We start from the raw sequence: 144,179 nt of genomic DNA, 5'->3' as shown, positions 1-144,179 counted from the left end.
GCTCTGATCTGGAAGCAGAAAAATCCAAATGCTACCCATACTTTATCAGCAAGCCCAATGTTGGGCAGAAAGCCCTAGGATAGTAACATTGGAAACCCATCACTGGAGATATAGTGATAAGTATGGTACAATAGGGCCCAGAAGTGGACAGGTGAAGTGGAAGAAGCTCAAAAGTTCCTAGCATTCTGTTCCAAGATACTAAAGAGAATCATGAGGATAAATTTTTCCAGATCTCAAAAAACTCAAGATGGGTTGGGGGGTGGGGGGAAGCCAAGATGGCAGAAAAAAGGCAGTGACTCGCCTAAGCTTTCCCCAAAACTCCTTAGAATACCTTTAAATAATGCCATAAGACAATTCCTGGAGCAGCAGAATCCATAAAAGGATGGGGTGAAAAAATTTTCCAGCTAAAAGCAATATAAAAAGTGAACAAGAAAGGTCTGTTGCACCAGGGTCAGAGTGAAGTACAGTCCAGCACAAACTGTGCAAGCATACACCAGAAACAAGCTTTGGGGCCCACTGAATCAACAGTGGTGGAGACTTCTTCAGGAACGCTCATCCAAAAGACACCAAGGGGGTAAAATGACTGTTCAGAAGGAGATTACAGGGTTCTCATTGCTAGCACTAATCCAGGACTCTGTTTCTTTGCCCATATTTGGATCCAGGTTGCCTTGGTAAGTGGTAGTATAAGGGCAAGGAGGAGCACTAGCATACCAGAGCTTAAAGCCACAGTGGAGCAGCAACATGGCAGAAAAGAGTTCTTGTGGTCATCACATACCAGAGCACAGGCCAGGAAAGTAGTAAACATAGCTCTCCTTAGTTAATACCACCTTAGAAGAACTGAAAACTTACAGGCCATTAGAAATTTCTCTGAAAGAAGCTGCACAAAACCCCTGTAGCTTGTGACAATACAACCTCCACCCCTGGAAGCAGAGACCCACTTTAACAAAGACTTAAAAGTCAAGAAATATACTGGATAATGAGCAGACAACAGAAGAAAGTATGACCATAGAAAGTTACTATGGTGAAAAGGAAGATCAAAACACACACTGAGAAGAAGATAGCAAAATCAGAATTCCTACATCAAAAACTTCCAAGAAAAATGTGAATTTGTGTCAGGCCATGAAAGAGCTTATAAAAGATTTTGAAAACCAAGGAAGAGAGGTAAAGGAAAAATTGCAAAGAGAAATGACAATGATGCAAGAAAATAATGAAAAAAAAATGAATCAACAGCTTGGTAAAGGAGACACACACACACACACAACCACAAAAACAAAACAATGAAGAAAATAACACCTTAAAAACTGACTCAAAAAAATGTCAAAAAAAAGATATACAAAAAGCCAATGAGGAAATGAGAAGAATGCCCTGAAAAGTGGATATGGTCAAAAAAAGAAAGAAAAGAAAAAGATGCACAAAAATTCACTGAAGAAAAAAAAAAAGAAACTCCATAAAAAGTAGAATTGACCAAATGAGAAAGGAGGTACAAAAGCTTGCTTAAGGAAAAGAATACCTTAAAATTTAAAATCAAACAAAAGAAAGCTTATGACTTTATGAAAAATCAAGAAACAGTAAAATAAAACCAAAAGATTGAAAAAAAAACAATGTAAAATATTTCATTGGAAAAACTAACGTGGTAAATAGATCCAGGAGTGATAATTTTAAAATTATTGGAGTACCTGAAAGTGATGATCAAGAAAGGAACATACATCATCTTTATTTTTTTTTCAACATTTATTTTTATAAGATTTCTAGTTCCAAATTTTTCTCCCCCCACCTCCGCCTTCCCATGATAGCAAGCAATCTGATATAGGTTATATATGTACAATCACGTTAAACATATTTCTGCCTTAGCCATGTTGTGAAAGAAGAATCAGAACAAAAGATAAAAGTCTCAAAAAACAAACAAAAATGTAGATACAGTATGGTTCAATCGGCATCCAGATTTTCCACAGTTCTTTTTTTTTTCTGAATATGGAGAGCATTTTCCATCATGATTCCTTTTGCATTAATAATTTTGGAACATTGTATTACTTAGAAGAGTTAAATCTAACATGGTTGATCATCACACAATGTCATTGACACTGTAAACAGTGTTCTCCTGGTTCTGCTTATTACACGCATCATCAATTCATGTAAATAATTTCAGTTTTTTCTGAAATCTGCGTTTCATTTCTTACAGCACAATAGTATTCCATTACATTCATATACCACAACTTATTCAGCCATTCCCCAATTGATGGGCATCCCCTCAGTTTCTAATTCTTTGCCACCACAATAATGAGCAATTATATTTTTGTACATGTGGGTCCTTTTCCTTGTTTTATGATCTCTTTCGGATATAGGCCTAATAGTGGTTGTTTTTCCAGTGAAGTATTTGATATTTTTCTTCTATTTTTTCAGTCTTTTGATTTTGCTTGACAGATTTTTGATATCTCATAGAGCCATTACCTTCCATCTGCCCAATTTTAATTTTTAAGGCATTATTTTCCTCAGTTAGCTTTTCCATCTCTTTTTCCATTTGGCCAATTTTATTTATTTAAGGTATTGTTTCCTTCCTTCAGTTTTTGTGCTTCCTTTTCCAAGCTGTAGCCTCTTTTTTATTTTTTCATAGTTTTTTTTGCATACCTCTCACTTCTATCATATCTTTTCCCATTTTTCTTCTGCATCTCATTTGATTTCTAAAATCCTTTTTGAGGGGGACAGCTAGGTGGCACAGTGGATAAAGCACCGGCCTTGAATTCAGGAGTACCTGAGTTCAATCCCGGCCTCAGACACTTGACACATACTAGCTGTGTGACCCTGGGCAAGTCACTTAACCGCTATTTCCCCACCAAAAAAAAAATCCTTTTTGAGCTCTTCCGCGAAGGCTTTTTGGTCTTGAAACCAATTCATCTTCCCTTTTGAGGCTTCACAGGTAGGCATTTTATCCTCATCTGATTTTGTGTTTTGGTCTTCCCTCTCACCATAAAAGCTATCAGTGGTAAGGACCCTTTCCTGTTTTTTACTAATATTGTGGGAGTTTTTTTGCCTTTTTAGTTGAGGTGTGCTTCTGGGGCACAGATGCCACTGTTACAAGCTTCTTGTGCTGGGGGATTGGGGCCTGGTCACTGGCTGTATGCTCTGAGGCCTCTGTGGCTCTCCTGCTTTGAGTTTCACTCAATTCAATCAAGATTCTGATACAAACTAATTAAGATTCTGATAATTGTTGCCTACTACCCTGCAATACATCCCCTTCTTCATCACATTTGGTAGCTGACTCCCAGTCTTTCTTCCCCAACTCCTGTCATCATACTAGGTGACTTTAACATTGATAATCCCTCAAACAACCTAATCTGTCAGTTTCTCAACATAATTATTGCCAATGATTTATTCCATCCCACCTCAACTACACAGTTAAACCATGAATATTGCCATCACCAATTTCTAGTTCCATGTTCATAAACCCCTATATTCCCTTACCAGATCACAATCTCTTATCATTCTTCTCTCTTTGCCTTGCAAATGCCTTACTTTGTTTTTCCTTCTCACCACAATACAAAACCCTCCACTCATTTCTTATCCAGGCCATCATACCTGTACTGAGTATACCCTTCTCTATAATCCATCTTGTCCCCTTAGTGAAACATTTCAACTTTCCACTCTCCTTTATTCCTGACTCCTTTGACTTTTTACCCCATACCAATCTTGTCCTACAATCACCATTCTTGGATTGTGCCTGCCATCTACTGCCTTTGATTCTACTCATGTGCTACTAAATGAAGCTAGAGAGAATCATGAAACTGTGTTGATTTGGTCTACTAACAAGTAGCTTATATAATCTTAATTGGAACCTCCTTTTATAACTCCTTAATCAATTCACTGTTCCATTATAAACAGGTGTTTTTCAAAACTTTTTGGCCATTCTCAAACCTCCTCTGCCTCTACTTTCCTCTGTATTCTCCAATGAGACTCTTCCTTCAAATTTCCTTGAAAAAATTAAGCCATTTCTGAGAGTTCCCTCTTCACCCCTTCTATCATCTCACATCATCAGGTGCCTTCTCCAACTATCCCCTCCTTCATCCCATCTCGCATGAAGGTGTGGTTCTTCTCTTACCCATGGTAAATCTTTCTACAAGCATAAGTGATACAAGTCTATGTCTGCCTTTTTCAAATAATTGGTCCCTTTATCATTTCCACTCTCTCACTAATCTTCATTTTCTTCCTATCTACTGACTGCTTCTCTATTACAGATCTCCCTAATACTCAAAAAATAATCTTTCTTGATTCCTCCAACCTTGCTAGTTCTTTTCTTATGCTAGCTCCTTTAGGTACTGAGCTCCTTGACAAGACTATTTCCAATTTGTATATATATTTCATTTTCTCTCACTCTCTTTAATTATCTGTAGTCTGATGTCCAACCTCTTCATCATATTGAAACTTCTTTCTCCACATTTGCCAATGTGTTCTTAATTCCTAAATCTAATATCTTTTTCTCAATCCTCATCTTTCTTGACCTCTCTGCAACACCTGAAGTTGTCAATTATCATTTTCTCTTTTATACTCTTTTCTCTCAAGGTTTTCATGACAATGCTCTCTCCTGATTTACTTCCTACTTGTTTAATGAATACTTCTCAATCTCCGTTCAAAGGTATTCATCCAAATCATGTCCATTAGTTATTGTTTGTCCCCAAAGAAGAAAAGGGGCCTCTTTGCTTCTTACTTTATTGTAATGTGCTTGGAGATATCATATTGAATGGATTAATTTATGATGATAAATAATGATGACTCTCAGATTTATTTGTCCTGCCCTAAACTCTCTTTAACCTCCAATCTTGAATCTCTATTATACTGAACATGTTCAATATCCAATATTGAATCTATTAAAATATTAGACATTTCTACCTGGGAGTTATGTGAACACCTAAAATTCAAAATTTTCAAAATTAAACTCATTATTTTTTCTCTCCAAGTCCTCCCCTCATCCTGTATTTCTTATTATTGTGTAAGATATGGCCATTCATCCAGTAACAATCTAGTTGTTATCCTTCACTCCTCAATCTCCCTAATCCCCAATATCAAATCTGTGCTCAAATCATATTTCCACCTTTGTAACTTCTATTTGCTTTCATCTCTCCTTTGACATGGTCACCACTCTGGAGACCACCAAATCTATGAAACCCATATCATCCGGGCTCAAACAATTGCAGTATCCTCCTGGTTGGTGTATCTGCCTCAAGTCTTTCCCCATCCAATTCCATTCTCAACTCATCTAAATCCAATTGTCTTCCTAAAGCTCAAGTATCACCTTGTCACCAGTTATTGAATAAATTATAGAGGTTCTCTTTCACTCACACACACACACACACACACACACACACACACATTCAGGATCATATATAAAATCCTCTATTTTATTTTCTCAGCCCTTTATAACCATTGTCAATATTCCCTACCTTTTGAATCTTTACTCCATGCACTTGATGTATTAACAGTGGCCTCCCTACTGTTTCCACAAAAACAAACAAACAAACAAACAAAACAACAAAAAAAAACCCTTCATCTTCTGATTCTCACAATGCTCAAATTTCCACCTCTTCTCTATTCCTTGGCTTCATTCAAGTTCAACCCAAAATCCTAAAATCTGTATGATTCCTTGTTATCATTCTTATTTCATTGTTATCTTTCTGTTCAATATAGTTAAATAGAAATACTCTGAGGGATAATTAACTATCCTAATGTCTTTCTTTTATTTTTTTTATAGTTAATGAATGCACAGGTGGATAAAATAATTGATTTTTGAAATAGAATCAAAGAGTTAGGATAAAAGGTCATCTCATTGAAAGGATCATTAGAATAATTTCATTAGAAGAAAAGATAATGTGGATAGTGAGATGTTCTTGATTAATTCCTGTTCCAGTGTAGTTTTGATGTCTTCTGCTAGATTTAATATTTTTAAAATGCTTTATCCTAAATAAGTGGAAAATTATGTGTTCACATGGAGACATCTATTGAAAAGTGCACACTACATTTTAATCTATCAACCTAAGTTTTCTAGATAATAAAATTGATATTAGCTATTGAGTGCCAGATTTGGGGAGAGCAGATCTCAAATGACTTAGCAAAAAAATATTTAAGAGTCTATGGCTGAAAATCCCCTATGGTATACCAGCACCAGAAGAATAGTAGTTTTCCAGTGATGAAATCCCGAACATACTAAAAGAAAGAGTTCCATTGAGCAGAAACAGGGAAACTTGGTAGAAAAGACTATAATTCATACACAGGTAGCTCATCAACTAGCAGATTTAAAACATAAATATACAGAAGATGGAAGCAAGGGCAGATAAAACAACATGACTATAAGATCATAGTATAGTTTTGACAAAATACTTAAAGGAATTCAAAAGGTGAGAATGAACTGATGTTGGTGAGGGAAACTAATAACCAAAAAAAATGATATTCAAGGTATATTGGGTGGAAATTGGACATTACCATTGTGTTAGAACCTCCTTCTGAAATAGCATATTAATATTTCTTTATTTTAGGAAATGTCAGGATATTGAAATACTACTATCTCTTATAGAGTAGGACCTGATATCACCATCAAGGAATAAGGTTGATAGACCTTGATCTCATGAAAGTTTGAATTTAACTCATTTTTAAAGAGCTTGCTAAGTCTTTACTAATTAGAAATCATTTAATCAGGTCTTGAAAATGTGGTATAACATAGAAAAAGGCAGCATAAATTAAAGTTCATGGAATTATTCTCTAGAACAGAAAACATTCAAACAGCAATGACTGGTGATAAATAGGCTAATCAGTTATATGTTGCACAGTAAGATTTCATAACTTGGGGTATGAAAGGAAATTATTAAAGAAACGAATAATTAAAGGTGTTTATTAGAAACAGAATCACTGAAGAGGGGGCAAAGAGCCTACGAAGTTTAAACAGTTAGATTATAGTAAATAATAGGAAATAAAGTATTTGGCAATCTACCTCACAAGACAAAGCCAGGGACTATATGAACAGAATTACAAAATATTTTCACACAAATAAAATCAGACTTAAACAATTGGGAAAATAACAATTGCTCATAATTAGGCTATGTCTAGTATACTATCTACAATGCTGTGCTACCTTTCTTTGATTCATCTTAATAAAAACTGAAACATATCTAAATTTTAAGAATATATACTTCCCTACGAATAATCAACATCAAATCAACAAATTATTTTAGTACCCATATATAATTCCCTTTTGTAAAAACAACAACAACAACTTTAAGGTCATGGTTAATTAAAGAGAAATAACATGACAGATTAATATTTTACAGCTCTTCAAGTAGGGGAATGTATGTATGATTAGTATTCTCTTAAATATTAGGACATTGTGACTTAGTAGATTGTCTTGCCCAGGGTCACAATGTTATTATGAGTTAAAGATAGGCTTCAAAACCATTCTATTCTGTTATAGAATTCCCCCCATATTTCCTTATTTCTTTGAATATTTTAAATGCATTGAGAGGATTGGCCACTTATCTACAATGGTCCCATCATTTCTCTTCCAGTTAATTTTTTTTTTTTATCGGTGAACATCATATCCAGATTAAAATGCACCCACCACTGTGCCATGGGGTACAGAACACCCCAGAAGTTCTCTGGAGCACATCAAGAAATCTTCTCCTTGAGAAACTAAACCAGAGGACAGATAATGCCTAGAGAGATAAGCAGAACCAAATCAGACTGAGCTAGCTTTGGATTCCCACCCTTCATTCTGGTCTCCCTTACCCTGGGGAGATAAATTTGGGTGTGGCTGCAGCCTTTGTGTCCTGAAGAGGGATGCATAGCCACCCCTCACCCAATTCCTCTAGTCACTACTAGTGGGGGATGGTCCTCCACTCCTCACCCAATTCCCCCAGCTACCACCAGTGGGGAATGGTCCTCCCTCACTAAAGGAACTTTCCACAGTCAAATGGTGACCCCTCCCCACATCAGTCTTCTATAAAAGTACCTACCAGTCTCCTGCTTGAAGAGATTGGTACCTCTGAGCCATGTGCTTTGTGCCTATCTCCCCATGAGAAGTCCAAGGAGTTCTGTCATGGTTTCCCTCCCCCACCCTTCCTGTCCCTTGCCCCTAAATAAACTACCATCTTATTCTAACTACTTTTGTGCACAAGAGGATGTAATTCTTTAAAGAGGAATTCCTAAGAACCCCAACCCCTACCCCTAACAAACCCGTACCCCATTTCCCCCCCATTACAACTGGTTCCTTGATTTCAGAAGCATGAAAGATATTAATGAAAGTTGGGGAATTGTTAGCTCTTTTATTTTTGGATATCTATCATCTTCTCCCACCATTACAAGATTACATCTTATTTCCAGATTCCCCCAATTTCCTTTTTTTTCTGTTCAAGTCATATATAACATTATCTAATGACAAAAAAACATTTATTTCCTTGTCTCTCCCTGTAATCAGCTCCTTTCAAGGGTTATACACAATGCTTCCTCTCCAATCCCTTTGCCTCTTAGCAATGTGATTCTTGATTTATCTTGCTAGTCATTCATGATTCTGACTCTATTTTTTAATCTTTGATAGCTAGCTAGCTATCTAGACCAACAGACAGATAGGTTATAGATGATTGATTGATTGATAATTTACACCCTTACTTCAGGATCCTTTCATGAATTTTTTTTCTCCATTAAGTATATGGCTATCTAATATAATTTTCTTCCATTATCATAAATACTTTATATAATTATCTTTTTTGGTTGATATAGGTAGGCAAATTTAGGTACCCCAATAACTTTTCCCCCCGACATTCATCTGAATTTGAAAGGTCTTTGGGTAAGTATACAAAATTTCAGGAAAAATATTCTTATAAGAACATGTTAATCACTATGCCAGGCCATGAGTTTGTCATTTCTATATTAAAAAATGGGATATATTAATCTAAATTTCACTGTTGAACACACATTTCCTTTAGTAACTATAAACGCCCCATATAACTTATATCTGTGGAATAATTACTTTTAATTGTCAGGGGTGATTAAGAAGAAAATACCACCTATGACCTTTGGTTTCTGGTGAAACTATAGTAATGGTTTCTAGATTCTTTCTGGCCATATCACTATTGTTTTTGTTGTTGCTCACCCTTTGTTCTTTAAGAGGGCAAAGGATATCAGGAGGGTGATGTATTGACTTGCAAATGAATTAGATTTAAGTGAGGCAGGATTATTCAAAGTCATCAGCCTCACCCTAGCCTCCAGAGTCTTTTGAGTCCAGTGGCAAGACATAGGCCAGAACAATTGGATCCCAGATGCAGTGGCAGACTTTGGTCTTTTTAATCTAATGTCTTTCCCAGATCTTAGTTTGTCTGATGCAATAACCATTCAGTGATTTAAGGGTAGGTAAGAAATAAGGCAAAAGATGGCCAAGTTTGCCTACTAAAAAAAACTAAAATATCTGAGAGGGAAGCCCTTCAGGGTTTCTGGACAGAATAGAAATAATTTCTATTTACACTCACTGTGAGTCATCAAAACCCAAACAATGACCCAAAGAGCATTGGACTGGGACCTATGTTGGTCAAACTGTGCTTAGCCAGGGTGATTTGGGTTCAAGGCTTAATCATGTAGCTCCATTTGAATCTCAATGGGCTTTATCCAGGCCTTGGTCTCCAGAGCTCTATTTCAAGAAATCATAAATGAAACTACATAGGACAAAAGACATCATTATCCCAGATTTTTTTTTTTAATGATAGAAACTAGCCATATCATTGTGCCTCCATGAACTACCATAAGTAGGTATTATACACACACACACACACATTTTTGTGTGTATATTTATATTCTCTATCATGTCTTGGATAAAGAAAAGAGAACAGCTTCTTTCCCTTTCATTAGTAATCTCATATAAAAATAAATAATGTTTTGTAGACACTTTAGCACTTCTTAGCAACAAATTATCATTCATGACTTCTAGGACATTTTTTTTTTCTTCTTACTGTTATTGGATATTCTCTTATCTGATAGCACCATATTATTTTTGTTAACAGGGTTTAAAGGATAGGAAATTGTTTGCTCTTTAGAAAGACCATGACTCTTGATATGAGATTAGGGCATATCAAGGAATTTGGGACTATTAAAGTTTAAACTGGCTTACTAGCCAAAGGACAACTGACTCACCTTGAGAAGTAAGGGAGATAAACCCATTAAGCTCAGCTGCTGTCAGATTATCAGGAAGGGACAGAGATAACTCCAGAAGGAAGAACCAACACCATAACTCAAGATTTCCACACTCCCAAAGGGAATTTTCCATTGTAAGGTGGGCATCTTCCCTGTCCACCCAATCTACCATCTATAAAAGCTTTTGTCTTTCTTCTGTCCTAGGAGATAGGTATCTCAGAGAAACATATCTCTGAACCATCTCCCCTCTAGAGAACTCCTTGACTTCTGTCTTGGTTCCTTTCTCTTATCCCTAAATAAAAAAGTATTTTATTCTAATTGGATATTCAAGAGGATGTATTTTGTTTGTTTGTTTGTTTGTTTGTTTTTTGTGGGGCAATGAGGGTTAAGTGATTTGCCCAGGGTCACACAGCTAATAAGTGTCAAGTGTCTGAGGCTAGATTTGAACTCAGGTCCTCCTGAATCGAGGGCCACTGCTTTATCCACTGCACCACCTAGGTGCCTCCCCCCCAGGATATAATTCTTTAAAGAAGAATACATAAGGATGCCCCAACAATGATTTCCCCTGTGACATTCTCTTCCTCCTTCCCTCCCTCTCTTCTTCCCTCCCTCCCTTCTTCTTCTGTCTCTCTCTGTTTCTCTACCTCTTTTTCCTACCTTCTCTTTCTTTCTTTCTTTTTTGTTTCTTTCTTTTTTCTTTTTTTTACTGCAAATTTCATCCTCTGCTCCATATCTGATGAAAGTAATATCTTCAGTCCTTATTTTTCTTGCTGTCATATCCTTTGAATAACTACTGTGGCAATCTGTGAAATTTATCTTCTACAAAACTGTTATTTTTGACCTCATTAATGTCCTACACATTAGTATATTTATAGCCACACCTAGATTTTTCATTTCTCCTATTTATCTCTAAGTTTTCCTATCAAGTCTATCCTCTTGGTCTTTCTCACTAAGTTCTTAATCTTCCTCAGAATGATTTCTTTTTTCTCCTATACCTGGAATATTTCTGCTTATTTTCATTTACTTTTCCTTCAGCTCCTCAAATCCCTTTGAGAAATGTCATATAAGGTTGGTAGCAACAACTTCAGGGCAGGGAATTAAGGAGAGAGAGAGGGAGAAGGAGAGAGAGAGAGAGAGAGAGAGACAGAGAGAGAGAGACAGAGACAGAGACAGAGACAGAGACAGAGAGAGACAGAGAGAGAGAGAGAGAGAGAAACACAAGGCAGAGATAGAGAAAGACAAGAAGTATGGAATGCAAACAGAGAAATCAGAAGGCTTACATTGGAGACAAGTAACAGCATTTGTCTATTTTGTGGCAGTCACTATATTAGACTCTGAGAATAAAAATACAATATTGGAACAGCTGACATCCACAAGGGATTTACAGTGTACTGTGTAAAGGAATATATACAAAGAAGCATTGTAAATACGAGATATATACTAAATAAACATAATAACATAAACTAGAATTGTCTGTAATGCATGCAACCCATAAAACTCTGACATACGATCAGATCCAGGTTAAATTGGGGAATATTTTTGAGTTTTACACACACACACACACACACACACACACACACACACACACACACACACACACACACACATATTCTGTTAAAGGCTAAAATTCTAGCTAGTCTGTCTAAAATATCTAATGAGTGGTCACCAATAAATTATAAGCTTTAGCAAAGGAGTTAGACTTTTAAGCATTTATTAAGGAGAATAAGAATTTGGTAAAGAGAAAAAGAAAAGCCTACATTCATCTATCTATTAAAGGGAGAGAGTATTCCTAGCTCTGCTCTCTGCCAGAGTCCACACGATAGAGCCCAAGTCAGAGCGCCAGGCTCCCCCTTCTTCCTCCCACAAGCAAACCACTTCCTGATGCCAAAGAAAAGACGCATGGTCTTGCCCTCAAAGACCTTCTCCTCATGGGCGGAGCTCTTCTACAGTAAGTCTCCAGCAGGTGGTGTCATTCCAATTGTTACAATATGTAATCATGTAAAATATTTCCACATTAGTCAGGCTGTGAAAGAAAACAGATGGGGCAGCTAGGTGGCGCAGTGGATAAAGCACCAGCCCTGGAGTCAGGAGGACCTGAGTTCAAATCTGACCTCAGACACTTAACACATACTAGCTCTGTGACCCTGGGCAAGTCACTTAACCCTCATGGCCCAGACAAGAAAGAAAGAGAGAAAGAGAGAAAGAGAGAAAGAGAGAAAGAGAGAAAGAGAGAAAGAGAGAAAGAGAGAAAGAGAGAAAGAAAGAAAGAAAGAAAGAAAGAAAGAAAGAAAGAAAGAAAGAAAGAAAGAAAGAAAGAAAGAAAGGAAGGAAGGAAGGAAGAAAGAAAGAGAAAGAAAGAAAGAAAGAAAAGACAAAAAAAATTTAGAAAAAGGAACTAAAAAAGAAAAACAAACTATACTTCATTCCATATTCAGATACCATCAGTTCTTTCACTGTACATGGACTACATTTTTCATATGAACTTCAGAGTTATCTTGGATCATTGTATTGCTGAAAATATGACTTTCACAACAGATCATCTTACTATGTAACATTGCTGTTATTTTGTATACAGTGCATCTCACTTTGCATCAGCTCATGTAAGTCTTTCTAGGTTTTTCTGATAACATCCTGCTCATCATTTTTTATAATAAATACATTTATATAGTATTTTAAAGAGAGAATTCCTTACAATAAACCCATGAGGTTTATTATTGCAACAATAATAATATATAACATTTATATAGTACCTTATACCTGACAAAGAATTTTCTTCACAAATTAAGTACCATACATTTTTATCATTATCATTATCTTACATTGCTCTTGCCTCTGCTTCAAATGTATTTTACATTTAATATTGCTAACTGTGTTTCCCTCCATCCTATTCCATCCCCATGATATTTACTATATTTACTATTTTCTTTCACCCTATCCCTCCTCAAAAGTGTTTTGCTTCTGATTGCCCCATTTCCCAATCTGTCCTCCCTTCTTTCACATGTCCCCTTTATTGCCTTAACCTCCTACTTTCATACAGGGTAAGTTAGATTACTATACCCAACTGAGTGTGTATGTTATTCCTTCTATGAGCCAGTAATGATGAGAGTAAGGCCCACTCGCTCCCTCACATCTCTCCCATCTTCCCTTCCACTCCATAAGCATTTTCTTGATTCTTTTATGTGAGATACTTTACCCCCATTTCACTTCTCCCTTTCCCTTTTTCCCAGTGCATTCCTCTCACCCTTTAATTTGATTTTTTTAAAGATATCATCCCTTCATATTCAATTCACACTGGTGCCTTATGTCTCAATATATTCCACTCAGTTGCCCTAATAATGAGAATATTCTTATGAGTTAAAAGTATCATCTTCTCATATAGGAATGCAAACAGTGTAACCTTTTAATATCACTTATGATTTCTTTTTTTCTTTTTGCCTTTTTATGCTTCTCTAGGATTCAGTGTTTGAAAGTAAAATTTTCTACTCAGTTAGGTCTTTTCATTATGAATGCCTAAAAGTCCTCTCTTTCATTGAATTCCCATTTTTCCCCTGAAAGCCTATACTCAGTTTTGCTGGGTGGGTGATTCTTGGTTGTGATCCCAGTTCCTTTGCCCTCCAGAATATCATATTTCAAGCCTTCCAATCCTATAATGTAGAAGCTGCTAGATCTTGTGTTATCATGACTGTAGTTAGAATTATTTCTTTATGCCTGCTTGCAATATTTTCTCCTTGAGCTGGCAGTTCTTGAATTGGGCTAAAATATTCTTGGAACTTTTCATTTGGGATGTCTTTCAGGAGGTAATCAGCAGATTCTTTCTTTTTCTATTTTACCTTCTGCTTCTAGAATATTAGGACAATTTCCCCTGACAATTTCTTGGAAGATGATGTCTAAAATCTTTTTTTGATCATGGCTTTCAGGTAGTCCAATAATTTTCAAATTATCTATCATGCATCTACTTTCCAGGTCAGTTGTTTTTCCAAGGAGATATTTCACATTGTCTTCTATTTTTTCATTCTTTTAGTTTTGCTACATTGTTTCTTGATTTTTCATAAAGTCATTACCTTCCTTTTGCTCATTCCTAATTCTTAAGCAATTATTTTTTTCAGAGAGCTTGTGTATCTCTTTTTCCATTTTCAAGCTGTTGACTTTTTTTCATGACTTTCTTGTATCACTCTCATTTCTCTTTCCATTTTTTCCTCTAGCTTTCTTACCTGATGTTCAAATTCCTTTTTGAGTGCTTCCGTGGCCTGTGATCAATTAATATTTTTCTTGGAAGCTTTGGATATAGGAGCTTTAACTATACTATCTTCCTCTGAGGGTGTATTTTGATCTTCCTTGTCACCAAAGAAACTTTCCAGGGTGAGCATCTGTTTCTGTCTGCTCATTTTCCCAGCCTATTTGTTGACTTTTAATGCCTTCATTTTTTGTTTTTGTTTTTTTGTTTTTTTTGTTTGTTGTTTTGTTTTGTTTTGTGAAGCAATTGGGGTTATGTGATTTGTGCAGGGTCACACAGCTAGTAAGTGTCAAGTATCTGAGGCTGGATTTGAAATCAGGTCCTCCTGATTCCAGGGCTGGTGTTTTATCCACTGCACCACCTACCTGCCCCTGACTTTAACTACTTCTTAAAGGTGGGCATAGCTTCCAGGGTGCACTGTCCCAAGCTTCAGGTGGTCCCAGGTGGTACAATTTAAGGAGAAGCATGTTCACCATTTCAAGGCCTGTGCTCTGGTCTGCAAACAACCACAGGTCTGCTTGCCCTCTGACATGGAGGTCCTCTTTCACTATGTCTTCATGCTCTACCATGCCTGCACCAAGAAAGCAACCTGGATTCTAGCTCAGGCAAAACAACAGAGTCCTGCCTCAGTGACAGTAGAGAACCCTGTTATGTCCTCTTGGCTGACTATTCCATGAGCTGAGTTCCAGAAGCAGCTGCTGCTATACCCAATTATGACACTCCTTTGAGCTAGCCTACTTGGGGTTGGGTCTACATGGCACGGCTGTGCTTTACTCTCACCCTGGTACTACAGATCCTTCCTGCCAACCTTCTAAGCCTTCTTTTTCTGGAAAAAATGATCTAACCATGTCCTTTTGTGGATTCTCCTGCTCTAGCAATTGTCCTATGGCACCATTTGGAGGTATTTGGAGTGGTCTTGGGGAGAGAACTCAGGGAAGTCACTGCCTCTCCTCTGCCACCTTGTTTCCCAAATTGTGGAATATTTAACAAAACAAATGAAACATATAATAAAACACAGATAATAATACATTTTAAAACTAGATCAATTTGTAGCCCACAGACATCTTTATGTATGGTTTAGTAGTTCTCATTTCTTTTGAGTTTGATGCCAATGACATAAATTACTTGGAAGAACTACCCATATAACAAAGCTACTTTGAAAAGTGGAAAGCAGTTTGGCCAAAAGTGGACTTAGGCTATAATCTTCTGCTATATCTCAGGATAAGTTCCAAATGAGTATTTGACAAATATAATAACATAATTTTTTTTAATGGAAGACAAGTTGTTTAAGGTGTTTCCCTCTGGAAAGAAGCTATGGCTAGGGAAAAGTTCTTAACCAAACAAGGGATAGAGGAAATAACAAAGAACACATTAGACCTTCAATTACATGAAATTAAAAAGGGTTCTTGCAATCATTGTAATCGGAATAGGAAGAGAAATTATAGATTGGGGGCAATTGACAGCAAATATATTACATAAGAGGCTAATACAAAAAATATGTAGGAAATTAATGCCAATATGTGACCAAGAGCAATTTCCCAATTGATAAGCTTATTAAGCTGTATAACAATTAGGAAACATATAAATAATTGTTCCAAATCACTTGACATAAGAGAAGTGCATACCAGAATATAAATTTTCCTTCATCCCCTCCATATTAATAATGATGACAAAATATGGTAATAGTCAATTTTTAAAAACTTAGAGAATGCAGACAAACAAAACACTGCTGATGAAGTTCTGAATTTCTTCACATATTCTGGAGAACAATTTAAAATTATTTTAAACAAAAAATTATAATAACTTTTTTTTTGCAAGACAATGGTGGTTAAGTGACTTGCCCAGGGTCACACAGCTAGTAAGTGTCAAGTATCTGAGACTGGATTTGAACTCAGGTACTCCTGAATCCAGGGCCAGTGTTTTATCCACTGCTCCACCTATCTGCCCCTTAACTTTTTATCCTAAAATCTCAAAATGAAACATATCCAGAAAAATGCTGATGGCAAAATTTTATGTGGTAGTGAAACCCTGGAAAGAATATAGATATTTATTGATAAGGAGGTCACTAAAGAAATTATGGCTCATAAATGTAATGAAATGTTACTTCGCCATGAGAAATGGTAAAAATAAAGAATTTCTTTAACTTGGGTAAACTTTTAGAGAGGGATATGCAATGAGTACAATGTAAAAAGAGAGTACAATGAAACTGAAAACTACATAATTATAATGACCAATCATGACACTGTGAAGAATTAAGAAAATGTATGTCCCTTCTTTCACTAAAAAAGTAGAGAAAAATGGATATTATCAGACACTTGCTATCCTTGACTCATATTATTGACCTTTTTCCCCAAACTTTTTTTGATATCCTTCTCAAAAGGTAGATGCTTACTGACCTATGTCAAAGGGTGGAGGAAGGATATGCAATATATTTACAGATGAATGTGATTAAAAAACAAAAGGCATCAAAAAAGTAGTAATGGTTGCAATTCAGATATACCATTAAAATATTTATTTCTCTTCCTCTCAATATTATGAGTGGCTTTCAGCTTATTACCAAGTATGAATTTTTTATTCTTTTTTCCTCTCTCTATTTCTTATTTAATAGTTTCTTTTCCCCTACTAGATACATTTCCCTGAATGACTCTAACAAAGGTTGCTATTTATGTGATCTGTCTCTTTCTAGACATTTAAACTCTTAAAAATTCAAGTTGTAGCAATCAAATTTTTGAGGTTGTTTAATGTGGCATTTCTTTTTTAGTGGCAATCTGTGAATACCATTTTTACTTAGCCATATATTTCTGAGCAATTTAAAAATGATTTCTTGAAATATTATATTCAAAGACCACTTCATCATGCTTTTCAGAGATCTTAATGATTATTAGAATTTCTGCATTTTATTTCAGATTAGTCGTTTTTGATAAAATATCTCATATGTTATCATAACTTTGCTACACTGTGTCCTTCTTTAAAATTGCATTATATATTATGAAATTTTAAAATTTGTCCTCCATTCTTTGTGTGTGTGTATTCACTCCTACTTAGATTTTCAATTTCACTTCTAGCTATTTCTTTGACATTTAACATTTTTCATAAATAATTTTACTCCCTATTCCTAAAATATTTTTCTATCATTACAAATAATACTGGCATTCTTATAAAATGAATGTTTGAGTTTCTATTTATGCTGCTTCCAAGATTATTTTCTCCATCTGTAGATTTCTTGTAGCATTCTCTTAACCCAGAGTATTTCTTCAACATATTTGTTTCCTAATAGTTTCATAGTCTCAAATTCTCTTCAGTACTCTAGATTTCCTTCTTCCCTCCCTGAATAAAATCCTAACTTTGTACTTTATATTGAGAGTCAAAGGCAATGATGTTTAACCATTAGCTCTTTTGGGAAAACTATAATGACAGTTATAAGATTAATTTCTATTATTAACATTTTCTTCATCTTTTTTTGAAAAAAAAATTTAATTATTGGGGCTTGGTTGTACTTTCTAAAGTAAGTGCTACATATATACATACATATACATATAAACATAAATATGTAGTAGTAGTAGTAGTAGTCTTCCACCAGTCACAGACGACTATAGATCAGCACCTTGAAGAGCCACAGGCCACAGTGTGGCTGTGCAGTTCCATACGGGAGCCGCAGCACCTGCCACAACGAGGACATTGGAAAATTGCGCTCCCTGTTGCTTGTTGGTTCCTGCATCTCATTCAGTTTTCTTCCTCCCGAGCTTGAAGGCCCATCTCATCTGCGATCAAGCTGCTCCTGAGAACTGAACTCCATCAGCCGCGGTCCTTGGCCATTTCCAGAGCCCTCAAGCATCGCTTGCATACATCTCTGTAGCGAAGCTGGGGGCGTCCAGCAGGTCTTTGGCCTGAGGCTCATTCGCCATAGAGTAGGTCTTTAGGAATGTGCCCGTCTTGCATGCAGTGCACATGACCGAGCCAGCAGTCATCTTTGTTTCAGTAGCGTGTAGATGCTCAGAAGTTGCACGCATTGGAGCACTTCTATGTTGGTGATCCTATCTGACCAAGATATGCCAAGATGAGCTGAAGGCAGTGCATGTGGAAGCTGTTAAGCTTCTTCTCTTATCTAGTAAATGTTGTCCATGTTTTGCTGCCATACAGTAAGGTACTCAGGACACATGCTCTATAGAAAGCAAATTCGGTTCGTCTTGTCAGTTTACTGTTTGCCCAGACACGCTTGGCAAGCTTAGCCATGGTTGAAGTAGCTTTCCAAATCCTCTGATTCATCTCAGAATCAAGTTACAAATTGTCACTGACAATAGAGCCAAGATACGAGAACTGGCTTACAACATCCAACTGGTGTGTATATGTATACATATGTACATATGGCTATTTTTTTAGTAATGGTTATTGCACCCATTTTGGAAGTAAGGTTTTATTATTAATTAATATTAAATATTAGTAAAGTATTGACCACATGGCATTTAATACAAGCAGGTAGAAAGCCATAGCACCATTTTGTCTCTTAAAGAGATAGCACATGGCCTCAAGTAAAGTTCAGAAGTCTTACAATTACCTACTCTGTCCTTAGAGGAGAGCACTCACCAACCAATAACCTTCTGAAACAAGAGTGCAACCAAGATACACCAGCTTTGTGCTCTCAGCTTCTAACCTTCTTTTGATAGAGGTGGGTCACTACACACTGATCAAAGCTAGTTGGCCAGCATCATTAAATTCCATTGGTTGACATGAGTTCAGGGTGGCCATATTAAAATGATCTCTGCAGATGACATCAAGGGGAGGTATACAAAACATTACACCTTAAGTTGCTCAAGGCAAAGTGCATTATCTAGCTGTGGTATAATCCCATCAGTTCACTGAACTAGACCAAAGAGTATATCTCCATTCCTGAACAGGATTAAACCTTCCTCCTAAGAATTTACCTTTCTGCAGGGGGTGGGGGGGGGAGCCTAAAACTCATCTGGGTACCCCCAAAATGCATTATTAATAATTATTTTCTTACAAAATCTAGACAATCAACAAAACAATAAATCAAACCACAATTTATTGTATTTGCCTTCTCACAAAATGTAAATGCTCATGCTGACATTTAACAATTGTCTCTATGGGCAGTATTCAGCTGACTCTTGAACTCTTGTTGTTAAAGGCTTAGCCAGAATTAGAATCTTCATACTGGAGATTCTAGGTGTACTATCCTGGCGATGTGTTTCAGGTAATACCATAAAGTGTTATGGATATATTACAACACCTTGGAAGCACCAAAACTTACAGACCACCAGAACAAGTTCTGAAAACAGCAGCAAGAAAAAGCCAGAAGCTTGGGACAGTGCCTCCCCACTCCTGGGTGAGCATAACCCAATTTAAACATAAAGTTCAATGTAAAAAAAAAAAGTTATAGGTGGCAAGGAATTGGAAATTGAGGGACTGTCCATCAATTGGAGAATGGCTAAACAAATTGTGGTATGTGATTATAATGTAATATTGATGTGATAGAAGTAATGATGAGTAAGGATGCTCTCAAACCTGGAAAAATTTACATAAGCTGATGCAAAGTGAAATGTACTGTATACAATGTAACAGCAATGTTGTAGCATGATCAGCTGTAAATGACTTAGCTATTCTCAGTAATACAAGGATCCAAGGCAACTCTGAAGGACTTATGTTAAAGAATTCTATCCATCCCCAGAGAAAGAAATGTTGGTGCCGGAATGCAAATTGAAGCATGTTTTTTATTTTATTTTTCTTGAGTTTTTTGTCTGTTTTCTTTCGCAACATGACCAATATGGAAATGTTTTGCATGACTACACATGTATAACCTATATGAAATCACTTGCTTTCTCAAAAGGGGGGGGGGCATGTGCAATGGGGGTAGGGAAGAAGGGAGATAATTCGGAATTCAAAGTTTAAAAAATAGATGTTAAAATTGTTTTTACATGTAATTGGTGAAAAATAAAATACTTTGAAAAATAACCTAGGAAAATGAGAAAAAAAAAAAAAACTTGACCATAAAAAGCTACAGTGGTGGCAGGGAAGAAAAAGACATAAAGTTAGAATACAATAATTTGAAAACAGCTACAAGAAAATCCTCAAAAAATAGAAATTTGATGCAAACCCAAAAATAATTCCTGTAAGAGTTAAAGAAAAACACAGTGGTAGAGGGGAAAAAATAGGAGGAAATGATAGTGATGCAAGAAAGTTTTAAAAAGAAGGTTAATAATAAATTTATTTTTAAAAGGATATGTGTTAAATATCCCTATTTTAAGGGACTGGCAGAACTAGCTTTTTGCTTTTTAAGAGTTACATGAACATGTACTTATTTTGATTAATTAATTGATTAATTAAATTGATTAATAATTGATTAATTAAGAGCCATTGCCACACACCCCTTATTTAAGGAAAAAGCAGCAAGAAGTCTCTAATACCTTTTCTCAGTGCACCTTTATTCCATTCAGGGCTAAACACTGTAGCTCTAGGACATGGTTTTTGGTGCTTCAGTGGTTCAGCCATCTACTAGCCCTTAGGTCTAGGGTGGGGATATCAAGCAGAGCTTTGAGAGTTTTCATGAGGAGCCACCTTAAATTTACACACCTTTTTCATGGAGACCCATCTTTCAACTGAAACTTGAAACTTTAAGCACTGATTTCTCAGTCTTCATCTCAAATCTCTCTGACTCCAGTCGCAAATAGCGCTAAGCACTTACTCAGTGCAATAAGGGAGAATAGGCACATGGCTGGAGGGAGTTGGAAATAGAAGTCTATAAAATACTGTGGCAATTAGAGCAGTGGATTTTTTTTCCCTTTTTTATTCAAAGGAATCCCTTGTAGGAGTTTATTTTCATTCTGCTCTTTTAATTTGTTGATTATCTGTTGCATTCAGCACATTTTTTTCTACCCATGGAATAATTTTTGAGGGAGCTACATTTGTCTCAATTCTTTCTATTTTAATTTTCTTATGGGAAGCAAACCAATTTCTGGGCATTTGGATGTTTTTAATAAGGAAAACATTTGCAATTTCCTTCTTTTTATTGATATCTTTTTGTTTTATATTAACTTTATCTCTAAGTATATGCCTTTTTCATACTCTACCCAGAGAACCACTCTGTAGAAAAGGAAACAGAGATAGAGAGACAGAGAAAGAGACGTACAGAGATACATGGACAGAGACAGAGAGATGAAGAGAGAGGGAGATTGCGAGAGACAGAGAGAGAAGGAGAAAGAAAAAGAGACAGACAGAAGTAAGAATATGATAGAGAGAAACAGAGGCAGACTGACAAAGAGAAATTTAGAGAGACACAAAGAGTGATAAAAAAGGAGAGACAGAGACACAGACCCAGAGAACTGAGAAACACAGTGATATTATGTCAGTAGTACTAGTAATAATCTGCTTTCTTTCCCGGGAAAGGAAATGAACTTGGATTTGTCATTGGGACAACCATTTATCATTCTGATGAGCTCCTGGCAAAGAAATCCAGTGGTACAGTAGATAGAGTTCTGGGTCTGGAATCAGGAAGACCTGAGTTCAAATCTGACCTGGTTATATGACCCTGGGAAATCATTTAACTTTTTCAGCTTCTTTTTTTTTCTCAATTGTAAAATAAGGATAATAATGGCACTTTCTTACCATGGTTGTTGTCAAGAACAAATAAGATAATATTAGCAATATGCTTAGCACAGTGACTGGCACATAATAAATATTCATCCCCTTCCACATTCTTTTTACACAGTCTTTTACATTGCACCCTAAATAAAGTATTCTAAAGTCCTTAAGTTTAAGAATATCCAAAAGATTGAGAGTTCTTGAATTAAATGAACTATGCAAAGGGCAGCTAGGTGGCACAGTGGATAAAGCACTGGCCCTAGACTTAGGAGGACCTGAGTTCAAATCCTGCCTCAGACACTTGACATTTACTACCTGTGTGACCCTGGGCAAGTCACTTAACACCAATTGCCTCACCAAAAACAAAACAAAAACAACAACAAAAATAAATAAAGTATGCACTAGTTTCCTAGAAGATTTCCCCAAATGTGGACTTCTTTGAAAAGTAAGAGGACCATCTACAGATCATTTCATTGAAACTAAAGGAAAGAAAACATGTCAGATCTGAACAAGAAGTCTTGACCTTGCTAACCCCACTATTGATGTGAAATATCCTGACAATGTAAATACATTATAAAGGGAAATTATGGTCAAATTTTGCTACTTTCCAAACAGTGTCCAAACCACAGGGAAGAATCTGTCCATTTCCTTGGGGGAAAAGGTATACAATTGTGAGAAAAGGGATTTACCAAAATGACAGATGGTTGTCCTGATAGCAAACCCAAGTTCAGTACCTTCTGTGAAAAGCTGGCAGATTATTTGACCCCTTTAATGTTCCTTTTTATGTCCATGGATTCTTGGAAGTCCTTAGAATTGTATGCATTTCCTACATTGCATCACAAAAAGGTTCTTTTATATCTGATTCCCTTATATACATTACATGATTGTGCAAGAGTTGTAGTCCCTGATATCCAATTTGGAGAAACATACACAAACTATTAGCTAAGTATAGTTAGAGATTTTCCTGTAGAATTCTAATTGTGAACAGTAAACCAAAGAGGGAAGTTAACTTATTGGAGTCAAAACTGCATTATCAAATCAGGTCCATGTGAACCTCAGTGGGACTATTATGTTTTCAATGAATAAGTCAAAGTTTTTTAATCTTTCAACTGTATAGATGAGGCTCTAATGAGTTAATAGGGTTACCATTCTATGACCTTAAGAAGACCAACAAATGTTGCTCAAACATCTTAGAGCATTGTTTTGGAAAGTGTGGATTAAGTATAGAAAGTAAAGCACAAATAATGACTTATTGTAACTCCTTGGAAAATATTAACTTTCTTTGCCATAAAAGTATAATTATGCTTATAATTTAAAATATATTTATTAAATTTGCCAAGTATTTTTTCAATCTTCTAAGAAATTCTTAATTGGAAGCACTCAATAACAGGTGAAACACATTGAAATTTATCTTGTACATATGTATTGGGCAAATTATTTCAACTTTCTAGGTCTCCTTTTCCTTATCTGTAAAAGGAAATGGTTGAACTCAATGGCCTATATAGTCTCTTCTAGCCTTACATCTATAATCCTTTGAAAATCTCACTGTAATGATTAGAAATTACAGCCTCGATATCATAATATGAGGGACTGAAGAGTCTTGAGTTTGTTAAAGAGAACTAGACAGAGAGGCACTTTCCAAGGTGAGAAAATACATAACATCCTGCTCACTGTAGGTCAAGTTTAGGTAATTTCAACAAGAACCTTATGTTTAATCTCAAAATTTTTGAAATGGCATTTGAGAACCATGATTTTTAACATAAGGTAGCCTTAATATACAGAGAGTTATATAGGACTATAACAGACCTTTGAATTATTCCTAGGAACAAGTTGGCAGTCAGTGCAGCCTGAATAGCTCTGTGGTATGCTGTGTTCTATTCTATTCGTGCACAGCTTATGTCACAGACTAGATGACACCAAGTGAAATAAATGATCAATGCTTCTAAAGAAATGGAAAGAAGCCTACAAAGGGGCATATGAGTTGTGTCAGCATCAAAGACTTAATGACACATAAGGAAAAGAAGGAACTGTCACTTCAGTAGGTACAAGTTTCTTAATGTAGCAAACCAGCACATAATTCAGGATCTAATAGATTTAAATAAGCCAAAAACTAGTGCTAAGGAAACCCTGAAAAGACTAAGAAATGCATTCAAGTCAGTCATGGCCTTGTAACTAAGAAGTTGGCATGTCTTATTTCTAAGTAACTTCTTATTTACAGGCTCTTCTCCATTTTTCAGGGTATAGAGGCACTATGGTCAAAGGGCACAGAGTGCTAAACTCAAAGGCAGGAAGATCTGAATTCAAATTTCACTTCTGGTATCCACTTGTTTTATAACAGAGATAAGTTGCTTATTGCTGTTCCTGAGTTTCCTAATCAGTAAAATGGGCATAATACACATATCCAAGGTTTGTTATTTTCAGTCTTAAGTGAGATGATATATGTAAAGTTCCTTATAAACTTTGAAACACTAAATAAATGGTAGATGTTTGAATCATATGCCTTTTTCCCTAAGTAGAACTTAAAGGAGTTTCTTGTTCTACTTACTGCATTATCTCTATTCTGAGGCATGATCATTACCTTCATGGAAAAAAGCTACTTCTCTTGACACAGAACATATCTTCCTTGTGGGAAAATTATTCTGCCAGGAATGCTGTCTCTGGAAAATGTGCAAGAGATTCCTATCAGAATCTTTGAATAGGAAGGAACTTCACAGGTCACCTAATTCTTCTTTCTGCATAAGTGTAGGAATCTCCTCCAGAGTAGTTTTGACTGTTGCTTAGAGTCAGACAGGGGGTACCATGGATAGAGCTCTGTGTCTGGTGTCAGAAAGAACTGCTCAGATCACTGCATAATCATATATGTTATGTTCCCTACATATTATCCTCTCCAGACAACTCATATGAATTTCCCCCTAAACTCTGTACAGTGAGGTGGCACAGTGGATAAAGAGCTGGTTTTGGAGTCAGAAAGACAGAGTTGAAAACTGGCCTTAAATACTTACTAAATATGTGACTCTAGGCAAGCAGTATAACCTCGGTTTATCTCAGTTTATTCAATGTAAAATGAGCATACAATAGCACCTATAACTCAAGGTTGTTGTGAGGATCAAATAAGATAATATTTGTTAGGATTAGCACAGTGCCTGAAACATAGTAGGCATCTAATAAATGTTTCTTTCCTGTCTAGTTAACAAGCTTCTGCTTGAACATTTCAAATAATGGAGAATCCTCAAATGACATATTCTGCTGCCTCTTGCCTAACATCTTTTTTCTAAAGACAGAGGATGAAGGTTATACTTTCAAAACTAATCTCTACACCAAATGGGAAATTCATGTCATTTGTCATTTGCCTTTGCAACATCTCTTGAATACACTCCCTCCTCTCATTTGACACTGTCGCCACCCTGGAACAGGCCATCATCACCTCATACCTAAACTATTGATGAGTCGGCCTGATTCAAGTCTCTCACAAACTCCAGTACATCCTCCATTCAGCCACTAAAGTGATTGTCTTAAAGTGCAGGTTTGATCTTGTTCCCCACCTACTCAATAAAGTCCAGTAGTTCCCTATCACCTCCAGGGTCAAATCAAACTATCACTGTTTGAAAGTCAAAGCCTTTATAACTAGAATCTCTACTACATTTCCAGTTTTACTCTTTGACAAGTACTCTTACATCCAGCGACATTGGTTCCCTGGCTATTGCAACAAGAAAACATTGCATCAGTTATTTCTATGCATTTTCTCTGACTGTCTCCTATGCATGGAATGCTCTCTCTTTTCATCTCTTATTACAGGCTTATCTTATTACAGGCTTCTTTTATATCTCAATTAAAATCCTATCTTCTACAGGAAATCTTTCATAGTTCCTCTTAATTTTAATGCCATCTCCTCTTAATTATTTCCTATTTATCCATATGTAGTTTGCATATACTTATTGATTGTCATTATTCATTAGATTATAAGGTAATTGAGGACAGGAATTGTCTTTTTTTTTTGGTGAGGCATTTGGGGTTAAGTGACTTGCCCAGGGTTGCACAGCTAGTAAGTGTCAAGGGTCTGAATCCGGATTTGAACTCAGGTCCTCCTGAATCCAGGGCCAGTGCTCTATGCACTGCGCCACCTAGCTGCCCCAGGAATTGTCTTTTTAAAGTCTTGTTTTCAGTTCCAAATTCTCTCCTTCCCTCTAGCCCCTGCCCCACCCTTTGAGAAAATAAAATGTATTATCATATTAGCCATGTGCAAAAAAGCAAGAAAATGAAGATTAAAAAATATGCTCCAATGTACGCTCGCAGTTGGTCAGTTTTCCCTCTGAAGGTAGATAGCATTTTTCATCTTGAGTCCCTTGGAATTATCATTTAACATTGTACTTGTAGCTAAGACTTTTATAACTGATCATTGTTACAATATTTCTGTTACTCTGTACAATTTTATCCATGTTTTGCTTACTTGACTTTCAATCAGTTCATATAAGTCTTCCCAGGTTTTCCTGAAGCCATCTGCTTTATCATTTTTTTTATCAGAATGGTATTCCATAAAAATCATAAAACATGATATATTTAACTATTTCCAAATTGTTGGGAATCCCTTCAATTTCCAGTTATTTGCCTCATAAAAAGAGCCACTGCAACTATTTTTGTACATATGTTTGTTTGTTTTTTTTTCTTTGATTTCTTTGGAAGGTAGACATAGTAGTGGCATTAGTTGTTCAAAGATTATTCAGTTTCTTGCCTGCAGGGACCATCTTTTGACTTTTTTGTACCCTTACTTCTTGTTACAGTGCCTGACATGTAGTAGACCTTTAATAAATGTTTATGGATTAATTGATAAGTGGCAGCATATAGTAGTATTATGAAAGATTGATCAGAAGTCAGTTGTCTGGAGTTTGGATCCTGGCTCTGTCACTAATTATCTATCCATGTGACATTGGAAGATTACAACTTTTCTGACATGGTGTTTTCCAACTTTGGCTCCTCTCCAGTATCAATCTTTGCCCAGACATGCATTTCTATACACCTTGTGTTCAGTCTCTGCAACAGCAGAAGTCTGAAACAGAACAATGTGCAGATATGCAGATAATAGATATGTTGCATAACTTCCAGGCCATTTTTCACAGCAGAAATCATCGAAAACAAACAAAAAATATAGAGAGGTATACCAGACCATAAAATAGCCAAGTCATCAAACTGTATGGTGCAGTCTTACCTACCCATTTTTGTCCAGGTTTTTCAAAAATCTATTCTGTAAATCAAGGATCCTTTGGTTTGACGTCTATACACCAGTGCTATTTTAAAGTATTGACACCACACCTAACTGTTTTTCCTTTCTCTAAAACCAGATATATGCATAGGTCTTTCAAGTTCATCACTGCTGTGTATCCCCAATTTTGTTACTTTGTTTAACCACATATCACCAAGACAATTTATGCCACTAGAGCAAAGCTTTGTCTAGAAAATTCTTGTGCAAGTGATTTTTGAACCCCAGTACAGGACTTTGCCAATTTATTTTATTTGCCAATATATTTTCCAATGATAAAGTTGATCTTATACTTCATAATGTACTGCTTTAGTTTATTGAAATCATTTTGAAACTTGATTATGTCAACTATTAACTATGCCACCTGTATGACAATGGCAAATCTGATTCATTTCTATCAAAGTCATTGATAAATGCTGTGTTCCTTGTTCCTATAAAAATAATCTTTTTTTTTGAGACCCCATAGGGCCCCCTTCCCTTATTTACCACCTGTCATATTTCACCGTATCACAGTAAGGTCCCATCGATAAAACATTGACATATAATTCCTTTTCCTCTGAACTATAGAATTAATGCATGAAAATCAAACCCTAGCCTTTTCTTTAAAACAAGTCCAATAATTGACCAAAATCACAAGAAAATGTAGTTTCCACATGGTCTATATGAATTATCACTTTATATTTTTTTTGCAAGGCAATGAAGGTTAAGTGACTTGCCCAGGGTCACTCAGCTAGTAAGTGTCAAGTGTCTGGGGCCAGATATGAACTCAGGTCCTCCTGAATCCAGGGCCAGTGCTTTGTCCACTGTGCCACCTAGCTGCCCCCTACATTTCTTATTTATTTTATCTTGACCTCTGTTTTTGTAGTTATAGAGAATTCCCGGTGTTGCCACTACTTCCACTTCTTTGAATCATCAATTTTCTTAAAATCTGCAGTCTTAGAAAACTTGCCTCACACAATGAAAACAAACTACCGAAGAATTAAACAAAAAATTACACAATTTGTTGTTGTTATTGTTTAATGTGACAAACTATTTCCATTTACCTTTAAAAATGAGAAATACTAGTGGCTAGGAAATAAACTAATGATTCATTTATATTTCTAACAAGATGAAAAAAATATTCTACTTCCAAAGTCCCTTTTTTTGTTTTAAATTTATTTTAATTTCCTTCCCTTTTAGTTCCTTCTAATTTAACTTCCCTCACTCCACCATATAAGACCACTTATTTTTAAGTCTAACACATGCAATACTGCACCAGCATGTTCACATCAGAAAAATACTAATTACCTATCTATTTCTCTCTTTTGCTCAAGAGAGAACACTACTATGGTTGAAAGGAAGAAGAGCTTTCTTATCTATATACAACTTTCTCCTTGTCAGAGGTATTCTCACAACTGAAAAATTTGATATCACTTGGTAGAGCTTCTGGGAGAGGACTCTATACCCAATTTAAAAGGAAATATTTATAAATATCAGTTGGACTGTACAATTAAAAATACTTTGTACCTGTGTACGTTTTTCCCATGGTCTCTGTTCTGGAGAAGTAGTAGTAGTGGTAGTAGTGGTGGTGGTGGTGGTGGTAGTAGTAGTAGTAGTAGTAGTAGTAGTAGTAATAGCAGTAGTAGTAGTGGTAGTATCAGCAGGAGCAGAAACAGCAACAGTAGCAGCAGTAGTAGTCTTTTGAATAACCCCCCATATATGCCAGACACTGCTATGATATCTAGGTTTGACCTTCATAAAAATATTGGGAAATAGGTATGATTATTATCCCCATTTTATAAGTGAGGAAATAAAATCAGACAGAGGTTAAGTAATGTACACGGGGTCATACAGTTAATATGTTTTTGAGGCTGTATTTGAACTCAGGTCTTCTTGGTTTCATACCCAGCACACTATCCTCTCTGATACCTAGCAGTCTTGACCACCAACATTTATGTTCTGTCTATAGTCATTCCTCTACATGGATTCTGCCATGTAGTCTGCTACATATATAACTCAGAGCAATATTTAGAGTGCTATTAATCAATTAATCAATAAACATTTAAGTACCTACTTTGTGCCAGGGGATATGAGGATATGAATAAAGAAACAAATAACCAATCCCTGCCCTCAAGGATTATATACTTTAGTTCTACTAACACAAATTCTTTTCCTATGGAATATGAAAAATGTATTCCAAGAGAATTATATTTTCTTAACTGAAAAAACCAAGCTTCAAATATAGAAATAAACACAGGCATACTCCTAACCCCCCCACCCATCCCCCACACACAAACAATACTTTGATTTTACTTTCCTTAGAAAAGAAAAATGCTACCTACTCTTTTACCCAAATCATTGATAGGAAGTTTAATAACCTTGGACCAAGCTCAGATACTTTTGAAACTCTACTGGAGATTTTGTGCAATTTTACATCAATTAATGAATAGAGTACACATACTGCTCTGTCAAGGAATACCAGCAAGAAACCAGATTCCTTCAAAATATTACAGAATAATAAAATTGTACAACTGGAAGGAATCTTAAAGATCATGTTCAAATTCTGCTAAACATTATAATTTCTTATGTATTAGCAAAATTTTTAGCATCTTCTGATTGTCTTCCATCTGACTGAGCTTCCACTGTCTATACTTTAATCTCATTACCAGAGTACTTTCCTATTTTTATGAATGAAAGGGAAAAATAATAAAATATGGTAGTTTGCTGTAGCCAACTCTAGACCAAATACTAACTTCTATTTTTGCATTAGCCACTATTTGTGTGGCCTTAAATAAATTATCCCATCTCCCTGATTTAAATTTTTCTCCTATAAAAGTTGAAAGGATTGTTAGACTACATATGGTTTCTTCCTTGTCTAACTGTGAATTCAAGTATATATTTAGATTTATGTTAAATCTTGTGTTTAAGAACAGAAATGTTTAGATCATGGAATCTTGAATATGAGACTTAGAAGATATACTTTAGATCATCTAGTTTAATGTAGTTTCCAAGTGATGAATCTTCCATAGCTATGAGGGAAACAATTATTAATAAGCAATTAATATGGGGGGACCATAACTTTTTCCCTTCCTATTTCCCCATTCAGAAAATGATCTCTCTAGTCTAGTCAGCAGCCTCTGAAGGAAAGGGCTGATTATTAGATTGACTTAACATTCTCCTCAGTCTTGGATGGAATCCACTGAACTGCAAAACCTTATGAACAGAAAAACCCAGTCTAGGCAAGTTCTTGCTCTTAGGAAATAAGCTCCTGTCCTTGGAACCTTCCATCAGAATTAATGAAGGGGAAACTTAGCCAGAGTAGACTGGATAGAAATGGATTCTTTTGTTCAGATTGCTTAGAGCCAGCTGAATCTCATGATCAGGTCATGTTCTCAGCAGGAGGAGCTGAAGACTTTTTACCCACCTCCTAATTAATATGTCCCAAAATCATTGATTGTCAACCAATCAGAGTTGATTTACATTATCAGATATACCCCCTTTTCCAAAGTCTTTGTAAGCATTTAGTGTTCTCCAGGGGCCATCTTTGGTTTATGAGAGTAAGCTACTGACCTTAATCTATTAAGTATTTACTACCCATAATTAATAAATTGGTTATTAGTTATCCAGAAACCATCTCTCTTGGATTTTGATTCACCTAACTGACTGGGTTAGGGATTAGAATACTGGGACAGCCTCTAACACCTGGGCAAGTCACTTGACCTCTATCTACCTTAGTTTTTTCACCTATAAAATGGAGATGAGAATAATGCCTAAATCCTAGGGTTAAGTTGAGGGCCAAATATAATAATGTTTGTAAAGCAGTTTGTAAGGTGTAAAGCACCACAGAAATGCTAACTATTAAATATTTTTATTATATCCCTGCCAGATTATTACAAAATTATTAATGGAAAATTCTATTAAATCCATTTACAAGACAAATTAGCCCCATTTGACCTAAAATTTACAGCTAAGATGTAATTGGATCTCCTGTGATATTTCATTTGTTGTGGCTAGGCTTGCGCTTTACCCTTAGTCCTGGAACCTTTCACACTTGTTGGCTTGAACTAAAAATAATTTTGTTAAGTGTCTGAGGCTGGATTTGAACTCAGGTCCTCCTGAATTAAGGGCCAGTGCTCTATCCACTGCACCATCTAGCTGCCCCAGCTTATTGTATTCTAAAAAGAAAAAAACTATTCAGGAAGCCAAATTTAAGCCTAGCCCACTAGATTTGGCATATTGACCAGAGTTATTTTTTAAAGTGTGTATTTTCAATGGTTTCATGGTTAAACTCTTTTTTTTTTCAATAAGAAAAGCATTCTAAGGAACAATGTGGATAATGCGTGAGGGTTTGGTTAGATTTATGATTTTCCCTACTGGAAAAGTCCTTATTTAGAACAAATTAAGAACTTCCTTTTAGAATAAGAAAAAGTCAAGGAAACATTCAATGCAAGGCAACAAGTATTTATTATTACTTATTATATGAATTGTTGAGGACATAAATATAATTTATAAAATAAAAAAAGGAATCTGCCCTCAAGGAGCTCATGTTCTAAAGTGGGAAGTCAATATGTAAAAGTGATATAAAAGTGGTGAGGAAGGGAGTGGTAGGAAGTACCCAAAGGAAGCATGTTTTTGAGGTCTGGAAAATCAAAAGTACTTCAAGTAAAGAAATGAAGCTTGTCTTGGCTGAGCACTTGTCCAAAATGTAGGCCCTACAAAGAACTCAACAATGGAAGAAGGAATAATGGAGCCAGCATGTCAAAGGGAAGATCCAGAATGAGAAGGCCACAGGTACTAATGAATAATTTTCAGAGAGAAATGTCCCCATCATACTTAGGAAAGTTGCAGAGTGAGATTGTAGCTGATGCATAATGCTGGAATCCAGCAAGTCATAAGCACAACAAGTAGGAAAATGAGCGTTTTGGCAGCTGGGATTGATTGTTAAGTTGTGTTTTATAGGACAATGAAACTGATAGAAAGATTGTTTGGATCTTACTAACTTCTCCAGGAAAGGTGAATTGCCAAAACTAGGACAATAATATTTAAGGCTAAGAGCATTACATGTACTGTAGTTAGAAGACAAACTAATGATTTGGTTGACTTTCCAAGTGAATAAATCAATGTTAATTGAGTAAGGGACTAAAAAGCTGCAGGAGGAAAGCATGTTTTCTGATGCATAGGTGTTTTTGATGATAGCTTCATTGGAACTAAGGAACTGACAGCTATGAAATAGCATAACAGGGGTAATCATGATTTGGTATCAGAGCAGGTGTTAAACAGTCCTCGAGCTTTTTCTATTGTTACCACAAGGTAACTCTCTACTATGTAAAAGTAATGCCTTCTAATATTAGGGGGTTAGAAAATAGGGTTTTTTTAATTTAAACAGTCAATAAACTTTATTACAATGGCTAATAAAGGTATAGTCAAATCAGAGTTATTCTAACATTTGTCAGTTCCATGAAGAATTCTATCAAGTCAGTGAGCTATTATATGACTTGTTCTTGAAAAATCAGTTAAATCAATCGGAAACTTGAAATAGGGAAACATGTTAATGTCATCTCATGTAGATACTTTGGAGAATTCTTTATACTTGGCCCCAAAAGATGAAAACACTCACTGTCAGTTCTCCAAGGGGAAATAGCAAGGAATGGGCCAAAATAGTACAAGGAGATGGATTTATATAATAAAAAGTTCTATATCCACAATAATTACAGAAATTCAAACTAAAATAACTCTGAGGTCCTACCTCACACCTATCAGATTGACAAAGTTAACTAAATAAAGTAAAATGAAAAATGCTGGAAGGGTTGTGGAAAAATAGGTATATTAATGTATACTTGTAGGAAACATAAAATTGTTCCAGCCATTCTGTAAAGTTATTTGGAACTATGTACAAAATATATGAAATGATGGAAAATGCTTTGATCCAGTGATAGATAATACTACTAGAACTATACATCAAAGAAAACAAAGAAATACAAAAAAAGATCCAGAGTAATATATATGCAGTAGGGATGTTGGAAAGGAGAGATTATGAATCATATGAAAAAAAAATTAAAAGATAATAAACATGAAGGTGTTGGGTTTGAGGGTTTGGATTTATTCCTCCTCCCCATCACCTTCCACTCTTTAACTTGAATTTACTTTGGTTATTTTTCCGATTCAATATTCAGTATAGCTCCTGCTTAACTGTGTTTATTCTACCTTAAATACATAATTTTGAAGATCTTTCTCTTTAGAGAAGAAACAATATAAAGAACAATTCTACTTTGTCAGAGTTATTGATTAATTTACCACCATTTTCAACACAATGTGACATTCCTTTCATCTTTCTTCTTGTTCTAGAGGTTAGTTGTTCTTTTTTTATGTCCTCTTTTTTATCCTGATTTTTCTTTGTAACATTAAGCAATTATAGCTTCTTACATGGTTGAGATTATTCCCATGAATCTATGTCAGACATTCTTTTGTATGTATCCTTGCTTTTGTATCTATCTCTCATATATTCCCTTTTAAAATGTGATCTTATGGAGGCAGCTAGGTGGTACAGTACATAAAGCACTGGCCATGGATTCAGGAGTACCTGAGCTCAAATCCGGCCTCAGACACTTGACACTTACTAGCTGTGTGACCCTGGGCAAGTCACTTAACTGCAATTGCCTCACTAAAAAAATTTTTTTAATTAAAATGTGTTCTTATAAAATTCTTGCTCATCTCCATTGGTTTCCATAAATGTCATTCCCTATCCCCTAAGTACCTAACACATACTCATTTTTTTTTGTTGTTGTTGATTGGCATAATTTGCAGTTATTTGTGAATAAACTGAATTTTTAAAATGTTATTAGACCTTTGATCCTCTCTTCCTTTTTTTGAACTCCCACAATTCCATAAGAACCAAATATGAGGAAAGCTATCATTGGTCATATAATCCCAAGTTATCCTTTTTACAGATAACAAAAAAGCTCAAGCAGGTTGAGCAACTTGCCCAAGGATCCATAACCAAAAGAATACACTTATATTTTCGCTAAACTTTTGAAATCGGCTTTCCTATATACTCAGTTACATTTCTGACTGAGCCACACATGGCCTTTCTTTGCTAAGACATGAACTCACAGATAACATCATCACTTGATTCTAGGGTTCTTGTCACTTCCATTTCACCAAGCAGTTATTTCTTGTCAGTCAGAGTTAAGGCCAGAGTAGTGGTTCCCCTCACTGATTCCTCAACTTGCTGAAAGATGAAAATGTCAGCAATTGTCAGGTGCCAGGCGTAAAATGAATTTTCTGTTGTATTTCATATTATGAATATAATGGCTATTTATACATACTTGCTCATTTACATAACTATGAGCTTTGAGAATGTGGCATGATATCCATGGAAGATTCATTTTCCTCTTTAGTGATAACTGAGAAAAGCTGTGTGTGTGTGTGTGTGTGTGTGTGTGTGTGTGTGTGTGTGTCTTTCCCAGGTGCCTCTATTTTTTTAAAAAAGAATACAATTTTCAGTGATTCGGAATAAATCTATAAAATAAGAAAATACTGAAGATGAGGGTTTAATGTTAACATCAAGTCATTAATTATAAATAGTTAAATATATTAGGGTTGATGAGTAGCTCTATGCTGATTTAGTTTCCTTGGTATTGTCATTGGCATTTTCTGACTTGCTTCATTCATCATGATGAACTACAGACATTTTTCAGTATTTAATGCACAAAACTTAATTACACCTGAATGCCACAGATTCCTTAAAACAAAACAAAAAAAATTCTTTGTTTTCTAAAATGTTTTCTCCTATAAGAAATAAGAACTCTACTAGAACTGAAGTGAATAGTCTATATTCCTGAGCTCAGTTTCTTTCTAGAGTTGAATATGCATTAATGCATGTTGAAAAATGAACACATTTTCCCTCTAATATCATGTTATTGTCTTTCCACTCAATACTCTTTTTCAAGAAGAAATAGTTTTATTTTTACTAATGACATAAATTGAAAGCCATGGGTGTCTGTTTATAAATGTAGCATGACTATGGGCTTGTGGCATTTGAATCACATTGTTTTTATTATTGGCAGGTCAAACAAATAATATTCATATTTTTAAATCACCAATTAATCTTTAAAATTCATTGTAAACATAGAAATCATATATCTAAACTTGATAAGGACCTTAGAAGATATTTCCCCTTATTTTACAGATGAGAAAACTCGGGGCCGGAGGAGTCTGAGTGACTTGTCTAAGGTTATACTCAGTTTAAGTATTTAAGGTGGGATTTGAAACTAAGTACTCTGACTGCCTCCAGTATTCTTTCTATTAAATCACAGAGTCCTAATTATTTGTCTAGATGACCATAGCTTAAATAAAAGAAAGACTTAGAACTTTAATGACATCTACTATTTGTGTACCACTCCTGAACTGGATATGATTACTTGCCCACTTATACACCGACTCCCACTGGAGGAAGAAAAGGCAGAATGGTTGGGGAGATAACAAAACAAACATGGCTACTAGCAAATAAACCTAAAATAGGGATGGAGAAAGAAGTTGCTGACAAGCAGAGAGCAGAAAGGGAAGGAACTATGTATGTATGTATATATGTATCTATCTATCTATCTATCTATCTATCTATCTATCTATCTATCTATCTATCTATCTATCCATCATCTATCTATTTATCTATCTATGTACTCCTGGTGCTGTATCTATCTAGTCCTTTAGTGAATAAAGTGACTGAATGCCATTAAATTTCCCCTCATATCAAAAAGTGGTTAAGAATTTGCTCATATAAAAGACCAAAGCTAAAGGTACTTTGAAGAAATGATAATGAAAATCAAGCTAAGTGATAATTCCTCCTACGTAGAAGATTGGTGCTAGGGAATATATACATATAAAACTAAGATTACAGAATGCAAATTCTATTTATCCAATCTGGAATTCAAATTATATAGGAGTCTACATGTTATCTGAGTGAATTACACAATGACCAAGAGGTAACTGTGTGTGACAGAGAGTGTGGAGAGTCAAGAACATTGGCTGAAGAAATTGTTTTGCAAGATTGTAGTGTCCTAAATAATGATCAGAAAAGCTATGGAATTTAGGAAGTCTTTTTTTCTTCCACCAAGGACAACAAGACAGTCTAATTAATCATGTAATAATTGTTTGAGCATACAATCTCTTCATCTGTCTAGCAGTGGCAACAGTGGAGAAGATTTACCATTGAAAAGTTTATTTATTTATTTATTTTGGTTTGGTTTGGTTTTTAAAAGAAACTGCATCAAAACTAAGACTGAAGTCATAGTTCAATGTTTCCTTCACTGGGGGCCAACCACCCATAGTGATTGGTAATTATCAGTGTTTCAATGGTGGGGATCAGAGGGAAGGGACATAAAGAGGAGTTAAATTCATGGAACAATAAAATTTTGACTAAAATGTGATGTTAATGACAGAATTAGTGGTTGACATGAATTTTTCCTAACCTCTCTTCCCTAAGTTCTTGTGTGTATATAAATACAGGATGAATGACATTAGTTTACACCCAACTAATCAAAGAATCTACCAATAATACGTTCACAAATGAATAATTATAACATACCTTCATAAAAGGTCAAATATTAAATGGAAATCTTTCCTAAGAGATAAAAAGAACGCTGCTGTAAAATGAAAACAGGCTCCATAGAAAATGCTTTGGGGTTAGGGCATGGAAAATTTTGAATTTGTTTATTTTCTCCAAACAGAGGGAAAGCTGGGATCCATTATTCTGCTACAAAATTCCTCCTCTGCACTTTGCTAATACAGAATGTAGGCAGTGATTGTGTAGACATGTAACTTGACAATAGAGAAGACAATTCTGGGTATCTGTCAAGGCTGAATAAATAGCAAGCATGTTATCCCTCTCTTGCTTCATGTTTTTATCAGTCATCCCAGTGTGCTTTTGGTATGAAGCAGGAATTTAAGCACCTAAAAACAATAGCTGAACAAAAAATGTAAAGCTACAATTAAACACATTCTTAGATTAATGATTTCCTTATGTAGCTATATTTATTGATTCATTCATTAATTTATTCAACCAATATTTATTAAATCCTTACTATATACAGGATGCTCTGATACAAACTTTGGTGACACAAAACTAAATAACTACAGTGCCTTCCCTGAAAATATCTTCTATTTTACCAGAGGGAATACAATATGTAAACAAATAAATCTAATACAGGTGCCAGGGTACGAGACAAGTTCCAAATTCAACTCTTCCTAACTTTAAGTCTGACACTATATCTACTCCACCCATTAGCTGCATCTCTATATAGTTCTTGGCCAGGTGAAATTTGAATACAAGGAAATAAGATAATGTCAAGAACAAAGGACAACATAAAGTTTAAATTGAAAGTTAAGTTAGCAGCATTTACTCTTTTATGTCTTATTAGACTTTGAGGTCTTGTGTCTATAATTAGTTCTGAAAGCGATTTTTGTTCTTTCATTAATTGTATCAATAAATATTATTTGATTTTAAATTTATAATACTTTTTTTATCCCCAGCACTTAGCACAGTGTCTGATGCATAGGAGGTTCTTAGTAAATGTTTATTAATAGGATGAAATCACATCTTGCAATCTAGAGGACTTAAATGAGACGTATTTTTTTCTTTTATATCTAATATTCTGCCAATTATAACATAAACTTCATATTTCAATAAAAGTATTAAGATATACATTTATCTTCTGCAGTCTCACTAAAAATAATTATCATGATTTGGGGTATGACATCCTTATTAATATTATTAGCTCATTTTCATCTTTTTTTCAGTGGAGTTCAGTTCAATATAGTTCTGAGACAAGACACAAGATGATGATTATGCAATATTTTACTGACTATATACAGTTAAAGTTTTCTTATTCTTCAAATTACTGTACTTTCTTTTATATATAATCCTCATATAATTCTCAGGAGAAAATTAATTTCGTGAGACCAGAAACAATTTTGTCATCTTTGTATTCCCCGGTTTGCAGCTCACAGTTTCATTGGTCACTCTCTCATTGGAGCCTTTAAGCAAAAAATCAATAGCTATTTGTGAATATGTTGGACTGAGGGTGCCTTTTGAATATGGGATAGACTACATGTCCTAAACAATCAGTTTCAATTACAAAATTAAGGGATATTTGTGAAATGCAAAAGACAAAGTATAAAGACTTAATGGTCTATTTTTCCTTTTTGAAGGGTAAGAGAAGAGTACATGAATATCATGATTTTGAGCATGATGGATAGGAAAAATGACGGTATCATTGATTGAAAGGAGACAAACCTAGAGAAAATGGTGTGAATGGATAAACAGTGAGTTATGTGTCAGATACAGGGATTCTGAAGTGCTGTCAGGGTAGCCAAGTGGAAATTTTCACTAGGCTATTTGAAATGAAGATTATAGCTTGGGGAATAAGTTAGAGCTAGAGTTATAAATTTGAGAGTAATATATATGCAGATGATATTTGAAACCTTCAGAGTGAATGAGATGTCTTAAGAGAACATAGAGGTGATCACTGGAACTTCTGAAATGAGACAATTTGGAGATATGAGTGAGGATTTATAATGATAATGATAATAAGAACTGGAATATATAAATGTTTGAAGGCTTGCAAAGCACTTTTTTTTTCCTGTGGCATCTTGTTTGCCCTTACAACAACCATATAATGTTGTTGTTTTTATTATCCAAATTTTACAAATGCAAAAGCTGAGGCTGAGGGATTTAATGACTTGTTCAGGGTCACACAGCTGGTAAGTGACTGTGGTAGAATTTGAATTCTGGTATTCACCCAGAGTCCAGTATCATAATAAGAATATTAAGAGAGGAAAGAAACACAAAGAGAATGACAGAAAAAGACAGATACAGTGAGAGACAAAAAGAGACAGGGGGACAGAGACAGAGAGAGATATGTCTCGATGATTAATTGAGAAATAAATTAATTATTGTGAGGTGAAGCACACCAATAGGTATTCATGATCAGTAGAACTAAAAACACTACTTCTAGCCCCTGAAAGTCCTCTGGAATACTGAAGAGAAAAATAATGAGCCACACTCTCAGGACACATGTTGCTGATATGACTCGGTATGTGGGATAATAATCCCAAAGACTGTGCTACAAATGTCTTTTCAGAAGGTGAGAAAGCATTCCAAACTGAGGGGACAATGAACAGCTCCTTGTGGGAGATGGGATATTAGTTGGGACTTGAAAGAAGATAGGGATTCTGTGGAGATGAGTAGGGAATGTATTTAACACATCTGGGCACTAGGGATATGCTGCTCATTGGCACAGACTTAGGAAATGGAATGCTGAATGTGGGAACAGCATGCTTGTTTTCTACGACAATTTTCAAAACGTGCAACATTTACCATGTAAGCTACCTCATTGTTCTTTATGTCTTCTGTGCTCCATCATTCAATTTTCAATTTCATTTGACCCTGCCAAATCCTTGCACATTCCTACAAACTATTCAGCATATTACAGTATTCTTGTGCAATATTTAGTAAGAGCTGGCATTCTGCTAAGAACTGCGATTTAGAAAAAGGACTACTCTCAATCAAATGCAAATTTCAAGCTGAATGTTAGACAGAAACATCAGGCTAAGCAAAATAATTCTGAAAGACTAAGAAAATAATGGGATTCAGATATTTTAAAACAACATTTTAGAAACATTTGTATTGTCTTTTGTCCCTTTTTATTTGTATTAGATATTTCATATTTAGATGATTTATTAATAATCACCAAGTGGCTGGGATGTTTTCACATCATTCAAACAGAAAGCATGAAAGCAAAGGAGTGATCTATGACCATAGAATGATTATCATGACATTAATATTATAGGCGCACCTATATAATTTTTCTTCCTATCTCTAAAACCGTGAAAGGTTTTTCTAGATTCAAGAGCTTTCATTGGTGACTTATAAAGCTAACTAATTCATTAACAATAAATTAGAAGAAATAAATAGTTCATGGGATAGCTATCCATCCTTGGAGGCACTGTTATACAGTGGAAATGCCTGTGGCTCTGAGGTTCAAGAGGATCTGGTTTCAAATCCTATCTGTTACCACTTATGTAATTGTGGTGGTCATCAGTTTCTTCACCTATAAAGTGAAGGGAAAAGCTCCTGATGTCCCTTCCAAATGTAGATCTCTGATCGTTAAAACACTAAAATCTGAAAAGGGATAGGGTAATCTCCTTGTAATAACCACAGAGGATAGTTTGTTGTTGTCCTTAATGCTCAGAGGATCAAAATGACATTTCAATATTGGAATCAAGGTACAGTATGTCTGGCTGTGACTATTAAACAAATAAGAACTTAGAAGGCTCTACCACAGATAAGGTACAAATGATCCTGACCACATAACATTTGGTTTAATTATTTCTCTAATATTATGTATCTTGCACTTCTTTTGAGCTATTTAAGTTTTGCTTTGCTCATAGATCACAACACTTTCTGCAATGTGGGTATGCCATGCTGGGAAGTTCTGTGCCAGTGTCTCCAATACTTCACAATTGACACCAAAAGTCTTCAGAGAGACCTTTAGAGAGTCTTTGTATGGCTTTTTCTGACCTTTTTATGCTTTGTTTGCCTCAGGTAAATTCCCTGTAAAATAAGCAAATGTGCATTTGTCATTCAAATTATGTGGCCAGCCCATCAGTGTTGGAAGTAGAATTTGAATGCTTGGCAGTTCAGCTCAAGAAAGAACCTCAGGGTCTGGTACCTTATCTTGCCAGATAATCTTCAGAATCTTTCTAGAACAATTCAAATGGAAGTGATTCAGTTTTCTGGTGTGACTTCAGTATGCTATCCAGGTTTCACAGGCATACAACAATAAGGTCATCATAACTTTCTGTAGACCTTCAGTGTGCTAGGCAGCTTGATAGCTCTTCTCTCCCACAATTTCTTTTGGAGGTTTACAAACCTCAAGCTAGTTCTGGTAATACATGTATCAAACTCATCATTTATGTGTACATCCATGGAAAGTATGCTGCCAACGTAAGTGAATTCATCCACAGCATTCAAAATTTTTTTCCATTTGCTGTAACCAATAATTCCACATATGGATGGTGTAGTGCTGACTGGTGGAGAACCTCTGTTCTCATGGTGTTAATTGTCAGGCCAAAATTAGCACAAGCAGCAGAGAATCAATCAATACTCTGTTGCATCTCAGCTTCAGAGGCTACACTGAGTGCAAAAGCATCTGAGAACAAAAAATCTTGCACCATTTCTCCCTCTACCTTAATCACAGCTTGTAACCTTTTCAGATTAAATAATTTACCATCAATGTGGTCACTGATCTTGTTGACATTTTCTTCCTCATTGAAGATATCCAACATTGCTGAAAATGTCATGGAAAAAAATCATGGGAGCAAGCACACAGACATGCTTTACTCCACCAGTGACTGGTAAAGTATGAAAGTATTGTTCATTATCCAGAACCCATGCAATTAAGCCATCATGAAACAATACAATAGTGATGAACTTCTCTGGGCACCCAAATTTTGTCACAAACTTCCACAAGACCTCATGAGTAACAATATCAACAGCCTTGGTCAGATTGATAAATATTGTATACAGACCTCTGCTCTGCTCCTGGCATTTCTTCTGGAGCTGTAAGGCAAGAAACATCATATTGATAATTCCTTGGCCCTTTGGATAGATGACCATTTTCCAGGTGAGTGATCAACCTATTAATGAAGACTCTGGCAAGAATCTTACTGACAATTACTAAGGGAGAGAGAGGACTCTTTTTGATTTTCTAAAACAACATGTTTCCCTTTTCTTTATAGAGATGGACAATGGAAGCATAAAAAGGGTCTCCAGGGTTTCATTGAATTTTCCTTTGACCTCATCAGGGTTTGTCATGGTTGAAGCATATCCATTTATGATGATGGTGTGGTGTTTTCCCACAAGTAGCATTCTCTTTGTCATGAGCTTGTCGTTTGGGAAGCATACAAGCTTGTTGACCTTAGACTTTATCACAAAACTTATGCCCACTCCTCATCTCAGTGACTACTCCAGACAAATGTATATCCAGTTCTGACTTGAGTAAGCTTACCTTCATTTACCAGCCCTGTTTCAGTGAGGTCTGCTATTTGGATGTGATAACTATTGAGTTCTTTTGCAACAAGAGCTGTTTGTCTTTCAGTTCTACTGGATTTCATATTGCCTATGAGCATGCCCACATTCCACATACCAATGGTAAATGAAATCATCTTCACAGAAGTTTTTGTACATTTTTTGTATGTATCCAACAACATAGTAGGATCCCTGACTCCTATGATAAACAAAGCAGGGTTAAATTAAGTGAAGCAGACAAATTGTAGGGTATCTTTTCTAGTCCCTTCTTCATGTCAGGAGGTGAGTAGTGCAGTCCTACTAAAAAGGCTGCTCACACACCAAGGGTACTGCCAAATCCACAGTAGTTTTGGTACAGGAAGATGACCCTAAATTCCTGGACTGCCTGTGTCTAGGGTTTTGGTTACAGCCCCCATTGTATATAGGAGCATCTGCTTCCTCTTTTGCCCAATGCCACAAGACTTCAAGGGAGGTAAAAAAAAATTATAAAATGACATGGTTGATGTGTTTTGACTTGTGAAAAATTGAATCTAAGTGAGACATAGTTACTAAGGTCATCAGCCTCACCCCCTTCCAGAGTCATTGGAGTCCAGTGGCAAGAAAAAAGTCAAAATGACTGTCACTTGCTTAGGATGCAGTGGATCACCTTGGCATCTCCATTGTCTAACCAAGCACTAAGCACTCCACAGTGCCTGTTTCCACCACCTTCATGGCCCATTGAAACAAATTATTTATATCTATCTCTTCAGCAAGGGAAGTTTTCACATGCTTACGGTAGACAAACACCCCCCCCCCCAACTCATCAATGTCTTTCTGGACCTTTGGTTACTTTCAACCTGGTTTAGCACATCTGCCATTATGGTTTTTGGGGGTATGACCACTGTGAATGCTAGAGCTTCTAGGAACCACAAGTGAGAGTTAGGTGGCAAATGGACACCAGAGGTGAAAAACAGCCCTGAAAAAAGGTTCAGCATCACACAAGCCAGAGGTACTAGTCTTCCCTAAACATCATACACTACAAAGGGTATCAGTTTCTCAAAGCTTAGAGCAAGATCAATTACTTCCCCCCTCCCATAAGATAATAAGAAAAGAAAAACACTTTGTTTCCCTCAATTTGGTTACATTCAACAAAAACTTATTTACTGGACATATTTGTTGGCCCTAAGGAGGGTTCCAGTGGATAAAGAGATTGAAAAAATGAAAGAGACAACTTTATTGCTCTTCTTTGGTTGATTTTATGAAAGAGTGAAGACTAGATGATGCTACCACATGGGAAAATAGGTTTTGAAGAAAGGAAACTTCTACATCTAGACTCCCAGAAAGACTAGGGTTAGAGTTATATTCATGTCCACTAATGGAGAGAGAAAAAAGATTTTCTGTATGGATTTAGGTATTGGATAGGGGCACCTAGTTGATACAGTGGTTAGAGCAATGGCCCTGGAGTCAGGAAGATGTGAATTCAGTTTTGGCCTCAGATACTGATACTTATGAGCTGTGTGACCCTGGACAAGTCACTTAACCCCAATTGTTTCAAATATTTGGGACCATCTCGCGTTGTACTGATGTATATCTTGCCACTAGACCAAGATGGCTCTTGATGAGAAAGTCTGGTGATGTTGCACAGCCCTTCCTCACTTAAATTCAATTCACTGCAAGTCATGATATCACTTCTGATATCAAGGTCCTCTGAGAATGAAGGACAAAGAGCAACAACAAGATATTGGAAAGAGTCTCTACTTTCTTGAGCATTTTATGGACTTCTTGTTTCCTCAAATAATACTACAAAACAAAAGGAAATATTGGTCGCAATAAATGATAACCTGCTACCAATTCCCAAGCACCTATCTACAGTGAACTTGAAGAAAGGGTGAGCATCCATGCATTTCCAAACAAAACAGATTCCAAATTCTATCACTAAATGGGACCCAGGTTTAATTAAAGCCTGTCCCTCATGATACCAGTGATAGATAAGAAAGGCTTAAATGCTAAGAAAGGAGTATTGAGGTTTATTGTAGGCTTTTATCAGACCAGAATTACCAAATTTTGAATTCATTCATATTTTATTCAATTTCAGTCAATTCCAGAATTATTACCTTTGTCTCACTATGTCCCCATCCAGAATTTACCCTGGGAACATCTCTCAATATAGTTTATGTCTAGGTCTCCACAGATATATACATGTGGACAAAACATTACCTGGTTCTAATAATTCTACTTCACAAAAAATATAGAAAATGTGGATATTACTGGGATGTCCTTTAATGGAGAAAATGCAGAGGTGACTCCCGAAACCCATAAATAAAGTAAATATCCCATTTCTCCTGTAACTTCTACTTGCCACAATGTCCCTTCTCCAGTGAATTTCACTTTCCACAACATCACAGAATCATAGAGAAAAAACCTGAAGTCATCTAAATCTAAAGATGGACCATATGACCTTTAATTACAGGTAAGGAAACTGAATCCCAGATAAGTTAGATAGCTTAACTTAGATCACACAGGTAGCAAGAGTCAAAAGTAGAAATTGAATTTAGGACATTTGATTGCAGAACCAATGATGTTTCTAATGCCCCATGCTGGTTCTAAAGTCCTTCAAATTTTTAATGCTACCCTACACATTTTATTTCCCTAGGAAGGAAACCAAACCTGGCTTTGCTATGTAGCCAAACTGTGACATTCTACCAAGTCCCAATTTCCAGAAGAATACATGCAGTGTTCAGGACTCAAAAGGCCACCTTATTGTTTGTTCTCCTTTAAAGAGAGAAAAATTTTGCTACTTTAGAGAAGAAACATAGTGTGCACAGAAAACTTAAAATGTGTTGTTACTTTTTATTTTTAATATTCCCTCTATCCTTAAAATTTAAAACTCATACTGAAGAACCTGGGTGGGGTGGAGGTGGAAGGGCAGGGAAAGAGCCATAAGTATAGGATCAATTAAGTATATATTGTATTCCTCTTATGTTCAAGGCACTGTGGTGAATATATAGATAATGGAGAAAATACATGTTTTCAAGTTATTTAAAATTTAGTTAGGGAAACAACATAGACATTAAGCCATAACTACTAAGAGGGCCATGTTCTAGTAATTTCTTACTAATGGGGCCCCAATTCAGGGAAGGGATAGGATACCACTCCTCCCACTCTACACCAGTGCCACTGATGACACCTGAGTGGTAGGCCAGTTGAAGACAATCATGAAAGGGGACTATTGGATTACTTCTTTCCCCTCTCTCCTCCAGGCACATGAGGGTCATTTTTTCTCAATTTGCTAAGCCCAAAGATTTTATGTTTGCATTCAAGGTGTAGCAGAGAATGTTATTTATGCCACTATACTATATGTGTATATATATTTATGTCACTTACATTGTGAGCCAAACCATGTAATAGAACCTAATTTTCATAAAAAGATGAAAATTAAACCTTTTCAAAGAACTTTGCATCACACCTGATGACCTCAAACGCAGGATGATGACGTGTTGGGCATTTTAAAGAATCTCTTACTATGCTTATGTGTATGCTCCTTTTTTCTATAGGTTATAAGGTGTAAAAAGGGAAGACCCCAAAACTTTGACAGAAAAGGGGAAAATCCCACCCTATGTATGGTAACACCTCAGAAACCAGTGGATATGAGTAGAATAAATGATCTTTGAGTGCTAGGGACAGAGACAGCCTAATAGAGTTTTATTTCATTGTGCCACATCTGAGTTATGTGGTCACATCCAGCATCAGAAACAAATCTCCATTTACTGCTCAGTCTATGTTGTCTTTATGTCCCTATTACTTACAGGTCAAGTTACAAGATTTTATGATAGAAATAAAAATGGCTAATCAATTGGTAACTAGAAAAAAGAACTCAACATAACCCAGGGAAATATGTGAATGAAGAATTTGTAGGACAAATTTTACATGTAATTTCTTCCTCTAGGAATAGCAAGGCTGACCAATTTATGCATAGCAATGTGGTTAAACAGTACTTAAATGTAGATAAACCAAAGCATCACTCCTCGAACACTGGACACACTTTTCTTATCCCTCAACCCGTTTTCCCTCATCTTTTTTTTCTTTTTTGGCTTTCAGTGCATTTGTGTTCAAGTTTTTCAAAGATTTATATACTTCAGCTTTAAAAACTTTGAATTTACTGTCCATAGTTCTCCTGACCTTCCCCTGTTTAGGCCTCTCACATGTGAATGTAGCAAAAAATCAAAAGTGGTTTTGCTTTTCACAAAGGAAAAACTGACCAAAGTTAATCAGCTTTTTACTTTGCTAGAACAACAAACTATCATATGTTTATGTACTGATTTACATTGCTATTTATGTGAAAATTGTCAAAATGTAAATTAAATATAAATGTTCATGCTTTAAAAGGGAAAGAGAGAGAGAGAGAGAGAGAGAGAGAGAGAGAGAGAGAGAGAGAGAGAGTTCCCTTTTACCTCAGAGAATCATATAGACATTCAGCTAAATAAATTGTACTTAGAACTTATACAACTCCAGGGTGGTTGTGTAGGGACTCATTCTTGGGGATAATAGACAGTCAAATCTAATCCCCATTGGATCCTCATGAATAACATATTAAACAGTAAACAAAATCCAGGTCCCTTGCTTTGTTAGGTCATGGCTTTAGAATTTTCTTGCAACTCCTGACAGCACCACCCACAGGTGACTTCTTTGCTTCTCATCTCTGAACAGGAGAAAAAGTGCTTAAGAAATTCCTCTTTTCTCAATAGAATGCAAATTTCCTGAATTCTGGAACTTTTGAGCTGCTCTTGGAAACTCAAGATACTGGTACTACTGAAGAAATTCCTCTCTTTTCTTGTTGGAAGAAAATATTCTAGGATCATACCACTGAGGAAATCCTCAGGTACAGTATTTCTTGTGACTTAGAGCATAGGGTTACTTTCTATCTGGTGTATGGTTGAGAATATATGCCCTTGCCTCTCTAAGGCTGTGACCAAGGATTCAACATCATATGAGACCTCTCCTGTCAGATAACATTGGAGATTGTGTAGTTTATGCATGATCCTGTTTGAAGGCAGTCATTAATGGATGTTGGATAGTCAGAAGGAAGTGTAGTGGAAGAATCACACTCTACCCAACTACCCTAAGGTCCTGGTTCTGATCTCTCCACCAGCAAGAAACAAAAAAGGGGAAAACTTTTAAAGACTATACAAAGAGGCAGTTCTTCTTCCTTGAGAGTTTAGGCCAAAACACTGTGCCAATAGTAATGAATGTTATGCTATAAAAGATACCATGGAAAACATTTGTCGTGCTCTTCATTGACAGAAATAATCAAAACATGAAAGATGCACTGGGTTCACTCTGTAACCCATCAGGTAAATCAGGGTATTTGCTTGATAATCCCCAAAGTAATATTTTCCTAAGGATTTCTCAGCCCAGTTCTATAACATGAAAAGACAATGAACTCCATAATTCTGCTTATAAATCATATTACCATGTTAGTTTTTATTATGTATTAATATAACATAAAAAGTAATTGGAAGGAATAGGATGAATTTTTCAGTCTTCATGATAAGAACATTCTTTACCACAAAGCAGAAGAGGGGAGAGATCATTAGAAAAAAAGGGAAAAGATAACTGTTTCTTTTACAAAATGGCTTTTATTCCATCAATGTCTCTTAAAAAAATAAAAACGAATAATTGTTGCTTTAAATTGATCTTTCTTTTGGTTTATGTTGTTGGTCTGACATAAATTAGTGTAACTTGGATTTAATTATCCCTCTGGGACAGGACTGAGGAACAACCATAATACTTTATGGAGAGTGTCTATTGGCTTGCCCTTCTAAGCAGTTTTCTTCATAGTCTTATTTTTTATATAATGAAATCGAGTAGATGCAGAAAGACAGTGATTTACCAAACTATAGGAAGCTATACCAAGGTAACTCTTGATGATTCAAGTTTAAAGAAATTGCCAGTCATTTATACAACAATTACATTGATAATTGAAAACGTCAGTAATTTTATCTCCATGGCTACCCTGAACTTATACATCATGTACATATACATATGCACATGTGTGTACATGTACATATACACATGTCCATTAAATACACATACATCATATGTGTATATACATATGCACATGAATATGCATACACATATGTATATGTGTAAATGTATAAAATATATCTTTAAATATGTGTGCATATATGCCTATGTGTATATGCAAATGTGTATGTATACATTCATATTTATACACATGCACATATGTGTGTCTTTCGATTTGTCCATACCATGATAGATTACAATTGACTGCTATTCTTCTGCTAATGCTTCTAAAATATTCTAGATCTTCTCTAAGCATCTCTTTGATGACATACTACATAATTTTGATATAAATTGAAGTCAAGCCAATTTGTCCATAATTGGTCACCTCCATTGATTGTTTTTATGGAAATCTGTGCAATTCTTTTTCCTTAGTCCTGTGGTACCTTCACTGTTTTCTATGACTTTGAAAGCAGAGGCTTTGTGATGATAACTAGTTTTACAAAACCCTGAGTTATACAAAATGTCCCAAAAGACTTAGTGCTGTTTTAAACTTTTAACTTGAATTCCTTAAGGAGCAATTAGTCACTCTTTCACTATCTCAATTCTTCTCTATCTTCTATTAAACATTGTTATGCTGCCATTACCAGTCAAAATCACATTCTGCTTGACAGAATAAAAAGAAAAATGAGTTGATTATTTTTTTCTCTTATCTATTATTACTGTGCAATCCAACTTATGTAGTCCTCCCAATTCTCTTTTGATCCTCTCTTTTCCATTTAGATCTTGGATGACAGACGATCCCACTTGTGATTTTATATTCTAAGTTTTACTACCTGAGGTTGTGCTCCTTTGGCATGCCCTTTGATAAGTTGGTATTAAATAACAAAATCAGAGTTGTGTTATACATTCAGTAGGGTTTACTGGGGACCTCCTTGACTTGCTGTTATAAAAGAAAAGTCAGCTATTTGATCAGAAGAAAGATAAGCCCCAGAAATCCCCAATTATCATCTCACCATTGCTAAACTAATGGTCTATCTTTGGTAAAATCACTTAACTTCTTTAAATCCAGATTCTTTTATCTGTAAAATGAGGATGGAGTAGACAAGATGTCAGGACCGTTCCAGTATTATTTATAATGTTTTACTTATTTGCATTCCAGCTCATAAAAGACATCCTTATGTTTGGGTTTTTTTTTTACCTGCAAATGATCACTTTTGAAAGCAGGTATCATAGTTTTGAAGAAGTCAAAAGATTTATAAGGTTATCATGGTAGGCCTGAGAGGGCTAAAAGGTTTAGTTGAGAACATAGGATACTATAGGAGGAAGAAAAGATAAAGGTAGGACTGCATGAGAGAGTCCTATTTTGGGGGGTACCCAGAGATCACTTTCTCAGTCCTTTCTTCCCCTCCACTCCAGAAAGTGAGACTTCATCAAATCTCATCTGTGACAAACACAAGGAAATAAAAGGAATGGAGATAGATTCTTTTGTCTAGATTGCTGAAGGACTGATGGGATTGAACCACACTTAGATAATGGATAAGCCACTTTAGTAAAGGGTTTTTGTACTTCTTTCCCTAATATCATCTCTAGAGTTCATTTTAACATATACCATCTTCAAGTCATGTCATCCAATAGATTTGAATAATGCTAACCAATTGGATTTGTTTGATGTATAATGACCCAATTATCTTTTATCAATGTATAATGACCTGCCTCTGGCAAAAGAGATTAAAAACCCTTGGAAGATACCTCAGGAGGACTTCTGGGGCTTCTAGGGCATCTTCTGGGTCTCTCTTGGTTCTCTGAGACCACATACTCACATTCTCTCTGTCTCTGTCTCTCTCTCTCTCTCTCCCCCCCCACCTTCATCCTCCTGGTTTTCATGTGGGACCACATGGTCTCTTTCTAATTCTATTTCTTGGGTCTCCTTGAGACTACATGGGTCTCTAGGGTCTTTTTCCCTTCTTGCACTAACTGGAATGCTGAAACTCTCTCCCTCCACTACCATGTGGCCTGGAATCATGTGAAATTAGTGAAACATTTGGTCAGTACTTTACTGGTATGATATTGATAAACTAATAATATGCTTACCCAAAACTGATTTCTATAGTAATCAATTTAAACAACTCAACTATTTTGAAGGAATTCAAATATCATACAAAATGCAGATGTGAGTTGGGACTACCTTTTCTAGTATACCAGATAATTAGTACTAAGTCTGGGTATTAGGGAAATTTCTTTGGTATAATTAAGGAGGAAAACTTATAGGGGAGAGGCATAGGTAAGAAAGGAAGGACAATTAGAAGGTTAATGAAATCATCTGTGCAAGAGATATGAAGTAATGTTGTGGCCTTGTCAGAAGAGAAATGAGGACATGTGCAAGATAGGTTGTACAGGTAAAAAGAACAAAATATGGCAATTTATGGATACATGGGTAAATGACAATAAGGATTTGAGACTGACCCTAAATTTGCAAATATGGGTGACCAAAATGATGTTAATTTCCTATGCAGTAATAGGGAAGTTCAGAAGAGGAGTAGGTTGGAGCCAATGTAGGGAGATGAGCTCCATTTTCAACATGTTGAGTTTGAAATGATCAAACAAGATTTAGCACAAGATGTCTAACAAGTAATTGGAGATGTGGGGTGGGAGCAATGGACAGATAACAGGATTTGTTGCATAGTTCTGAGTCTTCTCCATATGGAATCTAAGGAACTCACCAAGTAAGAAAATGTGGAAGGAGAAGAGGGTCCATAAATATCCTTGGGACACATCAAAATTAGTGAACATGGCAAAATCATCATGGCAATGAGACTTAAGGCAGTTATAAAAGTAAAAGGAGACCAAAATAGTAGTTTAATCATGTGTTTTATAACATTATTGCTACTACTGCAGTTTATAAATTTATATATATATATATATATATATATATATATATAGGCTATTAAAAGTTTGGGCAGTAAGCATTTATTATTAGTTAATATTGAATATCAGTAAAGTATTGATTGTGTGTCTCACTAACTTCCCATGGTCTCAGACCTTCATACCTACATTGTCCTAAGAGCAAGAGGGTGCCCCAAGAGAGGGGGCGCCAGAGAGAGGGGCAAGAGAGGGCAAAGAGCCCATCCCTAGTGTGGCCAAGGATTTTTTCCTCTTTAGATAGAGGTCAGTCACTATACATTGACGCAACCTAATTGGTTAGCATCATTCAGTTCCATTGATTGACATGACTTGAGGGTAATCTACATTAAATGAAATCTACAGATGATATCAGAGAAAGATTATGAAAAAGACCCTCACTGAAGAGTGAAGTCCAGTATCTCAGTGTAGTTCTTCACTGAGCTAGACAAAAGAATCTGTCTTCATTTCCTTTATTCCCTTGAGCTCATCCAAGGCAACAGCTGAACTTTCTGGAGTGGAGGAGAGAAAGCACTAAAACGGATCTCTGGGTCTTTCCTAGAAATCCATTTTTAAAAATTATTTTCTCACAATGACAACCTAAAGAGGAGAGAGTATCCAGAAAGGGATGATGGTCAAAAGTTTCAAATGCAACTAAGAAGAAAACAAAAATGAAGATAGAGAAACGACACTAGATTTGGCAATAAAGAGATTACTGGTAACTTCAGACACAATAGTTGTAATTGGGTTATAAGATCAAAATAATATTAAAAAGGGTTAAGAAATGAGTAAGAAGAAATAGTGTGAAAGCAATACATAGTGGTAGACTTATTTAAGAGTTTTGCTGAGAAAGGGAGGCATGATAAGGATGATAAGAATTTTGTGTGTAATTTTATTTTATAGAATGTATTTTAATGGGAAACCAATTGACCTAGAAATTCAAAAATGAAAAAAATCAATTTATTTAATTTCATTTTTAAAGTTTGTTTTTTTCATTGATTCAATAAAACAAAAGGAAGAATTTAAGGGTCCCATCAAAGAAGTTTATTCCTACACATGAATTAAAATTCTGTGAGATAACATGGAATTTAATAAGTGATTGACAACAATCAAAGTACTAAACAGAGATACTTACAACCTAACAACCTAAGGTTGTTCCTGGTATTAAGATGTCACATACATGGTCCCCAAAAAAAAAAAAAAGGATTTCTTAATAATGCCAAGAATTTTCCAATGCTTCTAGCTGTAGATGACCTTTGGATATTTGCCTGGTGCAACAGTATACTAAAAAGCATTCTAAATGACTTTAACAACAGAGTGAAAGGCAGTGATTGAACCATACATAATAGGGAAAAATAAGTGAATTTAAAGTGAATATTGCTAGGGAAATCATATGTAGGTGATCAAGAAATGAAGGAGGAACAAGCATTTATCTAGCCCTTTTTATGTGCCCAGTACTTTACAAATATTTTCTCATTTGATCCTCACAACAACTTTGTGAGAAAAATGCTGTCATCCCCATTTACAGTTGAGGAAACTGAGGAAAGCAAAAGGTAAGTAACCTGCTGAAGGTCACATATCTAGTAAGTGTCTGAGACTGGATTTTAATTCAGGTCTTCCAGATTTGAGGCCTAGTTCTCTGTACACTGTGCCACTTGGCTGTCCTAATGGGAAATCAATTATGTAAATTCATTGATCCATTTATTATGAATTTAGATAGATAGATGTCAGATAAATAGATGAGAGTTAGATGAGAGTGAGAGAGAGAGAGAGAGAGAGAGAGAGAGAAGTTGGACAATGAATGGTGTTCAAATTAAAGTTAATTTAATAAATAGCTTGTGTCCATGGGTTGGATTAAATTGAAGATTTTTATTTACAAATAAGATTGTGCCAATTTTTCTCTTTGATCTTTTGTGCATTCTGAAACCAAAAGAACATCAAAGTTCCTTTGATAGTGTAGGGAATATCATTTGACAATAATATTGTGCTTTCCGTGGTTTTAAATGTCTCACTGTTTCCAAAACTAACTGCTTTAATGCAGACATCATACTGGTAGTACAATGTATTTGTAAATTATAGAACTTGTTTGTGATCATGCAACTAGTAAGTCAAAATCAGAATTTGAACTTAGGTTTTTGCCTCTCCATTTTGCATTCTACTACCCTCTAATTAATCTTAAATACTCTGTACATTTGTGGATGTTATATTACTACTCGACCTGGCCAGAGTGTATAGCCTTGAGGCATATCAGGAGTGAAGGTAGATAGAGAAATTTTGCTGACTATAGGCCAGTCACTTGAGCCTAAACCACTCTCACCACCACCAGGAAGGAAGAGAATTACAGTTTCTTTAAGCAGTAATAGTACATGGCTAATATCAGAGCCATTAAGAAAAAAGCAATTAATTTTTTAAAGCATTTTGGACTTCAACTCACAATAACCCATTTCCATTTTATGGGCTATGACTTACCTTGAGAGGGCACATTGTTATTTGACTAATCATGGATCCCAAGAAGATCTGGATTCAAATTCTTTTCCTGATGCCTATACTTCTTTGACCATAAAGAAATTGCTTGACTTTTTGAAGTTTCTGGTTTTTTATCTATAAAATGAAATGGTAATACATGTAATATGCAACTAACAATGTTGTTGTAAGGAGATATTAAGATGTGTGTGAAGTATTTCCCAAATTTAAATTGGATTCATAAATTCCAGTGAATATTTTTCATGTTCTACATTGGGAAAAGTCACCCAGCTTCTTAAGTTTCACGTTTTCATATGAATACGTATGTACACAAAAAGTACAGAATGTACATGTGTGCATATATCGATACATACACATATACATAGATACACATATATGTATGTGTATTTGTATATATACTAGTACACACATGTAAATGCTTAGAAAAACACAAATCTGTATACTTGCATACACAAGCACATAAAATTATACATTCTCAAAGACATGTATAAACATAAATATGATTGAATTTAAGTGCAATGTACTCATACACACATAGACAATTGAACACACACATAAACATGAATACAAATGAAAATGCACCAATGTATAAATATACAATCCCTATGCATCTATTTATATATAAATTTATTATACATATGCATACATACGTAGATGCACATATTCACACACTACACATACACATGCAAATATATAATGTAAATATTTCTATATAGATGTACTCACAAATTTATACCTGTGCATATGCATAATATAGGTAGAGAAATATATTATGAATACACATTCATGGGCAGAGGTAAGGACAAAGGTATACACACTACAATACACATAGATGATAGAAGACATTGTACATATATATATATAAATACATACACATAAACACACATATTTTATACATGCTTACATGTGATATAGGGATATGTGTATAGGTGCATGTATACATACTCATGAGTACTGTGCAAATGTGTGAATGAGTACATATTTACAGTCCTGTGTCGGCACAGGGGAATTTACAGTATAAATTTATATACATGTATGTGTGGACATATATACCTCATGTGTGAATGTCTTGTACTATGTGCATACACATCCTCTATGTGTTGATTCATGTATGTGTACATGGAGATGCACTGTGTATCGTCTATGTGGATTCTAAGCCCCCCAGATTTTTTTTTTGGCTGGCAGTGGCCCACTTTAATAAAGAGTTGAAAGTCAAGAAATAGGTCGAGAATATGAGCAAACAGAAAAAATTCTGACCCTAGAAAGTTTCTTTGTTGACAAGGAAGATCAAAATACACCCTCAGAAGAAGATAAAGTCAAAGTCTCAACATCCAAAGCTTCAAAGAAAAATATGAATTGGTCTTAGGTCATAGAAGTGCTCAAAAAGCACTTTGAAAATAAAGTTACAGTGGTAGAGGAAAATATGGAAAGAAAAATGAGAGTGATATGAGAAAATCATGAAAAAAGTCAACAGCTTGGTAAAGGAGACACACACACACACACACACACAAAACAGAATAAAATAACACCTTAAAAAACATACTAGGCCAAATGATAAAAGAGGTACAATAAGCCAATGAGGAAAAAATGCCTTGAAAAGTCAAATTGGCCAAATGGAAAAGGAGGTACAAAAGCTCTCTGAAGAAAATAACTCTTTAAAAGTTAAAATTGAGCAAATTGAAGCTAATGACTTTATGAGAAATCAAGAAACAATAAAGCAAAACCAAAAGCATGAAAAAAATTAAAGGCAATGTGAAATATCATATTGGAAAAACAACTGATCTAGAAAATAGATCCAGGAGAAATAACTTGAAAATTATTGGACTGCCTATAATCCATTAACAAAAAAGAGCCTAGCCATGGTTTTCCAAGAAAATGTCAGGGAAAATCACCCTGGTATTCTCGAACCAGAAGGTAAATTAAAAATTGAAAGAATCCACTGGTCACCTCCTGAAAGAGATCCTAAAATGAAAAGTCCCAGGAATAGTATAACCAAATTCTGGAGCTCCTAAGTCAAGGAGAAAATACTGCAAGCATCCAGAAAGAAACAATTTAAGTACTGTGGAACCACAGTCAGGATAACACAAGATTTAGCAACTTTTATATTAAAGGATCAGAGGGCTTGTAACATGATATTCTGGAGGGCAGCGGAACTGGGCTTACAACCAAGAATCACCTACCCAGTAAAACTGCATATAATCTTTCAGGGGGAAAAATGGGAATTCAATGAAAGAGAGAACTTTCAGCCATTCTTAATCAAAAGACCTGAGCTGAATAGAATATTTGACTTTCAAATACAAGATTCTATAGAAGCATAAAAAGGCAAATAGGAAAAAGAAATCATAAGGGATATTAAAAGACTAAAGTGTTTACATTCCTACATGGGAAAATGATACGTGTAACTCATAAGAACTTTCTCATTATTAGAGCAGGTGGATGGAGCATATTTAGACAGAGGACATGGATGTGAGTTGAATATGAAGGGATGATATCTCTAAAGAATTAAATTAAGGGGATAGAGCAAAGCACTGGGTGAAAGAGAAAGGGAACAGTGGAGTTGGGTAAAGTATCTCACATAAAAGAAGCAAGACAAAAGCTTATACAGTGGAGGGGAAGATGGCTTAAGTGCTGGGGAGTGATTGAACCTTACTCTCATTAGAATTGGCTCAAAGAGGGAACAACCTACACACTCAATTGTGTATAGTATTCTATCTTACCCTGCAGAAAAGTAGGATGGGAAGGGGAAAAGGGGGGTTATTGAAGGGAGGGCAGATTGGGGTAGGGCATTCAGAAGCAAAACACCTTTCAGGAGGGAAAGGGTGAAAGCAGAGAGAGAATACAGTAAATGATATAGGGAGGTAGTAGCATGGAGGTAAATTCAGTTAGCAATAGGAACTACGAAAAACATTTGAAGCAAGTTTGTCCAATAAAGGGCTCATTTCTCAAACACATAGAGAACTGAGTCAAATTTGGTAAAATCAGAGCCATTCCCCACTTGATAAATGATCAAAACACATGAACAGTTTTCACATGAAATAATCAAAGCTGGTTCTTCCTCGTCCTCTATGAGCCTGCTTCAACCAAGAACTCTCCAGCAAACTGAGTGTGGAAGCTTTTTATAGGTCTGGAGCAGAGGTGTTCCTTATACCCTGCTTTGGGCTGATTGGTAGGTGTCATCCAAATCCATTGGTTCACTGGACTTGAAGGTGGTCTCAAACTGAGTTCAAGTCCTTAGCTTCTGAGAACAATACCTACTTAAAGGCCAGACAGGTGTGGTTACAATCTAATTAACTTTAAGTAGGCTAATGAGCAAAGTCAATCACTCTCACTTAATTCAGTTTAGATTAATCTCCAAGTGGGCCTTTGAGTATCTGCCAAATCCCATTATTTTCTCACAGGTGGAAATGCAAACTTATTCAAACATTCTGTAAAGCAATTTGGAAGTATGGCCAAAGGACTATAAAACCCTGCATACTCTTTGACCTAGTAATACCACTACTATGTCAGTATCCAAAAAGAGATTAAAAAAAAAAGTTAAAGGACCTGTATATGCAAAAATATTTATGGCAGCCTTTTCCTGTTGCAAAGAATTTGAAATTGAGGACTCAGCCATCAACTGTAGAATGACTGAACAAATTGTGAGTTGAGATTATGAGGAAACACTATTGTGCTATAAGAAATGATGAGCAGGATGTTCTCAGAAAATCCTGAAAAGACTTACATGAGCTGATGCAAATATGTACTGTTTACAAAGTAACAGCAATATTGCAAGATGTGAATGATTTGGCTAGTCTTGTCAATGCAATGATCCAAGACAACTCTGAAGGACTTAGGAAAAATACAATCCATCTCCAAAGAAAGAACTGATGGTGTCTGAATTCATTTTGAAGCATATTTATTTTTAGTTTCTTGGGGTTTTTTTGCATTTTTGTCTGTTTTCTTTCACAATATGACTAATGTGGAAATGTTTTGCATGACTACACATGTACAGCTTATATTGCATTTCTTGTGTTCTTAAGGGTGGGGGTGGCAGGGAGTGAGGAGATAATTTGGAACACAGTTTGAAAAATGGATGTTAAAACTGTTTTTACATGTAATTGGTAGAAAAGATAATTCAATAAAGACCTAAAAATAATAATAGTAACAAAAACAGCAATAATGAGGTCTTGAGTTACTTACACACAGCCCGCTCCCACAAAGTTGTGCTATTATGGCTTCCTTCCTTGCTTGGCCTTGCTACCAGATCTATGGCATTTTCCTATTTTCCAGTTTCTGAGTAACCTATGTTACATCCAGTCTCTGATACACTATGACTTCAGAGATCTGTTTCAGGAGAACATTTTGCTTAAAGGTCTTTGTATTGTGGTAGATTAAATATGAACATGGAATCTGGAATACTTTTTTTTTCAGGTTCTTCCTCTGATACACTGGCTGTTGTACCTGCCTCACAGGGTTATTTTAGGTATATATAAAAAAGCAGTTTTCTAATGTTAAGTAATATATAAATTCTATTAGTTATTATTATTAATACTATTCCTCTTCTTCCTCCTACTACTACTATTACAACTACTACAACTATGACTACACTATTAGTACTACTACTATTACCCCATGATTTATGATCCTCTTTTGCTTTGATTTTGACCAAATTCCAATATATTGTATGACAGAGCATGATACCTTACTCCTTCTCCTCTCTTCCTCCCTCCTTCTTCTCTTTCCTTCTCTCACTGACACTTTATTTTCTTGATAAGTAAATATGAGGCAAATGCAACCAAGTTATCCCATCTACCCTTCATGATTTCCTTAGGAACATAAAAATTCTAATATTTCTACAAGAGACTTTTTTGACAATACTGAACAAACTTTCTTAAGTGTGTATTTGGAGGCAGTATGAGAAATAAATTCACAGTATAGAAATGACAATGTCATTTAAACAGCATCATGCTTCTGATATGATTATTCAAGTGATAGAAAATAAACAAGTATCAGATGTAGACTTCAATACACAGTAATACAAGGGCTTTCAAAAATCCTACAGTTTTCCATTCTCCATTTCACTATGGAATTTCTCCCTGAGAAAACCAGTAGGCAGGTATTTGTTTGCTCTCCCTAGAAGTTCTTCCTTGCTCAGATTCTATCTCTGTTTTATTGATTGGTTTCATTTTGACTTATCTTTCAATCACAGAAAAATTACTTCTTTTTCCTATCCATTTCTCCTTTCTTCTCCTTGTTATTCAAAAGCCTCTGTCTGCTGCTTGCTTAATGAAATTGAATTTTATAATGAGAAATATTGCAAGACTGCCTTTCTTCACAAGTGGAGAAAAATGGGTGGTCGTAATGGAGAGAATCAGGGTAAGTGGGTAGTCTTACTCAATTCTTTGGTTGTCCCATCATAATTCCCCTACTGAGCTCATTTATGTCTTTTTGGACACCTCAGAGGAAGTTGGGTATTTTTCCAGTAGTGTCTTTTGATTGGTCATTGTTTGACACTATTTACTTTCATGTTGTGTTTGCTGTAAATCATCTGCTTGGTTGAAGGGTATGCTGCTGTCTTTCAGTAGGGAAGTAAAATTAGGATGTTTAATAAGTATTTGGTCATATTTTTTATTCTTCCTTTTTCAGTCAAGGAAAATAATTATTATACTGGAAAAGAAATAAAGAATAAATACATATGTTGTTACAAGACAACTTTCATGAAATGGGGATAATCTATAAATTTTTGTTATATAAGAATAAAACATACCCATAAAATTTAAAAAAAGAAAAAGAAATCAGGATCATTAAAGGAATATTGGTGAAGCTATGAATGACTCCAGACATTTTGTAAAACATTTTGGATCTATGCCCACAAATCTACTAACCTATTCATACTTTTATTAAATAAGCTTTTATTTATATGTACTCATGCCCATTCCTTCCCTCAAGGTCATCCCACCTAAGAAAATGTATTTTTAAATATAAGAAATAAAAAAATAAGAAAACCTGATTAATATATTTTTAAAAATCTATATGCAATTTGCAATACTTGTGGACTTCCTGCCTCTGCAATAGGTGGATTGGGAATATAGTTTCATAACTCATTTTTTCTAGTTATTATTTTTCTTTATAAATTTGCAATAATCACATTTGATTTATTTGTGTATATGATTGTTCTTTCCATTTACATTCTGATAGTCTTTGTGAATATTGTTTCCTTGACTCTGCTTACCTCTCTCTGCATCAGTTGGGGTAGACCTTTTCATGCTTCTTTGTTTCAATCATATTCATCAATTATTTTTTTTATTTCTTATTTATTTTTAACAATTTTTTTCTTTTTAAATTTTGAGTTCCAAGTTCTCCCCCTCCATCCTACACTTCCCCTTAATACTTAGAAGGCAGACAATATGATATCAATTATACATGTGAAAACAAGCAAAAAAGACTTTCATTTTAGACATATAAAAAAATAAAATAAAACAGAAAGCAAAAAAAAATTTTCAATGGGCATTGAATTCATTAATTCTCTTTCTAGATATAAATAGCCTTTTTTTATTATGAGTCCTTTGGAATTGTCTTAGATCACTGAATTTGTCAGAGTAATCAAGTCGATCATCATTAAAACATTGCTTAGAAGAGTTAAGTCTATCACATTTAATCACCACACAATGTTGCTGTTACTGTGTACAATGTTCTCCTGGTTCTGTTCACTTCACTCAGCATCAATGCACTTAAGTCTTTCCAGGTTTTATTTTTTCTGAAATCTGCCTGCCCATCATTTCTTACACCACAATAGTATTCCATTATATTCATATATCACAACTTGTTCAGCCATTCCCTAATAGATGGGGATTCCCTTGATTTCCAATTCTTTGCCACCACAAAAAGATCTGCTAGAAATATTTTTGTTCATATGTGTCCTTTTCCCTTTTTTATGATCTCTTTGAGATCTAGAATTATCAGTGTTTTTGCTGGGTCAAAGGGTATGCACAGTCCCATGGATCTTTGGGAATATTTCCAAATTGCTCTCCAAAATGCCTTGATCAGCTCACAAGTCCACCAACAATGCATGTGTGCCAATTTTTCCAAACATTCTCCAACATTTATTATTTTTTTTCTTGTCATATTAGCCAATCTGATAGGTATGAGGTGGTATTCAAGAGTTGTTTTAATTTGAATTTATTTAATAAATAGTGATTTAGAACTTTTTTTTAAAAAATTGGCAATAGATAGCTTTGATTTCTTTTTTTGAAAACAATTTGTTCATACCCTTTGACCATTTCTCAATAGGAAGGCCTTGCATTCTTTGATCTAGTTCCCTATATATTTTAGAAATTAGGTCTTTATCAGAAACACTGGCTGTAAAAAATGTTTACCAGTTTTCTGCTTCCTTTCTAGTTGTGGCTGTATTACTTTTGTTTGTACAAAATTTTTTAATTTAATGTAATAAATATCACGCATTTTGCATTTTATAAAATTCTCTATCTCTTGTTTGGTGATAAATTCTTCTCCTCTCCATAGATAAGAGAGGTAAGCTCTTCTTTTTCTCCTAATTTTCTTGTGGTATCACCCTTTATGTCTAAATCATGTACCCATTTTCACATTATTTTGGTATATGGTATAAAATATTGGTCTATGCCAGTTCAAAAACAAGAAATAGAAAGAGAAATTCCATTTAAAATAACTGTGACAACAGAAAATATTTTGGAGTCTATTTGCCAAGACAAACATAAGAACTATATAAACAAAATTACAACAATTTTTGCCCAAATAAAGTTAGATTTAAACAATTAGAAAAAAATATCAATTGTTTATGGTTAGGCCAAGCTAATATAATCAAAATGACAATTCTACCTAAATTATTTTACTTATTTAGTGCTATACCAATCAAACTACCAAACTTCATTTTATAGAGCTAGAAAGAATAATAATAAAATTTATGTGGAAGAAAAAACATCAAGAACATTAAGGGAATTAATGGGGGGGGGAACAAATTAAGGTGGCCTAGACATATCATAACTAAAACTATATTATAAGGTGCCAATCATCAAAACTATTTGGTACTGGCTAAGAAATAGAGTGGTGCATCAGTGGAATAGCTTAGGCACAGAAGAGGAAAGAGTAAATGACTATAGTAAACTACAGTTTGAAAAACACAAAGGATCCAGCTTATGGGATAACTCACTATTTGACAAAAACTGCTGAGAAAACTACACAATATTATGGAAGAAACTAGACATAGACCAACACATCACAACATATACCAAGATAAATTCACAATGGGTACATGATTGAGACATAAATAAAGGATTGTGAGAAAATTATTAATAATAAGGGTTTTGGGACTCACCAGGGGCCCCTGCTGAGAGAACCGGGCATGACCTTTCTTAAGGTCAGCCCAGAGTTAGGAAGTTACTTCATTCAAAACCACACCTACTTGAAAGCCTTGTGTTCTCTGAACTCTGACCTCAGCACCTTCTACTCATGGACTGCCCTCAAATCCAGTAAAAGAATAGATTTGAGTGATACTAGCCAATTAGCTTTGAACAATGTGTATGGGCAGGCTTTGCTTCTGCCCTCAGCAAGCTTGCACAGACATTTGCTCTTTAGGCCTGGGAACAAGGAAGGGGAGCCACACAGCACAGTTTCTCTCTTCTCTCTCTCTCCCCTCTCTCTCCCCTCTCTCTCCCCTCTCTCTCCTCTCTCTCTCTCCCTCCCTCCCTCTCTCTCTCTCTCCCCAGATCCTAGCTATGCTTCCCTATCTTTCAGAGCCATGTGCTCTCTCTTGACTAATATTTAATATACTTTAATTAATGCTTAATTCCCCCAAACTGGTGCAGTAGCCTCTAATTTCTAAGTAACAAATATATGATAAACCCCAGCTAATTTCCCCTACACTTGAGATAGAAATAGGGTGACCACATAGACTTTTACTTGCCCCAGGATGCTCTCATAAACAAATTAGGATGGGGCACTAGAGGGCAGAGTAGTTAAAAACCATCCCTGGATTCAGGAGGACCTGAGTTCAAATTTGGCCTAAGACACTTGACACTTACTAGCTGTGTAACCCTGGGCAAGTCACCTAATGCTCAGTGTCCCCCCACCTCCCCCCCCCCAAAAAATGATAATTATAAATTAAATTAAATTTTTAAAAATAAACAAATTAGGAGAGTGATGAATAATTTAGCTATAAAATCTATAGAGCAGGGAAGAAAGTATGACCAAAAAAGAAATAGAGAAGTTCCAAAATGCAAAATGGATTTTTATTACATTAAATTTAAATGTTTTGGTACAAACAAATTAACAAACAGATTAGATAGATGATACCATAAGAGATGTTGTTAAATTTCCTGAAATCTAGGTAAACTAAGGAAAATATGCCTAGTGTTTTTTGTTTTTTGTTTTTTTTTCTCATATACCCATTTGACAACATTATAAAGAAAAGAAATTTAGTCTGGCATAATTTATTCTTGGTGAAGTCATACTGGCTCTTTACTACCACTGCCTGTTCTTCAAGATCTTCAATAACCATCTCTTGGTCCTGTGAAACAAAGTAATTACTATTAAAGAATGATCATAATATCACCCCCAGGGTGCTGAAATTTAGAGTGCCTTTTCAGTATCTGTACTCTTTCAACATCTAGCAAGTAGAGAGCCTATTGTATAACAAAAGATAACATTAACATATTACTTAAACGTTTGCAAAGCTCATTATAATATAATATATCATCTATCCTGGGAGATAGGTCTTATTACTATCCCATTTTAAAAATGAGAAAATTGAGGCAATCAAATGTTAAGTAACAGAAGTAACAGACAGAAAATGTCTTGATACCAGTCTTTGTAACTCTAGGTCTAGTACTTAATCCTTTGTGCCACCTAGCTATGTCATGCTTAATTTGCCTCATACTTCTTCCTTCAAGAATGCTGCATATAGTTAAAAGAATAGTAGAAATAGTTAACAGTGAAATGAAATATATAAGATAATAAGAGGACTTTTCTATTCTCAGTTAGTTGAAGACAACAGATCTGGCTAAAATTCATGCCAATAGACTGGAAAAACAAACAAATTAAAAAAAAACTATGAATATTATTGATGAGTCAATGTAGAAAAATTATGGCCAAAGAAGTGGTATTTCAAAAAGGAAATGGAAGAAGTTCAGGGAAGGAGTAGGAGAAGAGAGTAAAACAGGTTGAATAAGGAGAAAAAAACATGGATGACTTAATAGGCTGTAGACTACTAACAGCTTGGTTTGGGGGTGGTAAAATTTGTAAAATTTGGGAGAAATTGAGGAAAGTTTGTAGTACAATTTCCAGACTCAAAAGCTCACACACATTATACTTTCAGATTGTAGCAAAAGCAGGATCCGGACTATTAAGGAGAATATAAAAGGATTAAAAAGGATTAAGGCAGATCAAGAAGGATTAGGGAATGGAAACTGAAGAGGTAAACTCCAAAAGGAAAAAGCAAATTTAAGAGGAGGTAAAGTAAGAAAAGGTAAGTGGATTAATTAGAGGGTTAAGCAAATGACAGAATGGTGGGTGGTGAAACATACTAGACTTTGTTGTAAGGCTGAAGGGGAGGTCCAAGTGGATGTAACTGGAGTTATTTAGACAAAGGAAATATGCTTGAAAGAAGTTCTCTTTAAAATGTTTGAACTAGGTGTTTAAAGCTGAAGTGTAAACACCCACAGGCAGTTTCAAAAATCAAAGCTGAAAAAATTAACCACAGTAGAGGAAATTGTGCAGAGACTTGCATCATTATCAAATGTGTGATGTTTGTATTCCTGCCATAGTCTTGCTGTTTTCCAAATGTAAGCTATTCTCACTCTTGGAGGAGAACATGAAGGCACTTCCACGAAACTCCTCCACACTTCCCAGATCTTAAAGACACAGATGGATTCCCTAAAGAAAATAAAATTAAACCTTTTGATGGAAAAGAAGGGACTCTGAATCTGAGAAAATAGGATTGGATCCTTTTCAGCATAGTGGAGAATATGAGAACCCTACACACAAATGAAGAGAAAAGAAACAAGTCCCTTTACAAATAGAACTTAAAACAAATTTTAAAATCTTCCTGAAAAGTAAATAATTAGATGCTGTGAAGAGGAAGAATCTGCTTGCTCTTTCAAGAATGATATAGGAGAATAACTGTAACCATCAGGGGAGGGATCCTCTAGTAAACAGTAAAGGAAGAAGAATAGTAGAGAGTGGCTATCTTCTCATAGATACTGAGAATCATTTGTTTAAAAAATAGACTAATCAGTATAGACTGAAAATAAATAAAGAGTTATATTTTCTTTCTGGGACATGTATCCAAGACATAACACATTTTCCAAGACTTAATGAAAATGGAGGACAATTATCCACTTGCTCACACTCATTTGGGCACAAATGACACTTCCAGTAGGAATCTAAGAAAGTATCACCAATGATTAGAGAGTTTTGTGCAAGAAAAGGAAGATCATAGTGCTGTACTGGTCATGTTTTCCTCACTGTTGCCCCTTAAAGAAAAAGGGTACAAAAAGAAAAGTGAATTTCAAAAGTGAACAGATAACAATGGAGTGTCTAAGAATAAGATGTGGATTTAAGAATCACAGCTTACAAGAAGAGGTTGAAAGATTCCTGGCCAGAGGAAGAGTATAGTTAACAAAGGCTAGAAAGAAAGCGTTTCCGGGGAACTTGCAAAGCTAATCAAAAGAGGTTTAAACCATGAAAAAGATGGAAGAAGTATACTACTTATATAGATTACAACTGAGCTATAGAATAGTGCTTAACATAGTGGTATCGCAGTAATCAAAATGTCATCTGAGGTCCCTAACATTCTGTCATAAGATTGCAAAGAGACATCTGAAAATCTAATGTTCTAAAGCTCAAAAATCCAAAGTTCCTAACCCTGCAAAGTCAGCACATGAATTAAGGAGAATCTGAGAAAGGCCAAAAAGGGCTGACCACTTCCAGCCAACTGTGCATGAGTGAGTAGTGCCTGGAGGGGAAAAAAGAAAAAAAAACAAACAAAACCCTTAACCTTAATTCAGATGGTAAGCAAATCAAATAAAACACTAATCATTATCAAAACTCTTAGACACCCTAGGAATCCCCCAAAAGATGGAAAAAAGTAACTCAATAACAACTGAGCAGAGACTCAAAGAAAAAAAAAAGAATGTTTATTTGTTTTCCAAAAGGACTACATGAACACATAGAAGAAATGAAGTAAAAAATAAAAATGAAATAAAAGTTCTACATGAAATAATTTGAAGAACAATTTTTATCCTGGATGAAAAAGTGGTAAACTTCCCCTCGAAAAAGTGGATTCTGGGGGGCAGCTAGGTGGTGCAATGGAAAAAGCAACAGCCCTGGATTCAGGAGGACCTGAGTTCAAATCCAGCCACTTGACACTTACTAGCTGTGTGACCTTGGGCAAGTCACTTAACAACTTCATTGCCATGAAAAATAAGAAGAAGGAGGAGGAGGAGGAGGAGGAGGAGGAGAAGGAGAAGGAGAAGGAGAAGGAGAAGGAGAAGGAGAAGGAGAAGGAGAAGGAGAAGGAGAAGGAGAAGGAGAAGGAGAAGAAGAGGAAAATGAAATACACACAATAGTGTAAGGAATGGCAAAAGGGCCCATTTTACTTGACTAAAGCATGTAAGAAGATAGGTTATATACAAAAAAACCTGAAAAGTTATGTTGCAGACATATTGTTAACACATTTAAATGTTCAACATATGAGTTTGTGGTTGATCACAGAGTCAATAAGGATGGATTTGAATTTATTTACTCTGGGGTAATGAAGTGAATTTCTCATCCTGGGTTCACTGGGAAAAATGTAAGGAAGAAAATCATTGATCAGCTATATCTGCTGAATAATTTGAGAAAACAAACTAAAAATGAAATTCTAAAAAGATTAGCATGCTAAGGAAAACTGTTCAGTGATACAGGCTTCAGCTCCTAGGATAAAGATCTGTTGGGGTTTTTTGTGTGTTTTTTTTAAATTCCAGAATCTTTTCTTAAAATATAGAGATAATAGTTAATAGATGCACCACCAGACAATTATTAAACACTTGATAAGACTTCAAAACTTCAAACTACAAAACATCTTTTTGCTCTCTCTTTTTGCTTTTGAAATCACTGGAGATAAAATGTTTTTGACATTATTTTCATTCAAGACTGGGAAATTTCTAGTTAGTTAAATCACCTACCTCTCCTACATTAAATCAATAAAATCATTCACTCCCCTGGTGAGGACGACAGTAGTAGAGACATCTGGGTGCTTTTTGTCTGTAATTTCCATAAACTCTCTACAAATATAAGGATCAGCATCCTCCAAACTCCACTAACCTATTTTAGTATATGTATGTGTTCATATTATGTGTATATGCACACACACATATATATATGTTATATATGTATGTAAATATGTACATATATAAATGCTTTAATAATAATTTATAAATCTATATGAAACATATTATGCTTTACTTATAAATTTCATCTCAAGTTTCTAATACATGAAGTTGCTTAAAATGGGCATTTATAGTATCTCTCTATCTGTCTGTCTGTGTCTCTCTGTCTCCTTATTTCTTTTTTGTTGTTATTGGGTTGTTTTTGTTTTTGTTTTTTTTGTGGGGCAATGAGGGTTCAGTGACTTGCCCAGGGTCACACAGCTAGTAAGTGTCAAGTGTCTGAGGCCGGATTTGAACTCAGGTCCTCCTGAATCCAGGGCTGGTGCTTTATCCACTGCACCACCTAGCTGCTCCTTATTTCTGACACTGAGGATCATGGTTCTAAATTCCCCTTTCAGATAGGACTATAGACAAGAAACAACAATGAACAAGAAAATAGTCACCTGAACTCAGATAGTCAAAGAAAAATCAACAATGTTAAAGGAAATTTATTTAGGGAATTTTCCTGGTTGGTTTAAAAATTAATCATTTAAAAAATTGTCATTTTTTCTAATAGGGTCTTGATTATTCTCTTTATATCCCATTTCAGAAATCCTGAATACCAGGACCACCTTACATTCAATATATCAAAGGACCTAGTGTATTCCCAGGCTGCCAGGAGACTAGATGGAGGCCTGGTTAATGGTTTATATAATCTAATAGGCATTTTTATGCATAGAGCATCATAAAAGTTGAAAAACAAGGGGGCATATAGGTGGCACAGTGGATAAAACACTGGCCCTGGATTCAGGAAGACATGAGTTCAAACCAGCCTCAAGAACTTAAGACTTACTAGCTGTGTGATCTTGAGGAAGTCACTTAACCCTCATTGCCTGCCCCATCCCCCCAAAAAAAGAAAAACAAACTAAGAATATAGAACAGGATTATATCACTTTTCAAATGACCAAGGGTCTACCTAATTTTCAATTTGTCTTTTCATAGACAAATTTAAAAATAAAATGTCCTTACCATCTCTTTAGAATAGGAGAGACAACCAGTCACCACAGGAGGCTAGTTGAATAAAATCTTGCATTGCTTACTCTCTGAGTATCTTGAGTGGTGGTAACCTTAGCCACTTTTCTCAAGAGTCCCAGTCATCCTAATTCTGACACCAAATTTTTGGGAATTTTCTCAGACTAGATTTCTAAGAATATAGGGTTGATCTTACCAAACAGCTAGATATGCTGACTAGTTATCAAATGACTTGAGCAGTGAAAATGAAAATAAAAAGTTATACGAGCAATGTAAAGAATGCAGATTGCTGATAGCAGCTTTAGCTTCCTTGAGTACAGATTTGTTTATTATTCCTTTTAAGGTTCGCTTAGACCAGAGCTTCTTTAACTTTTTCTGCTTTCATACTTTTTTTCACCTAACAAATGTTTATGTGATCCTGGAAATATAGGTATATAAAATAGGTACTCTTGCCAATAAATACTGTTTTACTGTTTCCAATTTTTTGTGACCCCCACATGCAGTTATGTGGTCACAGTTCATAGTTTGAGAATCTTTGATTTATACTGCATATCCAATTAACAGCATTCTGCAGCATTTTGGGATAGATAAAATACTTTTTAAAACAGCTAGGTGGCACAGTTAAAAGAGTTCTGGACCTAGAATCAGGAAGACCTGAATTCAAATCCAGTTTCATATACTTATTAAGTTTGGAACCCTGGGTAAGTCATTCACATCTGTTTGCTTTAGTTTTCTCACTTGTAAAATGATCTAGAGAAGAAAATGGCAAACCATTCCAGTATTTTTTCCAAGAAAACCTCAAATGTGGTCACAATTAATTAGACATGACTGAAACAAATCAACAACAAGAATATACTTTTCACAAAAGAGAAAAGAGGAGGGAAAGGGGGAATCTCAGAAAAAAAGTGGTTTCTGCGAAATATTTGCCAAGCAGCCATCAGATTTTGTCATCAGAATGGTTAAGCATTACTTGATCAAGGGCAGGAAAGAACAGGAATTGACCACATACTCTTATAATCATTAGTGAAATCCATTTGTCCTAAAATATTAGGGTGCAGGAACCATCAAGGAAAAACTGCAGGTTCCTCATCTTAGTATAATAGATAATTCTTATAACATTGGATAAGACCATTTGCTTTACTATGCCATCATATAATTTATTCTATTTTATTCCTCCTTCAGGTAACATAATCACACCTATGTTTGTGAAAATTACACAGTCAGGGATTTGGTAGATGGATTAGGAAAAGGATCAAAATTAGGAGACAACAGTTCAGGTAATATATAATAACCTCCTAGATTGGGAAATCACTGTATGGGGAGTAAGAAAGGGGCATACATGAGAAATGTGGAGATAGAAATGGCAAGATGTGATAACTAAGAGGATATTCTGAGTAAGTGAAAGTGAAGAATTGAGGATGACATTAATGTCGCAAACCTGTGTGATGGAAAGAAAGACACTGTAATGTGTCTCTAATACAGATCACTATATAGCCATGCTTACTCATCCTGTGTGATTTTATCTGCTTCCTAATCTAAAATTAAATATGTTTGGAAGGGATGGAGTAGAGAGAAAGAGAAGGCAGAAGTGGTGGGGGGAGAGCCAAGATTGCGGAGGAAAGACATTAAACACACAGAGCTCCCGACACAATTACCGCAAAAACAGCAATAAAATAAGCCCTGGAGTGACAAAACCCACAAAAAGACACTGAGATTATTTTCCAGATTAAAGGGGCCTGTACTGGCCTGTGAGCAGAATCCAACCCCCTGCCACCCCCCATCAAAACAACAGAGACCCCAAACACACTGCGCAAGGGGAACCTATCCCCAGCCTCTGAATCAGCTAAAGCACCTGCATTTTCTGGAATTAGGTTTACCATCAGATGAAAGGGCTGAATGGCTGGCCCAGGGGTGGAAAACACAGGGGTGTCTACAAGACCTGAGGAGAAGTTAGAATATCCCACCCAAGCAGAGAACCAGAAAGAAATCTTGAGCTTCAGGAGGCCCAGGTGGGGGAGGGGCACAGGCTCATTGAATCTAAAAACCATCACAGCACTCTGCTGGCTAGTTAACTAGTAAGTTGGCTTGAGGTGACCTTCAGACCAGAGAACAGGCCAGGCTAGAGAAAAATCTGCCCTCCCTCAAACTGAAACACCTGGGACCCTCTAAAGCTTGACACAGTATAGCTTGCAAGTAGGGTCCCACCATAAGAGGGAGCTAAGAGTCAAGTAAAAAGGCAAGATGAACAAGCAAAGAAAGTTGAGAACAATAGAAAGTTTCTTTAGCTACAAGGAAGATCAAGGTGCACTCTCAGAAGAAGATAACAACCTCAGGGCCCATATATCCAAAGCTTCCAAGAAAAATATGAACTGGTCTCAGGCCATGGAAGTGCTCAAAAGGGACTTTGAAGAGAAAGTAGGAGAGAAAGAGGGAAGATCTAGAGAGGTAGAGGAACGAATGGAAAGAGAAATGAGAGCAATGCAGGAGAGCAATGAGAAAATAGTCAACAGCTTGAAAACCCAAATGGAAAAGGAGATAAAAAAGCTGTCTGTTGAAAATTATTTCCTAAGAACTAGGATTGAACAAATGGAAGCTAGTGAATTTATGAGAAACCAAGACACAGTAAAGCAAATCCAAATGAATAAAAAATTAGAGGGCAATATGAAATATCTCCTTGGAAAAACAACTTACCTGTAAAATCTATCCAGGAGAGAGAATTTGAAAATCACTGGACTACCTGAAAACCATGACCAAAATAAGAGTTTAGACAGCATCTTCCAAGAGATTGTCAGATTGTCACATTGCCCTGATATTCTAGAAGCAGAATGCAAAATAGAATTTGAAAGAATCCACTGATCACCTCCTGAAAGAGATCCCAAAAGGAAAACTTCCAGGAATATTATAGCCAAATTCCAGAGCTCCCAGATCAAAGAGAAAATATTGCAAGCAGCTAGAAAAAAGGAATTCAAATACTGTGGAGCTCCAATAAAGACAAAACAAGATCTAGCAGCATCTACATTAAAGGACCAGAGGGTATAGGATATGATATTCCAGAGTGCAAAGGAACTGGGACTAAAGCCGAGAATCACATACCCACCAAAACTGTGTATTCTTTCAGAGGAAAGAATGTGACTTCAATGAAAAAGAAGACTTTCAGTCATTTGTGATGAAAAGACATGAACTGAATAGAAAATTTGACTTTCAAATGCCAGACCCTGGAGAAGCATAAAAAGGTAAACAGGAAAAAGACTTCATGAGGAATATTAAAAGATCAAACTGTTTACCTTCCTACATGGGAAGATAATACTAGAACTCATGAAAAAGAGAAGGCAAGGCTCATAATCATTGATAATTTCCTTGGAGCATAGAGTCTATGCTCAAAGATTTGTATTATTGATATACCTTATAGATTTATGATACTGTTCTTTAGCATTATGCATTACAGGCCCCCTGCTTTGGAGTGCACTAGATTAAATCACTCAATTTTTCAGAAGATATATTGAGAAAAAGAGGAGAAAAAAGGGGTTTGTGGGGCAGCATCTAAGAGAGGGGGTATATGGAATGAAGGAGTAGGAAAAGGGAATTTTAAGTTAAAGTTGGGACAGAGGGCATCCATAATTGTCAGTAATTGTATCTGTTTATGGAACTCCAAGTAGGGAAGCTTTGTCTACCAACATAGATTAGAAAGTGTCCTGAAGATCACCAATAGGTTTTAAAAGAGGAATTTGTACCCAGAGCATCTTGAATCCAATTCTCTTCCTCTATGTACGAAAACCATTCTACCTCTTAAAATATAGCTATAAAACTAATAAAATAGAGGAATATTTTAGAGCATTTCTGTTAAATGGGGGTTTAGTACAAGAAATGATGATTCCAGACAAGATGGCTCACTAAGAAGTTATACATATACCAGATTCCTCTAATCACCTCAGGAGAGTTAGAAATATACCATATAATAATGCTTCTATCAAGCTGTGATATCAATCATACTGACACTCATTCCAAAGACATACAAATTAAGCCATCAAATCCCTTGTGAATCTTGTCGATGTTCTCTAGTAGATCTGCTATTAAAGACAATACTTGGGGCAGCTAGGTGGTGAAGTGGTTAAAGCAATGGCCCTGGATTCAGGAGGACCTGAGTTCAAAACCAGTCTCTGACACTTGACACTTACTAGATGTGTGACCCTAGGCAAGTCACTTAACCCCAATTGTCTCAACAAAAATAAAGAAAAGAAAAAGAAAAAGACAATACTTTACAGGTTACTCAACATCACATGGATACAAACCAGCCAATCCATGTGCCTCACACTTATCATATGAATGATCTACATACTTTTCTAATCACATACTCTATAATAAATATGCACATGCTGCTTCTTTGGCACCATTTGTTATACAGGCTTCTACATTACCTTTTGGGTGACCCTTAGCTGTACCTCTTCAGTGAATATGGTATTTGGTGATTCACACTATATAGCACGTTTTCCTATATTAAAAATTACATACTTCAATGAATGAACTAAAGTTAAAAAGATGAGACTTTAAGGGATTGGAGTCATTAAAAGAATTGCAGTTTTACAAAAATAACTGAGCCTTGTTTTCACCTCATGACTAAATCTGGGCCAAGTTTCTCATGCATCTGCAATGTCTGTGGAAAGCACATGTAGCAATGAATCAATTCCATGAACTGTCCATTCAACTACAAATCATTCTTTGGTCAACAAATGAACTAATCCACTTTTCTTTTTTCTTCTCTCTACAGATTGTCTCAACTCTTTGGAATTATTAGCAATTTTACTTAGGAAGCTTTATAATTTTCTAGAATAAGATTTAATTATCACAATATCATCCCCAAATAGGACCATCTGGATTATTTCATTATCTATTGGGAATTCTTCTTTTGTATTAACTCTGTTCTATTTATTAATCATGATATTGTGAGGAAAAAGTAAATAAAGAAAAACTGCAACCAGCATATGTCTCTACATTTTATTCATTACACGATATAGCATTTTATCTATTTGATCTTTTATGATACCCTCTATCTCTTGTTTGGTTCATGTTTTTTCTTTTTCTATAAATATGGAAGGTATACATTTTTTTCTGTTGGGGCAATGAGGGTTAAGTGACTTGCCCAAGCTCACACAGCTAGTAAGTGTCAAATGTCTGAGGCCACATTTGAACTCAGGTCCTCTTAAATCCAGGGCCAGTGCTTTATCTACTGCGCCACCTACCTGCCCCTCTACAAACTCATTTAATTATATTTCGGTTAATTCTGTGACTTTTAGTATTAAGGTTATTTATGCATTTTGAGCCAATTATAGAATATAGTGGAAGATGTTGGTCTAAATCATATTTCTAAAAATAAAATGCTTTCCAATTTTCCTAGAAGTTCCTATGAAAAGGGAGTCCTTTCTTTGTAGATCTGTCTTTGTCTTGCTGTCTCTCTATCTCTGTACCTCTGCATCTTTCTGTATCTCTGTTGTGATGTTTAAAATTTAAGGTGTGTCCTTACCTGCCCCCCCCAGTTTGGGGGTGGGGTAACTAGCTAAGATTTACTGATAAATTCAGCAACATTTTAGGCTTTTAAGCATTTATTAAAGTATATTAGGGGTTAGCCAAGAGAGAGAAAGAAAGCTGCCTTCACCTAGTGATCCAAGAGAGAACATGTGAAGTTCCAAAAGTTAGGAAACCTGTGTACCCTGCCCTGCTTCTTCTGCCACCACAAGCTTGTTCCCAAACTAAAGTGAGTGATCCTGAGTCTCCTTGAGCAGACATTCTCTGTAGGAATGGAAGAGGGGAGGTCCCAACACACAGCTGCAAGTTAATTGTCTGGAAGCATTCAAGTCTATTGATTGACATGACTTGAGGGTGGTCTGTGAATTACAACGTGACTTTCAGATCCTGGGATGTCCTTAGAAATCTCAGAAAGGTCACCTCATGCTTTCTCAGTTCTCATACTCCAATCCCCCACACCTGCTTCATGAAGAAACATCGTTTCCTTCTATGAAGCAATAACATTACAGATACTTATGACTAACAAAGTAAAAGGAATGAAAAGAGAGAAAAGAAATTGAGTGACACATTGATGAAAGCTAAAGGGGGCTCTCCCCTTTAGTAAGTGTTTATTACAAATAATGTATGCAATGGGGAAATGGAAAACAAAAAAAAGTCCATTTAATCTTTGAAAGTATTATCTCAGATGGTTATTGGAATGTCCTCTGGGTGTAGTTGTGGAGTGAGTCTTTCAGGTGTGGATGCTGATGATCAACTAACAAGTCTCAGCTATAGAGTTTCAGGTGTGATTGTAAAGTCTCTCAGGTGTTTCAGATACTGGTAATCAGCTGGAAATTTTCCTACAAAACTGACCTTAATACAACTTTAAATAGCTTTGCCAATAACCAAGTCAAACAGTGAGACTTCTCTAAAACATGTCTAAGGAAATTCAGAATCTTTTAGATATTTTACAATTATTGTCCAGTTGTTACACATGAAACATATAATAAAACAAAAATTGAAACATTCTCTAAAACTTAATATTACTACACTTCCCCTGTAGAGAGTAAATCGAGAAGACAATTGTGATATTAATTTAGAAAATAAATTTTATCTTTGTTTCATCACTTTTTGCATTATCTGCCTAATTATCCTCATGCCATTATGAGAAATTAAACTATCTAATAACTGGCAGCAGATGTCAAGGCCAATTCCAACATTGTATTTATCATGACACCTGGGATAATTATGGGAATTACCATAAAAGAACAGAGGGGAAACTGAGTCAGGCTTAATCAGATGCAAAGGATTGAGATGTCCATGACATCAGGCATGTAAGAGGGGGAATCGAAGCCAGTCATAGAATGAGATGGCCTAGCCTGGCTGCCTGGTGCCACGTGGGGGGAAAATTAAATCAAGAGAATTCAACCTCAACTCTTGCCAATGGCCATTCTCTTGGACTTTCCCAAGGCAGTTCACTATAGGGACTTTGTGTGTGTCTCCCCTTTTGTGACAGTTCAATATATGCGCTTGTATGTATTCCTCTAGTGATTGGCTGTCATCTTGGTCAACTAACATCTGGTAACTCAGAATGAAGGCAATTAATGTCTTAAATAGTAAATTCCCATAATCCAAGTCTCATATGGATTTAACAATTAAGGATAATGATTACCACAAAAAATGTGAATTTGCCTTAACTCAGAATATAATATACAATTATACAATAATTCCAAGTAATAACTTTTTTACTAAATATACAATTAATTTTGTGAAAAATCAGAGCATATTTTAATACAAGTTAAAACAAAATCCTAAAAGAATAAAAAGCTCTATGAAAATTGGCCCATACTATTAATTTCAAAATGTAGATGCAATAGCATAAAAAAGAAACTTTTATCTAACATTTGAACTGACTTTTTTTAGTAAATCTAGAACATTTACATTTTGATATCTAAAATGCCCAAATCACATATTGTTATTTTGCAAAATAAGCCACTGTTTATGGCAATAATAAATTTGATTACATGAATATGAAAAACTCTTGCAAATGTTCCTCTTTTTTTTTAGGCTTAGCAAAAATAATACTTCTAGAATTAATTTACACTTGCCATGGCTACCAATTTAACAGGGAAATACATTATAGAATCTGATCAAATAATCAGTTGGAAAAACAATTTAGAGAACAATACTTTTAGAATTAATATTATATTATGAAATCAAAACCATCTCGTATTGGTTCAAAAATGGAGAGATAGATGAATAGATGAAAATGCACATGAAAGTATAAGAGAAAATGAAATTCAATGGTCTACATGTGCTGGTACCAGTTTTAGGTAAGAGCAATGGATCCACAATCCCTTCTCTATAATTTTGATGGCAATTGGAGTTAGCAATACCTGGCAAGGACCTCCCCAAGCTGGCTGAGTTCCGCTAGCCCACTGAAAAAATTTAATATATATACTGTCTCCTGATCTCAAATCATGTAAGGAGAAGTCCAAGGAGCCAGGCTGTACTGCCACTCCTGCCTCGTGGAATTCACCTAGCCTGGCTATAATATAATTCCTGTATAAAGGAAGCAACAGAAGTATCTGCTGCCCACCATTGATGTATATACTGGGGAAAAAGGTTTTGCCTGGATAGGAGGATGGCCAAAAAGCATCTCATAAGGTGATATATGTAGTTCTCCTCTTGGCCTGATGCACAGATAGAACAGTGCCAAGGGTAGAACAGCAGGTCACTTCAAATGAGTTTCAGTGCACAATTTGCCGATCATGCTCTTAAGCTCTTTATTCATATGTTCCACTTTGCTTGAGCTTTGTGGGTGGTATGGCATATGGAACTTTGGAGTTACTCCCAGGAAAGAGTAAATTTGGGATAGAACAGAATCAGTAAAGTGTGTGCCTTTGTCAGAATTAATGCAGGCTGGTGTGCCAAAGCTAGGGACTATTTCAGGCGAGTTTTGGCAACAAATGTAGACATGGCTCAGTGACATGCAAAAGCTTCTACCAATCAAATGAGTTGATCAAGTACAACATGACAAAACTTATAACTTCCCACCTTAGGTATTGTGATATAAACAATTTGTAGATGCTCAAAAGGTGTATATGTTAAAGGATACCCTCCATAATCGTTAGCCTGGAACGCATGTTGATTATAAGTCAGACAGACAGGACAAGAGGCATAAATCCTAGAGGCCACATTTGTAACTCCAGTGGCAATCCAAACCCTTTTTACTGAATCCATAATTCCTTGTGTGCCAAAATGGCCTTTTCTGTGAATAGATAGGCATACCTGATGGTAGAAGCTCCAGGAGAGAAGCGGCTTCCCCTCCAAAGTCACCCAGACCCCATTGAATTCTTTAGCCTTGAATTTCTTTGTCCACTTCTCTACTTCAGACTTATCATAAGTAAGAGAAATGGGAACATCATCAAAAGAAGGAAGGTTAAATATATGTTCAGTGGCTTCCAAAGCAGCAAGCTTAGCAGCAGCAGCAGCAGCAGCAGCTCATTTGTTCCCTTTTGAAACACAGTTCACTTTTTCCTGTATGAGCAGGAAAATGGACAATATCTAGAGTAGATGGGAGTTTTAAGGCAGATAGGAGAGCTTTAATGAATTTTCCATTAGCACTTACTTTGCCAGCAGAGGTTAAAAATCCTCTCTGAAGCCATAACATTCCAATAATTTTCAAATGATTTCTCCTGAATCTATTTTCAGAGACAGTTATTTTTCCAATGAGATATTTCACATCACCTTCTATTTTTTTCATTCTCTTGGTTCTGTGTTATTGTTTCTTGATTTCTCAAAGAGTCATTAGCTTCCATTTCCTCAATCCTAATTTTTAAGGAGTTACTTTCTTCAGGGAGCTTTTGTACCTACTTTTCCATTTGGCCAATTTGGCTTTTTAAAACATTCTTTTCCTCATTGGCTTTTTTGTAATTTTTTAATATTTGGCCTAGTCAGGTTTTTAAGGTAATATTTTCTTCAGTATTTTTTTGTCTCCTTTACCAGGCTGTTGACTTTTTTTTTCATGATTTTCTCACATCATTCTCATTTTTCTTTCTATATTTCTTCTACTTCTCTTACTTTATTTTCATAGTTGTTTTTGAATCCTGCTATGGCCTGAAAATAATTAATATATTTCTTGTAAGCTTGAATGTTTGAGCTTAGACTTTATCTTCTTTTTAGGGTGTATTTTGATCTTCCTTGTCACCACAGAAAGTTTCTAGGGTCAGCATTTGTTTTTTTGATTGCTCATTTTCTCAAGCTATTTCTTGACTTTAACTCTTTGTTAAAGTGTGGCACTGCTTCCAGGGTGGAGGGCACACTCTCCCAAGCCTCAGAGGGTTTGTGCAGCTGTTTTCAGAGACACTTATAGGTATTTGTAAGTTTTTTTATTTTTCCAAGGAGAGGTATGTTTACCAGTTTCCTGGCCTGTTCTGTGGTCTATAAGCAACCACAGGCCTGCTTTTCTGCCCTGGAACTATGAACCAAATCCCACTCCACCATGGCTGCAAGCTCTAGAATCCTTGTGCTCCTTCCCCAAGACTGTGATTGGATCTGAATATAGACAAAACAATAGAATCCTGCCGTAATGCTAGCAAAGAGATCCCTGTAATCTCCTTCTGGCCAATTATATGACCCCCTTACCATGTGTGTGCTGAGTTTCAGAGGCAGTTACTGCTGCAACTGACTCAGTGACTCCCAAGGGATGTTCCTGGTTTGCTGTGGCTATGGCTGGGTCTGTACTATGGCTGTGTGTCTGTGCTGGCACAGCCTTATCTGGGCTGAGCTCTACTCTCACTGGTTAAAGAAACCTTTCCTGCTGACCTTCTAAGTTGTCTTTGGCTGCAAAATTATTTCAACCCACCTTTTGTGGGTTCTGAAGCTCCAGGAATTGTCTTATGGCATTATTTAAAGGTATTTAGAGGGGTCTTGGGGAGAGCTCAGGTAAGTCACTGCCTTTCCTCTGCCATCATGGCTCTGCCCCTAATTTTATTTCTTGATTGGTACAGTTGGATGCAGCAGAATGTGTTCTGTAACCCTGGGCCATGAGACACAATACTATTCACTTTTCTTTCTTGTGACACTTATCTTAAATAGAATGATTCTGTAATACCAATCATAGTAAAGAGAGTATGATAATCATAATAAGCCAAATAGTTTTGAAAGGTCTCTTTTAGGGGGCAGCTGACTGGCACAGTGAATAAAGCACTGGCCCCAGATTGAAAATGACCTGAGTTCAAATCTGACCTCAAACACTTGACACTAGCTGTGTGACCCTGGGCATGTCACTTAACTCTCATTGCCATGCAAAAAAAAAAATCTTTTTTTAGTGTAGGGAAAGATAAATCATGATAATAAATTTCTTAAAGAAAACCTTAAAGGATTAAGAGGATGCCCATCAATCATGGAATGGCTGAACAAATCATAGTATCTGATTATGATGGAAAATTATTGTTCTATAAGAAATGATGAGCAGGATGCTGTCAGAAAAACCTGGAAAAATTTACATGAGTTGATGCAAAATGACTGTGAACACAGTAATAGCAACATTGGAAGATGATCAACTGAATTACTTGGCTATTTTTTTTTTGGCTATTCTTAGCAATACAATGATCCAAGACATTGTTGAAGGACTTATGATGAACAATTCTATCCATCCCCAGAGAAGGACCTGATGGTATCTGAATACAGATTGAAGCATTTTTTTTTTACTGTATTCTTGTTGAAGTTTTTTTATCTGTTTTCTTTCACAACCTAACATGAAAATGTTTTACATGACTACATCTGTATAACTCATAGTGAAATGTTTGCCCTCTTAAAAGGTGGTGGGGGAGGGAGGGAGCAAGGAAAATAATTTGGAACACAAAGTTTTAAAAATGGATGTTAAAAATTGTATTTACATGCAATTGGGAAAATAAAATGCTAAATAATATTTTTTAAAAACTCTCAAAGGAAAACTGATGGATTAGACCACATAATGAAAATTAATAACAAAGCAATTTACACACTGGGGCAAAAAAGAATATAGTTTGCACAATTAAAAAAAATCAAGGTATACATTTTTAGGGGACTGACAAATTATAGCAGAATTAAAATAGAATGTATAGTTCCTTCAGTCAAAATTACTTTACTTGGAAAACTGCATAGAGAAATGAAATGACTAGAAAAAAGTGATGGAAAAATTAAAATTCTTTAATACCAAATTTCATGATACAGAATATTTCAGAGAATTATTGGGAAAGAACATATTTCAGATAATTTTATCAAAAGAGTCTGCTAGATTTAGATAGACATAGATTTTCAAAGTTCAAGAATTTCTAAGTAAATGAGAAAAGAAAAATTGTACATGGATAGGAAAAGATCGGTAGCATATAAAGGAATTTCAGTAAGAAACACAGAGGCCAATTGATTATCTTTTTGAAACATTAGGATCGAATAGACAATGTCATGCTAAAAAACAAAAAAAAATTACTTGCACCTAAGGTAAACTCATATTGTAAAATTGACAATAATTTTATAGGACAAAGAGAAAATGCAGTTTTAATAGATTCAATTGCAACTAGGTAATTAGTTCAAATAATAATCCCCATAAAGTAGATGCATAATTTGAATTCACATGGAATATTTCCATTGATTTGAAAGTAATTAGCATACTTTACATAATTATAACTTAGATTAGTGTGGATTTAAATACATGTGGCCATTATTCACAGTAATAAAAGTCTAGCTATAGCTCTGAGAATTCCCTTTAAGAAAATTATAGTTGAGACTTTTTGAAAAGCAACTAGAGTGGACAAAAAGTTGAGAAAGCTAAAAAACTTTTGAATAGCCTAATATTCATAAATGAAGATTTAGTGCATAAATGCTGAACGAAGAGAAAAATATCAGTTTCCAAGGAAGCCAAACTTATATAAGGAGTTATTAAGAAAAGAAATTGAGGAAAAAATCTAGTCTTAAATGTATCAAAAATTAATTTGTCAGTCATCAAACATTGAAAAATATGTGATTTAAAAGATTTGTGACTGATTATACGCAGGAAAAAAAAGCAGGTGAGTATCTATTGACAAGATATTTTGTTGTTGTGAAGTCTGATTTATTTTGGCATTATGTTTTGTTTCCATTTAAATAATTTGCTGTATGCATCTTTGCAGGAAGATATGAAGATCTCCACATAATTAAGATACAGTCCGCCTTGTTCTGTCCCAAACATCCTATGTCCCCAAGCTTATATTTTGTAGTTTTTTTGATCATGGTATTTCTGGAAGGAATCATCAACATACAAGTTCTGCCTCTTCCAGAAAGATGTGATCATTTTAACATGCAGTTTCTCTGTGCTTTGTTGCAGAACACCTGTTCTCTGAGAAGACTTTTTTCATGCAACCATAAAGTTGGTTCATCAGTATATATATATTCAACAGATGTTGAAGATGCATACTAAATTAGTTCCAGAACTTTTCATAAGGAGGCAAAACAAACTATCAAGGAGTTCATATAGTAAGGTGGAAAATTTCTTGTGAACAAATGTGTTTCTAGAATATATAAATAGTCTAAAAGAGAGGTAATCTCAGAGAAAAGGTATTAGAAATGGGGATGACCAGCACAGGCTGCATTCAGAAAGTGATATTTTGGGTGAATCTTGAAGCAATCTACAGAAGAGAGGAGGCAGAAGTAATGAAAGAGAGGAGCATGTCATGCATAGAGGACAGCCATTGAAAAAGAATATTAAAAAAAGATGGAGTGTGGGACTAACAGCAAGAAAGTTAGTAAAGCACCCTGAGAAAAAAAAAAACAGGAGTCATACAGGAGCTGGTATTTTTTGAAACTACAGTAGAAGAGGTTAAGGTTTTTAAACCACAGATGTGGGAGGAAGGAACAGTCAAGATTTCATAATGCACAATCTTATTTGGGTCATTAAAAAAGATTATAATATAAAATATAATTAAACTAAGTAAAAACCTAAACTGGCCATTGAACTTGAGAAGGAAGAACCTTAGTATCATAAATTTGTAAAGTTAGAAGGGAACACTATGCCTGTACCTGAAAAATCAATACTTATTTACAACTTAGCCAAAACATAGTAACCTAGTTTTTTGTTTTTGTTTTGTTTTTGTTTTTGTTTTGTAACCTAGTTTTGATTCGACTGTCATTGAGGAGGAAATATTTGTGTTATGATAATTTTCCTCTCATACTTTATTTTGTATTATTATTGTACCTTAATTGCCTCTTAATTGCACCATAATTCCTGATTCTTCATGCAAAAGCTAAAGAAAGTAAGAGTAATCCTCCTCTTTGAAAGATTCAATATACCCAGTTTTTTCCAGGAATTTTCATAAAGTACGAACTCAACATTCTTCATAATTTCGGTTGCCATACTCTGGCCAACATCTAGTCTATAAGTTTCTTTACTAAAAACAAAAAAAAAATGGTTCCAGAAACTAAAACCTCAGCAATGTAGCCCAAATTCATGTTAACTTTGTTGTGCTGCTATTACACATTGTTATCTCATACTGAGCTTTAAGTCCACCAAATCCCTGAGATTGGCCCTTGAAAAATTTCTCACTAATTAGTCTCTGCTCATTTATTTATCATAGAATATTATTTCTCAAACCTAAATGTAAGAGTTTTTATCCTCCTCAGATTATATCTTATGAGATATTACCCAGTAATCTAGCCTGTGTAAAAATATTTAAATCCTTCCTTTTTCCTCTAATATGTTAACTAACTTTCCTGGTTTTGCATCATTTATGAATTTCATAAGCCTATAATTGATCCCTTCATCCCTGTTGTTGATTAAAAGGACACAAAACCTGGAATCTGTAATCATTGGTATAGAGAGTTCCTGATGAAGAACTTCTATCAATGCAACTTGGCACTTTCTCTGGAATGTATAATCTTAGAGAGTTGATTTAGGTAATGAGAGATTAAATCTCTTACCCAGGGTCACAAAGTCAGTATATGGCTGAGCCTGAACTTGCACTGAAGTGTTTATGACATTGAGGTCAGATTTTCATTCACAATACTATGTTACTAAAGACCACAGAGTCATAAGCACAGATCCCTAAGGATGTCCTTCCAAATTGTCGGCAAACCATTTAATGATTACTCTTGCAATCCAGCCATACAACTTGTCCTTAAACTATTTAGTTGTGTGATTGATTGCCTAGCTTACATCTTGCTCTTTTTTTCCACACAAGAAGTATGATAGCAGGTTTTGATATAAGGGAAAAATTAACTTGATAATTATAACTGAATTTCAAAAGGATGGATGCTCCTTTAAATTGGAGAACATCAAAATAAATTGGAAAGAAAAATATAACTTAACAATTTCTTATTGTGAGAAATGGAATGCGTGACTGGATTTGCTGTTTATGTATTTTGGAAGCAGGCCTATGTTTATGACCACCTTTGCACTCTGTCCAAAGCATACGGGACCCCTCAATTTCCCTCATATGTATCATGGCAAAAACCTACACTAGAGAAAATCTGAAGCACAAAGTCCCAAGCATAATCTATAACAGCAAGGCCAGCAGTAACCAAAAATAGAGGTCATTGGTCTCTTCTCATTGGTCTCTCATTGACCAGAAACACATCTGACAAATAGGGTAACTTTTTTGGTGGTTACATAAGTTCCAGTGACACAAACTAATCTAAGCCTGTGATCGATCTATAAGAAAGGTGAAGGATGGCTTATACATTTTGCTTAACCATGCTGAGTTGCAAGAAGGGGTCTCCAGAATCTATAGCAATGGAGAAAGCACAGAGTTGAACAAAATCGTCTGAAAAAACCTGTGCTAAATAACCACTTAATACTAGAAATATCCAGTGCTGGGAAAAAACATCACTTTCATATCATTTTCTAGTCTAATCATCTTCCATTTATATTCCTTATGTCCCTCATGAAGCAGGACTAGTTTGTAGCCTTGACAATTAGAGAGCCTAAACTGTTAGAGAATCTACTACTGAGGCCTATACAACTAAATCCAAATCAGAACCACAGAAATTAATTCCAGAAATTAATTAGTTAGAATTCAACTATAAATCAATCAATAATCAAATATCAAAAGTGCACACACCTCCACAACATCTCACATATTCTAACTCTTCTCTCTCAGATGACCTACACTTTAATTTAGGACCTTATCATGTATAGCCTAAACTACTATGATTACCTCCTAATTGGTCTCCTTGTGTCAAGTATTACCTCATCCCAATACATACTCTATACTGCTGCTAGAGTGATTATCCTTAAGCATGCCACTCCCCTATTTAATAAATTCTAATGATTCCTTATCCACTCTAGCATAAAAATTTTAATTCCTTTATTTGGCTTTTAAAGTTCTTCCTGACTATGCTTCAGCCTACATTTTCAGCTACAATGCACATTACTCTCCCCCCAGCACTCTGCCATCAAGCCAAATTGGCTTTGTCTGTTCCTTAGACATATAACCCCATTTCTTTTTTCTATGCCTGTGCATTGTCTATCCTCCAGATGTGAAATGTGGTGACTCTTCAATTCTGCATCATAAAATTCCTTTCTTCCTACAGTTCAATTACTTGCTTGAAGCAATTTCAGATACCCCAAATAAAAGTTCCAACTTCCTTATCTTACATTTACTTTGTGTTTCTTTTATCAATATGAATATAGGTAATCTTGTACCCTTAACCATCACCACCCCCAGTTGTATATAATTTCCTTCAGAGATGGAATTTTTTCAATAGAAAACTAAAATAAATAGTTAACCCTTAACAAATATTCATTGGTTGCTTAAATAGGATATCAAATAAAAAATCCCTTATTTCACATGTGAAGAAACCAAAACACAGAGATACTTTAACCAACTTGTCAAAAGTAAGCATTTTATTTTGGGGGATGAGGCCTTCTTTTCCTCCAAAACTGAGTAGTACAAGAGGGACAGGAACCGAGAACTTCTGACTCCAAGTATAGTGATCTTTCAATTACATAAACATTTTAGCTTAATTGTATGAACTATCCTGAATATTCTATAACTGGTCATTTTTAACATTTAACATTGCCCTGCAAAAAAAAAAACAAACAAAAAACCCCATCAAGTTATTTCTGGTTCCCATGCTTTTATACAAAAAGTTAAGTCCTTGTCAGTTTACCTCTCCTTGAAACTTATAATTTTCTTTTTTTTTTCTTTTTTTTGTGAGGCAATTGGAGTTAATTGACTTGCCCAGGGTCACACAGCTAGTAAGTGTTAAGTGTCTGAGGCCAGATTTGAACTCAGGTCCTCCTGAATCCAGGGCCAGTGCTCTATCCACTGCACGATTTACCTGCCCCCAAAACTTATAATTTTCTATTACTATCCTAATGAAAATTTATTATTTACAACTTGTGACTCAACTATATACAAGACAAAAAACAAAGTCTTCCTGCTTTCCAAGGAAAGAGGATATCCATAAGTTATATGCCTGGGTTCATTAGAAGACTTTCAGTTGTTGCTAGTGTTGGAATTTCTTTCTTAGACAAAATTTTCCCCTTATAAATGATGAAAACCTATTCCCCCACTCCTTAGAAATCTTGAATTTGATCTATACTTTAAAATGTAGAAGGTATGATATTTCCCCTTTCCCCTAAATGAAAAGCATTGAACAGCCTATGGAGATTTTAATATGAAGAAAAAACATAGTTACTTATCAGCTAAAGGAAAAGGTCATCATTATGAAAATTTATAACAAGGAAAACTCCATTTATGTAGTAATAGTGGGAAGGGGTTTCAAGATAGAGAAATTATTATGCTAGTATCTCTCCAATATGAAAATAACAGAGCAAGGTCCATCAAAGTTTTAATAACACATGGTCACATAAATATATAACCATGTCAAAATTATCATGAAACATACTTAAGAGCTTAAGTGCTCTTCACCAAAGAAGCAAGTGGATCAGTCATATAATAAGGAGAAACAACAGTACTACCTTGTACTTTATAAGAACTAATAAATTAAATACAATTTATAAATTATAAAATATAAAATTATAAATTAATTAACAATACATCGAATTAAATTAATTAAGAGAACCAATGTTGAGATCCATAAATTTTCATCTCACAAAAGGTTTTCTCAGGAAAAAATAAAGGAGAAAATAAAAGAAAAACTTCATAGAAGAAAAACATATAGATACTAAAATAATACATAAAACATTAATACCAACTGTACATCTGACTATTAACTTTACAAATTTAGATATTGACAAAGCTAGATAATACACACATACTCCCCCAGAAAAGGGGGAGAATTCACTGATACATGTATAATGAGGAGATGAACATTTTCTTTTCCATAAAAATTTTTGGAAAGGGTATGTAGCTTCCATTCTCCTCCTCTCTGTTCTTTGTAGTGCAATCTTTTGATGTCTCTGGCCTATGGCTACTCATGGTGCAGGGAGAGGATGATAGAAATTGAGATGGCAAATGGAAAGAAAATGAGTATTATTTGTTGTCCTCAAAAAGGCTTAGCATACACTGTTGACCACATGGCTTGTATCCCTGAGGCAGGGAAGATTTGAATAGAATCATTTTCCCCCAATTTGGCTAGGAATGAGAACCAAGGACTGCTGTCTAAAAAGGGGGCAAAAAGAGATTCTCGTTGCTGCCTAATGACAACATCTTTAAGTAAGGGCCAGCTTGTGTGTAGGGCTTATTAACAACGTTGTTGGATATTTATTAACTAGCCCAAAGGGGCATTAGCCTCAGACAAATTTCCTTGCAAGAACATTAATGCTTTCCTTAAGGAAGGGAAGAGAATGTCTGTGATGGAGGCCACAGCCATAATAGCAGTAGATAGAGAAAATAGCTGTCTGGTAGAACAGGAGAGGTAGAGAGGCAAAAGGCTCATAGAGCAAATGAAAAATTTTTTAAACCAAGCCAAGGATTTTCTGGTTCAATCCGGAAGATAAAGTAACCCAAACTAAGGAGCATGACCACAAACTTTGTTACAACAATTCATTAAATTTATACTAAGATATACTTTCTGATACAGAGACACAAGGCAAAAGACTAAACCTGGTCCTTTTTCTTCAATATTACCATGGATCATATGTACTACATGGAACCAAAGGATAGAGATTGATCATCTAGTGACTGCATGAGGTAGCCTCAATTCCAAGGTAACACGATTAATCTGGAGTAACCATATAAGTACCTGAAGAAGATGGGACTTACCAGGAAAGTAGGCCAATTCCCTTACTAACTCAAGTTGCCTCTCTTATGGGGTTGTTGTTTGTCCTTCATTCCCAGAGCACCATGCCAGATGTCATGACTTCTACTTTAAGTGAAGAAGGGCTATGAAAAGTCACCAGGCTCACCCTCTCCTCCAGAGCCATCTGAGTCCAGTGGCAAGATATATATATATATATATATATATATATATATATATATATATATCAGGATGACTGGAGATGGCCCCGGGTGTTTGAGGTCATTGGTGTTAAGTGACTTGCCCAGGGTCACACATATAGGAAGTGTCAAGTATCACTTTGAAGCCAAATTTTAATTCACATCCTCCTGACTCCAGGGCCAGTGCTCTATCCACTGTGCCATCTACCTGCCCATGAGCTGCTTAAGAATATAGTGGTAATATATGTGTGAACTGACTATATAGATCCCTGGGAAAAATAGAGATCACCAGAGTGAAAAGTTGTGGTATTTTTTCTAATTATTAATATCTAAGCCTTTAGACGCGACCTTTTTTGTGCTTTTTGATACATGCAATACATTTGTTTTATTTTCCACGTTTTCTGAGCCTTAGTTTGCAAGGGAACTAAGGACATCTAAATGAGAGCTGGAAATGAATCACTTCACTGAGAAATATATGAGTGATGGTAGATCAAAAAGTCATTGTAAAAAGCATTGATTAAAGGTAAGATTTCAAAATTGATCCTGGAATTACATCAATTCAAAGTCATCATTCTGTTTTTTTTCGCACAGGTAATCAGAAAATAATAACGGCAAGCATTGTTTGTTTTTCCTTTGCTGTAGGCTAGATTAATGAACCAGATGTTGTGAAGCTTTATTCAAACCTACAGCAGTAGCCTCCTCTAACACTTCATCTTGGTGAACACAAGCAATATCAGGAAGTTTGAAAGCTGTTGAGTATGGAACCAATAATGGATTTATGTGTCCATTATCTATCGACTGACCTAGCTAATTTAAGGGACCCTCATCACCAGTTTAGCTCTAAGGTGATGAAATTTTCAGCCATGACAATTTTCAAAGGATATCTACAAAGTTGTAGCAGGATGGGGATATACATTGATGGAGGGCATATCCATCTTTACAAATTCGCATCTATTTAAAACATTGATTTTATGACCTTAAATCATAAAAGTACCCTGAAATGTTATCCACAATGAGTTTTATTTTGCACCTAAAAGAGATGCTGCCAAATCTCCAAAGCACTTCATGCAATGAAGAAAAGGACTTTATCAAGTCCTAGATTTCATGATAGGATCATGAGTTGTAGAAAAGGAATGCAGAGACAAAGGTTTGTGATCTCTTTAGTTCCTCAATTTTAAATAATTTATCAATTATTAAAAGAATTCACAAAAATACTGGGAATATCATTTGAGGAAATAATTTTATCCCCACTTCTGTCCACACTTGTCTTTTGATCCACTTTTCTCAACTAGTGACTGGATCATTATTTTATAGAAGTGAAATGGGTTAAACTGTACGTGTGTGTGTGTGTGTGTGTGTGTGTCTGTGTGTGTGTGTGTGTATCCCAAATTAAGACAGGTAAAGTGAAAAGCTATCAGAAGCTACATCTTAGTTCTTGAAAAGCTTTAATCTAACAATGTTGGTGGCCATGTTTATTCAATCTCAAATTATTTTCTGATAGAATAATATCACTTTAGTTGAAATTAGCAGTGGCATAGCAGTCCACCAGGCATTTTCAAAAAGAGAGTTCTTAAAGGTGAAAATAGTACACTTAAGAAATGTTGTCATCAGGGGCATTTATCTGTTTGGGAGATTAAATCAATTTTCTTTTGTTCTCTTCTTCCTTGGAAAAACTAACTAAGCAAGGAGAGATTCAGAGACTCTTTCATGTAACTGCTTATCCTGCTTCTTGAGAACAGAAAATATCTTGGACAATGACAAGTTAATTAGTTAAATTAGAGAAAGAGAGAAGTTTAAGATAGACATGTAAATAAAAGAAGATGGATGAACAATCTTTTAAAAAAAGAATGAGTTTGACAAGATGAAAAGTGTAGTATTTATGGGTGTTATTAATAAATGAACTATGGCTTTTTCTTCCTTTTCTATTTAGTTGATTGAAAGATTCAGTGATTAACTGTGGTTCTGAATCAATATCACTATAATTTGCTGATGGCATATTGAAAGAGACTTTGGAGGCAGCAGGTACAATCGATGTCTTCAGCTCTACTAATTACCACCTATAATGCTGAGAAATGCAAAGGAGCAATTCCCCTCAACTTTTGATGCACATCTAGCTTTGCTAGAGCTTCAAATATCCATCAGACAAAGAGAAAGAAAAAAAATTGCCAAGTATTTTCAAAAGCCAGATCTACATGTTAGATCCTACAATAGAATGAATATAAGCCTCTTGGGATGATGGAATATTTCATTTCTGCTTTTGTATATGTAGCACTTAAAATGCTTGGCACATAGTAGGTTTTAGCTGATGTTCATTAATTATTTTTATATCTACAGATGAACTGAACAGAGACCACTAATTTTTAACTATGGGATTTTGATAGCATACTTTTACCAAGACTGTGCTTCCAAAAGTTGCAATTAACATAGTATAAAGAGCGTTGAAATCAGGGGATAGGGCTTATGGACAGAGTTTTGTCCTTAACATGCTCTGTGACCTTAAGACATTTTTTTTTACCGCTCTAGAACCAAAGTGAACATTTATTAAGCATATTTGAATGAAGCTCTGGAATAACTAAAATATTTAGACAGGACATTTCCTACCCTCATGGAACTTTCAGTTTAACAGATGATCATAGGTATATAGAATCATAGCTCCTGAGATAGATGGGACATATATGTTATCTAATCTAATTTATTTTTCCTATAGATGAAAAAAATATGAATGGATAAGTGACTTACATAAAGTCAGATGGGTAGTAAAGAGCAGATCTGGGAATTTAAATCCATGTCCTCGGACTACAAGTTTTGTATTCTTTCTACTATATCATGCTATTCCATTATTTTCTCTTTCTTTCTTTCTTTCTTTCTTTCTTTCTTTCTTTCTTTCTTTCTTTCTTTCTTTCTTTCTTTCTTTCTTTCTTTCTTTCTTTCTTTCTTTCTTTCTTTCTTTCTTTCTTTTTTGGTGAGGCAGTTGGGGTTAAGTGACTTGCCCAGGGTCACACAGCTCTTAAGTGTTAAGTGTCTTTGGCCGTATTTGAACTCAGGTCCTCCTGAATCCAGGGCCAGTGCTCTATCCACTACGCCATCTAGCTGCCCCTATTCCATTATTTTAAAACAAAACTTTGTAAAGTAAAAGACTATTGAAAATATTTAGAAAGGCCTAGGTTATGAATGGCTTTGTGCCAAACAGAGGATTTTATATTTGATCCTGGAAGTGATAGGTGTTTACAGAGTAGGGAGCTGATATGGTCAGAGGTATGGTTTAGGAAGATCACTTTGACAGCTAAGTGGAGAATGGACTGGATCATGGAGAGAGTTGTGGAAGGCAAGCCAACCATTCAGTCTGTTTATTGCAATAGTACAAGTATGAGATGATGAGGGACTGTACCATGGTGGAGGCATTATCAAAGGAAAGAAGGGAACATATGGAGAAAAATATCATAAAAATTATATATACAGGTATTGGCAACAATTTGTATATGTCAAGTGAGAAAGAGTATGGAGGCCCAATATAATATTTTGGTTGTGAGCCTGGGGGACAAGGAGGATGGTAGTACCCTCACCAGGACTACAAGTTTGGAAAGAAGAATTTGGTGGGAAAGATAATGTTTTCAGTTTTAAGAAAGTCTTCAAGGACAAGTAGGAAATCAGTTTCTTTTTCTCAAAATTGGAAATGAAAACATATGCAACATACCTCATAGTTTTTGAGGGGATATTCCAATGCATCAATGATCTCATTATTGTTGCTAGCACCTCCAACAATACAGATTATAACCAGTTCATGAATATTCAACCTATAGGACCCTTATCTATGACTCTCCTTTAAACTCACAAAATGAGATCCTATTGTGGAAATTTATTTTGATTTGGGGACCCTACCTTTAGGCTGAGATTATAAAGCCTTAGGCCCTTAGGGTCTCTCCCCCTCCTCCTCAGCTTCAGCTGAGCGGGAAAAAGCCCAGTGGGCTGTGCAACCAGGTCAGACAGCTGGGGGGGGGGGAGCGGAGCTATCTGAAAGATAGCCTGTGCTGAGGCATGTGAAGTGGGCGTTCACACCCCACCCCCCACCAGCTGCAGCTCGGGCTGGCGGATTAGCTTGGTCTGTGGGGGCGAAGGAAGCCCCGAGATTTGAGTGGAGAGAAGAAAAGGTATATATAGACCTGGGAGTTAGAGGGGGAGGTGGGGGCGGACTAGAGGACGGACTAGAAAGACTAGAGGACGGACTAGAAAGACTAGAGGACGGACTAGAAAGACTAGAGGACGGACTAGAAAGACTAGAGGACGGACTAGAAAGACTAGAGGACGGACTAGAAAGACTAGAGGACGGACTAGAAAGACTAGAGGACGGACTAGAAAGACTAGAGGACGGACTAGAAAGACTAGAGGACGGACTAGAAAGACTAGAGGACGGACTAGAAAGACTAGAGGACGGACTAGAAAGACTAGAGGACGGACTAGAAAGACTAGAGGACGGACTAGAAAGACTAGAGGACGGACTAGAAAGACTAGAGGACGGACTAGAAAGACTAGAGGGGAGCGGGGACAAGGACGGAGGAGGGTTCAGTTAGGAAAAGGAGAGACAGGGCTGACAAGGTTACAGGCATTAATACAAATGAGGGAAAGTATAACGTGCCCTGAGGCCGGAGGCGGCTAAGGCCCTTATTGTATTCAAGAAGTTCAAGCACAGCAGGTGGGAAAGAGCCACAGTGGAAAGAGACCGCAGCAAAGCAGTCAGGTTGTACATTTTATTCCCCTGTATTCTTAATTTTAAACAGTGTCTCATAAATAAATTCTGCTTTGATTATTTAGTTAAGAGGTTTCTTAATATTTTGCTTATCAATTTGGGAGTGGAGCAGTGTGGTGGAACTTTATAAACGGCCCATATTAAATTAAATGCAGTCAGATAGCCAAATAGTCAACAGTCCCCAGATTATTCCTCCAGTCAGATTAGTCCCCCCAAATTAGGCCCAGTCAATTCAAAAATATTTCACATTTTAATGGCGACCACGAAGGGACTTGTGACCCAATTATAATTTTCTCTAAACTTATAATTTTTCATACACATAATTTTTCATAAATCCAATTATATATAAATTTTCCAGGTTAGACATAGTTATTAATAATTAATTTTTGTACACTATTATATGAATAATAATGGAGCATGCAACTGTGCATCAATAGAACTTAATTCATTTTCATAAGGGGGAAAGTTACCTTAGTGAACTTATCCCTTGAAGTAAAATATTATACTTCTTGCAATCAATGTTCACTCCTTTTGTTTTTTTAATTTTTTTTTTTTTTGCTGGGCAATTGGGATTAAGTGATTTGCCCAAGGTCACACAGCACACAGCTAGTAAGTGTTAAGTATCTGAGGCCAGATTTGAATTCAGGTCCTCCTGAATCTAGGGCTGGTGCTCTAACCACTGTGACACCTAGCTGCCCCTCACTCCTCTTAGGAAACTATACACACACACACACACACACACACACACACCACTAAGCTTGTAAACATCAGATATGTGATTTGAACCCTATTGTTCCTGGCTCCACATGCAGGAGTTACATTGTTGACTTCATTACTTCTCATATTTTGTCATTCTTCCATTATTGATTTTCAATTGCTTATCACTTTAAAAGGTATCCCCTCCATGAAAAAGATTACAATCTTAGGTATATGTAAAATCTTGATCCATCTCATGCTCCTTAGTATTTTTTTCTTTTTTTGGTGAGGCAATTGGGGTTAAGTGACTTGCCCAAGGTCATACAACTTGTGTCAAGTGACTGAGGCCAGATTTGAACTCAGGTCCTCTGAATCTAGGGCCAGTGCTTTATCTACTGTGCCACCTAGCTGCCCCACTCCTTAGAATTCTTGATGCACTCTTCCTATCAGGATGAAGCAATGCTCTAAATTTCCTGGCATTTTGTCATTAGTGTGCCTCACTAGTGTTGCCAACGTTGCATGTTATTGTTTACCTCACCAAGACAGATTTCTCTGTTGCTGCTGCTAAAGCCTTTCATTCCTTTCCTTTTTCATAAGATACATCCAATGTGACCATAACTGCCCCCTCCCATTCCCCCAGGTATTTTGTTCTCATGTGTGCCCCAAAACCCCCTAGCCATGTAGATGTTCAGTTATAAAGGATGAATAGAGAAACTAGGAACAATCACCTGGGGATCTCTATAATGCATTTAGCTAAGAGAAAAACCAGGTCAAAAGGGTAGAGATAATGAATACAGTATATTAGCTGAAATGATACACATGAATAACAAGCAGCAAAATTAAAGAAATAGCTATGTGAGAAAATACAGAACAAAATATGGATCAGCACTTAGATAACAGAGAGTGAGTACAAAAGGCATTGCTCTCTGGACTCAAAACACCATGAGAAACATAGGCCAAGTCATGTTGTTGCTATGGCTATTTTTATGATAAATTCCAGTTCCACAAAATTATTTTTTCTGTCATATCACTACTGCTATCAACAAGGAAGATTAAGTATAGGCATCCATACAAATTTCTGAGGCTTACCTAGCACTATTATTTGCGCTGGTGAATATTTAGACAATAAGTACATATAATAAAACCAATAAAAATTAAAGGGAAACTTTCTCTTCCTCAAATGTAAGTGATGTGGGTTTGATCAGAGGTTGCTAAATCAAACTCTGTTGGAAATTGATAACAAAATGATGACATTTGAGATATAGATATCATATACATGCATACTTACCTACCTACGTACATACATACATACATACATACATAGAGACAGAAAAACACAGAAAAATGTTGAAACAAAGATAAATGTAGGGACAGAGACAGGAAGTCCTTTATAATCTTGTTAGAAAAAGCAATAAAGGGTTGGACAATAAGATAAGAAGCAGAATGGAAAGTAAAAGAAGTGGCAGCTAGGTGGCGCAGTGGATAAAGCACCAGCCCTGGATTCAGGAGGACCTGAGTTCAAATCTGATCTTAGACAATTGACACTGTGTGACCCTGGGCAAGTCACTTAACCCCCATTGCCCCGCACAAAAAAAAAGAAAAGAAAAGAAAAGAAAGTAAAAGAAGATAGACAAAACATGTTTGGTTTGGTTTGGGTTGGTTTTTGTTTGCTTGTTTTATTTGTTGTTTGGGAGTTGTGTTTTGTATGAACACCCTCCCTAGAAATGTGATATATCCTTTCTGGAAAAATTTGGTCCATAGTTTTTTCTGTGCCTCTGCCCTGCCACCCACTACTCTTTTGGGAGCATATCTCCCAACAATCTTCTCATCCTAAGGACATGATCAGAGAAACCTCCCCCTGCCCTGCCCTGCCCTGCTCTGCCCTGCTCTGCCCTGCTCTGCCCTGCTCTACCCTGCCCTGGTTTTCTATGTGTCTCTATCTCTTTGCCTTGCTGTCTCTGTCTTTCTCTTTCTCTGTTTCTCTCTCTTTCTGTGTATATATGTGTGTGTGTCTGTGTTTGTTATCACCCTAGTACATAGATACCATAACAGATTGAATATGTAAAGAGTGGGCCAAAAGTCACAAAGTTTAAAAAAGTTTTTGAAAATAATTTTTCTTTATTTTTTGCCATTTACAAGATTTGACTTTTCACATTTAATGTAAATTAATATATATATACACACTGTATATGATGCTATGGTATTATAAATTAAAAACAAAAAAGAAAGGACTTATTAGTTATTGAAACCCCTTCATGACTTTTGGCCCACCTTGTAGAATTAGTACATTTTTTTCGGGGGGGGGGTGGTGGTGGTGGTGGTGGTGAGGCAACTGCAGTTAAGTGACTTGCCCAGGGTCACACAGCTAGCAAGTGTTAAGTATCTGAGGCTGGATTTGAACTCAGGTACTCCTGACTCCAGGGCCGGTGCTCTATCCACTGCACCACCTAGCTGCCCCCAAGTACATTTTTAAAAAAGAAATTGCTACATAATCAACTCATTTTTTGAAGTTCCTACATAGGGAAAAAGAGTTATTGCTGTCGGGATTTGTCTTTTAATTAGGTTTTTTCTGCTATTTACTTACCTTATAACTGGTATATTGTAGTACATCATAGAAAATTTTTCTATTGCCTGGAATGGCTAGAATTAATAGTAGTAATTAGTCATGGTGGTAGTAGAAGTAATAATAGTGGTGGTGGTCGTGGTAGTAGTAGTAATAGTAGTAGTGATGATAGCTTATATAGTACTTAAAAGTTCCAAAATTGTTTTATATATGTAATTTACACTAAGATGACAATGGTCATTAACCTTAAACTTTATTCTCATGGGGACATGGTGGGGATATTTACTTATTTGAACAATTTGTCATGGATCTGTGATTTCATTTTTGTTGGATGCTCCTTCATAAACTCCCTCCCCTTTATGCTTTAAAGTGTTTTCTTTTAGAGTTGTTGTGAAAATATTTAAAAGCCTTTGGCCAGTCTGGAGATAAGCTTCCCTCAATTTAGCTAGGTATGTCTTTGGGAAGCAGATGCAAAGTCCATCCTAAGGATATACTGGAAGCTTTTGCACCTTGTTAGGACTTGGCAGAAACTATACTATGTCAGAAGAGCCTTGAAGAACCCAGGGGCACCTCTATGCCACAAAAGAAGTAGGACTTTAATCGAGGAATTATGAGGCAAGTTATTTTTGAGAGAGAGAATTTCCCTTAAATACTTTCAATTCAGTCTTCCTAGAAAGTAGGCTGCATGATTTGGGGAGCAGGGAAGAAAAGGCTGTATGATGGTTTTAAGGACTTTAAAGAAGGGAAGCAGAAAAAGAAAGGAAAGGTGAAGGGGAAGGATAGAAAGGGGTATTGGAAGGGGAAGGAAATGAATAGAGGAAAGGTGGGGAAAGAAGCAAAAGGACAGAAGGGCAAAGATAATGGAAGGGAAACAACTAGGAAGGGATAGGAAGGCAAGGTTAGGCTAGGCTAGGTGAGGAACTTCCTTTTACCTCTTTCAGTTGAAGTTCCTCTCTTTCTTCAAGGCCTAAGGTTTTTGTCTGCACCAGGTAGTCTTCTCTGATTTCTCCTCTCCCCAAGCTGATTAGGATCTTTCCTTTCCCTCATTCCTTAGAGCAATTTGGAACCCTCCTTTGTGCTTAGTACAATCTGTCAGGGACTGTCTATTTCATTTTTGTATCTTCAGCACATAGCAGTTTCTACACATAGTATAATGCTTAATGAAAGTCTGTTGAATTGGGGGCAGCCAGGTGGCACAGTGGATAAAGCACTGGCCCTGGATTCAGGAGGACCTGAGTTCAAATCTGGGCTCAGGCACTTGAAACTTACTAGCTGTGTGACTTTGGACAAGTCACTTAACCCTCATTGCCACACACACACATACAGACACACACACACAAATCTGTTGAATTGAAATGTGTGTAACATTAGCCTTTGTAGGGAAGCTTTTGTTTAGTTTGTAAGGTGATACAATCATCCTTCCAAGCTCAACCTCCCTGGACTGACTGAAGATTTTCTTTCCCCTGTCAGTCTGGATGATATATCATTTCAACCTGGAAGAAACAAGGCCAACTGAAAGAAATTCTCATTTAGAAAACTCAAAATTCCATTGCCAGCTGGAGTTATTTATTTACAATAGGTGTTGCCATAGGGAATCAATGTACATCTTGGTATAATCAAATTATACACTTTCAAACCCAAGCACGTTGCCATCTGTAACCTTGGACTCAGGGGCTGTCAGGACATAGGGTTCTCAAGATACATATGTTGCTGGGGGAGGGAAAGGGGAAAGAGGACAGTACAAATGGTACTCCTAAATTAATAGGGCATAGTAAGAATTAGGAAACTAGTAAGGGACACACCAAAGCAGCCTTCTGACTATGCTTCATGCATGGCACTATGTACCTTTGCACAGTCACTAGCCCATATCTAGAATTCAATCTCCCTTCATCTTTACCTTAGCAAATCCTTAGTTTCCTTCAAGACTCGAGTCTAATTCCCAAGTTCACTTTTTACACAAAGCCCTTTATGATCCTTTTATCAGTTCATTTCTCCCCTTCAAATCTCAAATAGATAAAAATCTATTTCTTTCTCTCTCTCTCTCTCTCTCTCTCTCTCTCTCTCTCTCTCTCTCTCTCTTTCTCTGTGTGTCTCTGTCTCTCCATGTATGTATGTATATGTGTGTATACACACACACACATATATATCTATATATGTTCTGCCACTCATCTGATATACATCTATGCATATGTGTATATGAATAAATATATGCGTATATGTGTATATACTTTGTCTCCTAGCATGGAAGCTCCTTAAGATTAAGGGTTATTTAACTTTTTTTTTAATTATAGCACCAAGTGGTACCTGATACATAGCAGACACTTAATAAATTGAATAATTAATTCTAATTGATTAATTGATTCTCTGTTATGTGAGGGCCAAAATTTGATATTCTTAACTCTAAGCTAACCCAAACCCTTTCCAATTTAGCTAGTTCAAAGGAATTTAGGGTTTTCCATAAGTAACTCACAGAAACCTGACAGTTTACAGTTGCTGACCAGAGACAGCATTTGCCTCAGACAGAGCACAAACACACACTGTGCACCACCACCTCAAGAGAGCAAGAGGAAAGAACAAGAGCAAGCTCAGGTCCTGGAAGTAGCCCACCTCAGTTCTGGGGGCAATCTCCCGTCCCCCAAAAGGGGAGGTCCTTCAAAAAACTACCTGTGTAACCTGGGGGTGGGCCAGGTGTGGCCCCTCCCGAATGAGTTAGCTAAAAATGGGAATATTAATCTTTACCACAAATAATTTTTACCACAGTTAACTGGCCATAAATGAGTAGAGATAAATTCTGAATCTGAATGCCATACATATCTCAAGAACAGAGGAAACTGGAGACTTCAGGGGCAGAGCCAAGATGGCAGAGGAGAGGCTGTGATTCCCACAAGCTCCCAATAAACCTGTCCACTCACTCCCAAATAATTTCATAAAAAACAAAACTAAACAAACAAACAAAAACAAAGAAGCCTAAGTTTAACTCACAGAAGAACAGAGTGAGACTATTTTCCAGCCAGAAATGACAATTGAGACTGTTTACTGATTGGGCTGAAAGAGGAGCTCAGCAAGAGGCCAGGCCCCACCCAGGAACAGACTCCTCCAACTCTTCAGCACCAGCATCCTCTTCTGAGGCTTGGCTCACAAGCCAGTGAGGGGGTTTTGCAGTTGGCTGGAGTAACGTTCCTGGAGTCCCTGCTGGAGTTGGTGTAAAGCACCCTGATTCTGAACTAGTGGGCCAAATTGAGTAGTGGCATCGCAATTGGGGAGGGGCACAGGTATGCCAAAGTTCTGACCATAAAGAATTAGATTTCTACCAGACATCTGTTTCCAGGTTGAGATGTGTCAGCAAAGAAAACAGCCGACTTTGACAGCTTCTTTGGGGGAGGGGCAAATTCCAGAGATCCCATGTCAAGGAGAAAATATGACAAGCAGATAGAAAAAAGGGATTCAAATACTGTGGAGCGACAGTCAGGATAACACAGGATTTAGCAGCTTCTACATTAAAGGACTGGAGGGCATGGAATATGATATTCCAGAGGGCAAAGGAACTAGGACTGCAACCTAAAATAACCTGCCCAGCAAAACTAATTATAATGGAACTTCAATGAAAAAGAGGACTTCCAGGCATTTGTGATGAAAAGACCTAAACTGAATAGAAAAGTTGACTTTCAAATAGAAGACTCTAGAGAAGCATAAAAAGTTAAACAGGAAATAGAAATCATGAGGGACATTAAAAAGTTAAACTGTTTACATTATTACTTGGGAAGATAATACTTCCAACTCATAAGAACTTTCTCAGTATTAGGGAAGCTTAAAGGAATATACATAGACAGAAGGCACAGGTGTGAATTGAATATGAAGGGATGATATCTGGAAAGCATTTGTCCATACTTTTTGTGGTGCAGGCAGGGTGGGGTGGCTTATATCTGGGTCTGGATTTGGGCTCGGGGCTTCCTGGGTCCAGGGCTGGTTCTTTGTCCACTGTATCACCTAGCAGACCCATGATGACATCTATAAAATAAAGTTAATGGATAAGAGGAATGCACTGGAAGAAAGGGAAAGGGAGAGGTGGAAGGGTGTAAAAAAGCTCACATAAAAAAAAAAAAACAAGAAATAAAAAAGAAAAAGCTTATGGAGTGGAGGGGAAAATAGGGAAGGAGCAGGGGAGTGAGTGAGCCTTCCTTTCATCAGAATTGGCTCAAAGAAGGAATAATATAAACACTCAAGTTGGTATAGTAATATATTTTGCCCTGAAGGAAAGTGGGAGGGGAAGGGTAAAAGGGGGGGAGAGGTGAAGGAAGTTAGGGCAGATTGGGGCAGGGGGAAGTAAAAAGCAAAACACTGTTGAGGAGGGATAGGATGAAAGAAGATAGAAAATGGAGTAAATATCAAGGGGAGGAAATAAGATGAAGGGTAATAGTAGTAGTAGGCCTCCACCAGTCGTGGACGACCATAGATCAGCGCCATTGAAGAGCCACAGGCCACAATGTGGCTGTGCAGTCAGATATGGGAGCCGCAGCTCCTGAGTAACTTATAACCACTAACTGTTGCGTCCCATGGTTGTATCTACACCATGAGGAGTAGCTGGAGTGTCCTCTCCAGGGTGCTGGCCTGGGCAGATCAATATGGAAAACAAGCTGTTGCCCATGCAGCAGGTTTTCCGTCTCCATGACATTGGTGGATCCAAAGGAGAGGCAAAGCCAATACAGTCTGGCACCAGTGCCACCACAGGAGTTGCCAGAGGGATGTGATGTCCAACATCCAACTGCCTAAGGGACTCTGACTCCTGATTTTTCCTCGGGGTTAACTCCCGAAGCCTTTCCCATATATGGGTATAGCCACAAGGCAGCAGAGGTTTAAAATCAGGGTTCCTTCCCCTAGGTGGGTTGCCTGCCAAGGCTAACGAGCCCCACCTGCCTATAATACAATCAGCAATAGTAACTGTGAAAGAAATGATGAGCAGGATGCTATCAGAAGGATGTATAGAAAATGCAAACCATCAACAGAGGAAGACCTGATGAGCTTGAATACAGATTGAAGTATAATTTTATTTGTTAGTTCTTCTTGCTAAAGTTATTCTGTCTATTTTATTTCACAATTTGACTAATGTGAAGATGCTTGTGCTTGGCATAACTGCATATGTATGACATATTGAATTGCTTGATTCCATAGGGATAGTTGAGGAGGGAGGGAGAAAGAAAATTTCGAACACAATGTTTTTAAAAAAATCAATGTGAAGAAATGACAAGCAAGCAGATTTCAGAGAAATCTGGAAGGACTCACATGAACTGATGCTGAGTGAGATGAGCAGAACCAGGAAAACACTGTACACAATATCAATAACACTGTGTGTTGATAAACTGTGATAGACTTGACTCTTCTCAGCAATACAGTGGTGCAAGATAGTTCCCAAGGACTCATGATGGAAAATGCTCTCCAAATCCAGAAGAAAAGAACTGTGGAAACTAGATGCAGATTGAAGCATACTTTTTCTACTTTTTTGTTTTCCTTTTTTGAGCTTTTTCCCTTTTGTTCTGATTCTTCTTTCACAGCATGACTAATACAGAGATATGTTTAGTTTGATTGTACATATATAACCTATATCAGATTGCTTGCTGTCTTGTGGAAAGGGGAGAGAGGAAAATTTGAAAGTAGAAATCTTATAAAAACTAATGTTTAAAACTATAAGATAGACTTCAGAAGGTCCATGAAGTTGGGTAATTGATTCTGTAATTTGATGTGTTTTACTTTATGCATTTAAGACATAATTCTGAGAAGGGATCCACTGGCTTCACCAATCTACCAAGGGATCCAGGCCACAGAAAAGAAGTAAGAAATTCTGCTCTAAGTAGTGTTCTCCTAACTGAGTCAAGTCTATTAACATGAGATCTATGAACACATGTAGTTTAACATTTTCATAGGTATTTTCAAATAAAATTGGTCTCCTTTGTAAAAAAAAAAAAAAGATCACAGGAAATTGGATCAAGCAGGATAGCTTATGTCATCCTTGCTAGGTCCTCTATCTATGCCTCCTGATGGAAGCTAATCAATTAGTAAGACTCAGGTCCATCAGTCGTTTAAAAGATAGCTTTATAATAATCAATAGGGTTCTTGATCCTTAGATCAAGAAAGAAAAATTATTGTCAACACAGCAAGTAAAACAAGACTGACCAAAACTAGAAACTCAATTATGTGTATCACGCCCTTCTATGATTTCCTTGCATGGTTTTAGAATTTGAAGTATATGATTTGACCCACATTGTTGCAGGCCAAAAAGATAAAGTACATTTTTCCCTGCATAGGAAGGCATATAGATTCAAATAGCTACAGTGACTGATAATCCATGAATGTAGGCCCTAATTCCAAAAGAATTCTTTCAAGCCCTGTGTGTAACCTAATCTGTTCATTACAAAATTTAGGGCATTTGGTGAAAGCTCCATACACTGTCATCTATCTTTCTAAAAAACTCCACAGATTTTTCCAGCTTTGGTCTATACAGAACCAGCTGGATATCTGGGTTGAATTGGTTTACTAAGAATTAACTATTCACTCACATGACTTCATTTTCCTGACCTAAGACAAAGTGAAAATCTGGGAATATTACTAATGCATACTTATCAGGTGCCCCTTATTTTATGAAATATTCTGGGGGTGACTTCCTATTGGCTAAAAATCCTTGTAGTCAGCTTAAGGTTCAAGCCATCACCATATTTAATATATTTATAGCTGAAAGATACCTCAATTGTGTTATAAAAGAATTGAAGTTTGTATGCAGATAGGGATCCACCTAGCCATCCCCATCAATACTATAGATACTTGATTCCTCAAATTTCCACGGAAAAGCCAAACAAAAGTTTCATTAATCTCTTGAAGTCTCTTTGTTCTTGATATGATTCAGGGAATGAGACACAAACACTCCTTGTCTGACCCCTACATTCTACCTAAGAGAAATACTGATGTACACAGAGAGCTTAAGTGATTGGCCCATGGTCACCCAGATATAAATAGATGTACTGAGAGTCAAGCTCATATTTCCTGACTCTAAATTCAATAATAGCTGGAGTATGGCTTACTTGCTTCTTTGTTCCTTGAATTCTTGAACCTGACTACGTTATATGGCATATTTGAATCTGACTAACACTAACCAAAGACTTTAGAGTTGGAAAGGACCTTCTCAAGCATGTAGTCTAATACCTTCACTTTACAGAATTAATAGAGTCCTAAAGAAATAACATTACTTGCCCGAATGTAGTGGAATTTGAATTCAAACTCAGATTTCTCATTCCAAACCTAATACCTTTATTACTACATCAAGCTATCTCCTTCATAAACAAAGTTGTACTTTGTTTATAAATGGTGACCCAATTTAGCTGTGCCCTTAATCCCCATTTATATTAAGATTCTGGATTTTTCACAGAAAAGACCATTAAGATCTTAATTTATTACAGACATTCTTTGATTTCCATTCACTTCCAGGACCTGAGATACCAGCATTCCCTGTGCTGTTGCAGGTGTGCTTATATTTGAGTTGTGTGGAGCAATTCTGCTATCCATTTTCAAATCACCCACGATGGTTTGCTGCTAATTAATGAATGAAAACTACTCCCCCTCACAGGCCTCTTGTAACATTATTGCCTTTCTAGGGTTTCACACCCAACATGTCAGCACATTTCCCAAACCTGCTAGCTCAGTTTTGCTAGCAGTTCCTATTATTAATTTACGGGCAATTTATTTAACCTTTCTTCAGTCTTTTCTCTTGTCCTGTCTTCTTTGATATTTTTAGCATTTCCTCAGGGTAACACCTCAAAATTTTATTGAAATAGGATATCTGCTACCTTCAAAGAGATATTAATCAATGTGAAGTTATACTTAGATGTAATTTGGAAGGAAAACTTCCCTCAGTATTCCTTCCTTTCCAGTTCTTTCTACTCCATTCCTCACTCTAGGTTCCTTTCTAGTGTTCTTTCTGGAGAAATGAATTTGATAAGTTACTAATGGTGAAGCCTCTAATTAGTTTACTAAATTCCCCTAACCTCCTGCTGAGTATTTGAATTTTTAAAAAAACCTGGGGGGATACATGAAGAAAAAATCTCTAATGGTGTAATTGTAGACATTGTATCACATTTGAGGAGGTATTATTTTGAAGCAAGGGGAAGCTTCTTAGAGTCTTGGATATCACATCATCTGTGCAACCAACCATTTTGCCTAAGTCTAATACCAGCCCTGGGCTGAAGGATTGTAGTTTCAAATCTTATACTGTCTCAACATTTTAATTCAGGTTGATTTAATTCTGCTTAATGAGATGTGTAAGATAGTCGTTTCAATTGAACTGGATATCCTCTGAGGTGCCTTCTAAATCAAACACTCTATGGTTCTAAAATTCAACCAAGATTTCAACAACATTTCTTCCCTGAGAAAGGCTAGACTATTATCAGTATGCTCCTTTTCACTGTATAATGGGACTAGAGTGCTAGCAAACAGCTGTGTGAACATCTCTTCTCACACATGCATTCCTATATGGACAGAAAGTGTGGCAAATTAGCATAGGGTTACAACACTCCAGGGTCAATTCCATTGATATTTAAGGAGACATTAAGACTTACTGAAAGATGTTAATATAATTAATGCTTGAATTGATCTTGGAGATCACTGTGGTTCAGTGGAAGACTTGTAGGACCTGGAATCAAAGGACATGAGTTCAACTCTCCCTTGTGCTACTTATAACTAGTATAAATTGGCACAAACACAGCTAACCTCTTTTAATGCCCTTCATAGATTTAAAATTGTAATCTAACTTATCATTTTCATTATTATGCATATAAATGAGACCCACGCATTAGGAAAAAAGAATCAGGAATACCCAAGAGATGAAATATTGCTGAATTTGGAGTAAAAACTCCAAGTCCAGACTCTGCCATTGTCTATCTGTGTGATCGTGGGTAAGTCAACATTGAGTTTCTTTTGGTCTTAGTTGCCTTACCTGTAAGATGGAGTTGGACTCAATAACTGCTAAGGTACTTTTACTGTAGAAATTTATGATGCAATGAAACTAAAGCCCAGAGAATGGAAATACCGTGCCTAAAGTCACACCATTAGTACTAGAACTGAGATTTAAACATAGGTCTTAAGGCTCCACATGTTCTTATGACAGGTGTATGTGTGTGTTTAAATTCCTGGACCTATGATTTTATTTATAAAGAGATTTCTTTCTATGTGTCTCCTACAAAAATAAAGGGGGACTGTACTCTGTCTTAGTTGAGGTTAAATAACTTGTCTCATATTTTTTAGTAGATAGTAGAAGGAAGACAGCTGACCACTACATAAAGATGACTCTCCAGATACACATTATTCATCTTTTGCTTTATTATTGTTTATTACTTAGGGGGGTATTTTATAAACTCCTAGGCATGTAAACTTCTTCCATTAATGCAGGGTCATAATTCACCTATAAATTATAATCTTAGAGGCAGCTAGGTGGCTCAGTGGATAGATCACCGGCCCTGGCTTCAGGAGGACCTGAATTGAAATTCGGCCTCAGACACTTACCAATTACTAGTTGTGTGACCCTAGGCAAGTCACTTAACTCCAATTGCCTCACCAAAAAAAAATTATAATCTTAGATAATTGCCTGAATGAAGCAATTTTAAGTTGTCATACACAAGTACCTTGCAAGGTCATTGCAAGCAAAATACTCTGAAAGCCCTATATACATGTAAATTATTAATACTATTCTCAATTTCCCATCAAAGTAACAAAATTCACTGGAAATTATACATAGTGCTTTTTTCAGACCATGAAAAATCTTCTGTCCATGAATTCTACCTCTTAGATTGAGCTTTTGTATCTATTAGTTCAGGTGATTTTTGTTTTTGTTTTTGTTTTTCTGGTGACCAAGCCCCAAATTAAACTTGTGTATTGACTCTGATAAAGTTTTCTCCCCATTTTGCCCAATTTTTAACCTCCTCCAGGGGGACACGGGAGGGGAATTTTCCCTACCTAACAATGGCATCCTTCATCTATATATTGCTAGGTAGGGGCCATAATCTGGTTCTATCTCCAAATAAGATCTCCCTTGACTTGGACTGATACTGCCATGAAAAATCAAAATGCATATTTTGAGTATCCTACCTATGTCAGGACAAATTACTTGTTGAGTATATCAAATATGCATATAGGTTTTGTCTAGGTCACATGATCAACAAGATGGATGACTAGATTTTTGTTTTTATTTTTTTCCCAATGCTTACAACTTTTCAAACACCTCTAAAATATGAATTTTGCATCATAGCTAACATGATTTCAAAAGTCTTCATGGTTTAGATCACCAAAAACAAAACAAAACAAAAAGCTCAATGAACTAACAAACAGAAAGTTTAATATTTAAGCCCATTTTTTGGCAGCCCATTTCTGTGTTTTTTGGTTTTTTGGGGGGTCTTTTTGGTTTGGGGTTTGGGTTTTTTTGATCATTGTATTTTATCTTTTTTTTCTTTTTAAATTATAAAAGTATTGTATTATTTTCTAGTTACATATAGAGATAGTTTTCAGCATTTGTTTTTATAAGATTTCTAGTTTCAAATTTTTTCCTTCCCTCCCTTCCCCCCCCCAAGACAGCAAGCAAGCTGATATAGGTTATATATGTACAATCACATTAAACATATTTCTGTATTAGTCATGCAGTGAAAGAAAAATCAGAACAAGAGGGAAAACCTCAAAAAGCAAAAAACAAAAAAAAGTAGAAACTGCATAGTTTCATCTGCATCCAGATTCCACAGGGTTTTTTGTTTGTTTGTTTGTTTTCTGGATGTGGACAGCATTTTCCATCATGAGTCCTTTGGAATCATGGATCATTGTTAAGAAGAGTAAAGTCTATCACAGTTGATGATCACACAGTGTTGTTGATGCTGTGTACAATGCTCTCCTGGTTCTGCTCATTTCACTCAGCATCAATTCATGTAAGTGTTACCAGGTTGTTTTTTTGAAATCTGCCCGTTTATCATTTCTTACAGCACAATGATATTCCATTACATTCATATACCACAACTTGTTTAGCCATTCCCCAATTGATGGGCATCCCCTCAGCTTCCTATTCTTTGCCACCACAAAAAAGCAGCTATAAATATTTTTTTTACATGTGGTACTTTTTCCTTTTTTATGATCTCTTTCAGATATAGACCTAGTAGTGGTATTGCTGATTCAAAGGGTAACGCACAGTTTTATACCCTTTTAAGTATGGTTCCAAATTGCTTTCCAGAATGGTTGGATCAGTTCACAGCTCTACCAACAGTACATTAGTGTTCTAATTTTCCCACAACTTCTCCAACACTTACCATTTTCCTTTTTTGTCATATTAGTCAATTGGATAGGTGTGACGTAGTACCTCAGAGGAGTATTAATTTGTATTTCTCAAATGAGTAGTGATTGAAGACACTTTTTTCATATGGAAAGAGATAGCTTTGATGTCTTCATCTGAAAACTCCCTGTTCATATCCTTTGACCATCTTTCAATTGGGGAATGACTTTTTTTTTTAATTTGACTCAGTTCTCTATATATTTGAGAAATGAGGCCCTTATCAGAGATATTTATTTCAAAAATTATTTCTGTTTCCCTTGTAATCTTGGCAACATTAGTTTTTTTGTGCAAAAACTTTTTTAATTTTATATAATCAAAATGATCTATTTTATATTTTGTTTTACTCTCTATAACTTCTTTGGTCCTAAATTATTCCTCTGTAAATCTGACAAATACATGATTCTATAATCTCTTAAAGTGCTTATGGTATCATCTTTTATGTATAAATCATGTACTCATTTTGAACTGTAATAAGTTTGAAAGCCAAGTTTCTGATCTTCACAGCAGAAGTAATTGGTAGAATATAAACTTTTGAATCCATACTGGCAAGGTTGAATAAAGAAACAAAAGAGAGGATAATTTAGTGGGAATGCAAATATAAAGAACAGAAAGATACTCTAGGAGAGAAGTAAAAAGCAATCATATTAAAAGAAAGCGTGCTCCCCATACAAGTAAAATAACATGATCTCAGAGGTAAGATGAATAGAAGCACATTAAAGATTTGAAGGCTAACACAAGAATGTGATACGTCAAAAAATGAACAATATGTTGCTAGAAAAAATATGAGAAAAATATCCAAAATAACAGGTAATCAAAAAGAGATTGCAAACTCCAAGACATATAGTGGTTAAATTTAACAATTTCATTGAGAAACAAGCAAACAAACAATCAAACAATAACAGATTATTGGTGGAATTATGAATTAATACAATTACTTTGGGAATTTGGAATTATGCAAGATTGTGACTAAAATTTATGTATTCCTTGATCCAGAGATTTTATTAAAATACTCCAAGTATTCTATTGATAAGAAGAAAGTCCCCACAGAGGATACTTAAAGGAGCACATTTTTGTGATAGCAAATATTTGGAAACAAAATAAGTATCCAGAAATTAAGGAATAATTAAGCAAATTGAGGTGCATGAACACAATTCAAAAGGTCTTTCTATAAGAAATGACAAATGGGACTTCTGGGGCCAAGATGGCAGGGTGAGAAAGCTCTCTCAACTTTCCCCACCAAACCAATGGAAAATGAATTGGAATTGTTCTAGGAGCAGAAAAGCAGCCTACCAGCCTACCAGCCTACCAGGAAAGGTTTATCTTACCTGGGTGGGAGGGAAATGAGGTCCAAGAGGAGCAGTATCAGCAGGTTCTAGACTCACGACAAGGAGCCTGAAGCAGGACTCTAAGCCTGGGGCAATCTACCAGGAAGGGCCTTCCCTCCTGCTATCCAGCAGCCCCCTAAGCAAGTGAGCAGTCTGTGCACCATAGCAAGGACCCTCACCAGCACAACACAAACATCCAGGGAGGCCTTGATCCCACTGCTGATCAGTAGTAAAACCCCACTTAGAGTCTGACCAACAGCAAGATCCTGCCTCTGGAGCCTATCAGCAAAAGGATTCTTTCCATAGCAAACCAGGAGCAGGGGGCCCTCAGCTTTGGGCAGATCTGCAACAAAATTACTCTTCCAAAGCATGGTAGCAGTGACTCTGTTACCATAGCAACCCAGCAGTAGGGTCTCAAACCTTGAGAAGATTTGCAACAAAATTACTCTTTGGAGCCTACTAACAGAGAGGCCTTGTTAACAAAGCTACCCAGCAGCAGGGCACCACCCCTGGAAAATGCCATCGCACACCCGGGGGAAACCAAAAGAAAGGTTCAACACCCCCCCCCCCAGTACCCATTGGATAAACCTAAAGACAAAGATAACAACTAATCACTGCATTCTAGTGAAAGCCACCAGTAAGACCCAGAGCCTCAGAATAAAAAACGTGGGATAGTGTAAGACTAGAGCCCAGCTCTCTAAAATAAACAACAAGTCACAAAAAGGAATAAGAGAACAAAACAACAAAAATAACAGCAACAAAAGTGTGACTCTAGAAAGTTACTATGGTAATAGAGAAGATAAAGGCATAAACTTAGAGGAAGACAATCATACCAAAATGGCTACATGTGAAACTTCAAAGAAAAATTTAAATTGGTATTAGGTCCAAAAATAATTCCTGGATGAGTCTAAAAAGGACTTTAAGAAGCAAATTAGAGAAGTAGAAGAAAAAATGGGAAAAGAAAAGAGAGTATTACAAAAGAATCATGAAAAAAGATTTAATAGCATGAGGAAAGATATAATTTTTTTTCCCCCTGAGGAAAATAACTTCGCAAAAGCAGAATTGGCCAAATGGAAAAGGATGTACAAAAGGTCACTGAAGAAAATAATTCTTTAAAAATTAGAATTGAACAATGGCAGACTAATGACTCTATGAGACATCAATATATGATAAATCAAATCAGAAAAGTACAAAAAGAAAAGAAAAGAAAATGGGAAATTTCTCATTGGATAAACAACTGACCAAGAAAATAGAGCCTAGAGAGAAAATATAAGAATCATTGGATGACATGAAAGCCATGATTAAAAAAAAAAAAAGCATGGACAACACCATTCAAGAAATTTTAAAAGAAAATTTCCTCAATATATTAGATTCAGAGGGCAAAATAGAAATTGAAAGAATCCACTGATCACCATCTGAAAGAGATCCCAAAATGAAAGCTCCAAGTAAAATAATAACCAATTTTCAGAGTTCATAGATCAAGGATAAAATTTTTAAAAATTCAAATATTATGGAGCTAAAGGCAGGATTACACAGGATTTTGCAGTTTCCACATTAACGAACCGCAGGACTTGAAATTTGATACACTGTAAGACAAAGGAATTAGTTTTGAAAGCAAGAATTGCCTACCAAGCAAAATTGAATATGATTTTTTATAGGAAAAATTGATATTTAATGAAATAGAAGTCTTTCAAGCATTTCTTTTTTTTTCTTTCTTTTTCTTTGAGGGAGGTGGGGCAATGGGGGTTAAGTGACTTGCCCAGAGTCACACAGCTAGTAAGTGTCAAGTGTCTGAGGTCAGAATTGAACTCAGGTCCTCCTGAATCCAAGACCAGGGCCTTATCCACTGCACCTCCTTAGCTGCTCCCAAGAATTTCTGATTAAAAGACCAGAGTTGAATAAAAAAATTGACCTCTAAATATAAGACTCAGGCAAAACATAAAAAGTTAAAAAAAGAAACAAGAAAGAAAATATGTAAGAAATTAAATATGGTTAAACTGTTTAAATTTCTATATAACAAGGCAATATTTATTTATATCTTAACAACTTTAGTACTTATAAGAGGAATTAGAAAGAATATATGTAGAGAGAACCTGTTGTTATACAGTTACATTAATGGGATGATAGTCCAGAAAACAAAATAAAGGGGTGAGAAAGAATTTGTATGGAAGAAAAACGAGGGGGGAGATTGAATGGAGTAAATCAACCCCCATAAAAGAGGCATGAAAGAATTATTATAATGAAGCCACAATGAGGGTTGTGTTGGTAGGTAAAGCTTAAACTTTATTCTCGTCAAAATGGGTTCAAAGAAGTAATAACACACACCCAGTTAGATATAGAAATCTATCTTACCCTCTAAGGAAGTAAAAAAAAGGCAGGCAGGGATAACAGAAGAGGGAAGGGGGGACTAATAAAAGGGAGCAGATATTGGGGAAAATGTTGATCAGAAGTGCTGAGGGAAAGAATGGGGGCTAAAAGTGGGGGCAGATAAATAAGTGAAAAATAGCATGGAGGGAAATAAGGTTAATTATCATAACAATAAATGTGAATAGAATTAACTAACCCACTAAACAGAAGGGCATAGAAGAATGCATTAAAAATCAAAATCCTACAATATGTTGTTTACAAGAAACACATTTGTAGCAGAGAGATACACACAGGATACACATAAGTGGCTGGAACAGTCTATTTTGGTTCAGCTGAAACAAAGAAAGCAGGGGTAGAAATCATGATTTCAGACAAGGCAAAAGCAAAAATATATCTAATTAAAAGAGATAAAGAAGGAAACTATATCTTGCTGAAAGGTACCATACACAATGAAATAATTTCAATATTTAACATATATACACTAAATGTTATAGCATCAACATTTTTGAAGTAGTTAAATGAGTTACAGATGGAAATAGATAATCAAACGATACTAGTAGGGGACCTTAACCTTACTTTCTCAGAATTGGATTAATCTAACCAAAGAGTAAATAAGAAACAAGTTAAGGAAGTGAATAAAATTCTGGAAAGTTTAGATATGATAGATATCTGGAGAAAAAATGAATGGGAATAGAAAGGAATATACCTTTTGTTCAGAAGTACATGGGACGCACAAAAATTGACGATGTATAAGGACATAAAAACCTCACAACAAAATGCAGAAATTGGAAATACCAAACAATCTTTTCAGATATTAATATAATAAAATTATATTCAATAATGGGCAATTGAGAGATTAAACTTATTTGGAAATTCCATAATCACATCCTAAAGAACAAGTGGGTCAAATAACAAATCATAGAAACAATTGATGATTTCATTAAAGAAAATGACAACAATGAGACACCATATCAAAATTTAGGGATGCACTCAAAGTGGTACTTAGGGGAAAATGTATATCCCTAACTGCTTATATCAATAAAATAGAGAAAAACAGAGCAATGAATTGGAATGCAACTAAAAACAAAAAAAAATAGAAAATAGACAAATTTAAAATCCCCAATTAAAAACCAAATTGAAAATCCTGAAAATTAAAGGAGAGATTAATAAAATTGAAAGTAAGTAAACCACTGAATTAATAAATAAAACCAAAAGCTGATTTAATGATAAAAATAATAAAATAGCCTTTGGGAAGGAGAAGAGAAGGAATGAAGGAGGGATAGAATTTGGAACTCAGAACTTTAAATAAAAATGTTTACTGTAAAAAAAGAAATGAAAAATGCGATGAATAAACAGCAACATGAAAAGCCATACATGGACTGATGCATAATGAAGTAAGCATAGCCAAGAAAATAATATATTACTACAACTATGTAAAAAACAAGAACAGGCACAATAAATTGAAACTTCTTGCTCCAAAATGTTCTAAAATGTATGTCTTGAAGGAGATATGAGAATTTGCTCTCAGCTTATTCCTTTGCAGAGATGAGAGACTTAAAACTTTTGTCTATTGAATTGTTTTGGAATTTTTCAATGTATTGATCAGCTATATGACTTGTTTCTCTTATTTTTAATTTTTTTTCTTAAAACATACTACTTTATATATGAGATGGCTTTTCAGAAAGTGAAGGGGAGAAGGAGGGATTATGAGGGTATATATAGTATTGAAAAAAATACAATAATTCCTTTTTAGAATAGGAAAAACATGCATATATAATCATTCATATGCTGTGAATAAGAATTAGGCTCTATTCCATCATATACAAGTTGTATAGATGATGGCACAAGAAATATATAGTTATTTAATTAGCATTACAAAAATTACCATAATTAATTTCTAACAAATATAGTTTCTTTGGAGAAGAAAAATAAGAGTCTCAGCAAAGGCTTCATCTCCATTTCCCTTTAATAATCAGAGGCATATGATATGTTGCTTATCAGCTTCAATATTTTTTGCAACATAATTTATCATGTTTCTTTTCTTCATTACCATAGATGTTTGATAATGGTGTTTGTAAATGTCATTGAAATTTCCTCTTCTTCCTTCTCTAGTTTTAGCATACAACTAAATTTGATCACATACACACATGCATATCAATCAACATGACAGCCCACATCTTTATTGGCAAAAAAGATAGTTCATTAGGATGATACTTGATGTTACACTCTGTATTATCCATTTGGATATGTTTTTATTCTATGAAGGTATTCAATGAATTAAATAAAGGGAATTTCAATATTTTAAAAGTTTTAAAGGAGAATGTTTTCAATCCATCAGCCTTTGCATTAAGGACCTAGCATACTTCCATTGCAACATTCTTCTACTGATAAACAATAAGTGCTCATTCACCAAAAAGAAGAAAATTTTCATGCTGAAAATGAATTTTAGCAATTGTAATTTAGATAATAATATGGAAAATTTTAGATACTTTAATACTTAATATTTTTTTTTACAAATTCAACAAAACCTTTGAGTATCTAGTGCCTTCCACAAGCTGAGCACAGTGCTAAATACTATAGATAAAAATAAAAAATATAATTGTCTTTGCCCTCACTTACTGTGGGTTTTAATTTGTCTGCTTTTGTCTATTTAATCTACATTAAAGTAGCAGCATGTTTGTAATTACTACTGGCCTTGGAGTCAAGAAGATTTCAGTACTATCTCTAACATATATTTGGTCTTTATAAAACTCTAGGTTATCCTTATGCCAAATTCTACTCACAGATATGAGCTAGGTACCTCAGATCAAGCCTACATCTACCATTCAGCTTTCTAGTTGTATCCCTGAAAGATTTTGTGTCTTTCTCTAATTTTACTCACTCAAGCCTACAGAATTTTATGCTCTTCCCATGGCAATGGAGTGATTAATGCTGAAGTTTCATTTATCTCATTAACATCAATTTTTTTTATATAAAAGGGATAGCTACTGAGAATAGATAGTAAAAACAGAAGTTATAACAATATTTCCTCAACAACTAGGGGCAAATCAAACCTATGATACCTAAGACACTGATGAGAGTGAGCTTTAACTTAAAGCTCTTTGTTTACAGCTTCACCTCATCAATTTAACTTCTAAATGTGGCAGAAATGATGGATGTATTGGTTCACCTGCCTGCTACTGCTTAGCTAATGAAAGCAGATTACTTTTTAGAGTCTCTTGCATTTAGAGTCTCCCTCCAACCCCAATGTGGATTCTACGTCCCAAGCTTCTACTGCTTGCTATTCCAACCTTTCAAAGCTTACAAGATCATATACAGCTCCAATACTTCTTCATTTAAAAGCAGGAATAATGAAAACATCATTGACAAAAGCAACATTGGAATCATTCATAATATTTGATTATTGTACTTCTCGATAACTTTATTGTAAAAGTAATTTTTAATGCAATTAGGAGTATATCTAAAGAGCTTGTGGTCATAAGGTAAGATTTAAGGTATGATAATATTTATGTCTAAATAATGTAATATAAGAATGTTTGGAAAGAGTATATGAGGGACAGCTAGATGGCACAGTGGATAAAAGCACCAGCCCTGGATTCAGGAGGACCTGAGTTCAAATCCGACCTCAGGCACTTGACACTTACTAGCTGTGTGACCCTGGACAAGTCACTTAACCCCCCACCAAAAAAAGAGAATATGTAGACAGAGGGTGTCATCAAAAGGTGACAATGATGATGTAACACCATAGAAAATAAAATAAAGGGCTAAAAAGAAATTGCATGGAAGAAGTAGGAAGGGAGAAATGAATGGGGTGAACACACACCCATAATTGGAAGGATGAGCAGATGAAAAATAGCATGGAGAAATAAAGACAGTCATTATAAATATAAATGTGAGCACATTTGAGGCAGAGTGATACACTCTGGGTGAATGTAGAAATTTGGAGTGGGATCTATTATGCTTTGACTGTATAGCAAGAAAAATGGGTAGCAATTATGATTTCAGACTGAACAGAGGCAAAAAAGATCTAGTTGGGGAAGATTTGGAGGGAAACTATATTGTACTGAGGTGTAGCATGGAAAATGAAGTCATATTAATACTTTACATGTATATGGCAAGTGGCATGGTATCTGGTTTTTCTAAGAAGTTGAATGAGTTGAAAAATCTCTAGTACCAGATGGATTCACAAGTGAATTTCTACCAAACTTTTAAAGAACAATTAATCCCAAAACTACTGTAACGATTGGAATGACGCCACCTGCTGGATACTTACTGTAGAAGAGTTCTGCCCATGAAGCGAAGGTCTTTGAGGGCAAGACCAGGAGTCTTTTCTTTGGCGGGGAGGAAGTGACGCAGACTAGTGGGAGGAGGAAGGAAGAGACTGGCGCTGACTCTGGGTCTTTTTCCTGAGGACGCTGGCGGAGAAGGGAGCTAGAAATGTGCTCTCCCTTTAATAGATAGGAATCTAGGCCTTTCTCTCTCTCTTTACCAAATTCTTATTCTCCTTAATAAATGCTTAAAAGTCTAACTCTTGCTAAAGCTTGTAATTGATTGGAGACCACTCATTAGATATTTTAGACAGACTAGCAAGAATTTTAGCCCTTAACAGATGGCTGACCACGAAGAGGAAAGCTGAACCTCACTTCTGATCTTCTGGTTGGGTAAGAAATTTCCCCTACCCTTTAAACTGCTAAGTACTGGCGTACTGGCGTACTGGCGTACTGGCGTACTGGCGTACTGGCGTACTGGCGTACTGGCGTACTGGCTGTGTTTTCCCTTTAAATTTTTTCGAATGGATCTTTTAAACTCCCTAATTACCCTATTTTTGATTTTAGTCTGTTTAACCAGACAAATGGGAGATAAGATCATGTTAATGCTTTGTTTTTGTGGATTTTCTATTTTTCTTTTTCTTTTTGTTAAAAGAGCCAGCAACTTATTCACACAAGGAAATATCTCTCCCTCTCCCAACCATGCTTTTTCAGAGAAACCTGAAGAGATTCCTGCAGCTTTTCCCAGTTCTAACACTAATTGTTGCTCTAATTTTGCATGCCTGGAGGCAATGATCCACCCTCTAGAAGCTTTTAATCCCCTAGCACCTGGAGGCAAAGTGGGGGAAGAGGAATCCAGGCCTGAGTTCAAAATCAAGTCTGATTCAAATTGCTCTGGTCCCTCCCCTCCTCTCCAGACCCCACCCTCTACTCCTCCCATGGCCAAGCCCATTGCTTCCCCTGCCTGGGAAGTCCAGAGATCTGATGCACATGCTCAACTTTCTCTAACTACATTTGCAGCTTCAGACTCAGCCCTTTCCCAGCCTGGCTGTGCTTCTGAGGCAACCTTAGAAAACCCTTTAAATTCCAGATATGCTCGATTTGTTCATAATTTTGCTAACCTGCTTTTGTCTTTAATTAGTAATCTTATAAAGCATTTGTATGGTGAAAAGCCCGACAGACAATATAGAGGGGTTAAAGAAGAAAAACTTAAGCTGAATAAGAATGACAATCAACATAGTTCAAGACTCGGCTTCTTTTGCCATGGAAGGGTATATATTTTACAGAAATGTAGAAGTAAGCAGCAAGGTATTGATATGAGTATTGGGGATTTTAGATACCAGAATCAAAAGTGTTCTGAATTCACTCAGAGTAATAGTATCAGTTCAGAGGTTACATAGGATTTCTATGCTATTATATATACATTTTGAAATTAATGGTATGGGTTTATTTTCATAGAGATTTTCATGCTTTTGAGATTGTGTCTTATACTTAGTTTCTAAAACAAGGAGAATATTTGTAAAAGCTTTTTATAGTCATGTGATCAAGTTTATATTTTATAATACTCTTATTGATATTAAGTTCATATTCATTTAGATTTCCTTAGTTTGAATTTCACTGTATTTTATTGTTCCATGTGTATTTTCTTCTATTCATTTGTCTATCTAATTTTGAAACATTGCAAGATGGTTTTGATTTTATTATACAATGTTAATTCTAGGAGTATTGTGCTCCCATATTCTGAGTTGTTTGTTTTTGTTATTTTTTCTCAACTGATTATTTGATTAAACTCTTTAAAGCATTTCCCTGGCAAATTGTTTGCCATGGCAAGTGTAAATTGATTCTAGAAGTATTATTTTTGATAAGCATATTCCAAAAAAAAAAAAAAGAGGGGAACATTTGTAAAAGTTTTCTTTGAGATTGTGTTGTGCTTTAACTTGTATTTAAATATGTTCAGATTTTTCAAAAAAGTAATTGTATACTAAGTTAAAAAAAAGGGGTATTATTTGAAATTGTTGCATAATTATATATTGTGTTCTGAGTCAAGATGTATTCACATTTTTTGCAATCATTTATTATCCTCAATTTTTAAATCCATATGAGACTTGGATTATGGGAACTTATCATTTAAGACACTAATTACCTTTATTCTGAGTTATCAGATGCCAGTTGGCCAAGGTGCCATCCAATCACAAGAGGAATACATGCAAGAGCAGACACTGAACTGTCACATGAGGGGAGACATGCATGAAGTCAAGGTATGGCCGAGGGAACGGCTTTTGACAAATGTTGAGGTTGGATTCTCTTGGTTTAATATTTTATTCTCTTTTTCCCCACAATATTGTACAGATGGCTGGAAGTATTCATCCCACCCATCTCACTTCTACACCTGGCTTCTATGCTCCCTCCTATATGCCTGATGCCATGGACATCTTAATCCCATGGATCTGATTAAGTCTGACTCAGTTTCCTCCAATATGTTCGGTGGCATGGACGTATATTCCATCCACCTATTTTAAGCCTGGCATACTGTATGGGCAGTATATATTGCTCAAGTGTGGGAATGCTCATATCCCATCATTTCTCTGTTCTTTTATGGTAACCCCCATAATTATCTCAGGTGTCATGATAAATACAGTGTTGAATTTGGCCTTGATACCTGTTACCAATTATATTAGATTTTCTAATTTCTCATAATGGCATGAGGATAATTAGGCAGATGATGCAAAAAGTGATGAAACAAAGATAAAAATTATTTTTAAAAATTAATATCGCAGCAATTGTCTTCTCAATTACCCTCCATAAAGGGGGACTATAATAATAATATAATTTTAAAGGATGGTTCAATTTTTGTTTTATTATATGTTTCATGTGTAACAACTAAGATTATGAATTCCCTTAGACATGTTTTTGAGAACTTTCATTGTTTGATTTGATTATTGACAAAGCTATTTTAAAGTTGTGTTAAGCTCGATTTTGTAGGAAATTTTCCTGGCTGATTACCAGCATCCACACATCAACCCCTGAAAAGACTTCCATTCCACGACTACACCTAGAGGACATCTGAGAAAAGACTTTCAGAGACTTTAAATGAACAGTTTTGATTTGTTGTTTTTGTTGTTTTTTTTTTCTCTTTCTGTTATAATATACACCATCTGTAACATGTATTCTCTGCAGAGGCCCTCCCTTTGCAAGACCAATGTCAAAGCGTCGGTTCATGAGGACAAAAAAAAAAATCACCCCTCTGGACAAAACTTTCCTCTCTTCCTTTTCTATATTGTTGTTCACATATTATTAGTTAGCAATAGTTATTATATTGTTTTTACTGTTCCGTCAAGGAAACATTTTGTTTCTTGAGGAACAACAGGGGGGACTCTGTTAAGGGCTAAAATTCTTGCTAGTCTGTCTAAAATATCTAATGAGTGGTCACCAATCAATTACAAGCTTTAGCAAGAGTTAGACTTTTAAGCATTTATTAAGGAGAATAAGAATTTGGTAAAGAGAGAGAGAAAGGCCTAGATTCCTATCTATTAAAGGGAGAGCACATTTCTAGCTCCCTTCTCCACCAGCGTCCTCAGGAAAAAGACCCAGAGTCAGCGCCAGTCTCTTCCTTCCTCCTCCCACTAGTCTGCGTCACTTCCTCCCCGCCAAAGAAAAGACTCCTGGTCTTGCCCTCAAAGACCTTCGCTTCATGGGCAGAACTCTTCTACAGTAAGTATCCAGCAGGTGGCGTCATTCCAATCATTACACTACATAAATTATTTGAAAAAATAAGAGCTTCAAAAAGGCTTGGAAAGACATGCATGAAATGATGTATTGTGAAGTGAGCAGAATCAAGCAAATATTCTACACAGAGACAGCAATATTGTTTTATGAAGAACTGTGAATGACTTGACTATTATCAGCAATGCAAAGATCCAAGTCAATGCTAAAGGTATATTGATGAAACATACTATCCACCACCAGGGAAAGAACTGATATTGATGGAACACAGACTGAAGCATGCTATTTTTCACATTCTTTCATTAAGTGACAAATATGCAAGTTATCCATGATCATATATGTATAACCCATATCAAATTATTTCCCGCCTCGTGGAGGAGAGAGGGGAGGGGGCAAGGGAGGGATAGAGATTGGAATATAAAAATATAAATAAAAATTTTAATCTGGAAAAGTGGGGGAGGGGTGTGTTGGGAAGGCTATAAGAGGTATATATGTATTTAAACACACAAACACACACACACATATATATATCTTGTGCATTTATGAGTTATTTAGGTATTATTTATATAGTAATTATATTTTTAAAATTTTGTCATATAAATTATTTCTATAAATTGATATATATTTATTATTTATGAAACCGTTATTTAAGAAATTAAAATATGAAGTTATATGTATTAGAATATATCTAGGTATATCTAAATGTAATAATGTAGATAATTTATATTATATATGTCATATATATGTGTATATTATATCTATGTTTGATATATGTATAAAATATAATTATATATCAGAAATTTAAAATTTTTTTTAAAAGAATCATTCATCCTGAGCTGCTGAGAGTTTACTACAGTCTTTTCCTCTTACGTTGAACACAGACCACAGAAGAAGAGACATGATTTGGGCAGTTGCTACTTTTGCAACGTGCCCCCATTTCAGCTCTGTAGCCAATCAGCCATCCAGCTCCTCACCATATGGTTTGCAGACTAGAACCAGTTATAGAGTGTCTGCAAGTTTAGCTGCATATAGGAAGCTTCAAAGCTCAAATGCCCCTCTTTCCCAGTTATTATAACACATGTTCTGTACTTACATTGAAGAATGCCATTCACATAATCTACAGAGAGTCTATGGGCAGCTGGGTGGAACAATGAATGGAGTGACGGGCCTGGAGTTAGGAAGACTCATTTTTGTAAGTTCAAATCTGGCCTCAGACACTTAGAAGCTGTGTGACCTTGGGTGATTTAACCTCTGGCTTAATCCTCTGCAGAAGGAAATGAAGAACTGCTCTAGTATCTTCACCAAAAAGACCCCAAATGGGGTCAGACAAAGGAGGACACAACTGAATAACAACAATAAAGGAAGAGACTAACTGTATAATGTTTACAATTTTCAGTGTGACTATTAGAGTCTTTCAAAATTTGGAGTAGCAAAGGATGCTCCCAGTATCTTATGTCTCAGGTGTGTGTGTGTGTGTGTGTGTGTGTGCGTGTGTGTGTGTGTGTGTGTGTGTGTGTGTGTGTGTGTGTGTGTGTGTGGGTATGGGTGTGTGTGTGTGATGGGTGGGGATGGCTGTGTAGTGGGAGCCAAAGCATGGGAACAGTAAGCTACCTTTAAAAAATGTAAACAGCAAAAGAAACTCTAACTATCCCGTAAGAAAACTTGAATGTGACCCTGGGCCATCCCTGGCATTATGCCTTCTTTGTTCTGTTTCTATATAATACTTGGCCTGGCCTGAGAGTGGGTACATACAGGAATCCATATTACTTTGTCCTGCTACTGCCCAGGACTGGCCTTCTTTAAGTAAGCTCCCCCAATTAACCCTAATAAAACATATTAATAACCAAGCTGGCATGGGCCCTTCTTTCTTAGCTATCTAGGTATTCTCTTGGAGGGTATATACCCTACAATTAGCATAATCTGGGAAGAAATTATCTGCTCCATTATAATGTGTGTATGTATGTATATGTGCGTGTGTGTGTGTGTATGTGTGTGTGTGTGTGTGTGTGTGTGTGTGTGTGTGTGCGTGCTCGTGTTCAGGATAGAGAAAATGGACTAGGCAAATACCTCTCATTAGGAAGGGGAGAAGGAATCACAATATATTAGAATTGCATGAGCAATGTGCATATTCAATAGCCCTCAATGAAGATCCTTTCAATTATCTATAAATACTCACAGGCATTTGGCAATTCAGACTACATATTATATAAAGGGCCTTACCTATCCACTTAATAAAGGTTTGTTGAAATAAATTGAATAAAATGTCTCCTAAATGTGAAATTTGACAAATGACTTCTCCGAGTTCTGCTCAATGTTCAAAATATTGGATAAATTTAAAGTAAAAGTGGGAGTCTTACATGTGTCTTAGGAAAATTCATGACTTCTTCCTCTTCTTGAACATGCAACCCCTCCCTTCAGTATTTCATTTGGTTTGTGTTATTGGAATCTCACTATTGCTTTAGTTGATATATTGCACATTTCCTCTACTGCTTATTTTCAGTCCTGTAGATAGCATACTATTGCCTTAACTGTAATTTTCTCAGATCCCTTATTTTTTCAGCAAGTTCTGACCTGGTGCTAGAAAATATTTTCTCTGTGCCCCATTTTGTTCATCAATGTTATTAGTTATGTGCCACTCAGTATTGATTGATTCATCAGCTTTCCAGTAAACCACTACTTCTTTATCCATATCATCATTTTAAGTTAGCAATCAATTTCACAAAGGACTTTTCTTTCCTTTTTGGACAAAAGATCAAGCTAATTATTAAATATGGGGTTGATCTTTCTCCTGCTGTGTAGCTGAAGAACTGTTTACCTCAATCTGCTTGCACATTGTACTTGCAAAAATATTTAAAGCCTGGAAGGCTTGTTTGTGGACGAATTTACATAATAAAAGTAGAAATTTGGAACATAGGACTGTATTGGGTAATGATGTCTCATCAGTGTTATAGCTGACCTTTTTATTTCCTCTCTTTCCTCTCTCCCTTTCATCTATTTGAGGGAACCAAATGACCATGGGGAGTTGGGGGGAAACAAGTTTCTCATACCTCTATAGGTCTTAAAGATTTTCTTGTGTGAATACTCCACAAAGTGTGATTTGAGAATACAGGATCCTCAAGAGCTATTGAAAGGGTGTCAAAAGGAATGTCTAACACCAAATCAGATACTTACCTGGGACACTGTATGTTCAAAATCAGATTCAGTGCCTGAAGTTTCTACTTGGCAAGATTAACCCAGTAAAGCAAAAATTTACATTCTGAAGAGAAAAACTAGACATAGGAACAACTCCGAGAACTTGTAGATCACCTTTTCCTTGTGAAGGAAACAAATACACATAATTGACATTTTTCCTTTACTTTGATAGCAAGAGCATGCAGAGTTTATTTTTCTAAGAGAACTAAATCAGAGACTTCTAGGCAGTAAACTAAAAGAGAAATTGTACAGCCTACTCTTCCATGCTCAGGGTAAAGCCAGATTTTAAAAGAGAGAAGTGACATAACCATGTGTCCATTGGAATATTACCCAGAATCAACAGCATCAGTGAACCATTACCTGTTAGAGTATACACAACACAGGAGAACAGTAAGAAAGAAATCAAACAAGGTAGCATAGTAACATGGCCACATGTACATGCGGACTCCTTGGTTACATATTTCCTTTTTTTTATTCTACTCTATACCTATTATTTTCACTTAGGTATACCTGTTCCTATCACTGGTAATATATCTATGGAAGATTGTACCTCAGGCTTGAGATAGCAAATACTCTACTAGTTTTTAGGATGCAATTTTATTGAATAATTTTGCTTTGAACTAATTGTATCATCTGGAAAACTAATAAAAATAAACTTATCAGTGTGTGTGTGTGTGTGGGGGGGGTCATGATATGATCTGGAGTGCATTTAGACCCAAAGTACCTCAGACTTGGGGAAGCATTTCTGGGAGTCCTAACTGTAATAAAGAGGTACTGCATGCTTAATTCATTTAATTTCTAAACCTAAAAGAACTTCAGAATGAGAACTTATTTTTTGGCCTACTGCCAGCAAAGCTGGATAGGAAAAGATAAAAATGTGAGCATATGCTTTCAAAGAAACTTGCCTATTATTAAAAATGTAGCCACAGGAAACAATCATTAACCAACTTTATTTAAAAAAATACATATGCTCTACTAAACCAGTTTTAGCATTTCCAGATTTTATCTTAATAGGATAGTAGAAAAAATGAGAAAGAAAAATACAAATTATTAAGAATAGATTTTTTCAATCAAGAAGTTATTTTTAGACACATGGTTCTCTGCAGACCAGATTAAAAACTCTATTTCACAAGTTAAAGACCATCTAGGTGTTAAAAATTGTCTAATATCTAATATTAGCTGATTCCTATTAGCTTTCATACTAAGCCTCTGGTAAATGTTCCTATTACAAAAAGGCTCCTTTTAACATTCTCCTTTTTTCCCATTCAATAAGCTCTGTGAAGGGATCATGTTACCAAATCCTGTTTTTCTAATGTTATTTTCCTGTATATCATGAAGTATATCTATTCTAGGAGATTTCCACTGACCAACATAGAAAGTTTCAATCCCTTAGATTGCAAACTTCAAAGGTCACAGAAAATAAATCTAAAACAACTTGTATATACACGAATGCCCATGGTTTACATGGAGATCAGTTTGTAAAGGAAGGTGTGATTTGATTTCCTTTAGGGAAATCATTTTTCTCTTAACATGTTAATACCAGGAACTTTAGAAAGGATAAAAAGCTAACTTAATTGGATAAAGTTATCTAATAACTTTGTGTAAGTGTACAATATATTGATTTCTAGATTATTTAAGATATATTCTTGGGATAGGCTTTCGTCCCCTAAGTTTCTATAATTTCTCCCATCCAGGCTTATAATCTTTTCTGCATACTCATTCATTCATAAATCAACTTAATTGTTCAAACCTGATTACATGACCAAAAAATTAAAGGATACACATTTTCTCTGATCCTCATGATCCCCCAAACCTCTGCAAAATAAGAACTATGTGTAAGAGGTACATTAAAGCTATCAATATAAGCTAAAGTATCAAAAATCCTAATGAGGTAAAAACATGATTAATAAATACCATGGTACTATTTCTTTTGTTTTTGGTGCTGTTGTTTTTTCTTTTTTGAGGTTTTTCCTTATTGCTCTGATTCTTCTCTTATTACATGACTAATGCAGAAATATGTTTAATGTTACATATATAACCTATTTCAGATAACCTGCTATCTAGGGGAGGGGGAAGGGAGTGGAGGGAGGGAGAAAAATGTGAAATTGGAAATCTTATATAAACAAATGTTGAAAACTATCTCTACATGTAAATGGAAAATAATAAAATACTTTTATTAAAAAATAAATAAATGCCATGGAAAGTTAATCCCTAATACCTAAAATACTCAGCACCTTCTCACCCACATCTACGATGCCCTGGCAAGGCTGCACAATGGGACCTATAAGTTTGTGATCTGGGATCCACTCAGAAATTCTCTTTTTTGTTGTTTTTCTTTTATTCAGTATTTTATTGTTTTCCAGTTACATATAAGGATAGATTTCAACATTTGTTCTCATAGGATTTTTAGTTCCAAATTTTTCTCTCACCGTCCCTTCCCTACTTCCTCCCCAAGACAGAAAGCAATCTAATATTGGTTATATATGTGCAATCATATTAAACATGTTTCTGCATTAGTCATATTGTGAAAGAAGAGTCAGAGCACAAGGGGAAAGCTTCAAAAAAGAAGGGGGGAAGGGGATAAAAAGAGAGGGGCAAAAGAAGGAAGGGCAGAGTGGGGAAGGGGACAGACAGAAGCAAATCTCTTTTGAAGAGTGATAGGATGAAAGAAGATGAATAATAGAATAAATATCATGGAGAAGGGAATATGATGGAAGGGAAACAGTTAACAATAGTAATCATGAAAAAGAGAAAAGGGGGAAAATTGTACAAAAATATTTATAGCAATACTTTGTGGAGGCTAAGAAATGAGAATCAAGGGAATGTCCATCAATTGAGGAATGATGGAAGAAGCTGTGCTATATGATTGGGTTAGAATGGTCTTGTGCTATAGGAAATGACAAACAGGATGATCCCAGAAAAACCTGGAAAGACTAATGATCATCGATGTATATTGAGCTGGGAGGATATAGTGCATAGTGACAGCAGTATTGTTCAATGAGCAATTATGAATGACTTAACCACTCTCATCAATACAATGATCAATGACAATCCCAAGGAACTAATGAGGAAGATTACTATCCACCCCCGTAGAAAGAACTGATAAAAAGAACACTTGTGTATTGTACATATATAACCTGGTTGCAATCTTGTGGAGGGGGGAAGAAAGGGAAGGAGAAAAATTTGGAACTCTAAATCTTATGAAAATGAATTTTAAAAACTACCCTTAGATGTAACTGGAAACAATAAAATGAATGTTTGTTGCTAAAAGAAAAAAAAAAGAAAAACAAAGAAGGGGAAAAAAACAGCCCAAAGGTAGAAACCCTATGGTTCAATCTGCATTCATAAAACACAGTTCTTTTTTCTGGATGTTGAGAACATTTTCTATTATAAAGTTCTTTGAAATTGTTTTGGACCATTGCATTGCTAAAAAGAGTCAAGTCTATCACCATTGTTCATCATTTTCTTTCTCTGTTTTTGTTCTGCCTGGTTTTGGTATTACCACCATACTTGAGTCATAAAACGAATTTGGTAGAACTCCTTCTTCACCTATTTTTCCAAATAATTTGTATAATATTGGAATTAATTGTTCTTTAAATGTTTGGTAGAATTCACCTGTAAACCTGTCTGGCCCTGGGGATTTTTTTCTTAGGGGGTTCATCAATGGCTTGTTCAATTTCTTTTTCTAACATGGGCTTATTTAAGGATTTTATTTTCTCTTCAGTTGACCTGGGCAGTTTGTATTTTTGTAAATATTTATCCATTTCATTTAGATTGTCAAATTTATTGGCATACAGTTGGGCAAAATTATTCCTAATTATTGATTTAATTTCCACTTCATTGGTGGTAACATCACCCCTTTCATTTTTGATACTGGTAATTTGGTTTTCTTCTTTCTTTTTTTTAAATCAAATTAACCAATATTTTATCTATTTTATTGGTTTTTTCATAAAACCAGTTCTTGGTTTTATTGATTAATTCTATAGTTTTCTTGCTTTCAATTTTATTAATTTCTCCTTTAATTTTCAGGATTTCTAGTTTAGTGTCTAATTGGAGATTTCTAATTTGTTCTCTTTCTAGCTTTTGAAGTTGCATGCCCAATTCATTGATCTCCTCTTTCTCTTTTTTAATAATTTAAGCAGTTAGAGCTATAAATTTTCCCCTAAGCATTGCTTTGACTACATCCCATAGATTTTGGTATGTTTTCTCATTATTGTCATTCTCTTGGATAAAGTTATTGATTGTTTCTATGAATTGTTGTTTGACTCATTCATTCTTCTTTTGTTTTTGCAGGACAATGAGGGTTAAGTGACTTGCCCAGTGTCACACAGCTAGTAAGTGTCAAAGCCAGATTTGAACTCACGTCCTCCTGAATCCAGGGCTGGTGCTTTATCTACTGTGCCACCTAGCTGCCCCCGAACCCTTCATTCTTTAGAATGAAATTATTTAGTTTCCAATTGATTTTCAGTCTACTTTTCCCTGGCTCTTTTTTACATGTAATTTTTATTGCATCATGATCTGAGAAGGATGCATTTACTATTTCTGCCTTTCTACATTTGACTATGATATTTTTGTGCCCTAATACATGGTCAATGTTTGAAAATGTGCTACGTACTGCTGAGAAAAAGGTATATTCCTTTCTATCCCCATTCAATTTTCTCCAGATATCTATCATGTCTAACTTTTCTAGTAATCTATTCACCTCTTTTACTTCTTTCTTAGTTATTTTTTGGCTAGATTTATCTAATTCTGAGAAGGAGAGATTCAGATCCCCCACTAGTATAGTATTACTGTCTAATTCCTCTTGTAGTTCATTTAACTTCTCCTCTAAGAATATTAATGCTATACAATTTGGCACATACATATTTAATATTGATGTAGCTTCATTATCTATAGTGCCTTTTGGCAAGATGTAGTTTCCTTCCTTATCACTTTTAATAAGATCTAATTTTGCCTGTGCTTTGTCTGAGATAAGGATTGCTACCCCTGATTTTTTTACTTCAGCTGAAGCATAGTATATTCTGCTCCAGCCTTTTACCTTTACTCTGTGTATATGTCTCTGCTTCAAATGTGTTTCTTGTAAACCGCAAATTGTAGGATTCTGGCTTTTAATCCACTCTGCAATTTGTTTCCATTTTATAGCAGAGTTTAACCCATTAATATTCACAGTTATTATTACTGTCTATTTCCCTCCATTCTATTTACCTCCCTTGTACTTCCCCCACCCCTTCTTTCACCCTATTCTTCCTCACCAAAATTTTACTTATGTGAGGGCCTAAATTTCTAGCTAGTCTGTCTGAAATCTAAGGAGTGGTCACCAATAAATTATAAGCTTAAACAAGAGTTAGAATTTTAAGCATTTATTAAGGAGAATAAAAATTTGGTGAAGAGAAAGAGAAATGCCTAGCTTCATCTGTCTATTAAAGGGAGAGAGCATTCCTAGCTCTGCTCTTCACCAGAGTCCACACGAAAGAGAGCGAGTCAAAGTGCCAGCCTCCCCCTTCTTCCTCCCATAAGCCAACATCACTTCCTGATGCCAAAGAAGCTTGGTCTTGCCCTCAGAGACCTTCTCCTCATGGCAGAGCTTTCCTACAGTAAGTCTCCAGCATCACTCCAATCGGTACATTTATTACTCCTGCCTCTCCCAATCTGCCCTCCCTTTTTATCACCACCTCCCTTTTCTTTACCCTTTTCTCCCTTGCTTTTGCCCTCCCTTCTATCAGTCCCCCCCTTCCCCTTCCCATTTTATTTGCCTAAAGAATAAGCTAAGTTTCTTTATCCAAATGAATGTATATGTTATTCCCTCTTTGAATCAAATCTAATGAGAGTAGGGTTGAAACAATGTTCACCCCTCCCTTCTTTCCCTCTACTGTTATAGGTTTGTTTTTTTTCACCTCTTCATATGATGTAATTCACTCCATTCCACCTCCCCTTTCCTCTTCTCCCTATTGGCTCCCTTTTTAACCCCTTAATTTCCTTTGTGTCATCACATCAAAAACAATTTATATTTATACCCTCTGTGTATAATCCCTCTGTCTGACCAAATACATTTACAAATCCCAAGAGTTATAACTATTATCTTCACATGTAGGGATGTACACAGTTTAACCTAATTGAGTAACTTTTTCCCCCCTTTTTACCTTTTTAAACTTCTTTTGAGTCTTGTATGTTAAGATCGAATTTTCTATTCAGTTCTAGTATTTTCCTCAGGAAACCTTGAAAGTCCCCAGTGTCATTAAATGTCCATCTTTTCCCCTGAAAGAGAATGATCAGTTTTGCTGGGTAATAGATTCTTGGCTTCACTCCAAGCTCCTTTGCCTTCCGGAATATCATATTCCAAGCCTTGCAATCCTTTAATGTTGAAACTGCTAGGTCCTGAGCAATCCTGACTGTGGCTCCATGATATTTATATGGTTTCTTTCTGGCTGCTTGGAGTATTTTCTCCTTCAACCTGATAATTCTGGAATTTGGCTACAATATTCCTTGGAGTTTTCCTTTTAGTGTCTCTTTCAAGAGGTAATCAATGGATTCTTTCAATGATGATTTTATCCTCTGATTCTATAATATCGGGGCAGTTCTCCTCAATAATTTCCTGGAATATGGTGTCTAGATTCTCTTTCTCATCATGGCTTTCAGGCAGTCCAGTGATTCTCAAATTGTCTCTCCTCGATCTGTTTTCCAGATAAGTTGTCTTTCCAATGAGGTATTTCACATTTTCTTCTATTTTTTTCATTCTTTTGATTCTGCTTGACTGATTCCTGGTGTCTCATGAATTCCTTATCTTCCAACTGTCCAATTTTAATTTTTAAGGCATTGTTTTCTTCAATGAGATTATGCACCTTTTTTTCCATTTGGCCAAATGAATTTTTTTAAGGCATTTTCTTCAGTGAGATGATGTACCTTTTTTCCATTTGGACAGATGAATTTTTTAAGGAATTGTTTTCTTCAGTCAATCTTTGTGCTTCCTTTTCTAAGCTGCTGATTCTTTTTTCATAATTTTCATGTGTTGCTTTCATTTCTCTCAGATGATTTTTAAAATCCTTTTTGAACTCCTCCCAGAAGGCTTTTTGTTCTTGAGACCAATTCATCTTCCCTCTTGAGGCTTCATATGTAGGCAATTTGCGAGTACTGTCCTCATCTGAATTTGTGTTTGCCTCTTCCCTGTCAACACAGAAACTCTCAATGGTGAGAGTTCTTTTTTGTTTTTTACTCATAATGCAGCTTATTTTATTTTTTATTTTTTTAAAGTTGTGGTCTCCTATGGGGGCACCAGGGTCCCTGTTTCAAGCTTCTTGTGCTGGGATATAGGGACTGTGTCACCGCCCTGGACTTCCTGTCAGAGTGTGCTGGGATTAGTAGGCCTTTTGGCACCTGTCCAGTGGATATCCCTCCAGCTGGAAACCTGCCCTCTCGGCTGGTGCAGGTGGGTTTCGCCACTGTTCTGCTGCGCCACCTGCTTGTTGTGCCAGGATCCAAGGGCCTCAGTTGCTCAGCTGTGTCCCACAGCTTCCAGCTGACTTTTCTCACTCCCTGCAACATGCTGTGCTGCAGTGAGCTGAGCCTCCCTTTTGCCCAAGTGAGACTGAACTTTCCTGAAGTCTTCTAAATTATCTCTTGTTTGAAGACTGTCTATCTCTGTCTCTTTGCAGGTTCTGTAGTTTCAGAATCCATTTAGAGGCTTGATTTAATGTTCTTTTTGAGGGAACAGAAGGATAGATCATGCAATTTGCTGGCTACTCTCCACCATCTTGGCTCCGCCCCTGTATTAGCCTCCATCTTATTCCCTGCCCTTGTTTTTACTCGATTTTCTATCTTACTTCACACTACCCCTCCTTGAAACTGTTTATTTTTGTTGTTGTTGTTGTTTTTTGTTTTGTTTTGTTTTGTTTTTTTTGCGGGGCAGTGGGGGGTTAAGTGACTTGCCCAGGGTCACACAGCTAGTAAGTGTCAAGTGTCTGAGGCCGGATTTGAACTCAGGTACTCCTGAATCCAGGGCCGGTGCTTTATCCACTGCGCCACCTAGCCGCCCCCTGAAACTGTTTATTTTTTACTGCTCCTTCCCCAATCTGCCCTTCCTTTCATTGCTTCTTCCCCCACACCTTATCCCCTTCCCCTCCCATTTTCCTACAGGGCAAGATATATTACTATACCCTCTTGAGTGTGTATATTATTCCTTCTTTGAGCCAATTCTGATGCGAGTAAAACTTATTTCCTCACCTGCTCCATCACCATCTTCCCCTCTACTCCATCAAATTTTTCTTCTTTCTTTTATGTGAAATACTTTTCCCCAATCCTCCTCTTCCTTTACCTTTCTTCCAGTGCATTCCTCTTATCCCTTAACTTTATTTTGAAGATGTCATCATGGGTCAGTTAGGAGACACAGTGGACACAACACCAGCCCTGGAGGCCCCAAGCCCACATCTGGCTCCAGACATAAGTCACCCCACCCTGCCTGCATCACATAAATAAGGATAAATAAAAAATAAATGCTTTACAGATATCATTTCTTCATATTCAATTCACACCTGTACCCTCTGTCTAAGAATATTATTCCTTTCAACTGCTCTAATTTTGAGAAAGATTTTATGAGTTAGAAGTATCATCTTCCCATGCAGGAATGAAAACAGTTTAATCTTTTTTTTTTTTTTTTTTTTTTTTTTTTTTTTTTTTTTATTGAGGCAATTGGGGTTAAGTGATTTGCCCAGGGTCACACAGCTAGTAAGTGTTAAGTGTCTGAGCCCGGATTTGAACTCAGGTACTCCTAACTTCAGGGCTGGTGCTCTATCCACTCCACCACCTGGCTGCCCCAGTTTAATCTTTTAATTTCCCTCATGATTCCTTTTTCCTTTTTGCCTTTTTATGCTTCTCTAGGGTCTTGTATTTGAAAGTCAAATTCTCTATTCAATTCAGGTCTTTTCATCATGAATACCTTAAAGTCCTCTTTTTCATTGAAGTCCCATTTTTCCCCTGAAAGATTATAATAAGTTTTGCTAGGTATGTAGTTTTGGGCTATAGTCCCAGTTCCTTTGCCCTCTGGATTATCATATTCCATGCCTTCTGTTCCTTTAATGTAGATGCTGCTAGATCTTCTGTTATCCTTACTATGGCTCCACAGTATTTGAATTCCTTTTTTCTACCTGCTTGCAATATTTTCTCCTTGACCTGATATCTCTGGGATTTGGCTATAATATTTCTAGAAGTTTTCCTTTTGGGATCTCTTTCAGGAGGTGATCAGTGGATTCTTTCAATTTCTATTTTATCTTCTGCTTCTAGAATAAGGGAAATTTTCCCTTACAATTTCTTGGAAGATGATATCTAGGCTCTTATTTTGGTCATGGTTTTCAGGTAGTCCAATGATTTTCAAATTATCCCTCCTTGATCTATTTTCCCAGGTCAGCTGTTTTTCCAAGGAGATATTTCATATTATCCTCTATTGTTTTTATTCAATTGGATTTGCTTCGTTGTGTCTTGGTTTCTCATAATGTCACTAGCTTCCATTTGTTCAATTCTAATTCTTAGGCAATTATTTTCTTCAGAGAGCTTTTGCATCTCCTTTTCCATTTGGCTTTTCAAGCTGTTGACTTTTTTCATGAGTCTCCTGCATTGCTCTCATTTCTCTTTCCATTCTTTCCTCCATCTCACTAAATGTTCTTTCTATCTCCCCTACTTTCTCTTCAAAGCCTTTTTTAACCACTTTCTTGGCCTGAGACAAATTCATATTTTTCTTGGAAGCTTTGGATGTTGGAGCTTTGACTTCATTATTATCTTCTTCTGAGGGTGTATTCTGGTCTACCCCTATCCCAAAGAAGCTATCTATTTATTGTCTGCTCTGTTCTTTGCCTACTCATCTCAACCTGGAAGCAGATGTCTGATTGAAATCTGATTCTCTATGGTCAGAAGCTTGGCATGCCTGTGCCTCTCCCCAACTGGGATGCTACCCCTCAATTTGGCCCACTGGTTCAGAACCAGCGTGCTTCACCCCAACTCCAGCATAGACTGCAGCCACTTCACTGAAGCCAACCGGCAAACTCTCTCACTGGTCCACGAGGTGAGCCTCAGAAGAAGCTGCTGGTGCTGAAGACTCTGAGGCTCTGGAAGCACTGTTTGTTCCTGGCTAGGTCTGGACCACACGCTGAGCTCTTCTCGGAATGAACAGCAGTTGATACCAATTGCCCTTTTTGCCTGGAAAATAGTCTCACTCTGTTCTTATGTGTGCTAGGCTGCTCTGGTTTTTTATGGCATTATTTGGGAGTGAGTGGATGGTTTACTGGGAGCTTGGGGGAGTCACAGCCTCTCCTCCCCCATCTTGGCTCCACCCCCAGAAATTCTCTTACTCATGCTATAGTCTCTGCTAACTAATCTTTCTATTCATGGTGTCATCCCACCATTATGTAGAAACAAGCAAAATAATTCATCTCTTACTCATCCCCCCACCACAAAGAGGAGGAGGTAGTGGTATAGGGAAATGTTATTTGCTTGGTCTGGGGAGATAGCGTGACAGTATAACAGTACTCATCTAGAAAACTAAGAACTGAGGCAAGATTGCAGTGTGGTCAGGGGTTCCGCTTCTTGTTTTTCCTTCATTTTCATAAGACCAATGACATCACAGGGTGATGTCTTGAGTGATGCATGAATTGGATTGAAGTGAGACAGCATTATACAAAGTCATCAGCTTCACTCTCTCTTTAAGAATAATCAAAATCTAGTTGCAAGACAAAAATCAGGATGATTGGTCATGGTCTGGCATGTAATGGATAACCTTGCTGTATTTGGTGTCTGATCAAGCTGAAAATACTCCCCAATGCCTGCTTCAGCTGCCTTCATGGCCATTAGAACAATTAATTCTCATATGCTTGGGGTAGACACCCCATTAACTCACCAACAGTATGTGGTCTATCTGTTACCCTCAACCTTGTTAACCTCATCTGCTGAGATGGTTTACTGGTGGTTTACTAGTTTATGGTGTCTGTTGCACAAGCTACATCTTCTTGGAGCCATTGAATGATAAGTTCTAGGTGGACACCAAAGGTGAACCCTGTAAAGGGCTAGGCAAGAGAGGTATGAGGTTCGTGAGTATGTTACATTGCATCCATCTTTAGAATGTCATTGTACTTTTTCATTTTTCTGTTTATCTTAATATTTTCCCCTTTAAATATGATTTATTATATAGATTGTTTCTCCAGATAGGGAGTGGGGTGGGGATAGTGAAAGAAATTATGGCGTATAAAAAATAAATTTTAAAAAATTGTGTAAGTTTGTCATATTTTCCATGTAAGTTCTGCCGCTTCCTTTTTATTCTTCATTCTAATTCCCTAATGTGTAGAAAACACAAACAGGTTTATATATAAACAGCTGTGTATATATACATACATATATACATACACAAAAATACACATACATACCTACATATATAATATTTTGTCTGAGTAGCTTCCCACTTCTGTGCACTGGAGGAGAAGATATGCATCATTATATCTTCTCTAGGACCTTTATTGGTATTTCTTCATCTGTTAAATGAAGTGGTATACATAGATGATAGATTCGACTCTAAAAATCTCTTAATTTGTGTCTTTCTTGAGTGTAAAGAGTATTTCATAATGGAAAATGATGGATTTTATTTTACACTTGGTAGATGTTCTAGTAAATCAATTGGCAGAACTTAACTAACTAAATATAATGACTATAATCTCATGCCAGTGGTGGGAGGATAGCCCAGAAAGAGATAGACAGTCATTAGCTTCCAGTGACTCAGTTCAACAGGCATCCCTAAAATTTGCTTCCTGCTGAGACACCTATTAGAGCCTTCCAAATGGTAATTTAATATTTTGTTAACTGGAACTTGATTTCCCATTTATTGAACTTTCTCCAAAGACTGTGAAAATCTTTCAGTACTTGTAGGCAGCCTTCAGCTCTATTATCCCCCCTGACTTCATTAGCAGTGAGATATATGCAAGGTGTTTTTTGTAAGAGACTTAAATTTATCAGCATTTACCCATTTCCTATTCATTTGACACTCAAATTGTGGTAGCCCTAAAATTTGTTGGGATCCAATTGAATAGGGCTTGTGCAGAATATTTTGCTCTTTTGATTTGACAGTTGGGATATGGATATATTTCTCATTAGTTGAGGAAACATTCTGTTACAGTAGAAGGCATACTGACTCTAGAATCATAGATGGTGGTGGTTCAATTGTGTCTGACTCTCCATGACCCCATTTGGGGTTTGCTTGACAAAGATATTGGCGTACTTTGTCATTTCCTTCTCCAGCTCATTTTATAGATGAAGTAACTGAGGTAAATAGGGTGAAGTGACTTCCCCAGTGTCACACAGCTAGAAAGTGTTTGAGGCTGGATTTGAACTCAGGAAAATGAGTCTTCCTGACTCCAGGCCCAACACTCTATCCACTCTATACACCAAGCAGTATCATAGGACCTGGTTTCAAACACCTCTTCAAAAGCTTACTACTGGTATGACCCAGAGCAAATGATTCACCTTTCTTTATTGGTTTTACCACCAATACAATAATGGCGCCTTTCCCTTACAGTACTTTCTGCCTTGAGATCTTTGAATCTAAATTGTAGTAGCTTGTTCTTGATCAGACTCAGAATAAATAGGAAACTCTTTCATAGCTTCCTTCCAATTATGTCATCCTGAGCACTGAGTAGTAAGTGGGATATGGACAAAGATCTAATGACCAGAATTTGAAAGAATTTAGTATAGTCTAAGGACTAATGATGAAACAAGAGAGTAATCTACTAAATAAGGACAGGTAAAGGGAGCAGATTGGCCTAGATTAAGTATTTGAATTAGCAGGTAATCATGAAGGAGCTGAAGATCCAGAAAAATCTGGATATGGGAAGCAAAAGTAAAATTCTGATTAGCCGGTATCAGAAACTTGGCAAAGAGACTTCCTAGTGGGCATCAGGCACTGATAGCAAGAAAAGGAGTTTGCTATTGAGCCAAACACCTTATTAGCCTGGAAAGTACATCCTTATTGGGTCATCCTGAGTTCAGCCTAAAGTCTCATTCTTCGGAGACAAGTAGGTTCTCATGGCTAAAATAAGGAAGTGAGCAGTTGAGAGTTGGATGACGAAGCTCCCAGGTCCTATATGAGTGACCAATGAATATTTTAGAGACTATTTGATGCCTCACCAATCTAAAATTATTGCTTTATCCCATTTGACTTCCTCTGATATAGAAGAAAATGAATATTAAATGTCCTAATGAAAAGAATCTCTGTCTGATAACACAACAGAGATATAGGCTAGATGAGAGAAGGGGGAAAAATGGGATAAACCTTGACAAAAGTAGACAAGATCTCTACTCTGTTCAGAATGTCTGCATCCCAGTTTTTAGGGAAAAAATTAAAACTCCAGTATTAAAAGTTATTCCTGAGAGATCTAGAATCCTCAATAGACAGTTCAGATAGCAAGAGGTTCCTGGGTAATGTATTAAATGGAGGCAAGTGTCTGTTATTTTCAGTTTAAAGGGTTGATACCTTTAGCATTAGTTAACGTAGTACCCACATTGTAAGCACTGGTATGGAGGCAATAGACTCAAGGAGATGCTATCTTATAATTCAACAATCAAGGATAGATTTGCCTTTGAATTCTTGAAACTATGATTTTAGAGGCTTCTAAGGAAAAGAAGCTGGAAGGTGAGACAAGCTGCCCTTCTGCTTACCAACCACCCACATGAAGTGTTGGATGGGTGGAGCAGGATGCCTAATCATTAGGTGCTGGCTCCCCTGCTTTCACCACAGCTCCAGTTATAGATAATGGGAATCCGAAGCTAAGAAATGGCCTTATACACACACTGCCCTCATCTCCCAGCCAAGAAATGATGAAGTGTGCACTGGGGAGACTACAGAATATCCAGAGGGAATTGATCATTTCCCTTCATATGATTCTTAAAGAGAGATTACCTCAAAGCTCATGAATCTATTAAATTGGTGGACAAGTATTAATGAAAGTGCTGAGCTCAGACAGAGAAGTTGATTCTATTCCAGCAGTTGGCCTCATAATCCAATAGTTCTTATCCAAATAAAGTGATTCCCCCATTGCTCATCATCCTTTCATTGATATAATTTCCTCCTCTCTTCCCTTTATAGAAAAGAAAATACAGCAACCACAAATTCCTGGTCTGATATGATTAATTCTGGCATGGGTGGAGATTTGGACAAAGGGAAAAAAATATGTAGACAGATAGAATACTTATCTCTGTCTTAATGAAGCTTACTTGGAAGGAAAGGGAAAAAATAATTCCAACTCTATTTGGAAACTTCAAATACCCATTGAGGCTCATTGAAATTGTGCCCTTAAGCAAGAGTTAATTTCTATAAATAGGTAAGAGTATAAGCAGGGTGAGAATAATAATAATATACATATAAAAACCCCTAGACCTCCTAGAGATAAACACTTCAGGTAAAAGTCAACCCAATCCCAGGAAAGTGGCATGTATTCTACATCCTGTATGGGGCACCCACTCCTGAAACCTGTATAAACACTGGAACATGAGAAGCAAGGAAATTATAATACTGAATATTCTTTATATTTCAAAACATATACTCACTCAAGGGTGAAATAATGGTGTTTCTTAGAAATAGTACATGTGGGCATTTCCCTATCCTTCTTTCTCCATTAACATGCTACATGTGAGGGGCAGCTAGGTGGTACAGTGGATAATGCACCAGCCATGAAATCAGGAGGACCTGAGTTCAAATCCGGACTCAGACACTTGACATGTGATGCTGGGCATGTCACTTAAACTCAATTACCTCACAAAAAAACCCAAACAACAACAACAACAAAAACATGCTACATGTGGAGCCTCTTTACAAATTTTACATTAATTTAAGTGACGTACTGCTTAGATCCATAATCCTTAAGGTGATGGTAACAAGCTGATGTCTGTCTTGACCTAGTGGTGATTTACAACCCAACTATGTGTAAGATATGATCAATTTCAGCCAACAAGGATTTATTATTAGTTATTATAGGTAGCTAGGTTGCATAGTAGATAGTATGATGGTCCTTGAGTCAAGAGGATGAATTCAAATCTAGGCTCGGAAACTTACTAGTTGTATGACCCTTGGTAAGTTACTTTACTTCTATTTGCCTCAGTTTCACCAGTAAAATGGGGATAAAAATAACACCTATCTCTCAGAGTTGTTGCAAGGTTCTTATAAGATAATAACTGTAAAGTGCTTAGCAACCATTATATAAATTATTAGATATTAATGGTATTTGTTTATTAACCAAGATGCTATGCTAAGTATTAGGGATACAAAGAAAGGCACAAATAATATCAGCTCTTAGGGAGATGACTAATCCAAGCACTGGAAGAGAAGTAGGATTTAGAGATGGAAAGAGAGGGTGAGGTCATGTATGGAGTAACTGTAATATTACAGTATATAGTCTGTCTTCAATAAAGAGTCCTTTCTTCTTTATTTTCTTTTAAAAAGTGAACTTAATAACTATCCACAAAAAAGCTAATTTGACAAATGGAATAAAATATCACACATAATTAAGAAACTGCAAATGATTTACAATTTAATATCCACATTAATTGAAACCTAAAAAAAGTTGTTCTCAGCTTCTATATGTATGTTTACTCTCTTATCTTTTTTTTCTCTTTTTCATGGGTGGATGGGTTGTTATTTTAAAATATTGGTATGGTTTGTCTGCATGTTGTTTTTCTTGTTCTACTGCTTTCCCTCTCCATCATTTTATATGACTTTTCAAATTCTGTAGCAATCCAAATATTTGTCATTCCTGATACTATAGTGGTAGTCTTTTATATTGATAAGCCATGATTTATTCAGCTGTACCTCTTTTGAAATTGGCTCATTCATAAACAGTCCCTGGCAATGATGTTAACATGACTTATCTCACTCAGGCTTAGAGCTCTGCATCCAAGTTACTTACCACCTCTCTCCTCAGGTACTCTAAATTTCCTTTCTTCTCACTCTCTCACTCTATTATTTCTTAGGCCACCACATCATACTTTGAAATAAAAAGTTAAAACATTAGAAAGGGGTTTATTGGCTCACATTTTTCCACGTTCTCCAAGATTCCTACCTACTCATACTGTCTTAGGGGTAGCACAAGTTACTGAATCACCCTTCCCTACCTCCATTGCAAGGTACCAAAGACTGGTAATGGAGGGTGAGGTAACCTGGTCATCCTGGAGCAACCTCAGCTTGTGCTAATAATTCTGTAGAAGGAGGTGCCTTCAAAATTCCCAGATGAATAGATAACCATATTAGCTCATCAACCTGATTGGGGTGACTCTCATGATCATCCCCTTTACACAGATATGAAGACTGAAATGAAAGGTTAATTGACTTATCCTAGTAAATATCAGCTGCAGTATATGAAACTGTCTTCCTTAGACACCTACTAGCTATGTGAGCTGTCTGCCTCAGTTTCCTCACCTGCAAAATAAGGATAATAATGACATCTACCTCCCAGGGTCTTGGTGAAGGTAACATGAGATAACACTATAAAGCATTTTGCAAACCTTAAATCAATATTGAATTAAAGTATTATTATTCCTTACTGCAAGCCCAAACATCCTATTTTCTATAACAGGCTTTCTTGTGGTATAGAAATGAAGACAAAATCTCCCACAGGTCATCCCTCTTACTTCAATACACAGTACTGAGCTAGAATGCACCACACCTCTGAAGTAGTTCTTTCTCTATCTCCCAAAAGAAAGATCAGTGCTGAAATTCCAAGATCCTAGAGCACTCCCATACACTGAGTAGTGACTCTTTTTCCTGTCACTTCAAGAGATAAAAATCGTGTTTCTCCTCCTAGTAGGAGTAAGACAAGTACATACAGTGCCACAGTATGAGTCAGAATATGTCATGAAAAAAGTGCAAACTTCTCTGTGGCGATTAAAGGAAGCTGATGCTTTTGGGACAACCAGGAAAGGTTTAGTGGAAGAGGTGGGTGACATTTGATCTGAATCTAAAGAATAGGTGATATTTTGACAGCCAAAGATGTGCGAGAAGGCACTGAGTGTAGCATGAACAGCATGAGGAAAAAGTTCTTCCTTCCCTTTTTCCAAATGATTCCTTTACCACATTCAAACTGAAAAGTTTTAATTCTCTCTCATTTCACTTTTCACATATCCCTTTCTCACTCCCATGCACATTCCTGTATTTGGCACTGATTCAGACTTCTTGAATCCTTCTTTCTCTCATGAATACATTCAGAGATTCATAGATGCTAGAGTCCATGGCCTCAATCATGCCTTCTATAGTAACAGTGTCAATGACATGGCAATACATTTCCTAGATAGCCCAACAAATAATAAACCATTGCTTCTAGGTTCCTTTCATAACCTGGATCACCCACTTGAACCTCCTTAAAATTCTGTCACAGACTTTAAGCAAATAAGAGTTTTTTGACAATATTTTTGCTATTGAGAATATAGTTGCTATGATATTTTTATACAATGGGGACAAGGCGGCCTAACTGATAAGGCATCTGATTTCATATCAGAAGAATAAGGCTTTGAGCATCTCTATGAAGAAATTATTTTAGAGCCATCTAATAATGCAGTGACTAGAGTACAGGGTCTGAAGTCAGTATGAACTAAGTTCAAATCTGGCTTCAGACATTTTCTATCTGTGTGACCATGGGCAAGTCATTTAACTTCTCTTTTTCTTGGTTCCCTCACCTGTAAAAAGGCCATAATTATGATATCTACATTTTGAAGTTTAAATGGAACAATATTTGTAAACCACTTAGTACAATCCTTAACACATAGTAGGTAACATATAAATGTTTATTCCCTTCCCTCACACGTTTTTTTTCTCTTTAAATAATTAGGATCCTAGTAGCAATATCAACAGGTCACATGACATGATCTGATTTCATATATATATATATATATATATATATATATATATATATATATATATATATATATTCTCACATACACATGTGGTTTTCCCACCAAAGTCATACTAAATTTGGCTTTCTGCTCCATTCCTTCAGTTTAACTTCCTCCAACTCTTGCCAAACTCAATAGACTAAATATTCATTAAGATCAAAGGATATTCTGAAGAGTTTTGGGGGTCTGAAAGATCAATAAATCATTTTAAAACTTCATTTGTAGAGAAAAGTTACATCTTGTAAAACTCATTGATTTTTATTTTTTTACATAATTCTCCTAGCCGTGTGGGCAAAGAGAGGGCAAGTATTAGCCTAATTTTATAGAAGTATAATTGAATCTATAGAAGTTAAATTGACTCGTGTCATTTCCAGACTATATCATAACCCCCCCTGTTATCTTTCTTCTTCATACTTTCCCTTGGGGAATTTCATATACAATATAAGATTTCCTCTGAGAAAGGGAAATTTGGTCTATAAGGTAAGGGTGTAAGCAAACTATAAACCTATCATCACTTTCTCCTGTTGAGATGATGCTCTTTCCCTAGTGGACAAAGCTATGACTGATGAATGACACTGATTGTTCTTTGGGGGAGAGAAAAGCCCAATCAAGGAGTCACAGAGCCCTCCACAGATATCTGATTGTTATGTCAATGCCATCCAAATAGCTGTGCTGAGTGTTGCTACTGGAAACACAGTGTGTGGACATAGTCATACAACCATGGTCTTCCATTGCCACAAAAATGCTCATTATGCAATGAAATCAAATTATATAACAAAACCATATAAAGCAAGCTGTTTGGCAATAGGGCCACATTGCCTGTGCAGCAAACCAAAACATATGAAGGAAACCAATGGAGCCATTTTCCAAGAGTGCTGAAGGTAATTTTCACTAATGGATTGACCTGCTAAGCAAAACCATATACAATAAAACAAAATTATTTCCACACTAAGAAAAAATACCCATTAGAAGAAAATATTTTTCAACATAATGGCTATGTATTTAACAAACGTATATCCTAATGGTGTACAGGGTCATGTGGAACTTTTCACAAACTCCAGGAACACTGCTCATCTGTGCTCTTCCTGAACATTGATGATTACATGCTCTCCAAGTGTGTGTGAGTGGGAGGGGGACACACTAATACATTACCCCCTTCCAAGTGAAACTCCCTGTCTCTCTCTCTCTGTGCCTCTGCTTCTCTGTCTCTGTATCTGTCTCTGTGTCTCTCTGTCTCTGTCTCTGTTTGTATCTCTCTCTCTCCAAACAATAAAGAAATGAAAGAAAAGAAAAAAGGAAAAGAAAGCTAAATTTCTCTAGCAATGCAAGTCGACTATTGCCTACCTATGCAAGGGAGAGTCGAGTTTGGGCCTCCTCAAGCACAACCTAACTACTCAAAAATGTCTTGATATTTTGATAGGTATATTTTACCTTGAAATACATTTTAAATCATCTTGGATTTTCTAATGACCCAGGAGGAGCAGGCAATACAGGTTTTGTCCGTTTCCTTTCTGGAAAAATGATGTGATATGAATGAATGAAAGTGCTGTACTAAATTCTGCGGATACAAACACAAATGCAATTAAAGTCTTGGCTTTCAACAAGGTATAATAGCCAGTAAGCAGCCCTCTGGTCCTGAAAGTTAACAGGTATAGGAATAGGGCCATAGAAGAGTAGGTTGACATAACAAAAGAAGAATTAATTTGATTGGTTGGTTCATGGTTCATGGTTCATGGTTCATGGTTACAGAACTGGAACAGGGTTAATGAAGGAAATATATATATATATATATATATATATATATATATATATATATATATATATACACACACATACTAAAACAAAACAAGAAAAAACAAAATAAACAAGCAAACAAACAACAACAAAAACCCTCATGTAATTTTGGGTTTCAGTAAGAGAAGCATAGCTTCTAGGAATAAGGAAACGATAGTCACGCTTTCCTTTGTCGTGGTCAGATTGTGCCTGTGGTAGAGTATAATATTCAGTTCTGGAAATTACACTTGTGAAAGGCAATGATAATTTGAAGAACATCCAGAGGAGAGTTATCAGGATTGTCAAGTGCCCTGATTTCAAGCAATATGAGTTTAGTTGAAGGAACTAGAGATGTCTAACCAAGAGAAGAAAAAAGTTTTATTTGTGGTCACCCTCAATCATATTACCTTCTCCCTGAGATTATTCTTAATTTATTAAATTAGTCACACTTAAAAAAAACACTACCCTAATGAGCTAAATATCGTCTATTTATTAGTCTATCACATGTATATTTTCCTGACAATGATGATATATCTTAACTTTCCTTTCTTGTCCTCCCCCCTTCCTTTAAAATGAATCAGCAGTATTTTAAGATTTTCAACTGTAAATGACTTGGCTCTTCTCAGCAATACAATGATCCAGGACAACTCTGAAGGACATAAAATGAAAAATGTGAACCATCTCCAGAGAAAGAAGTGATAATGTCTGAATACAGATTGAAGCATGCTTTTTTTTTAAATTTTTTTTCTTGAGTTTTTTTGTCTGTTTTCTTTCACAACCTAATATGGAAATGACTACACATGTACAATTTATATTGAATTGTTTGCCTTCTTAAAGGGGGGTAGGGTGAGGAGGGAGAAAGGAAGAGAATTTGAAACACAAACATTTTAGATGGATGTTAAAATTGTTTTAAATGTAATTGGGGGGGAAATAAAATGCTAAATGAAGTCCAATGACAGTTCTTATTTTTTTATCCACAAAACATACTACTATTGTGATCTTAGTCACATTTCTTAATATTCCTAGGCCTCAGTTTCCTTATCTGAAAAATTTAAAAAAAGGTTAGGTCCCTTTTAGCTCAAACCTGTGAACTAAAACAAACACAACGTGTGCTTGAGTTTTTGTTTGAAGGGTCAGATTTGACGACACTTGTTTGTAGACTTTCAGTAAATGTAGACTCTGACTCACAAATAAAAACCATTGCTTCAATTAAAAATCAACACATACTTACTAAGCTCCTATCATCTATCAGTTCACCATTGTTTGTGCCCAAACAATGAAAATTTGAACCCAACCATACCTGCCACCCCTATGTGTCTCTAGTCCAAATCTCTTAAATTCATCACACTTGTCTACTCAATATTCTATACATCTTATTAAATTTCTCTTGGCATTTCAAGGACACCAACATAGAATGCAAGGTGCTCATCTATTATGTTTCACTCTAGCTATCTGAGACACATTCTCTTTTTGCCATCAGAGGAAATTGGTGGTGCTGGGCCTGGAGTCAGGAAGACCTGAATATAAATACAGCCTCAGATACTTCTTAATTGTGTGACCTTGGGCAAGTCATTTAACCTCCGCTTGCCTCAGCTTCCTCAACTGTAAAATGGGGATAATAATAGCACCCACCGTACAATGTTGTTCAGAGGATCAAATGCAATTTTTTTTTTAAAAAAGCACTTAGCCTGACAAATATTCAATATCCAATAAACACATAACCCTCTCCCTTTTTATTATTACACATTCCTTTGATATCCTTCTGGAGAGACATTGCTTTAAAAACAAGCATAGTTCCTACCATCAAGTTACTTATATTCTCCTCTATTAGATTTGTGTAAGACAATGCAACACATGTATTGATTGATATATTAAAGGAAAGGCAGAAAATGTTAAAAAAGAGTTTTAGGAAATTTGGGGGGTGGAATACACTAGTAACTGAGGGTATGGATCTAGATTGCAGAGAGAAGGTAGCCTGTAAATTGATTCTTTAGAGATTAAAAAGATTATGGAACGCAAAGATGAGGAGGAACTTTATTCCAGTCATGGAGATCAGCTTATGCAAAGGCAAAGGGCTGGGAGGTGGCATGTTCAAATGAAGAAACAAACAGTCAAGTTTGGCTAGGACATAATAGAATGCAATGTTAAATATGGGTAAATATGATTGTCATGGGATTATACAGAACATTAAATTCTAGTTCAAAGAGTTTTTACTTTATCCTGGAAATGAAAGAGTCTCTAATAAATAATAAAAATAAATAATAATAATAAATTTAGATTATATTAATTATATTATATAAAATAAAATAATAAAAGAGTGACTAATAAAGTTTGAATAAGGAAGTAGTGTTTAGGAATATTAAATAGATTGGAGAACAAGGAGTGATGATGATGAAGCCAATTAGAAGGCAATTGAAATAGTACAGATAAGAGATGGAGTTGTAGCCTTGTGAGTAAGGAGAAAGGGAAAGATTCAAGACATGTTATGGAGGTAGAATCAAAGAGACTTGAATCAAATGAAATGACCCATGTAAAGAGAACCTTAGCATACTAGCAATTATTTTTGTCAAAGCATATGCAAAATGGTGAGAGAATGAGGATTGCAGTTTTACAAACCTGGTTGACAAGGAGGTAAACCTTCTGCCACTGTGATAAATAATATCTGGTCCAGAGACCAAAATGAAGAAAGATTCTTTGGGGAGTGAGAGGTCCTGCACATGTCCGTGTTTTTGGTTCACAGTGTGCTGTTTGCATCAAGCCCCCAGCAGAATACAAGGTCCTTAAAGGCAAGTATTCTTTCATTGGATTTCACAATGTCTGTCAAATATAATGTGTATAACAAGTGCTTGCTGAATTGAATTCAAATGAATTTAATTGCATTAAACTTCAGTTTTTACTATTGTTCCTAGTTCTACTTTCTGAGACCAAAATCAAGTGCTATCCCCTTTCAGTAGGGCAGAACTTTGGATACTTGAAAACAGCTAGCATCTTACAATAAAACATATCCTTTTCCAGGCTAAAAAACCTCAATTCCTGCATGTGATGCTTATATAGCATAGCCTGGAGGAAAGTGGACTTCCTCAGTTCTTTTTTTCAGGAACAAATACCAAATAAACACAATAATTAGCTGTTTTTAATTTAAAGTACACCATTAAATGTACTACAGAATAATATCATTCTGAAAGACTAACATTTCCAGGACTATAATAAAGATGAATCAAGGGAATGCTTCTTTATCACTTACAATTAATTCTTTTTATCTTTTCATTAGATTCTTAATTCAACACTATAGATCTTTGAAAATAAACAGAAGAAAATAAAACATATAAATTAATC

This window comes from Dromiciops gliroides, chromosome 2 (genome assembly GCF_019393635.1).
Source record: "Dromiciops gliroides isolate mDroGli1 chromosome 2, mDroGli1.pri, whole genome shotgun sequence".
Lineage (NCBI taxonomy): Eukaryota > Metazoa > Chordata > Mammalia > Microbiotheria > Microbiotheriidae > Dromiciops > Dromiciops gliroides.
Note: the sequence above shows the minus strand (reverse complement) of the source record.